This window comes from Folsomia candida, unplaced genomic scaffold, assembly GCF_002217175.1.
Source record: "Folsomia candida strain VU population unplaced genomic scaffold, ASM221717v1 Fcan01_Sc008, whole genome shotgun sequence".
In the NCBI taxonomy this organism is placed as follows: domain Eukaryota; kingdom Metazoa; phylum Arthropoda; class Collembola; order Entomobryomorpha; family Isotomidae; genus Folsomia; species Folsomia candida.
In genome coordinates, this window is record NW_019091200.1 from 2,092,529 (window position 1) to 2,219,883 (window position 127,355).

At 37.6% G+C, this 127,355-nt stretch overlaps 8 protein-coding genes and 3 long non-coding RNA genes across 20 annotated transcripts; 5 read left to right on the forward strand and 6 right to left on the reverse strand.

Moving 5' to 3' along the window:
* The first annotated feature begins 12,265 nt into the window (after window positions 1-12,265).
* Window positions 12,266-44,964, forward strand: LOC110853543 (headcase protein). The gene is made up of 10 exons (XM_022101818.2): window positions 12,266-12,972; window positions 13,058-13,448; window positions 16,775-16,978; window positions 17,120-17,911; window positions 18,200-18,293; window positions 30,846-31,034; window positions 35,676-35,882; window positions 38,301-38,411; window positions 38,521-38,586; window positions 44,756-44,964. The coding sequence occupies exons 2-10, from the start codon at window positions 13,306-13,308 to the stop codon at window positions 44,756-44,758; spliced, it is 1,809 nt and encodes a 602-aa protein (XP_021957510.2). The 5' UTR covers window positions 12,266-12,972; window positions 13,058-13,305; the 3' UTR covers window positions 44,759-44,964.
* LOC118436496 lies at window positions 38,593-44,409 on the forward strand. The gene is made up of 2 exons (XR_004835504.1): window positions 38,593-39,120; window positions 43,978-44,409. It is a non-coding gene; the product is annotated as an uncharacterized LOC118436496 (long non-coding RNA).
* An 11,733-nt stretch (window positions 44,965-56,697) lies between the features above and the next one.
* On the reverse strand, window positions 56,698-57,155 carry LOC118436446. The gene is made up of 2 exons (XR_004835456.1): window positions 56,928-57,155; window positions 56,698-56,841 (listed from the first exon to the last, which is right to left on the reverse strand). It is a non-coding gene; the product is annotated as an uncharacterized LOC118436446 (long non-coding RNA).
* An 835-nt stretch (window positions 57,156-57,990) lies between these two features.
* Window positions 57,991-86,982, forward strand: LOC110852850 (proteoglycan 4). Of its 2 annotated transcripts, none has more exons than XM_022100975.2 (9): window positions 57,991-58,409; window positions 58,513-58,810; window positions 58,873-59,052; window positions 59,132-59,317; window positions 59,386-59,427; window positions 85,125-85,629; window positions 85,698-85,946; window positions 86,005-86,245; window positions 86,534-86,982. In XM_022100975.2, the coding sequence occupies exons 2-9, from the start codon at window positions 58,533-58,535 to the stop codon at window positions 86,794-86,796; spliced, it is 1,944 nt and encodes a 647-aa protein (XP_021956667.1). In that variant the 5' UTR covers window positions 57,991-58,409; window positions 58,513-58,532; the 3' UTR covers window positions 86,797-86,982. The 2 variants fall into 2 exon arrangements, with proteins under 2 accessions (XP_021956667.1, XP_021956666.1); XM_022100974.2 differs by having other exon boundaries at window positions 58,523-58,810.
* On the reverse strand, window positions 59,518-77,197 carry LOC110852849. Of its 3 annotated transcripts, XM_035854195.1 has the most exons (7): window positions 75,278-77,197; window positions 73,425-73,506; window positions 63,144-63,534; window positions 61,318-62,770; window positions 60,479-60,550; window positions 60,380-60,410; window positions 59,518-60,023 (listed from the first exon to the last, which is right to left on the reverse strand). In XM_035854195.1, exons 3-7 carry the CDS (start codon window positions 63,440-63,442, stop codon window positions 59,713-59,715), a joined length of 2,166 nt encoding a protein of 721 aa, XP_035710088.1. In that variant the 5' UTR covers window positions 63,443-63,534; window positions 73,425-73,506; window positions 75,278-77,197; the 3' UTR covers window positions 59,518-59,712. The 3 variants fall into 3 exon arrangements, with proteins under 3 accessions (XP_035710088.1, XP_035710089.1, XP_021956665.1); XM_035854196.1 differs by lacking the exon at window positions 73,425-73,506 and having other exon boundaries at window positions 76,548-77,197; XM_022100973.2 differs by lacking the exon at window positions 73,425-73,506.
* On the reverse strand, window positions 86,983-92,014 carry LOC110852851 (pre-mRNA-splicing regulator WTAP). 6 transcript variants are annotated; one of them, XR_004835392.1, is made up of 7 exons: window positions 91,570-92,014; window positions 90,827-91,471; window positions 90,452-90,755; window positions 90,181-90,290; window positions 90,027-90,071; window positions 88,745-89,609; window positions 86,983-88,501 (listed from the first exon to the last, which is right to left on the reverse strand). XR_004835392.1 is itself a non-coding variant. In XM_022100976.2 (6 exons), exons 2-6 carry the CDS (start codon window positions 91,287-91,289, stop codon window positions 88,873-88,875), a joined length of 1,659 nt encoding a protein of 552 aa, XP_021956668.1. In that variant the 5' UTR covers window positions 91,290-91,471; window positions 91,570-92,014; the 3' UTR covers window positions 86,988-88,872. The 6 variants fall into 6 exon arrangements, 1 of the variants encoding a protein (XP_021956668.1); XR_004835390.1 differs by having other exon boundaries at window positions 88,721-89,609; XR_004835391.1 differs by having other exon boundaries at window positions 86,983-88,510; window positions 88,721-89,609.
* A 1,676-nt stretch (window positions 92,015-93,690) lies between these two features.
* Window positions 93,691-95,518, reverse strand: LOC118436433. The gene is made up of 2 exons (XR_004835442.1): window positions 95,341-95,518; window positions 93,691-95,252 (listed from the first exon to the last, which is right to left on the reverse strand). It is a non-coding gene; the product is annotated as an uncharacterized LOC118436433 (long non-coding RNA).
* A 589-nt stretch (window positions 95,519-96,107) lies between these two features.
* LOC110853071 lies at window positions 96,108-99,597 on the forward strand. The gene is made up of 3 exons (XM_022101300.2): window positions 96,108-97,450; window positions 97,520-97,720; window positions 97,984-99,597. The coding sequence occupies exons 1-3, from the start codon at window positions 97,358-97,360 to the stop codon at window positions 98,179-98,181; spliced, it is 492 nt and encodes a 163-aa protein (XP_021956992.1). The 5' UTR covers window positions 96,108-97,357; the 3' UTR covers window positions 98,182-99,597.
* A 10,498-nt stretch (window positions 99,598-110,095) lies between these two features.
* LOC118436447 lies at window positions 110,096-112,425 on the reverse strand. Its single transcript, XM_035854568.1, has 3 exons — window positions 112,333-112,425; window positions 111,161-111,475; window positions 110,096-110,712 (listed from the first exon to the last, which is right to left on the reverse strand). The coding sequence occupies exons 1-3, from the start codon at window positions 112,384-112,386 to the stop codon at window positions 110,446-110,448; spliced, it is 636 nt and encodes a 211-aa protein (XP_035710461.1). The 5' UTR covers window positions 112,387-112,425; the 3' UTR covers window positions 110,096-110,445.
* Window positions 112,426-113,586: 1,161 nt separating this feature from the next.
* On the reverse strand, window positions 113,587-114,729 carry LOC118436475. The gene is made up of 2 exons (XM_035854642.1): window positions 114,453-114,729; window positions 113,587-114,000 (listed from the first exon to the last, which is right to left on the reverse strand). The coding sequence occupies exons 1-2, from the start codon at window positions 114,645-114,647 to the stop codon at window positions 113,731-113,733; spliced, it is 465 nt and encodes a 154-aa protein (XP_035710535.1). The 5' UTR covers window positions 114,648-114,729; the 3' UTR covers window positions 113,587-113,730.
* A 3,917-nt stretch (window positions 114,730-118,646) lies between these two features.
* On the forward strand, window positions 118,647-120,431 carry LOC110853418 (von Willebrand factor A domain-containing protein 5A). 2 transcript variants are annotated; one of them, XM_035854701.1, is made up of 4 exons: window positions 118,647-118,923; window positions 119,365-119,497; window positions 119,569-119,681; window positions 119,963-120,431. In XM_035854701.1, the coding sequence occupies exons 1-4, from the start codon at window positions 118,753-118,755 to the stop codon at window positions 120,227-120,229; spliced, it is 684 nt and encodes a 227-aa protein (XP_035710594.1). In that variant the 5' UTR covers window positions 118,647-118,752; the 3' UTR covers window positions 120,230-120,431. The 2 variants fall into 2 exon arrangements, with proteins under 2 accessions (XP_035710594.1, XP_021957371.1); XM_022101679.2 differs by having other exon boundaries at window positions 118,649-118,911.
* Window positions 120,432-127,355: the final 6,924 nt, after the last annotated feature.

The following is a 127,355-nucleotide window of genomic DNA, read 5'->3' on the forward strand; positions in this document are numbered from 1 at the left end:
ATCCATTACATTTAAATAATATTCCGGTATGGAACTAATTGCGACTCAGAGTTGAAGTGCATATTATCCATAATTATGATTTCATACAACAGGAAAGTATGTATAGCATTTCGCAGGTGGGTGGATGGATGGATGGATATACATATTTTTTGATGTATGCATTTAAGGAGCAATCATGCAATGAATGGCTTAAAATTCGCAAAATTAAGTACCTGCACGATACCATAATATCGATCAAGCTTACATACATACTCATTGTATGTATGAAATAATTCCTATGATACCTGAGTAAACAGGAAGCTCGCAGCATGATAAAAATTCATTTTGCAAGAGTTGTAGGTGGGCTGAACGATCAAACTTGAACTTGACTCTACTTACTTACTTCTTTAATCGATACTTAACTAACTATTTTGCGAAAAGCTATTATTTTACGTCGTTGAAAATTACCAAGTAGGAAAAAACCCAGGCATGTTGATCATTAAGGACAAATTAGAAATACATGAGAAGCTGGCTGAAATGACATGTGACTAATGACACGTTTTCGCCATTTGTCCCGTCCCCTTCTTGAATTATTTTAGGGAATGGACTTGCTGAATGGAATGACTCCTCGTGTCAAATTTGAACGGGGTGCGTTTTTTAGGCGAATGTTTGTTTTTGCGTTGATTATTATGGTACATTTGTTATTTGGGCAGAATGTGCAAAGTTATTCGCATGGACACAATAATAGCTTATTTTTGTGTAGATTATACTACTATACACTTGCGAAATGTGCGAAATTATTGACACGGACACAATAGCGATAGATAACTACATAAGGAAGATTCTACCCCTAAAATAAATAAGAAGTATCTTGTTTACATACATCATTACGTAATACTGAAAACGTAAACAACTCAAAGCTCTGCAAAACATGGCTTAATTTCGATTAAAAAAAGACAGTCTTTGTCTTAATTTTGTCGTGTCATTTGAAAAACATGACTTTTTCCCACGTACTTATTACTCAGCGATTAATTGTGCATAATCTTAATACAGATATTTACGACCATGTGAAAATTATGCAACTTTTCTTACATGGCTGCACTTTTTATATTTTTGTCCAGGCAGGCAGATGGTTCGCAACATAATTTAATAATATGTACGTGGGTGTTTTATTATTGATTTTCAAAAGGTATGTTCCGCACTGTTTCTGACCAAAATTTTGATGAAATAACAAACTTCAAAAACATTTTGGAAGTCGTGATTTTTTTCAGCTCAATCGGTTAAAAGGAACACCCGCAACAAATCATCCAAATTTACCTCGAAAATATGCAAAAATTTACGACTTGATTCCATTATCATCCTAAAATCGTTTCCCCCTGATGTTTTTCTTCAACGTTTGAAGCGGATAATAATCACTAAGGGTCCTGTCTGGACTGCACGGGGGGTGGTCTGTGCAGGTAAAGCGATTTTCGTCTGCATCAGCTCTCTAAAATAGTGAGGTATTTGGTGGCGCGTTGTCGTCTAAAAAAAAACCAACTCTTTATTTTGACCCCGCGTTTCTTTTCAACCGCGGAACGCAGCTCCTTTTGGGTTCCTGCATACGCGACCCCATTTATCGTAGTATTTCTAGCAATAAATTTTATAAGGAGGAGACCTTTGGTATCCTTCAAACTGATGATCATCAATGTTTTGGCAGATTTTTGCACTTTTCCTTTTATGTGTGGTGGAAATCCCCCGTGCTTCCAATGCATGAACTATTGTGTGGTCGTCGGGTCATAATAGTAAACCCAAGTATCATATTCAACTACTAAAATATGATACAGGTTCCAGTTTTCATTTAAAAGCTCAAACTTTGCATTGCAAAAGCAACTCGATCTTGTTTTTGAGATGCCAAAAGCAATTTTGATACCCAACAGAAGGAATCCATTTTCATACCTAAGTCTTCAGTTAACATGGAACAAATTATTGGTTTTGGAACACCCATCTCATCTGCTAAATAGGACAGTTTCAATCGTGGATCTCTAATAATTGGGTCTTTAAGTTTCTGGAGATTTTCTGCGGTGGAAACCGATTTTGGGTATCCTGGCGACTTTTTTGTCTGGGAGATCTTTTCGCCTTTATTTGAACTTATCGACCCAATTGTATTTGTGCTTTGTGTTGAGCAGTTTTCATCGTAAACTTTAAGCATTCGATCATAAATCTGCGACACATATTGCCCCTCCAGCAATAAAAATTAAATCACACTACGATCTTTAATTTGCAAATGTGACATTTTTCCGTCGAGGTAAAGTTTGCTGATTTATTGCTAGTGTTAATGTTAACCTAAAGGGCTGAAAAAAATCACAGCATCCTAGATGTATCTAAAGTTTGTTATTTCATCAAAATTTTGGTCAGAAACAGTGCGGAACATACCTTTTGAAAATCAATAATAAAACACCTACGTATGTATCTCGATGTGATCGCACATTTCGTACCAAACAATATGCTGCAGTTCATTTTCCTTTACTACACTCGTACGATTTCACTTGTAGTAAACAAACCGCAAAAAAACTTAACAAATCAGCCAAGGTCAACTCCATCAAGTTCTCTGGAGCTAACTAACGACATAGTTACTTCGCTTGTATGGCTGGAAATTATGGGTGGACGGACAATTCGTAAACAATGGAGGAGTAAATTACATAAGCTAATAAAGAGAAGATGAAGCCAAGTAAAATAACAACTTTTCCACTCATTTGTTATCCCCTGTTGTCAACTGTGTATGCATTTAGTTTGTTAATTAAGGAGCAGTGAGTAAATTTGAGGTAGCGAATTTCCTGCTAAATGTTGTTTTGCTTTTAACTCTAACTTTAATTCTCTGATCAGGAGTCAAGATTATGTAGCTTATAATTTATTACATGTGTTTTTATTCAGAAATGTTTTCCTGCTATGCTTAATAAATTCAGGGGTGAAGATAGTGGAACTTTTTGTATATTTTAAACCAAATTCGTTACATGTGTTAAATTCTCGGGATTATTATCTATTTCAGTTGATTTTTTACGAGAAAAACCGTTCAGTGTTTTTCCGCATGCATTTACATATTTCAATTTCTTATGAGAGAGTAAAGGTTTGATATCCATTTCAACTATTTAAATAGATATTCTGGTTGTTTGTCATATTATGAGACAAATTTAAAAACGGTTTTATTTTATCATGAAAAAATACCTAGATCGCAGTAGAATAACGCTTTCTTCTTCTTCCTCAGTCAGTTTTCTTACCGAACAAAGAAAGCCGGTCGCCATCTGCTCTGCGGATCAAATTGTGTGTAGTATGAACGTAGTAATTGTGATTGGGTAAATGTGAAATTCGACGAGAAATAGGCAAAAAATATTGCGCAACATTTCAGCCCTTCAATATACAAACAGAGTTTGAACCCAGCAGATATATACATATCATTGTTCGTCTTTGTTCTTCATCTCAGCACACAAGATCATGCAGTGGCCGCGGAAACCGTGGGGACATTTGGGGACATTAATATTGCAGGATAGGGGAAAGAGGGGTTTATATAACATGGAGAGGTGATGCGGACATTAAATAACCGTGGGGACATTGTCCCCCTGTCCCCACAAACTTCCGCAGCCACTGAGAATATAAGTCTTGCTTTCGGCGTAAAGTGGACTTGAAATAATTGGAAACAAATTTCCAAATGCAAAAAAAATGTAAGTAACGCGTGGATTGGATTTTCAGCTTGTTACACACACTTTTTGGCCACAGGGTCCGACTGAATAGCTCGACCGTCCAACAAAGAAACTGGGTTCTTGTTTACGATGTTATACAAACTGCATGAAATTGAGAGAAAGTCATAAAAAACGCATCTCCAACCGGACGAGTGTCAGGTCAAGCTGATTAAATGAGTTTTTTGACTACATACTCACGCACTCTCCAAACATATAATTCTTAATTAAACTGAATTTACGTAATTTTCAGATCCTTCTAGTAAATAAAATTGAAGCAGATGGTGGACGCTGATACTTGCATAAAATAAAACCAGACCACGACCACAAATATGTGTGACCACTGCGCCTTCGATGTCGTCGTCAAACTCTCCAATGAATGTCCAAATGCATAAACTAGTTCAATGTATGTACATAAATACAAGAAAAGTCGTAAAAAATAGTCCAACAAATTGAGTTACTTTCGATCATGACTGATAGGAAATTTCTAGAAGTACCTTGCACACAGCGTGGTTCGTAAGAAGTTCGTTGTTAGTTGAACAATGATACGCCATGGCAAAACTACATACACAAAAGTACACACAAAAGTGCGATACGCACTTTTATGTGTGCGTACTTAACAAGAGGGAATAATACCCCTTTCTCCTTTTAGTGAACCCTCCTCTCGCATTTTATGGCCATGCTGTTATATATTATCTCCGTTTTCATTGAATAAGAAAACCTAGAATGTTCCAGAACATTTTCAAAATAATCTCAAAATATTTTGTCTACTAAATATGTAAATACGACGGAAAATTCAGTTTCGTTTTCACTGCGTGCATAAAAATCACGTATCATTTTAGTTTCGTTCAACTCAAAAAAAGTTTACAACAAAAAATAAGAAAACGTAAAATAATCCAGAAAATTTTTCAAAGAAAAAAATAATTCAAAATTATACGACACGAAATTCAGATTAATTTTCTCATAAAAATCACACATCATTTTTAATCTCTAGTTTGGTTCAACTTCAACACAAAAAAGTTTAAATGAGCAACAATTGAACCAGCGTTCAATGCAATTTTATTGAATTATTTTTAAGAGAACCTTCAATTCGAGATGAATGATGAATGCATGCACTGAAATTTTTTCTATGATTGATTACATTGTTGCTTTCCTACTAATGTACAGCACTTGCATCCATACTTTTTCACCATTATTATTATCTTCCCCTTAATGACACGACGACGCTGACAATTCAATGACGCACCTTGAAAGTGTTCCTTGCACTTTGTGTCACCTTCTTTAAAATATTGGATCTCAAAATCTCAACCATCACCACCACCAATTCTTGCAACTGGTTGCATTTCTCTCTCTTTTTTTATTGCAAGCCATGTAAAACCAACAACAACAACAACTTGATTCACAACAAATTATATAAATGCAATGAAGAGAATGACGTCGATCAGGACGTGAATCCATTTTTGCCGAGATCAGTGTTTCTGGTGCAAGTGCAAGAAATAACTGCAAGAAAATGGTTTCTTGCAGCTATTACGACCTGCAAGAATTGCATGACACAAGAAACTAAGCACCGCCGCTATGCATAGGGCGCGTATTTTTTGCAATTTCTTGCAATTTCTTGCACCATACATTTCTTGTATTTCGTTATTTGCAAGAAATAGTCGGAAAAATTGGTTTCTTGCCTGCAATTTTGCCATTTTGACCTGCAAGAAATTAAAAAAAGTTACTTCCCACTGCTATATTTCATACGGCGCGTGGCTTGCACTTTCTCCCAGTTTCTTGCACCTCGCATTTCTTGCGTTGCTTGCTTTTGCACTGCAAGAAATGTAGCAAACCCGCAAGAAAGGAAACACTGTCGAGATCAAAGTAATTTAAAAGCACGTTAAATAAGTAGCAGTTGGTTTAGTTTTCAATCATTTTATTTCATTTTGTTGTAAATAAGTTACATTACTTTGCTTGCGTACGAACGTGGAGGGCAAATCCACAATGTATTATTTTTTGGGAAGGTGTTGCAAAATTCCCAGTGGGTGTAACCCCGTCAATATATACGTATTTCTGTTCAGGGGAACACAATCAAAGCATTCCAAAAATTTTTACCGACCACACCCCCTGAAGGGGGAGTTAGCCCCCCAGGGGGTGTGGTTCGGGAGTTTTTATATTTTCGGAATAAGTAACTCATGCTTACTCTAAATCCAAAATTTGGAGGACTTCAAAAATTTTCCGGGCGAGATATAGCTATTTATGTGTCCCAGAACGTGCGTTTTCGGCGTACTTCAAGTGGGTGTGATACATTCAGCCGGCAATTCCTGACGTCGTTCTTCCGGCTGTTGACTGTGATGGAGGAGTACTATGAGTTGTATAAAAAGGTCCGTCGGGAACTACCGGTATTCGAGGTTATAAAGCGTCGAACTTTTTTAAAAAACGTTGTTCATAATTTTTAGCAAAACGACAAAATTTTAACATTCCTAAAGACATGGGGCGTAAAATATACCTTAGTAGGGGTAAACGAATTCCAAATTGTCAAAATTCACCAAAATTTTGCTTTAGCCACGAAAAATTTGAAAATCGTATTTGGCCCTATTTTAAGGAATGTAAATATTTTGATAACTCCCAAGACCGGTAGTTCCCGACGGACCTTTTTATACAACTCATAGTACTCCTCCATCACAGTCAACAGCCGGAAGAACGACGTCGGGAATTGCCGGCTGAATGTATCACACCCACTTGAAGTACGCCGAAAACGCACGTTCTGGGACACATAAATAGCTATATCTCGCCCGGAAAATTTTTGAAGTCCTCCAAATTTTGGATTTAGAGTAAGCATGAGTTACTTATTCCGAAAATATAAACACTCCCGAACCACACCCCTGGGGGGCTAACTCCCCCCTCAGGGGGTGTGGTCGGTAAAAATTTTTGGAATGCTTTGATTGTGTTCCCCTGAACAGAAATATGTATATATTGACGGGGTTACACCCACTGGGAATTTTGCAACACCTTCCCAAAAAATAACACATTGTGAAGTCTGGTCTGGTTCATGCAGTGATGCGTACGTGCGTGAGATCTTTTATATAACGTCAAAGAGATAATAATAATATAATGACGTGCCTCGTCGGATAGTAAATAAATGGGGCAACAGAAAAGCAGCAACACCTCTTCTTCATCGTCATCCGTCCGTTGGTAATAAATTTAACAATGCAATGCAACAATTGCCTCCTGCACAAAATGGCATGTTCGACATTCGAATTAAGTGACAGTCGTGCATTTCAATAATAATAATCATAATAATCAGAGGAAATTATTATTGGTCTCGTGATATGATCCGGCTCGTCGGGCTAGAAATATTTTAAACTGGGGTAGAAAAAAAAACTTGAGGAATTTTCCAGGGTGTCATTTTTACCAAAAAAAATCTAGTTAAAAAAAAACTTATGCAAATAAAATGATGTGATCCGGGTAGAAATATTTTAAATTGGGATATAAAAATAGGTATTTTCCAGGGTGTCATTTTTACCAAAAGAAATCTAGTCCAAATTTTTGACTCAAAAATAGGATGAACAGTGACGAATCTAGTCACTGACGATCAGAAAAACTAGGAATTTTCCAGGTTGTCATTTTTACTACCAAAAAATCTAGAATTTCAGTCAAAAATAGGATGAAAAGTGACGATTGTCGTCACTCTCTGTACACCCACGTCGACTTTTATCTCTAACAATGCATGCAATTCAAACGAAAACTTGCACTTGTTTTTCCTCCTGAAAAATCGCTTTATTCTTCTGTAACGTTTGCTTTGCTTTAACACTTTTGCCACCTTCTCAGAAATCTAATTATAAATAAATTTGGACACCAAATCTTTCGAGAGAAATAACCTTCCCTTTTATGTGGTCACTCGTTCAGCGTGTGGGCGGATTGGATTTGAGTCACATTTATGAGCAAACACGACGACGAACAATTTTATTTTATTTTAAGCATATTCTGACAAAACTGAAACTTGTACCTTGGTCGTCTTTTTCTAAGAATAAAATGCACTATTTTCGTCATCGATTCGAAACAAGTTTCGTCCTTATACAACAACTTCTAAGAAATTGGAGATGAATCAGGTCACAAGAAGAAGAATAAGAAGAAGACGAAAGTAGGCAAATTATTAAGGAGCAAGGAAGAAAAAACTTCAACTTGGCTAAAAGTTTAGGAGTCTCATTATTATAGATGTACATACTTTACGAGTACCTAAGAAAACCGTGAGCAGGGGCCGCGGAAGCCGTGGGGACATCTGGGGACATTAACATTGTAGGATAGGGGAAAGGAGGAGTATATACAACATGGGCAGATGGTCGGGACAACGAATAATCATGGGGGCATTGTCTCCCTGTCCCCCCGCTTCCGCGGCCACTGACCGTGAGTGCACAATGTGAGCTACATATTTATTTCTGGATCCTTAATAAATACCTGCAGGTACATACACATGACTCTGTTTTTTAAGCAGAAAAAATTGGATCATCCATCTCTGTGTGTCCTTTGTTGATTTGATGCACCACAGAAAATTTGCAACTTGTGTACTAGTAGATATTATTACTCTTTGCTTGCTTGCCTGCTGTTACTACTTTTTTTTTTTAGCTCGTTTTCATTTCCGTGCTACATTTCAGCAATGTACAATGTAAAGAAAAAATAATTAAAAAAGCCTACCAGCACACATTTAATCCTCTATTACGCACTGCATCAGCACGCAACAAAACAATGAAAAGATGAATTGTACGTCTCGTTTAATTGAATTGTAAGCAAGCTCATTTTGACGGATGGATATTCGTGTAGTGAGGTGATTTCCTGTAAAGGTCTTCATAGTAATATTTTTATCATGCGTAGAGAAAGAGAGAGATGAAATACATAATATGCAATTTCGCGATCTCCTCGTCGAGGTTCACATATTTAGTAAAATAGGGAAAAAAATACACGGATTAGTTACACCCGAGCTGATATTCCTGCAAAAAGGGGCGAATTTCCAGGTCAGTCATTCCACATTGTTATAACAATATCTTCATGTGGAAGGAGAAGTCATTAACATTTTAAAAAATAATATGGCATGTGTGAGTGATGATGAGGAGATGAAGTATTAATTGATAAATACGACAAAGACTCATGCACAAATATAGAATACACGCTAAAATAAATAATTTGCACAAATAAATTTGTATCTCTGGTCTGCTGATAAATATAAAAAGTATCAGATATTGCACACAGTATTGACCATAATCACTGAGTACTGTTGTAAAGTGTGCCTCTTTTTTGCATCGACTTAATTTAAACGAGCGAATATATAGAGACGTATTCGCAATATGCATAATATAATTGTGGTGGTATGCTGCCCACTATAAAAGTTGGCATATCCACACCACTGCCACTAACTAACTAAATGGCAAGAAGGGGGGTCGATGACTGTTTAATACCACTTATTTGAAGTTTGAGTAATTCTGATCCAAATAAGAGATTGAGTTTTGCAGTTAAAGTTACAGCATAACATTTCGCATTCATATATTCTTCTCGTAGTTATCTTATGCAAATACGTACCAGTACGAAATATAATAGGTCTGGCTGGTGGTGTGTGCCATCGTGGATGGATGGTTGATGGGATGGCATTATATAAATAAATATGAGTGATGTGAAATATTTGAAGAGCAAATAGACAAGATTTTGTATTAGGAGAGCCCACAGAGAAGAGAGGCTGAATGATGTGCAAAACGCTGCTTTTTTATACCCAAGTGTTTGTCAAGTGGACCAATAAAGTCGATAATATTTACTTAGCTCAATAGTCAGAGTGAGTCGGTTCAAAAATCGGCCAAAACAAAATACTTGATAAATGTCAGTAAAACTTGGAATTTTGGGAGTGTGTGGTCACATATTTGGTAAATTTGATAAGAAATTAATAAATAGAGTAGAGCTAGAAATAGAGGAATGCAAATTGTCAAATTACTTAATACGAGAAAAATGCCTTAATCAAAATTGGAATTTTGCAAGTGTGGTCCTGGTCGCGTACTAAATTTCGTGCGAATTTAAAATAGAGCTAGAGATTGGCAATTGGATCAAATTCGCCAAAAAATCGCATGAGTTTTTTTAGCTTCGCTAAATTCATGGTCACATACCAAATTTCACATGCTTCGAATTTGATAAGAAATAAATAAACAGAGCTAGAAATAAAGGCATGGAAAGGATCAAATTTGGCAAAAAAATTCGCACAAATATTCATCATGATTTCCTCTAGCTTGGCTAAATTCATGGACATGCAAGTGCATAATTAGCAGTATACAGCAAGGTTTAAAATACTATGTGTACGTGTGCTTAAGCTCATTATTTTGGTTTTGTTTTGTGTATCTGCATTAATTAAATAATTTGTAAAATCCCCGACAAAGAGAAAAAAGGAACACAATATCACTTTAGTTAATCCTTTTCCCATGTTAGTTACATTACATGCATACTTTGTGTACTATTTGGTAGTATCGAGTGTCGTCCATGAAGCCATTATACATACTGAACAAACGATGTCCATGTATTCGAAATGACTTGCACCCTCTGCTCTGGTCGAGGAGCAATTTGCAAAAATAAATTTGCAAAGTGTTCATGCAATGTGTTTAGTTGCTTGCTTGCGATGTCAAAGGATGCGACCATGGCCCATTTCAAGTCCGTTAAACTCTTTGTATCTCTTTACTATTACGTACGTACGGCATATGCTCAGACCATTTGGGCCATTTGTTAATGTTAACCGCACATTCATCATCACATCACATCACACACATGCAAATTAGTATATGTACACGATTCGCGAATATATGTAGTATTCGCGAATATTTGTATGTAGTAAATGGCAACAATACATTTTTATATCGGGGAAGAGAAGTTTATGCACATGGTGGAAAAGTATGTTTAATGGAACGTTTAATTTTTTGGGGGTGATGACTCACCGCATTTTATCTGCAGCTAAAAATTTAGGTTTTATAGATAATGCAAATATCGACCTGTTGATAATTAGTTATCATTGGTAATGGTAATTGCTCGTAATTTAAGGATATGGTATAAACAAATGTATGCGGAGTTAAATAGTCTCACAAGTCTCAATTTACCAAAAGAGTATCGAGTGTACCTTAAAAATGCAGCTTTTTTAGTCGAACGGCTTGGCCCACTTTCTTTCCTTCTTTATCAAGAACAACGACTTGCATGACTCCAGAAGGAGATGAAGAAACGTTTTATCTGTAAAGTAAACCGAACAAGATAAAGATTGCATCATTTTGTGCAGGCTTCGGCCTCCTCCTGGGAATAATTCTGGTCGCAAAATTCAGCCCCCAAATACTTATAAAATAAATTCGGATCGTTTCGTGCCTTCGTGGAAGTATAAACCTTCCAGAACAAATTTCTGCCGTCCGGGTTGCATCAGTCCAGTCGATGAGAGAGAGAGAGAGAGAGACGTTCATACAATGCAACAAATGAGGTTACGCAACAGAAGAACTGCATCATGCGGTACAACGTGACTAAGCCCTGTGAATAAGTACCTAGAAGGACCTGGGCGAGGTAGCGGTGCTTCATCGGCACACAAAACTAGCTCAAATCATGAAATCACGTATGTACACATACGTAGGTATACTTTCTTCAACGGATATCATGGGTAACATTATGAAAATTTATGTGTTTGTCCAAAATTTCGATTGCCAATTGTAGTGTTCATGAGGGATTTAGATACATTAACAAAATTAAAATTAAAATCAACTCACGTAGATAATTCACCAGTTTTTTTTGCAAATCAGCGAAAAATTCCTACAAACTGAAGCGAAACGTTTTCGTTTAGACAGATTTAGTTATGTTAGATGTTATGAAACCAAAAAATAAGAAACATTGATTCTAAGCTGTCGGATACAACGACAATTCTTCAAATTCCAAACTTTATCTCACCCCGATAACGCATTTTTTCTACACGACTTTCTGCAAGTATTCTATCATAAATATTTGCGATAATTCTGTACATCTTCAAATATTCAGCCATATATAACAACACAAAGTATGCATCTACAAAGTTGTTGTTTCTCTCACTACTACTTTTCATTATCTGCATATACATACTTACTCGTAACACAGCACGTATTCATCTCTGATGTGTAATGTGTATGTGCTGTAATAAAATGAGATTTTAGACCGTGCAAAATTTTAGCCGGCCGAGGGTGAGTCGGGTTGGAAACTCGTTTCCTATATTTACCAACATTCCGGAGAAATTAGGTTCCCCGTCAAATTTCAGTAATTTCACAACTCTGCAAATTTCCCTGTTAAAATGATATCATAAATTGAACATTTGTAAATGCTTGACACCGCTTGTGAAAAAACTTGCAAAAATAAATATCTCACCGGATCAACTTTCCCCGCGAAAAGGGTCAGAATTTGGAAACTGCCCAGATTTGACAGTTCGAGACAAGTCGCATAACAATAAGAAATTTCTTTTTTTTGCAAGAATTTCTGAAAATCTTGTCATAAAAACGAAACGTTTGGGTGATCCATTCCCCTATCGTTCCTCTCTCAAAGTGACATTGAAGTTACCGGCTCAGCGAAGCTACAGCAACTCTGCCGTTCAGTCGAAATCCAACGCTCAGCCGAAGCACATGTCCCAACTCTGTTTACAAACAATCCCAACTACGCACTCACTCACTTTAGCTGCTGGAGAAGAAAAAGTCTCAAATTCCCGAACCTAATTTTCGAGTAAAAATATATTTTTTTGAACACTACTTTTCCTATTCCCGACCTCCGTACTTACTCAAAAAGTAAGAATTAGAGAAGGAACGAAGCTGGCTACTTTCCACGACCGACAAGTTTTTGAATCCTCGTCATTTTCGTCGTGTTCTTCATCCAGAATTTCGACAGTTTCGACTTCTCCTTCATCTTCCTCCTTGACTTTACTACTGCCCAATGAAGCCCATTTTCTACAACACTATACGGCAAGAGAGCACCATAAGGAAACCACTTTTCTAGACAGGAACAAGTATTATTTTAGGGGAGGAAGAAGAATTGAAAATTTACAAATACCGGCCAGAATTATTACGGCTTTGCTAGAGTCGTACGCATTTGAGGTGTTTCGCCGGACAAATTTTATACGGGGTGTGATACATGTAATTAACTATTAATCATAGTAGTGGATGAAAATGGAAGCGCTGTCGAGTTGATACTCCGGCAAGAAGTAAGATAGAGAAGTGATTGTATTTTGACATAGTTAATTGGATAATCAAAGATAGAAATCCGTCTTCTGCTAGTCCTTCCGGGAAAAAAAGTAAGTAAAAGTTACAGAATTATAGTAGAATAGTTAATAGATATTGGATTTATAATCGAATCTAATGATTTCCTCAAATCCATAGGTTTATAGGAAATTGATATACCGGCATTTTCGTCGTGTTTTGGATCTGAAAGAGAAAAACTGTCTGGACGAATGCAAATCCTGTTAATTATTTAAAACTGTTGATTGATTGATTAATTGGAGAAGGAAAGAGACCACAAATCTCTTGGGTTTGACTGTTCATTCATTTACAAGTGGATCTCAATTATCTCACCAATCTCACGCACGTCACTCTTTTTGAAGAATCAGAGGAAATTATCATCATCTATCATGGCTCCGAATCGAAGAGCAAAGAATGATCATGGAGGCAACCATGGGGGCAGTGGGGGTGGTGGTGCCGGCGGCGGTGGGGGTGGTCCTGCCCACAATCAACGCAATGGCAACCAACACGGACGAAATGGAATGGCTTCATCGTAAGTTTAAATGGACAATTTAAATCTCGTCTGCAGCATCATTACAAAATTTTAGAATCGCAGCAGTATTCAGATTACAGCATAATGCACTCCATATCACAAATATTTGCACTCGATACATGCATAATTATTTGCATTAGCACAAACCGAAAAACCGGCCGGCGTATTATCCATATTTTTATAGGTATAAGTAACTTGACAGGTCCGGGTTTTGCTTTTTGGCCATGTTTTTATGTCACGATACATGATACTCGATATAGCATGCCAATTATCTGGTTAGTGTGTTGTGTGTGGTGACTTTATATTATCTGCTCGGTTTTCCCATATAAAATCTGGTTTTATGCCTGTAATTTTTTTATACCAAACGACTAACCAGTGTCTGCCTGCATGCAGTTGTGAATCGCAAATATCTGCTGGGTATTAAAAACTGAGCCATTATGTATAAAAGTAAATGTAAACAGTTCGTGTCCTGCAGCCTAAAATGTGGTTCTAGTTTAGTTTGTGCATATCTAACAGCTTGAGCTATCTATACCTAGATATCTAGATACATATCTGGCAAGCCAAAGTTATAAACTGACTCAAGCTGGCTTGGATTTCGCTAATGTCGTAAATTATTACGTCATGCCATGTAAAATATATGTCTTTGACAAGTCGAAGCAAGGGCAATGAAGGGCAAGTTCGTTTCATTTCTTATTTTGCATGCACATTAAAATTTTAGCTGCGACTTGCTAAATAAAAATGTGCCCGAGATGCATACACGGACCGACACGCTAATAATCACCATGTAACAAAATAACCATGTCCCAGCTTGACATTGACATTGCTTGCACTTTCATTCAAAATATGTAAATATAATATAGATCATTACATAAGTGTTGTCATTGATAAGGAGAACGACGACAAAACCACAAAATTGCAACTTTACTTACAAGCAAAACAATAACACGTTTAATGACATGAAGCACTAACTCATTGAATTCAAGTATTTTGTAATCATTTGTTATTGTACGGAATACATAAGTCAAGTTGCACCAGAGAATAGTTCATTAATAGTTTACTTTACTATAATCACCCCAGCCAACAATTCTTTGTGTTTTCTGGATCAATTCGGCCACAATTTTCGACCTATTCGGGATCGATTTCTTGACGATTCGTCTAGAAATCCCAAAGAAATCGGTGGGAAATGTCCGCAGAATCGTACAGATTTCTTGACGATTCGTCACGAATTTTTTTGCCGAATTCTGTACGAATCCTTTGCGATTCTTTCTCGACTTCGTGATGATTTCTGATAGAAATTCTAATGAATTTTGTACGAATTCTGCCCGAAATCACTACGATTTACATTGAAATCAAAAATTAGATAAACGATTTGCTCTTTTGAATTATTTTATTACTTTGATGACCATAACAAAAAATAAACTAATTACTTGTAAATTAATTCTGTGATGATGGCGAGGGCAGTTTTTTGCTGAATGGCTGTTTCCTGTGAAATTAAAACAGGTTTTAAATATTTTGCACAATATATTGATAATGGCAAAAAACTTAAAAATTTGAAACAAAACTATAGCAAAATTTAATGGCAAAAATATAAAACTCACTTCTTGCTTTTATACATACGATCACGGGCCTTAGTCAACTCCTTCGAGATTCCGTCATCAATTTTTGCAAGGTCAGGTAGCAAAGGACTCATCAGATTTGCTGCACCCCCTAATAATTAAAAAATTGTAATAAATTCAACGGAAGAAATCTACCAAATTATAATAATATGATTCACATAATATGATTCACTTTACTTATTCATACTTACTGTAAAGGACATCTTTGATATCCGCCGGCGGATTCTCTTCATTCCTTTTAGACTATTTTGGACAATAAATCGTCAGTCAGCAATTTTTTCGGCACCATCCATATCAACTTCCTCTTATTCCCTCACTCCTCCAGAGACGATGGTGATCTGAATACCCCAAACAACAATTACCAAAAGCAATACGAAATAGAGACGGATAAAACTTGCTACAACATTTTACAAAATCAAATACTTACCAGGTTAGATTTTGGAGAGAGGATTTATTATTCGGATTACTTTCCAAATTATTATTGTTCTTTAAAATCCTGTTTTTGTCTGAAGGAGCGCAGTAATAAATTGCGTGGGCTCATGGCCACCTCCAAGAACAAACTGCAGCCTTAGCTAGAATTCCTTTAGAATTCGTACACTCTAAGTGAGATTACCGAAATCTCCAAGAAATCGTGACGAATTCGGGCTATCTTTCTGTCTAAATTCGATCAAGATTTTCCTCTAAGAATTCGGAGTGAAATCACAAAGAAATCGTAACGAATTTCGATCATCTTTCGGCGTACATTCGTTGAAGATTTTTCTATGAGAATTCGCAGTGAAATCATATAGAATTCTTCAAGAATTCTGGCATCTTTCGAGCTCGGTGTAATTTCGACATGTTCGTACAGAATTCTTTCAAAGAATTTTGGCCGAATTGTTGGCTGGGACATTAGGGTCGATTGTTCCCATTTAGAATTTTCGTGTTCCGACGAATCTGACTCAGAATGGAGGTCCCTCAGTGTATACTCACATATTTTGAGCAAACTGGTGTCAATCGATGACAAATTTAATTAGTATGAAATTTGCAACAAACATGACCTCCCAATGGGCACGTTTGGCAGGGATATTTGCATCTAAAGAGGAGAAAACGCGCCCTAAAGTTGACAAATTTTACACTTTCTAAATTTAGTGCATGTTTTCTCCTCTTCGGATGCAAATATGAGATCGTGTCTTTTGCAAATTTCGTACTGAATTAAATTTGTAATGGATTGACACAAGTTTGCTCAAAATCGGGGAACATACGCTGGGAAACCTCCATTATCACACGACCACAAGCAGGAATTAAAGGGTACCTGTTATACGGGCCGAAATAGAAGCCGAGCTATATTACACCACCGATTACGGAAAGAGAGAGGAAGGTCAAAGAAAATCGATATTTTGCATGTGCACTCCTCAAACTAGCCTCAGCTTTCTCTCTCCTTTCAGGATGTGGACATGGTTTTGCTGTTACTCCTTCATGTTATTATTATGATTATGTCACGGGACACGGAAATAATGAGCTTTCTCTCCCTGCATATTACGTTACAATAATATTAAGGCGGCATAATCCAATTACGGAAGGAATGTGTCCATATTGACGACGGTATCCGGTGTATAACGACGCATTTACTATTTATAACTTGTGCATCATCAAACTCCTACTGATTGACCCCCTTTATTGTTTACAGTTATAATTGCGTATTTAAATATGTATTTCCCCTTTTTTTGACAGGCCGATGAAATGCGTCCGCCCCAAGGGATGTCTCGAACCGAAGCGTCTAATCTACATGGAGGATATCGAAAGTGGATCGATCGAAGTGGTGCGAGTTGCATGCAACAATCTGCAATGCGAGCAAGGAAATTACATGCATTCCGAGTGTTTCGCCGATTGGGAAACATCGGTCTTGAACTTCCTCAGCTCCACTGGCCGAGCTAGGTGAGAGACAATTTTAAACTGCCAATTAACTCACCTGATAACATACAAAAAATGTCATTAGAGTCTTGTTGCATATGTAAACGAATCACAAAACTGGGTCTCATATCGTATCTATCATCGACCAATTATGTACTGCTTTAGATCTTGGTCGGTGAAACAGCGACAACAAAACTTGTGGACAAAGAAGGGTTACGATATTTCGTATCGTGCATGTGGCTGCAACTGTGGAAAAGGTCACCTTCGCAAAGATTTGGATTGGATCTCCCCCACGGAGAAATTGGACCGAATCGCGGCCGCGAACCCAAATCCACCCGCCGCTCCGGCTGCTGCGGCCGCAGTCGCAGCCCAAGCACAAGAAGAAGTCGCTGCTCCGAATCAACATAATGCAAACAATCAGAACCGCGACAATGCTGCCGCTGTTGCCGCCGCCGCTGCTGTTGCTGAAGAGAGAAAGAAGAAAAAGAAGAAGGCGAAAGAAAACCTGCCCACACTTTCTCTCTCCGCTCCGGTGCCCCATCCGAATGATAATCATAGCCGAAAAGTGGCTCCTGTTGCAAGTGCTCCCATCAAGGCGACAACCTCGACCTCGTCTGACCCCACTTCTTCGTCATCTGCATGCAATTCTGGGGGCTCTGCAGGCTCCTCTTCTTCCAGTGGGATAGGAAGCTTTGGAAGTTCAGATTCAGATTCCCCCTCGCCACCGTCATCCGGCCCGTGGAATCTTCCCGAATCCGCGTCCCTGTATCGTGACAGGGTCAACAGTCTTTCCTCTAATGCTTCCGGCTCTTCGGGAGCTTTTTCTGCTGCGTCTGGATCTGGATCGCCTCCTTCTCCTGGGGCACAGTTTGGATCTCCAGCCTCCACCAGCTCCATGCTGGCACAGAATTTCTTCAAATTCCAGAGAAAGAATTCCAACGGGGGTGACCGAATTCGGTGAGTTTTTTTTATGTAACTCTCATCTTCTCACAAGAAGTAGTTCTTCTTCCAGACTTAAAATTACTTTTATTATCAAAGTGTTGACTTGCTTCATTTCCTGATTGAAGTCATTTTCAATGCTCTTTTGCTCCCTTTGAGGTTGTGGGTTCACGTCGGGATTAATTTGATATCTATTGGAGCGAAAGTACGTAGTGAAAGGGGAAAGTGGGAGATGATTGGATAGCTCGGAGGGAGTCCTATAATCTCAAATTGTAATTAAGGAGGAAAATTACGTTTCAATTTCAGGCACAACTCGACGGGAAGTTTGTTCTGTCGTCGCAATGACTTTTCCAGCTTCAACTTTCTCCCAAAACAAAAACAAAACTCGTACCACATTAAGGTAAGAACTTATTAATAAACTTGTAATTGCATACATTATTATTTAACCATCATGAATTAAATTAATAATTTTAATTAAGGCGTCGTTAGAAATAGAACTGTCATTTATATTTAAATACTGTAAATTTACATATTCTATCACCCACAGAACAAAAGCATGTATGTAAGAGGAGACAATGTCACTTGTCATTTTGGTGTCGTAACACATTAAAATTGAGCCACACATCCCCAAAACATTATGCATTCATCCATGCTGACCTTGGATTTAGAGTGGTTTAAAAATGGACGTGAATTTCAATTCAAAACTTTCCTTCATAAGTTTGCTGCATTAATCTGCATACGTATTTATTTACCAGACCTCTCAACCCACTCGTACTTAAATACAAGACTACATGCATAACTTCGGTTTCGGTCCTCTCCTCCAAAAAATTGCTGTGTTTGTTTAACTTGGATTTGTGTGTGATTGTAAATTCTAGGATTAGTGTTAGTGGGGATTAGGGACACACGGCTTAGAGTTAGAGTTAGAGTCGATCCTTGTTAAATATGAAATGTGTTTGACTTTCATTTTTAAACATTTTTTTAGTATTATTTGCTATGCAGTTATGTCCTCTTCTGGCATGCGGTAATATGCATGGGGAACATTATGAAAATGAATAAGTGAGGGTGGATTATCATTATGGAGAGAAGGATGCGATGCATATTGTGTGCTCAACGAAGGCATGCAATGGAAGGGTTATACATTTTTCTATTCAACTCTACATGGCATTCATATTACGATTACGAAGGAGGAGGAAAAGGAAGGTGGAAGTTCTAGTCAGAAATTTGTTTGAGCATGGAACACACTTTTTTATTCAGGTATTCATTCATTAGTAATCCCCGTCTCCTTTGCACACTGCACATTGTAAATACATATTTCTCCTCTCATTACGACTGAATAGATGGATGGATGGATGGATGGATGGGAAACACGTATAAAATGCAGCATTACTTCACCTCTTCTTCGTTCAAGTATTTATTATCACATGCTCGACTCACTAATTTAACTGACTTTTTGTCTGGATGGATGTTACGTACGTTCATTTTTACACGAACATGATATTATTATTGACGAACGAATGACGCAAAATTCTAGGTGACTAAAACTAAAGAGCAGAACGAGTTAAGTAAAGTATGTAGAAATTGAAAAGGGATTGGATTTTTTGCCGAATTATTGCAGAAAAGGATAAAGGGAGCTTTATTACAAAATAGTGGACAAAATTGGGCAAAGAAAACACTGTTTCTGTGAAGAATTGTGTCATAAAGTCGTAAAAAAGCTAGTCAACAATTTGTTTATTGGTTATTACATAACCTAAATATAACTCATAGTAAGAGAGCAACTGCTTCTGGACAAGAGATTAGCTTCCGTTCTTGGTTGCTAGCTTACGAACGAGGGAACTTTTTTGGGTGTCAAGTACCGATTATTAAGTTCAAATTGTGCCAAATTGTATGCAATTAAAACTTCATCATCAAACATTATCTGCAAAGTGAGGTACACAGTAAAATATGCAATAAAACAGGTGATTTTTAGTACGTGAAACATACAGTTCCAACTTCCAACCCTTCTCATTTGTGCACTTCACAAATCCTGTCTAATTTCATTATTTCATTAGCGAAAATCGTAAATATTTTGCTTTGTAACTGTCTTCAAACTCAAGTTACAGAGAATGTTCTATGGTAAAGTTTTTAATTACGTTAAATTTGGTCCAGTTTGAAACTAATGTGACGTAAATCGGTGCTTATCATCCAAAAAGGTTCCCTCGTCTTGAAGCTTGTACTTTATGCCCGTCATTGTCCAGATTAATGGTGCTACATAAATTGGCCTTTTTAGGCTTGTGTGTGTGCATAACGCATTGTCAACTCTTCTTACAGAATTTTTATTTATTTACAACACACTGAAGAGTTAAATGATTGAGGAAATATTTGTGTTAGTTTTTATTGACCTGTAAGCAGAAAACTTACCTATATAGATAATCAAATTATAAGCATATGCTACGCTACACTATGAAGAAAATGTGTTTGTCTGGTGATGATGAAACCCATGGTTGGGACATGCATAATCTGCCTAGAAAACTTGTGTCTGCCAACAATGTTCGCATTTCAAGAGCAAAGTCAACAATGTTGGATCAATCTCAATCCCATGTTTTCTGACAGCTTCAAATTTTACGTTTACCAAGCAAGATCGATTGCTTAAAAATTTGAAATTTTTTCTGCCACGATGATTAAGCGGCGGCCAAAATATGCTGAGTAATACATGCATAATTCCATAAACAATAGGATAGCATTCAAATTCTTGTAACACTTTTACATAAAATTAGTTGTATCCAAGTAGATATGTCTTTTGCTATTTTTCCGTTTTTTCTTCGACATCCTCCAGATTGTTCTAAATCACAGCATGAAATTAACAATAAAGTAGAAAACTTGTTAAGATATCCATCCACACTTTGTAGAAATCCTTCCCTATAGAAATGCATAATCTTTGTGAGGACTTTGTGTTCAACCCTTCTCCTCAGACCAGCAGTTTAGTCTGGAAGGTTCTTTTCTCTTACAAAGCTGCTGCTTCTGGAGAAGTTATAATAATGCACTTTTGAATTTTTTATCCACTTCTTACTTATTCTTACCTAGGATAAGAAGAGGTTTTGGTTATGTATATATCCATCCGTTTAAGTTAAACATTCGGTGCTTTTCTAAAAACCTAGCAGTACGTGCAGTGCATGGTTGACTGCTTATTATTACCCTTGGCTCAAATCCTCCTCTCTGTACTGTATCCTTTATCCTGCTGCTGCTGGATATAGATGAGATTTACAGTTAAAAAACTATGTACATGTTTTAGCCCTCGTTCTCGTCGTCGTCGTGGTCCCTCACAATAAAAAGTGCGTAATTCACTTGGTTGGTTGGTGCCAAGTCATTGCCAGAGGCTTTAGGTTATCGGGAGAGAGAGAAGAAGAAATACAGAAATGTACTTGACGCCCTTGGAGGCTTTAGTTGAAAGAGTCGGATAAAAAAGAAGTAACTTCTTTTTCCTTCACTAACTTTGAACCACTTTTTACTTACTTGCATACCCTTCCTCTAAATTCAAATTCGAACCACACACTCCACTTGTTCAACCTGAGCGATTTATTCGTTCGTTCCCTGGGGAAAGTTGGTGATTAGTAGGGGCAGAGGCTGGCCGTTTTTCTAAATTGTGATGTGAGCATGGAAGAAATTAAAGCCGGATTTACAACCTGTTTATCAAAGTAAAGTTACCGATTGAAATCACTGCGTCGTCGTTAAAGGATTTTTGGTTAATTTGAATTTTATGTAATTTCCGTTCTCTCTTCTCCAGATTATGAAAGATTTGGTAGCCTTTCAGTTCATGGAATTTACTCATTTTGCATCAATAATTTCATTCAATTCATTCTTCACCAAAAAGTGACCTCATTCACACAAATATGATACCCTTTTGCGAAAAAAGACCTTTTAAATCTTTTGCCACATCATTTTACGCTTTATACTTTTTCCTGGATTTCCCATCGTGCCATTCTCCTTCGTATTAGGTAGGTCACGAGGTCATAAGTACTACTTCTTCGACCCGTAACGGTTTCCCGTCTTTGTTAAAAAGTATAGGTTCCAAAAAGTACAATGATTTATTTACGTATTATTGGTTTCCGGGCAGAAAGGTCTTTAAAAACATTGCCTTTTATTTTACGTACCCTGATCCTGGTCTGGTCGACCGAGTGATGATGATGATGATGATATTTACCTCCCTTCTTCTTCCTACACCCCCTAAGGTTTGGTAGGAAAGTGGACTTTTTAATTACAGTCGTTAGCTTATATGTACATACGTTGACTTGAGCGAGATCAGTAAAAAAGGAGAGAGAGATGATGATAAAATGAGACGTGTGGTGGGGAAGCAGGGAGGAGGAGAGGACTTTGTTTTGTCCCTTTGGTCCGACTGGTGGTGTGATTCTCGGATGTTTGTTGGCTAAGGTTAGGATTGGGAGCCCTTGATTCATGCCATGAGGGATGGAAGGTTCGGATCAAATTGATGGATCCCCGTCCTTCTACGTACTGGCCAAAGGTTCCATGTTATTATTATTTCCTCATCTGCCTCCACCACTTTGGGTGTGTTGTTTTGCGTCATTTTTGGCCAGTAGGAAATTCTCAGTAGCGTTAAAATTATTAAATAAATTATGTATGCAAGGAAGGACACAAGAGGAATTAATAAAATGTGAAGCTGGGTTATATATTTTTTTGGATAAGGCTTTATTACGTAATACTTAATATGACCATATAAAACTGCATCTTATTCCTCTCATTTTTTTGTATGACTTTTTAAAAAGTAACGAGCACCAGTTGGGATACGGTTAGAATAATAAATTTTGGATTTTTAAATATCCCAAGAAGATGCGAGGGCAGACTTACAATTCCATCCACACAAGTTGTTCGACGAGGTCAAGCTTTTTAATTTCAGACTGCTCAGAAATAGAATGACTAGTTCCATCCTGGAAAAAAATATGATGCCGGATTGGATGATATGATACTACAAAGTTGGGTTTTAAAACTAAAATTGGGTAGCGACGACGTTGAATTTTTTGTGTTCCAGGCAGACAGGAGCAAGTGAAAAGGGTTGCTTATGTTAGGTTGAAGTGTTAACTTATAATTGTAGGAATTGTTGTACTATTTATCTCCTCTGTGACAGAGGCTCTGTCTCTCTCTCTCGCCTACAGATTCCGACGAAATGAAGGCAGGAATAAATATAAAAAAAGTTTTTTAAACTAGTAACTCTGTAAAAAGAGAGCCTAATTAGAACCTTGGAATTTTTCGTGTCTGTCTCCCCACACAAAAAAGTGAGTACTTACTGCCTCTTATTGCACGTAGAGAGTCGTTTAAATGCCAAAGTTACAACAGTTACGGAACACATTTATATCAAATTACATTACTTTTATTTATAAAAAAGTATTGTTCTTCTCTCGTAAATACTTAATACAATGTTTGTTTTTACTTTGCCGGCCGGCTAGTCTGCTGATGTTATCGTGCTTTACTTTAGATAATAATTACGACCATAACAAAATGTCGTAACGTATCAAAATGCCTCCCAAAATTGTTTCTACTTACAAGACTCGTCGTCGTGTGCGTATTTTCAACAAAACTCGTATTCCATTGTCTTTATTATCAGTCCAACCAACTAAATTTTGTTTACCTTGTTTTGCACGGAGTGAACGAGCAGGTAGTAAAATTTAATTAACAATCATTTTCAGCCGAGTTTATATAGAAAAGAGGCATTATTTTGATTACGTATATGCCATCATGAGTGAGTAAGGGCTGCCTGCTTGTAATGATGTACTTTCTTTCTTTGTCAGCCATAATGAGGGAGATAAATCAGTAAAAAGCGTCGTTAAATACACGAGTTCGAACTCGTTTTGGAATTTAATTGACGTTCCTGTCCATATACGAAGGCAGACAGAAACTCACATTTCATATGGAGCGGAATTAAATAAGGAGTTGAATTACTGGATTGAAATTCGTGCTTATGTACGATTACGTTGACAAGCTAATAATATGACGGTTACGTCAGGGATTTTAATTATTTAAATAGGCATCCATTTCTATCGCCCTATTTTGGACGGAATGTACGTATAAAAAGACGCGTATTTATCGAAATAAGTCAAAATCGATGTGCAGAAATAGCCAAATTGCTAAAAGGACATCACGAACGACACAATGGTCAGTAAATAAGTGAAAGTTTCCTGTGTGTTAAAAGCGGACTTGGTTTGTGGGATGGCGAGATGGGACGGTTAGGTATAAGCAAGAGCGTTACTTTTATATGTACGAGAATGGAATGGAATACATACGGGAGTAGGTACACAGCGTTTGACATTGAGAATCCGTTTCGTAGGTCAGGTTTTTTGGGTTTGTGGAGAACTCAACTGCGTCGTACTTTTCGTAATGGTGTGAGTGAGTCGATAATAATAAGAGCTACGAACGAGTGTATAATATGTATATACGAGGCAGGATGGGAGATGTGGATAGTGCACAAACAAGGGGGATATGTAGCTTCCATGTATGTAATGTATATATAGGTATACGAGGCTGAAAATAATGCTGGAGAAATATTGGAACTCTTACAGCTTAAGTCACGAACGAACGAGGAAAGATAGATATATTAGGAAGAGGGGGAAACCAGGCAGAAATATCCGACCCGGGTTCGGGAATCGGACAATGTTCTAATAAGTATATACCTACATTTCGAGATACGTTTAAAGGGAGGATCCTTGTTCCTTGTTCCGTATATGGAAGGAAAGAGAGAGTGAATTTATCTGTATTTCGCCCAAGTCGGAGATCGAGGTGGGGGAAAGTCCAAATATGTTGTGGTGGGTCGGGATCCTAATTGGGTGGTAAATGCGTACAAGAGGAATTTTTAGGTATCTTTTATTTTATGAGGTCACATTTTTTATGCCATATTTTGTGTTACTGTCCCCAAGTCAAGGACAGCTTGAAAATAAGGTATGGATTTGCGAATTAAGCGAATTTTATAACGAGCCCCTCAAGGGCTTGGTTCCACTCGTGGTAGCGTAGCGTTACTCAATCTCATCGATGAAATGCGTACTTGAGAAATCCTGAAGCAGTCATGTCGAATTCCTGCAGGAATCTGACTCTACACGATAGTAGCACCTTGGCTATGCTATCCTCACTTTTCTCTCCTACGTGCATTCCTCCCTTCTGAAGGTTGTTGCTATGTGGAAGTGACAGAAGCTGTGCGAGATTCAGCACGTGATTGGAAACGTTCTTCCTGGAGATTGTGTGGGTCTGATTATTGGTGTCCCGCATTGGGTAAAAGTAGTCAATTTGCAAGAAAATGTGGACGAGCACATAAAGAAAGTTGTGCTAGACGAATGTCAAGATTGTCGTAAAGTTGGGGATCCTCACAAATTCAAGGCTGCTGCTGCTGCGACAAAAAGTTTATGAAGAGAAAGTCATCATCATCATTGTTATGCAGATACATAGATAATTGGGGAACCATTATGGTTAGAAAGCTGGCATGTTTTTTTTACTATGTATGGGACATGATTTATTCCAAGAAACGGTTCGCTGGTGAATATAATGTGACGTTATTATGTAGATGCATGAGCGGATGATGAACCAACTTTTCAAATAAATTGCAGCCAGCCAGGCAGGTGTGTTATGTAGGTACGCGTGTTTAGCAAGTTTTTAGGGAAAGCATAATTTATTATTGCACACAAAATGGGAGAAGAATAGAGTACGTAAGTAATTTGATTAAGGCAGGAGGAGCAGCAGAAACAGTAAATCTCAGCATATTTCATCATTTTCTTTTCATCTCTCGCACTATTCAAATATCTAATTGAATTAGTTTCCCAAAGTAAAAAGCAGAAGACCAACAGCTACAGCAAGGAGGAGAAAGTCAGGAAGGAGAGAATATTTGGTTATCAAAAAGAATTGATTACATCGTCTTGTTACTTACGCAGCATGCAAATCTCATATTCCGCATACATATTATTATTATTATTATCCGCTCCTCATTCCGAAACTAGTCTGCTTCTCCCTCGAGAGAAGTGAGAGTGAAAGTCAACTTTCTCTTTAATAAGTTACGAGAGAGGAGGATAGGAATTTGTACTTCGCTGCTCTCCAAGTACTCTTGATTTTGTAATAAGTATCCTGTTCCGAGTGTGCTTCTAGTGAGAATATTTGCAAACGTTGCGAATTACATTGATGCTGGGTGGGTGGGAAGTACGAAAAATAAGGCAGTGATGTTACGAACGTCTAGTTGCGGGCGGGTATTAACCTCAACCCACATTGGCAAACTCTCTATACTATTGCAAAATTGCGAATTTTGTCCTCCACTGCTTCCTCCTCTGTGATGTTGAGTGGAGTAGTTGTTGCTTGGAAGGATGGAGATGGAAACATCATTCTAATTCAATTTTACATAGGACAAACTACATACTTTCTCTCTCACACACAGTTTGAACATCATGGATGATACATTACATTTCGTTCCAGACTTTCACCGAGTTTTCAGAGTTCACTAACCTCCCTTTACGGAAACATGGGAGCAGTTCTTCTCTGTGGATGGATGGATGGGCTCACTTAATAAATATTGGATGCTTCACTTCACTCTTTAATAACTGCAGGTCCAATTGACCTCACTTTTATGTGTCCCATCCCACCGTTACTTGATACACATGGGAGACGATACACATACACAGACAAATAAAATAGCCTCGTTTATTTGCAGAGGTGGGCAAAATACTGAGTCAAAGTGTACCGCATTTTGAACTCTGTTCTTTCCAGGGTTTCGATTTCCGGGGGTATTACACATAAAGATGAGAATCTACGTGGAGAAGACAACAGCCAGATGAAAATATAGGTTTTGTGATGAAATTAACTTTTTATGATGAGTCAAAATACATTGTCTTCACGATTTTTTAAAAACAAAGTATTTTGACGCGCCAAGTCAATTTCTTCAGAAAATCTGTATTTTCGCATGATGTTGCTCCACATAGATTTTCGTATTTTTGTGGAAATCCAATCCCTGTGAAGAACAGAGCTCAAAAATGTATATACTAGATTTTGACGAAGTATTTCTACCCATCTCTGTTTATTTGGCAAGAGCGAAGTTGTTGTGGAGAAAATTGAGAGTGAGTGATAATTAGACCACCAAGTTTTCCCTACGTCTGTAACTTATGGCTTGTGCAACATTTTGATAAACGTTAATGCTTCATGCATATTGTCCCTGGAGGAATAAAAAGTTAAAAAAGAACTTTTCGCAACCTGACACAACTTATCCCTTATTTTATTTTTTATTTTACTTTCTCTCTCTTTCCGCACTCGAATTTGGAAACTTTTGCATAAAATATGTATATGTTTTAAAACCTCTTGTTTCTCGGTTTCATAATTCTCGACTAGTGTTGTTCCCGTTATGCTCGATTTCCTCTCTCTAACATCTTAAAGAGTACGTTACCCTCGTACATACACACTTGATAAATGCGGCCGGCTATAAATACATAGATATTTCTCTAAATCTTGACTTGACGGACTTCATCTTCTCATTCATTAATTTTGCCTTTTGCCTCCTCGCCCAAATTTAATTTGTCCGTCGAGTGGAGAAAGTTCTGCAGAGAGAGAGATGTCAAGTATTAGGGAACCAAGTGAAGTGGAAGGATAAGTAGGAACAAAAAAGAAGAAGGTTTTATAACTTTTATCCCGAGACTCACGACGACGATGAGAGGCTTCTTATTCATTTCGCTCAAATTTAATTAGATTAATTGGCATGGATGGAGAGGTGGCGAAATTGAAAATTTCGTACATCCATTCCTATTGAATTTAGGGTTCGCGAAATGCATGGAAATAATCTCTGGGGAAAAGTGATAAGAAATATGGATCAACTGGTTGGTGGTGCAGATTATGTTTTTATGTATGAAGAGAAAGATTGATCACACACAGAGACACTCTGCTGTATGTAAGTATTATAAGAAGTTAAGTAAGTAAGAGGAGAAAATTGGTGACGGAAGGATGGCTACGAGAATATCTGTGTGTCCTTCCTTAGATTTTCTATTCATCTTCTCCCAGTCTTCTTGGTGAGTAGTCGGGTTGCCTGGTTTGTCCGGTTTTTCTTTCCTGCCGGCTGCAGCTTTTCCCGGCAAGGAAAGTAGTCTCTGAGAGGAGAAAGATTAGAAGAAAACGACACATATGGCGTTGGTTAGTTGCTTCGTTGATTCCAATATGAAACAGTGTTGGACAGATTAACAAGTTATCTAGTTGGTAACAAATAAGCCTAATAACATTTGTTATTATTACACTCCAATTTTCTCCCTCTGTCTCTCTGTCAGACTACTTATTCCCTTTCCGAGAAATGCAGAGATAACTTATTAAATGCGGTGAATTCATGCCTCCTCGTCATCTCTTTATCTCCTCAAGGACATTTCTGGTCACGCAATCATCTCTTCTTCTCTCGGCGAAAGAGGATGAAATGAAAGCGAGTTGTCATCCCTTCTCTCCAAATCGGCAAACTGAGGAGATGTGAAGTGGGTGAAAGTACACACTTGTTGTTGGGAAGAATTGATATCATCATCATTTTCACTAGTGCATGATTCCACTTGAGGAAATAATTCAGGAAAATTATCAACGAGACGGTACATAAACGAGTGAAGCTCTTGTAAATCCATTGTAAACCAGATCAAGGATTTTCATAAATAGATATGCTAACTCTGCATCAAGGTTTGGTTTGCTGCATACACGAAGCTTACACGTGATTTCACCCTGGTTGCAAAATATTATAAAGTGAAAGGAAAGAGGAGAAAGTTGGAGGGTTTCCTGCCGGATTGAATTTTGTAGCACTTATCACATGTCCTCGACAGGAGGACGAGTGTATAAACAGTGGCCGCGGAAGCGTGGGGACAATGTCCCCACAATTGTGCGATGTCCCTTTCATCTGTTCATCTTATATAAACCCCTCCCTTCCCTATCCTGTAATTTTAATGTCCCCAGATGCTCCAACACTTTCCGCGGCCACTGAATTAGGTAGGTACACTTGTTGGCCGGGGAAATCTAGTCTATTTCTAGCCCCTGCAATACATAAGTTAGAGCGTCGTGGCGATGGTGATGGATTGATGGTATGTTGCCTGATTACATATCGAGCCAAATCATGGCATTCCATTAGGTGCTGCTATGGTGAAAGTGGAACACTTTTCTTGCAAAACTTTCTCTCCTAGAAATCTGCGAGTAGCTACATGTAATAATCCGCTTTATTACTGCACTACTCGTACTTACTTACTACATGGCACAAAATATCTTTATGTAGGAAGGAAAACTAATGGAGAAAGCAACAGTTGGCATCATTTTATTATGTTATATTTCTCTCTCTCTCTCTCCTTATTAAGGTTTCGAGATGGAAAAGCATAATTTAGAGTCAACTTTTTCTCTTTACTCGAGAGAGAGAAGTGAACATTGTGTAAAGAGAGAGAGAAAAAGAGATTGAAGTTTTGTATGATTTCTGCGAATATTGAATTTAGAAAGTCATCATTGAACGGCAAATAACCTCGTCTGTTCTGCTCCCTTACATATTTTATTTGATCTCTGCCTCTGCCTGCGTGTCAGATCCATGTGACTTATCCAAGCAAGCAAGTAAACGAAGGACAAAACTCAATTCTTCGTAAAATGCCAGCCAGCCAGCCAGCCAATCATGCCCCAAACTAGTCGTAAAGTTTCATTTTATTCAAAATAAGTAATTCGCGTAACCTGGGCTACACAGTAGGCAGGCTTCAGCTTTCTCTCTCTCGCATGCACACATATTCTCCAAAGTAGTCGTCTTTACAAACTAAATTCTATAATGATAATTCTCTATGGTAGACAGACTACCGTGGTCTAATTCTCATTAGTATAATTGGCCCAGTTAGTTAGGAAAACGTATAGCTTTTCACTCTGTTGTGGCTTTTCTTTCTTCTCTGAATTCTCCCCATTTCGCGATCCCGTTTGCATATTCCCCACAAGAGTGAAATCTCACATTTACAATTTCCCAGAGTGTCGCGTTCAGTGATTTTCTCTTATTGAGAAATATCTCGTTGCGAAACAGCTAAAGAGAAAATTTGTATAAATGTTTGATCTCTGAATCGAATTTCAGACTCAAAAGGACTTCTAATCAACTGTTTAAAACTTATGATGGCTCGTTAATGACGCGGATTTCACAAACTTTCTCTGAGAAACCTTGTAATTTATAAAAAAAACTGTGTACGTGCGCCGCACTGTACATATAATAGTTTTATTATTTTTTTTATACCCCCACCTCGTTCGTTACCTGGAACTGCACTAATTGGAGAGTTGGTAACTTGATATGGAACAAAATTTTCTGGCTATCTTCTTCCTAATAAGATACCTTTCGCTTCGTGGTGGAATCCGAGAGTTGGAGTTGGGGAGTTGAATGTCCTAGTTCCGCTTTCTCTTTCTCTCTTCTCGGAGAAAGTTACAGGTAGGAGGTCGCGTTGCCAGGTAGGCGAAGACCAGTGTGGGTTTGCTATATTTCTTGCACTGGGAAGCAAGAAACGCAAGAAATGCAAGGTGCAAGAAACTGCAAAAAAGTGCAAGAAATATGCGTCATGAACTACATCGGCGGGACGTAGTTTCTTGTGCCTTGCATTTCTTGCAGGTCGAATTACCTGCAGGAACCCACTTTCTTGCAAGTGGTTACTTACTTTCACCCGAAACACTGGCAAAGACCTGCCTGGCTGCGAGTGAGTACATGAAAGGAATACAGAAAACGAACTATCCAAGCATTTCGCCATCATTTGGGGAGCGCGTGATGGCCATGATTAAATGTCAGAGTGGTTGGGTCAAATTCTGTTTTTGATTCCGTCTCTTTGTTGCCCGTTACACTTTCATTTGTTTTCTCCTCAAGTTCCATCATCCATTATTATTGAGTTTACCTTCTCCTTCAAGGAATTCAGGGCAGAGGAGCATTGTTCTGTGCACAAAATAAATAAGTGTTCCAATTCCAGTCGCTAATAATCTCTTATTGTTATTTCAGATGGACGATGATGGGCATGGGAACGATGACATGAGGTTCGTGGTGCTGGCGACGCTGCAGAATCAGCGGATGACGAAAGTGAATTGTTGCATGTGCCAGTCCAACATGATTATTTACGATCGCTATCCCCTCATCGATGGAACTTTCTTCATCGCACCGAGAAAATATGGCAAGGAATCGATCCCGATGGTAAGCTTGTCGGTCAGCTAAATCTTGATCTATTATAGGCAGCAGTACATATTTGCATAGTTTGTACGTGGGTTAATTCTTCAGCCGTGGTAATTTGGACGACCAAGTTTCTCATATTTCACATGCATGCATAGACAGACAGTGAAGATTATTAGTTTCACTGGGTGCTTTCTTTTGTACCCAGTTTGGAAGTAGGTTGACGATATGTACATAAATACGTATGTACCTTGTTGGTCGCAATTAAGTCGTGATGTGAGCCGCTTACATAAATCCTTTTGAATTAAGTTTGTGCATGTAACAAAAGAAGATAACTTCATCTAATTATACACATTACATATTTGCATATTAGGTTTGCGTGCGCTCCATTGTGTTTCGTTGACGGGATGGCTTATAAAAAAAATATTGTGCTATTTCATGCCAAACTAGGTATTTTTTAGATTGTCTGTCTGTACATGCACTTAATTATTCGTCGCGCTCGTCCTGATATAAATAATGGGATTGAGGAGTAGGTAGCTAAATAAATATGCATTCAGTGGCCGCGGAAGCCGTGGGGACATTAACATTGTAGGATAGGGGAGGGAGGAATTTATATTGCATGGACAGCTGATGAGGACATTGTCCCTCTGTCCCCACGCTTCCGCGGCCACTGTACTTATTTATTTACATATATGGCTAAAAGTATGCATATGATGTAACTCTCGTTTATGCAGGAATGTATGCAGCCCCAGGGTTTTGGGGGATTTTGAAATTTTTCTCTTTATGAAGATCAAGGTTGAAGTGGAAGGAACCCATTATTACGACGAATTTGAGAGTTTATGGCTTATTGTGAAATTTTTATTAGCATAAAAGACTAAAAAGTTATTATCAGAGAGAGAGACGAGTGGTATAGTTATTACAGACTTTACTATACTGTCCATCCATCCATACATAGTTGTTGACCTAGGACATGGAACGCTCGCACGGCATGCCAAATAATGCCAAAAAAGCACTGCGCAGCTCTCCTCAGTTTGACCAGTAATTGCGAAATAAATTCTGTACCTCCATCCACTTTTGGCGAGGAAGAATGAAGAGAGAAAAAAATTCCTTTTACAGACCATGCAGACCGGTTTTTCCACAAATAACAAGTCGCGATAAAAATGAAAGTGCGGAGTATTGTCCTTGATTATGTAGGATTTGAGGAGAGGGGGCTCTTTAAATACGCTATTTGTACAGTAAGGATGCGTCAACACTTTATAACGTTACTGCTAAATACCCACCTTTGCAAAATTGGAGGCAGCGATCCGGTCTGTCTGTGGTCAAGATTCTTTCCAATAATTTCTGCCAGTTTTAGTTCGCAATTAGACATCGCGACGTAAAGTGACCAAGAGAGGATCACTCGGTCCGCTGCCCGTTAGTTGGAGAGAGAGACACCCGGTCACATAAGGCTGCCTTGTAGTAGGTGAGTAAGTACCCTTTAAAGCAGTCCCTGGCAGTTGTCGGTTTGTTAATTTTAATGAATCCTATTCATTTACTGAGAGAGAAAGAGAGAGATAATTTATTTATCTCAACATTATTCACGTTGAGGAAGGTCAGGCAGGAATGACTTGACATCATCTGCAGCCGGTCGGTGGTACTTGGTTGTTACTACTACATAAGTGCTCTCGGTCCCTTTACTCTCTACCGGTTTTGGTGAACATTTTATTATTATTTCATTTACAAATGGGTCTCGCACCATGCATACTCTCGTTCTGAATGGAAATGAAAACTGCTTGTTGCATCCGGTTGGTTGGTTGGTTGTCGTGTCAAAGTCGATTTTTATGTCCCTCCACTATGCAATTAAGTTCACTTAAAAAACTCGTAAATGTAAAAATAGGACATACATGCTCCCCAGTCTCAGTCAGAAGAAGAGTCATAATTCAGTCAGTCTATCGCCAGTATGGAAAAAGGGGTAGGAAAAGAAAGCAAGTTTTTCGACATCCCGCAGCGTATTTTGCCTGCATCCGTTTAATTAATATGCAGATGGCACTATTTATCGTGTATGTACATATGCACTATATGCGGGATGAATTAGATAGTTGATTAGATAATTGGTGGTGAAGAAAATTTTGGATTTTTTGATTTTTCCCGTAATGCATTTCATCTTCTCTTTCGTGAATGAGGGTCTGTTCCCTGAGAGAGCTTAGAAGTTCTGGGATGGGCTGCCGTCCCAAAAATATCTTGACATCCCCCTCTCTCTCATTCTGGGTTTGGCAGGCAGGATCTGTCTTATCTCTCCAAGGGTTGCTTATGTACTGAAGAATCCATAGAAGAAGAGCTGACGTGGTCCTCGGTCGTGGCTTGGCGTGGCGTGGGGAGAGGGTGAATAAGTTGACTGACTTGTGTATCACGTAGCTGCTTTAGCTTCGGCTTGCTGGGGGTGAGCAGGGTAGATTTTCAGGAAGGAAAAGAAGATGCCACGTTGGATGGAATGGAGGATAGGGTAACTTAATTCCATGTTGGGGTAGGTTATTTATTCTCACTTTTTTCCTCTCTCCGTAAAAATAAAATAAAGTGGTCCGATCTTGTCGTAAAAATGTTTAGGTGATGTGATGGCTGAATAGAATACGTAATTTTTATTATTCCGCTCCGATATGTATTTCATCTCTCGGCGTGATACTGCACATTCGATGGGATGCTGGTTCAATTTGAATACTTATTTCACAAGAAGAAGGGTTGATCATAAATAAGTAGTGCTGGGCTGGGCTACTCGTTTTATTCCATCTTTGCTGCTGACTCAATGCATAAGTTTAATAAATAAAAAACTTTGTCCATCAGCCAGCCACCAAATGATCCAGCAGTTTTGTTTTTGTTGATTATACTTATTGGCCTGAATCCAGTTTTGACTCCTGAGTCGGACCACGTATGTATCTACATACTCGTTATTATTATAATAATAATAACTTGAAGCTTGTTACGTTACGTGACGTGATCCAAATATGGTTCGAATAAATTTAAAGAACCTGCCACGACATGGAAATTGGGTTTGCCGAATAGAATTTTAAATTGAATCTTGACGCATCTTCTTCATGGATGAGGGTTGAGTATCATCGGTCAGCTCTAAACTTATACATAGACCGGTTTATGCATGGTGAGTCAATAGAGATATGTACCAAAGTTTTTGTGTGCACAAGGTTCATATATGATTATCTTGGCTCAAAGAGAGTGGACCATAAACCAGCAGATGCAGAAATGTCCACTGTTATGGTTGTGATATTTTTGGTAGAATTTATTGGGTAACCGGTGACCTGACCTTTGCTAACGTAACGCCTAGACATGCCGCACACAGGGTGGAAAGATGTACATACATAATATTTTGTTTGATTTTGATAAGCTACACTATTCTGCAGCTTATGCACAAGTATGTACATAACATATATACATATGCACTTATATGTAGTGAGCTCAACTACATATAAGTGGCCGCGGAAGGCGTGGGGACATTAGTATTATAGGATGGGGGGGAGGGAGAGGGTTATATAACGTGGGTAAATTGTGGGGACATGAAATAACCGTGGGGAAATTGTCCCCACACTTCCGCAGCCACTGCTCGCCTACTCGGGATCGTATCAATTTTCATGATATGATTTTGCTTTTGTGTACATAAAATATTCGATGCCGGTTATGACGTTCGTTGTGTCACTCACGCAATGCACTTTTGACAATCAATATCATCCATCCATCCATTCTCTAGTTTTACTAAAAGTGAGCAAAGTCATTCAATTTTTGTTGAGCCTGGATGAATTGGATTTTCAAACTATAGATAGTATGAAATACGAGATAAAACGAGAATTTGACGACCACTGGACAAGATAACGAGCCCAGTGAAATAATATTTGAAGGGTGTCTGCTGCTTGCTCCCGTAATCTATACGTTGGTTTGGTTGGTGGGGGAATAAGTTTGAGTGGTGTCCTATAAAGTGGTTCTCTGATTACTAGGTTTACAAACCTTGTGTTAGGGCAGGCATCACCAGTCTCATGACTTTCACCCCTCTGCTTCTTCTCCTACAGAAAACATGAGAAAATTCCTGCTGGAGGATTTCCGAACTGAGATTTCATACCGAGAATATGATGATGGTGATTGATTTGTTTGCTAAAATTAGTGCTAAGAATTATGCATGCAACTCTGATTAACGAGTCAATCAGTGAAGTATGCAAGTATCTAGTTGGGATTTCTACTTTATTGAAAGTGATTAGAGTTCCTCGTCCACCAATCAAACCAACGCCTGGACAAACCAGCAATGACCTTCAATCCTCTCCGTGCAGCAAACTTTGTTTACGTACTTCGTGCATTGCTGAATAATATCTATCTATTAGCAGAGATTAACTTAATGTTGTTTTGGTCTCATGGCTGGATGACATGATGCGAATGCGTATTAGCATTATTTTTGCAATGTTTGTATACATACAGTGAAGAGCATGAGCGGATGGGAGAGTCGATTAAATGGTGACATTTGCTTGATAAATGGCGATAGCAGCTTAATAATAAATTGTGCAAACGACCATGTGGTAGCGAACGTTAGGTCATTATCATTATCCATTTCATCAAATCAGAATTATCGTCAAAATCGTCATCGTCATGAAAAAATGGTCAGTTTTTCATGTCTATTTTTTAATTTTTCCACAGATGACCACATCTCCAACCTCGGGCGCGGACGGAGTGTCCAACACGCGCTACTTGACCGCGATCTGTATGCACTGCCTCTCTGGAAAGCAAGGTGGATACGTTTGTCGCGGATGTGGGAAGGCGTTCGATGGAACGGCCATCATCATCGGAGCGATCTACAGCTACGACGTGTTTGCGTCGATGGCTTGTTGCCGTAAAAGAGTCGAGGTAAGTAAGAGCAAGAAGAACAAGTATTTTATATATGCACCACCACATCTCCTCCAGTTTTTACTTACATCATTAAGAAAGTGAGACGACGCATGGTACGCGAGTTACTTAATGAGTGACATGTATTTATGCCTGTCAAGTTAATTCAGCCTCACATTTGGATAAACAAGGCGCTAATCCTACCCACCAACCAAGTTATGCGACATACGACTAAATTACTAGACTGACTAACGAGACGTTTCGCAAGGAAAGTTCACCTTCTTCTTACGTGTCGTGGAATGGAATTGATTAAATATTTAGTTTAAGATAGGAGATTATCATAATATTACAAAGCTGTCCCACCAACAGGGGTGGCCGCGGACGCTGTGGGGACATGTGGGGACATTACCATTGTAGGATTGGAGAGGGTAGGGTTTATATAACATCGGGGACATTGTCCCTCCGTCCCCACGCTTCCGCAGCCACTTCTGCTGCCCTCATCCATCTCTGCATTGTACATATTGCTTATCCAATCTCTTTATTGAATCTTCCCTCCTCGACATGTTGTCGTAGACTTGTTTTTCACTACTACGGCGACAACGCTGAATTTTCAAATTTACTTACTTCTGGTGAGCACGTCAACGGTTTTATTCGTTGACGTTGCGTTGGGGCCAGCGATCCGTAAATTATTTGTAAAACTTGCATCGCTCCCTTCTTTTTCTTGCTTTCCTCTTGACTAGGCTGCCAGCTAATGTTTATCAAGTTGGGTTGCTCCTTTGCATGCATGTATACATGTACATATTGTCTAAAAATAGTCGAAAAACTAACCAAGTCAAATAAACAGAAATTGGACAGGCAGACTGCCAAGTCAAGTTCAAAGCCTTTTATTCTCCTTGCTCCTCATCTATGTAATGCCTGCACTTTACTTTAGTTTTCGTCTCTCTATTATTAAGCACATTCCATCCATGAATGTATCGCTGTGTGTGTGTGTAAAAGTAAAACTATGCTTTGTACATAAATACACGCGTGTCACTATTCTTCTTCTTGGCTGGAGATGAGATAAGTTGAGGATGCATGGTGGGGGTGGATTGGATGGATGAATGGAGATGGTGGTGATGAAGGTTGGAAAAATAAGCCTGGCTGGATTTTGTTTAATCATAATCATTACGAAATATGTATGTAGCAGTTAAACTATCAACTTCTGACTCATAAGTATTTAAATATGATGCAATCTCCCATTTACAATTAAGATCAGGATTATTGTCTTTATCGTAAAAATACGAAATGTGTTGTTAAATGCAGTTGTTAAACTATCAACTTTTGATCGGAATCATATTTATGATGTAATCTCCCATTTACAATTAAGATCACAGGATTATTTTGTATTTATCGTAAAAATCCCCAGACTATTTTTGTACCAAAATCTGTTGAGTCGTGTAGCCATCATAAAACTTGTTCCCATTCGATAAATTTGACACTATCAAAATTGCACAGGATTCTGACATTTCTAATCGTACTGCATTTTTAAATTATTTATAGTAATTATTTATTATTAAGTGAGTGATAATAATGTTTATTGGTTTGGTGTTAACATGCATACACAACAAACCACTTGACCAGCATGAGTTTTTTTGAAGAGCTTGTTGCCATTGATAAGGAAAGCTATCAGTAATTACTTCATGGTTTGGTTTGGTTTTGTTGATGGCCTGGCAAATTAGAATAAATACGTAGGCAGAATCCCAGGAATTTGCAGTTGTTCCCAAAATAAGTGGAATGTTTATTAAACAATTATTAGAGAATAATATTAATTATTTATGTCGTTTGTTGACGGAACAAATTGCAAGGTTTTTGTTGAGGTTGGTTGCGCCTTTGGTTAAATATATTCGCATTTGTAATTTGAACTGTGACACACATTTCATTTGTTGATATGTATGAGTGAATATTCGTTAGTATCATATGACTTTGTGGTGTGGTCAACGTTTCATATTTGTTAGAGAGGCGGAGGACAGGAAATGGTTGATGATAATATGCGCAATATTTACATACATAGGATGAATTTTTGTAAAACTACTCCATATTTTGTTATCTTGAGCAAAAACTTATGCGCAATTCTAATTCAATACAAAAATCTTGGTGTTAATCATTCTTGTGGTGGTGAATTTCTGATATCCGCTTCCTGCCGCGAAATAAGAGATGGTCATTGTTTATCTTACATAATTGATAAGTCGGGTCATGCTTATTTAAGTACGGCGAACTGCGACGTTCGAGTTAGCAACTACTAAATTCCCACAATTTCCATCTCAATTCGTGGAAATGCAGTCACTCAGCAAATTGGCATCTGTCTGCGTCCTTTAATTGACAGCTACTACCCACGAACCATAAAAATTCCTTCTTTTCGCGTATCATCAATTAATATGTTTTTCTTCTCTTTTATTACAGTGTGGAAACTGCCGAGCAGTATTGCACAGCGAGCAGTACAAATATTTCTGCCAGGGAAGCAACCTCATCCGCTGTTACCGCTGTGGATTCATGGACTTCCACTTTGCCAAGGTATTTACATACATTTACACACATTTGCATACATGTTAAAAATGTGACAATTTCCAGCTTGAGGAGAAATTTGTAAAATCCAAAATCACATTTTCCCCTTATTTTCCAGGCTTTGGAGTCCGTGTACGAGAGGGTCGCACCGGACCAGTTTGACAAAATATTGAGGATGCAAAAGGTAGAGGAGAAGATGCGAGTGATGAGGATGACAAACTCACTGGCTGCTTAACCTCATCAAAATATCACTTATTCAGCATCCTAATTTTACTTAGTTTCCAATTTAGTTAGTTAATTACATATGACGAAACAAATTGACCGGAGCATATTTACACACAAAAAAGAATTCTATATGTATCTCCGAATATATTTTCTTCAAAGAAACCATTAGCAGAAAAATATGATTTTCATTTCACTCTGATTTCCAACGACCTAAGTTAGTCTTATAGTTATGATTTATGTATCACTGTTTCTGTGGCATGCATGATCCAAATGTAGGAATAGTAGGATCAAATACATACAAATTATGAGATGTAATGGACTCGAGGAATTAATTGTTGGCTCTCCAAGAAGATTTATCTATGTACGAGAGATGATATATTATATTTACATCATATTGCACTAAATATATACTTACACTAGATATAAATAGTTGGTTAACTCTAGGACGAAATTAGCTCTTGCGGAGACGTGCGTAGCAGTAACAATAAATCAGGTAAGCTGCATACTAACAAAGTATGTACTCGAAATACATGCATAACAAATTAGCAAAAGAGGAGAGACCATCAGCCCGAATGATAAATAGGATAATGGAAAAAAGCCTGTTTGCAAGTATATGAACGTGAATGAAATGGTGGTTGGTTTTCGTTCGTAGCGTGAAATGAGGTGAGTTGCTTAATGGGAGGGAAATGATATATTAGTCTATTTATATTTCTATCAATTTCTACTAATTTTCTAGTTTTATATAGTTATCATCCAAACCTTTTAAAACTTTGTAATTTGATATTTTCCAAGAATTTCGCAACTTTCTAGGTCTTGATTAAGAATTTGATAGGAATTATATGGGTAACTTTTGGGTAGAGAACTTATTAGAAGAGGAAAAAAAACACCTGCGTGATAAAAGTGAAAGTCGGACTGGAAGGAGGCAATAATAAGTAACAAAAAAATCCATGCTATTCTTGATTGTTGATTCTGTCGTGAAATTGCAACTTCTTGAACATGCACCGGTGCAATTAGGGGAAAACATCTCGATGAAATGAGACAGGCAAATGTACGGCCTACGTTACGGGGCAGGTTGAATCTGATGTGATCTGAATGTGAGCTCTTCTGATGATATTGCCAACTTTCTAAATAATCCACTTTTCCAATTAATCCAATCGCAAAAGAAAAGTTGTATTTGTTGGTTGTAAATGTCGCGAAAAATCAAAATTAGTCCGATTGTTGGTGCACGCTAAAAAGCAACCTGTCCCTACGTGACCGTGACATGAGATGACGGATAAATGCGTGTAGAAGCGGAAAATTGGAGCGAGTTTGCATAGAAGGCAAAGTTTAATTAAATTAGCAATTAGGATAATCATCTCCTTTTCCATTGGTACCTTTCCCTAGGAAAAATAAAATAATTATTCTTAGAATCATAAAAATTGCACACAACTTTTTTTAAGGTGATAATGAGCTCGGACTGGAAAGTGTATATTAAAAAGTAGTGTCAGTCGTTAAGGAAGCCGGTGTGTGGAACTTATAGCTCATTTTTGAGACTGAGATTGGAATTGGAATGGAGAAAAATTGTGTACATATTGCATTCATGGGTAAAAGTATATATAAAATAAATAGCAGTAGGATTTTACGTAGCTTACTTGTTAGCACACTAATTAAGGTCTCCATTTGCAATCCACATTTCCCACAAAAGTCTATCATGTAGTACTACATATGTAATATTTAATTATAACGTCTCTATTTACATATGTACCCTCCTCTATTTGCATAATACTAATAACTATAAATTGCTGACAGCAAGCTTTGAGATTCCTTATTTATGAATCTATTTATGGGATGAATAAATCCTGTGCCAATTTTTTTACTGTCTGTCGTATCGTGTCGTCGTACGTACAAAGTACAAATATTTAAAAGCATGAGAAACAATGTAAACTCTGTGTACAACTTGTGAAATTGGCCTTGTGTTTTTATTTTGAAAAAATTTGTGAGAATCTATCGCTGTCCGTTTTCTTAATAATTAATTCACTACGGTTCGTTCGAAAAAATAGAGACGAAAAAAATCTGAGCGGTTATCTGGCAGATTTTCTTTTTTTACATGGCACAAAAAATAAGGTAGAAAAATTTAAGGACTTTTGTCTCTACTCTTTTTGAATGAAAAGTAACTAGACTGCTTTGTAATATGATAATTAATTAATACGCTGCTTTGTGATGGCTGTTTTATTGATGAAAATGTGTGTGTCTAAATCTTGGAGAAAGACTGAGTATTCATAAATTGGAATGTAACATATTGTCTCAAAAAATACTTTATTTGGTTCGAAATTGAGGAATGACGTCAAGTACAAAAAAAGAGGCGATAGACTGAGCAAAAAATTGGATTTACATATTATTATGACAAAAGTTTTAGCAAAATTCCATACAATTTTTTGGACAAGAGTCAAAGTTCATAGCAAAAAAAAAAGAATATATATATCATGATATTATATTATTACGCGTCTTGTGATTGAATTACATACATCGCCATTATTATCACCAATTGCAGATTATCTACCTTTATAAATTATGAGAGAAGCAAGACTACACTTTTTTCCATTTTTTTTTTTAAATTTCCCAACTTTTTGAAACCGATTTGTCACAGCAAAAATATTACATACAACACAGTGTCAAAGTGAAAGTGTGGTGTGCATCTGGTCGTACATATATCGGGATGGAAAATTTTGAGGCTAATAAACGTAAATAAATGTTACCCACTTAAATAATCATCAGATGAGAAACTCTCAACTATGGCGATCCATAAAATTTAGAGAGTCGCACTGTACCTGACAAAAAGGAATGGTGAACAGATTTTCGAACCCTTTCGATCAAATCTTTTAGTAGAAATCGATTAAGAAAAGAAACAAACAGTATAAAGAACTGGATCAGAATAGTGAAATGAATATGAAAGAAAGGACCATCTCGATTTTAATATTCATGCGGAAACATCAACAGAATTATATTTGGTTGAGGAAGTGACAGAAGTTGGTTGATGTACAAATATTTATGAGAATTGGGATTTTAAAAAGTTTGACCGCTTGGCTTGGCATATTTTCAGAGAAAGGTATAACAATATTTTGTATTTAGTAGTTATTTATTTATTTGATTGCAAATGGAGAATTAGGGTAAAAAAACTAAACATTAAGGTATCATTATACATAGTTTTAACACTAGAGGTACCAGCACCTGCATTTACCCACACGAATTTATAGCATCCATATTGTACGATACATGACATTATTACATAATATGTGTCATCGTACTTATGACATGATTGCTGTGGGTGTCACATTTGTATTTATTAACAGTTAATTAAATAAGATATTTAAAAGGGCTTAATTTATTGGTGGTGGGTGAGAATGAAATGAATTTTGGGACTTAGCTATGTGGTTCTAGTAAATGGTGTAAATTTGTAATATATAAATTTATGCGTGTAATACACCGATGAACGAACAACGCCACGCCACAAAATGAGGTACATAGGGGCGAGTGCATTTTTTGTGTGGAATGCTAAATGCGAGTATGTGTCAGTGAATTTACTTATAAAAATAGTTTACTAGAGTTAAATTCTAAGCTAAAGTTAGTCCATATCTTTCTTTTCCCATGTAATTCACTCTTCTGAGTTGCAAAAAAATACAGTGACCAACTTCTTTACATAACATGACCATGCGAATAATATGCAATTCTTTATCTGGCGGACGTGAAATATTGTTGGGTTCAAGTGACGCAGAAAAAGTGGATTGTTTTTTAAAAGCAGTTTGGTTTTGAAATTCTATATTTTTATTTTGAACAATGGACATTTTTTAATCTGTGTCAAAATCTCATGTGTCACTTGTACCCAAAACAATCCCATCCGAAAGCCCAGAGTCAGTCCATAATAAAAAAGAACCAGACAAAAACCGACCAACAAACAACTCGACTTTAAAAAAAATTGTAACTTTATTACCGGTTAAGAGACAGGCTGGTATCATGGAGCAAAATCTGGACTAGGAAAAAGTTGGAGAGATCCACAATTCCAATCCAATTAATAGAATCAAAAAGTACCCCTTTTCACATAATAATTATATTTCAAACTTTCCGTTCAAAATTTTTTACTTATCACAAGTATTTCTGCTCCATTTTCTTTCCATATGCTTCTATCTAAATGGATAAATTACATTAACTGTATTTTACTGCGTGGGTCGAACTAACTAATTGTCGTATGTATGTACAAGCTTTTAGCAATTTTTGGCTTTAATAATTCCCACGCAAAATCCAATCCAATTTTGGTTTTGATAGGAAAGGCTTTAAATTTCCAAAATTTATGGGTTGTTTGTAGAGCGGAAATTGATGTTCAGTTCATGCACTCACTCCCACCCACACACACGAAACATAACATAATTGATCACAACGTACATATTAATTGTTTTGAAATACTTAATTTACTTACTCGACTTTGTATTTTAGTACAGTTTAGCTAAATATAAGAGGAATAAGTGCATGGAGTGAAAAATACGGCGTCATTCTAATTACACATTTTTACGTAGGGGTGGTGACACTATTATTAGAAGGTAAATAACAACAACTCACAAAAAAAGTACAGTACAAGGCTAGTCTGAATTTTTAACGGGGATCGAAGCGGTGTTTATTATAATAGTGACGACGGGATAAAAGAATGACAACGGGCTATAACAAAATAGAAAAAGAATCAATCCAAAATTAGATGGAATCTAATTATTAGTCATCCGAATTTTGTGCTGACTCTAAAACGAAGCGCTTATATTTTGCAAATTTGCAATTACAGGAGATACATAAATATCTTTGCTAAAGAAAAATCTGTAATTGTAATTGCAATCATTTATTACCTTAATTAATTATCACATCACACCAATCAGATTTCTTAGTCGGAATATATAAATTAATTAATTTTCCTCTTAATTCTTAGAACTGCCACCCTTAATAATTTACATAAATCTTTTACCATTGTCGTCGTTTACAAAAAACGTCACATGTTTAGAATCATCCATAATTTAATGACATTATTATCACTCGCTTTTGATGAGGAATGGGACGAATTGACTATTTCTAAAATCGTAGTGAAAACCGAATGTACATATATTTTTTAAAATTTACATTAAAAAATTGACAAGTTTTACGGTAATAAAATCCGGAGAAAATTAGTAGCGGTGGTGGGCTTGCGTTCTTTTCTGCTGGTAATAAAAGGTCTTAGGATGGTAATAACGTAATAAATGCGTTCATATACTTGATTGATTGATGGTCTCTTCTACATAAAATTTGCTAATTTATTACCAATTACAAAAAATTTGTATTCTGATTGGAATACAAATAGGAAGAAAAAAATCATTGCAAAAAAAACTGTCAAAAAAAGTTAGTGTAATTCACAAATCCCTTCTTTTCGAGGAAGGAGATCTTTTCTTTTCCTCTGGAAACTACAAATTATAAGTAAATAAAATGATAAGTCTAACTTAACTAAATACTTGATAAGGTGTTTAGAGGAGAAGTAGTAAAAGTCATATTATGGAGCCACGTCACACTCGAGATCCATTATCGTTTCGAAAAAAAATGTTATCTAATATTTACCACGTACTAAAAATAATACATAATTATTAAGGGCCCGGGGGAAGATTTACTTGATTTTATGTTAGCAACAATAATTGCCAGGGCCCCAAGATTATTATCGCTCTGTTAGGTTACGACCACAATTAATTGACACCGTTTCTATGGGACACTCACGTTCAAAAGCTTTGGTTTTGTCACTGCTTTTGAAAAAGTTTCCCTCAAGTCCCTCAAGTTTTTGAAAAAAGTTGTTTCTTTTGTTCCATGGATACTCAAAATGCAATTCCTGCCATTAATTTGGCAATTCTAAGCCAATTTGTCCTCACTTTACGACCAAATATCTCCACTGCACAAGAGGGCAGATCGTCAAAAAAAACTCAAGTAAAATCTAAAGATATGATTAACGCATTAAACATAATTTAAAAAATCTGCCCTCTTGTGCATTGCTGAATTTTATCGTCAAAGTTGACGTGATTTCTAAGCAACTTCCCCCAGGCCCTTAATGTATTATTTTATCGGTACTAATCTTACTTATTATCTTATCTTGTTAGTAATTATTATGTAATAAGTTAAGTTGGAGGAATTATCTCCAACATTTATTTAGTGGGTAGACTTTAGAAGAAGATGAGTTAGAAAAAAACTGGTGAATCATCATATTTACCTTTTATAATAGATCAGCATACATAAAAATTTCTTGTATAATGATATAAAAATAATAATAAGAAATAAATGATATAAAAATTCCACCGATTCAATAATATTCTTTGTGTTGTATCTCATTTTTTTCATTTTTTTGTTATCATCTACTCCCTGGATTTCAACTCCACTTTGAAAAGTGCAACTTTTCCATAATACTCTTTGTTGTATGGCATTTTTTTCATTTTTTGTTATCTGGATTTCGACTTGAAAAGTGGAAGTTGTCCTTGGATGAAGAATGGTGAACGTGAAATGTACTGGCACGATTTGAAACATTTCTTTTTTTCGTACAAAGGCATGATCTCCTGTGAAATCTGGACTGGACTTTTCTTCACCGTGATAAAATAAACTGTTCGAAACGGAATGTAGCAATAGGGTGAAACCAAATGGGAAATCCGAAATCTAAAATCCCCGAAACTACATTTAAAACGGTCGAACCAAAAAATTCGACATTTTTGACCTAATCACCGTGGTGCCGTGACCTTATGACCTATAGCGCTTATCTTCGAACTTATCCGTACTTCAAAAATTAGATACACGATGGTGAAATTCGAATCCGTTGAATAGTTAGAGCTCGTACTGACGGACGGACGGACGGACAGACAAGGCATTCCCATAACAGGGTTTTCACCATGATAATAATGTATATCGTGAATTAAGATAATATCCTCCTTCTCCTCGTTGCCATTATTACCTGGATGGAGTTTGAGCATCCAAGTGGAACGAGGCATGATGGCCTGAAGAAGAAAAACCAGTTTGTAACTATTTAATGGTCAGTACTTCTACTTGTGAATAGTCAAGTCACCCAATTCTCTAGCAGAAATTGAGGTGAAGTGGTGGGTGGGTGGATAGTGGACTGGCTTAGCTGCTATTAAATGAAGCTGGATAAGACTTGTTCTCCCGTCCAGCACAATTCCAGTCCAGAACCACATTTCTCTTCTTCTGCTACGGAGTAGAATGTGTAATTCGATTCAAATTTCTTCATGCCTTTCATTCCTCGGTAACCTTGGCACTCCTTTCGCCCAAATTGTGGACTTGATAACATGTTTTGCTTACAAATATCTATGCATCCACTTCCTTTCATCATACACGAACGAAACACATGCATGCATGAACTTGATTACAAATTATTAAGAGTTTCGTTCTTGCGTAGTTGCGTGTCATTTTTCTTTTGTATGAAAATAATGAAATGAGTCCCCGTTTTTTTTTAAAGTGAGAATTTACGAGTCTCAATTTTCTCTCTGGAAAGAGAAAATTTTCTTTCTGGAAGAATTTTGAGCAGTGGCCGCGGAAGCCGGGGGGACATTAACATTGCAGGATAGGGGGAGGTAGGGGTTGATGCGGACATCGAATAACCGTGGGGACACTGTCCCTCTGTCCCTACGCTTCCGCCGTCACTGATTTTGAGCCATCATAAATAACGGTCCTAATTTCGGTCCTTTCTACATTCGTTCGAGTTTATGTAAGTTTTAGTTCGGACTGAATTTCCTTTCTTACAATTCTCAACCCCCCAAAAACCCGCAGTATTTGCATTGCATTCGTTTTGTGGGTGGAAAAACAAACCGGAAACGTTAAGAGAAAACTTTCCCCTCCTACATTCGTATGAATGACTACCCCTTCGGGTATGGTAGGGACCGACGATATCTTAAATCTTCTTGACAGTTAGAGCAGGACCAACGTTTATTGAGGTTTCTTTCTCGGAAGAAAAACCCTCGCGTTTATTTTTTACTGGCAGCAAAACTTGTGTAAGACGCTCGATTAACGCTTATCACCAACTTGTTATTCTTCTCCCCAACGTCGCCGTCGTATAACCAGTAAAACGACATGACAAGCTCAAGAAAAGAAAAGAAAACTGCCCACATTTTTTTTTCGAGGTGGAAATTTTTGAAATTTTCCAGATATTTTCAGGATGCACACATACATTTTTTCCTCTCCAGCCCGAGAAGAAATCAGTATTCGGGCCGAGTGAGTATGTTTCATGTCCCGGAACGGTGAAGGAAGCTGCTGGTGAAACCTAAATAGTGCACACCCAGAAAGGAAGCCATACAAACATACCATTAGAGCAGCAGCAGCGGCGTCCCTCCGGCACAGCAAAATCCGGGGCTGAATGTGCTTACGTGCAACTCACAACGGAGTTCACAGGCTGAACTTGAACCAAAAATTCACAGAAACGTGTCTCAATTCACGCACGTTATGTAATCGAAGCGAACATACAATAAAAATCGTGCACGGGAAAAGTTTATGTGTAACATTACATTTCCTTGTATTTTTTTGGTAGGGATGTTTCATAAGTTAAATTCTTATGTAAGAATTTTCTACAAATATTGATGTCATATTTTGAAAAAATGCAATATGCAACTGTATCCTCCTAAAATGAGGGAGAGAAAAAGTAAATAAATATTGCAAGAAGAAAGTAAAAGCTGTGAAAAAAATCGTGCCCGAAGAAACTTGATGAAGAACATTTCCCCATATTTTTTTTACAGGAATATGTACTTCATACCTTAAATTTTTAAGAATTTCAAGAGAATATTGGACCCTATCCGTAAAAATATGAAACTGTATCCTCCTCCTAAAAGTAGAGAGAAAAAAGTAAATAAATATTCCCGGAAGAAAGTGAAAGTGGTGAAAAAAATCCATTTTCTCCATCCTCGGAACCATAATGGCTCAACGCGATCAACATTCTGAACATTTCCCTAGGTCTGGTTCAGTTCAGGCAGCAGCAGTTTCTGGTATTTTCACTCCAACTGACATCCTTCCCTCTTCTCCCACCGCTCCCTCGCTCCCCCTCCGAAGAACGCTTCCATTTGTTCCAGAACTTTCTCTCTCTCTAAAATCCACTCATTACACTGCTTCTCCTGCTTCTAAGCCCCAGCACTTGTGCATAGAGATCGATAAGACTGAACTTGAAACTGGAGACCTAAAGAAAGAAAGCGAAAGGGAGAGAGAAAGAGGGTGGGTCATGGATCCAGCTTTCACTTTCTTTCACTGGGACACGCATGTACGTACGCATTTCACCACCACCACCACCAGTCCACCACCCACTCCCTCATCCGCAATGCATACAAAGAGTAATAAGCAAGTTGAGCTATTTACTTATTGCGATGCGATGCCTCTCTTCTGCCCAATAAAAAATTTACTGCTGCGTACTTTCCCCGGCACAATTTCCGGCCTGGTTTAAACTTGGAATTACTTTTCCCTGCGTAAAATGCTGACTAGATTTCTAAATTACTGCTTTTAACAACTGCTTGCTGCGTAGTAGTTTTCGGTTCCACTTGGTAAAATGAAATTAAGTAAGGCTTTGTTTACGCGTACATATTTATTTACGTAGGAGGAGGTGGAGGTGGATGCGTGGTGGCGTGGTGTGGCGTGCCGCATTTAATATGCTCAAGCAATTTCCTCTCCTCTCTCCAAGTTCAAGGGTAACGAGGAGAAGAAGAAGGAGCAGTTTTTGAACTAACTAACCCAGACAGGAGAGAAACCACAAATGGACGAAGAACGTAAATTATATAGAGGGGCAGGCAGAACTTGTGGTGATGGTCGCTTTCATTCCGTCACTTTTAAATAAGAAGGTGTATGAAATGAAATGATTCCGATACATGGATACGTGTTGGACTCTCTTTTCATTAAAAAGGCCAGTTGGCTGACAAGTAGGAGTTTTTAGTGGGGATAAAATGCATGCAACAGTGTTTCGGGTGGAAGTTTTCATTTGCAAGAAATGACGGGAAGAAAGTGATTTCTTGCAGGTATTTTGACCTGCAAGAAATGCAAGATGCAAGGAACTATGCCCCGACACTCATACAACGCGTGGCTGGATGGCGCATATTTCTTGCACTTTCTCCCAGTTTCTTGCACCTCACATTTCTTGCGTTTCTTGCTTTCCAAGAAATGTACCAAACCCACAAGAAATGAAACACTGGCAAGTTACCACTTGCAAGAAATAACTGCAAGAAAGTGGTTTCTTGCAGCATTTTTTACCTGCAAGAAATGCAGGTTAAAACTTGCATTTCTCACAGTTTCTTGCATGTCTTACTTTCCAGTGCAAGAAACGAAACACTGCCAGCCTGCCAGCTATCTGCGACGTTCCTGCTTTGCTGCGGTGTTTTTCTAAAGACAGTAAAATTATTTATTGCCAATTTTCTCCTTCTTCTTTTTCTATCAGCCAGGGACCAGACCAGACCAGGCAGGCTCATTCAGTCACGGGCAGATGATGATATAGCCTGAACTTTGCCATTAGTAAGGTAGGATTGGTAGGAATCGTGCGAGGAATAATCACACAAAGAAGGAAATGTTATACAACACGAAAAACGAAACATCAAACCAGAAGCGGGTAATAAAGTCGATACTTTACGACGATTTTGTTGGCAGATTTGACGGTCCTCTCTCCTCTTTAGTTGCCTGCTGAAATCAGACCAGACATTACAGAAAAAAGAGATTCATTCAGGGATGGAGGACATCATTTAATTCAAACGACGACGCGATGACGACGTGAAGAAAGGAATAAAAAGGAATGCACCACGTGTCGTATTAAATGGAGGAGGAAGAGATAAAATTTATGCATGGAACAGGCAGATGATGCATAATTTTTCCAGTATTTAACAAGAAAATGAGAGATTTCATCGTCTCAAATTATATTTTTTATAAGCTTTCTTTTCTGATACAAGTTTTTGTGTAGATTTTGCTGCACAGGTAAAACAATGATCAGAAAGAGGAATAAATGCAAATGAGGGGTTACAACATCTCAAAATATATTTTTATATACAAATTTCTGCTTAGATTTTGTTGAAACAATTTTTTTTAACCTTACTAGGAATTTTGAATAAATTCTTAGGAATATAAAAAAATCGTCCCCCTGGATTTGCCCGATGAGAGATTACTCAAAATATATTTTCTTACATGCTCAAATAGAAATTTGTGCCCAGATTTTCTTGAGACAACCGAAAAAAAACTTAGAAATTTTGAATAAATTACTAATAAAAAATATTCGACCCCTGGATTTATTGTTAATAGCTGAGAAATTTTGAATAAATTCTTAGAAATGAAAAAAATCGTCTCGGATTTGGCAACTGAGTAATTAAAACACCTGAAAATATACTTTTTAACATTCTCATATATAAATTTCTGCTTAGATTTGGTTGGGCAGATAAAAAAACCTAATCAGAAAAGTGAAATTTCAAATGAAAGATTACAACGTCTCAAAATATATTTTACATATTATTTTATATAAAAATTTCTTCCCAGATTTTGTTGAAACAATCTACCTAAAAAAACTGATTAGAAAACCATAAATTCTCGGAAATATAAAAAAAATTCGCTCCACCGGATTTGGCACATCTCTCATTTTAATTCCTACCTACTTACAAACCACAAAAAGCCGTGGCAGTCGGATCAGTGCAAATACCTTTTTCTCATCTCACCAGCAACCAGTAAATACCAGTCCTTCTTCTCTCACTATTACCTTTATCCTATTCTTCTTCACGGTTTGTTTGTATGGCTGGTCTGGTGAGCAAAAAAAATATAAATTCAGCTTTTTCTTAGGTGAGGCATAGTAACCATGAACACATGAAAAAAATGCATGGTTACGGCAAAGCCTAAGAATGCAAACAGACCCCCCCTCCCAAAATTCCACTCAAGATTGTGGCAAAACGGCTAATCGTATCAAAATGATGTAAAAGGCAATCGTGAAGACCTTGCTGGGTAGATGATGCCCGTCAGGTCTATAAACATGACAATCATATTTTAACCCATTTTAAATCGATTTTAAACTTTCAAACGACTTGCAAATTCACTTTTGCCATGCAAAGGTTGTGACTCGTCTATGTTTTAATGTGCGGAAATCTATAACGCGTCATTTAAAACAAACCCGAGCGAAATCGGATAAGAAATGAAAAAGTTTTCTTGGTAGCATCTGCAGCCAGTTACGTTACTTGTAATGTTTCTTCATTACTTATAATAAATACTCGTTTGTATTAGCAACCAGCACAATAGAAACATGTAAGCTCTGCACTTACATATGCAAATATCTAAACATGTAAATATGTATGTACATGTATGCACTTTTAGAAATCCAGTATTAAAATAGTACCAAGCGGTATTCAGAAATGACTACAAAAATGGTATTCATAACTAATGCTCTGACGTAATCATGTTTCGTTTTCTCCCATGTGAGTAAAATTTCACGGTGAAAATGCAAATTCTCTTTCACGTTTTCCATCATAACTTTGTTTAATTAAACTGAGCATTATGAAAAATCCTGAAACACGTGTTTAATCATTTATCTAAGAATACATGATCATCGTTTTTTCGTCAAAATCGGAGCTAGACCGCTGGCGTCATATTGCAAGTAGTAGGTACCACTGAGAATTCAATTATACCAGATTTCTAAGTGTGTGCATACATACATATGTATGATGTTGATGCATTTCTTGTCCACGTCCACGGGTGATAGGGGAATTTAATTTGGTGTTCCACGCATTCACACCCACTGGAGAATTAATTGCATATGCAACGCATCCAGACTAATGAGGATTTAATTTGGTATCTATTATTGATGACAACTTAAAGAGACTTAAAAACAAAAAATAAACTAATTCTTAAAAAAAAACTTAGGTGAGGCTTGCTTAAAAGGGGGAAACAAGAGGTTATCATCGTGTAGTAAAATAATATGCTACATCAATGTTCATCTCATGATTTATAATTTTAGGTGAATCCAACAACAAATTATATGCGTTTCGGACCATTTGCCTCGCCGTGGGCCTGATTAATTGTTCCATACCAATGCATATATGTATATATATAGTATGTGTGCCATATTGATGCTTGTACCTAAATATACATAAGTTGCAATCTTCTTACTATTCGATTCTGCTTATACTGATGGCCTACATGAATATATTTCAAAGATAGGTCGAATTTTTTAACATTTAATGTTCTGAAATATAATATTTCATGTTACAAACTAACTCAAGCTTCGTACATTAAATCACCAATAGATTATGGATAACGAAATTATCTAACGAAATCCTGTATCGTTTCATATGAATTATTACTGCATATGTGTATTAAATGCACTGAGCGTTAATAAATTTTCAAGTTATTTTAATTATTTGAATCATAAAATTGCCCACGGCGAGGCAAATGGTCCGAAAGGCATATAATTTGTTGTTGGATTCACCTAAAATTATAAATCATGAGATGAACATTGATGTAGCATATTATTTTACTACACGATGATAACCTCTTGTTTCCCCCTTTTAAGCAAGCCTCACCTAAGTTTTTTTTAAAGAATTAGTTTATTAAAAGGTGTACATACGAAAGGATTTGATCGTCGAGAAGAAGAAGAAATGTGGCGTGGAAGAGTCCAAGTTACGTATTTTGAATTACACGTACATACTTTTTGACGAAATGATAATATTATGTACATCGTTCGCATATGACTTAACATTGATTGACCAAGCAGTGCAATGCATAATACCTTCGTCTTCACACACCTTAAGAATAAACACGCCACGTTGTTATCGTTATCATCAGGTTTGAAATACCGGCCGGTTTTATATACATACATAAATATCTTCTTCTTCTTTACCCACCCAGCCAACCGCAATCCTCAACTCTTCCCCGGCTTGCTAAACTGAAAGTAAAAGTAAAGTAGGATTCAAGTGCAGGAATCCAAGGTGAGTCTCGATCTGCCATCGTTTCAATGGAGGTTTCCCAGCGTATGCGATCCGATTTTGAGCAAAGTAGTGGCAATTGATGACAGATTTAATTAGTATGCAATTTGCGAAAGACACAACCTCCAAATGATCACGTTTGGCAGAGATATTTGCATCCGAAGAGGAGAAAATGTGCCTTAAAGTCGACAAATTTTACACTTTTCAAATTTTATGCGCGTTTTCTCCTCTTCGGATGCAAATATCTCTGCAAAACGTTACCATTGGGAGATCATGTCTTTCGCAAATTTCATACTAACTAAATTTGTGACCGATTGACACTAGTTTGCTCAAAATCGGAGGGTATACGCTGAGAGACCTCCATTGCCAGTCTCGTCGGGGAGGTAGGTTTGTACATAATATGTAATGTACATAGTCTTCTGCAGTTTATTATCACTACCACCTACCTCCAAATGTGGTCGTGCATGGTGGTTGGTTTGGTAATAAAACAGATTTGGAAATTTGCAAGGGAAATGGCACTACGAAAATGTGAGGAAACCATTTAAAAAACAAATCGACCCCATGAAATGAATGGAATCTCGTATTTATTTCCGCCAATGAATGAATGAATGACATGACGTCAATAATTCGGGGAAATTATGGCTACCTTTTCAGAATTATTTCTCGTAATATGAAACTCTTCCCCAGACCAGACCAGACCAAAGATCAAACATAATCATTAATTTTTAGAGAATGGCATCAAGTAACAAAGTGTAATCGTTATAGTTCTCTCTCTCTCCATTAAATCGGATTGTGGGGCTGAACTTGAGAATTTCTTCCTCTCATCCTCACTCCTCAGTCAGTCATGAATTCGTGTTATATAAGTAAGAAGAATGGGAAAAACGTAAAAAATCGACACATTTATCTCCTCTCATCTGGATACGTGCAGAACAGAGCATCTTTCTCTCTCGGACAGAAAAAATATGAGAAATGAAATGAAACTGCATAAGCACCATGAGTTGGCTGATCTGATATCATGAGACGTTTCAGTTACGTACTAATTTTTTTATTCTTCTTCTTCTTCTTTAAGAGAATGCAGTGCAGGGTAGACTGACTTAACTGTATCAAAATGAGTGATGTACAACAATGTTGATCAGAGAGTGAGGATTTATATGCTTTATATAATGAGCCGTTCCGCCGTGATCGATCTGGGATGATGCGATTGAGGGAGTAGTTCACAGACGAAAACCATTTTAGAACATTTTTTCTTGTCTTATATAACATGAACACACCTTTATTATACCGAGTTGGTAATGAATTGGGTGGAGGTGGAGGTGGATGAAGATGAAATGCCGAAGTGGCCGCGGAAGCGTGGGGACAGAGGGGAAATGACCCCATAATCTGCTCGAGTGTTACCTCTCTCCTACAGTGTTAATGTCCCCACATGTCCCCACGGCTTCCGCGGCCACTGGATGCTTGGCATATTGATCAGCAGTCCGTTTAAATATGCGTCTCAGTGTTCAAAATCCTTTTAAAATGTTTCATCGTGACTTAGATTTGATCAGTTTTTTTCCTCCATCCAACTCCCAACTGGGGAACATTGATTTTTATTATTTGATTGTTCACTTGATTGGCAGTGAAAAGAATGGCATGATGACGTCGGACGGATATAAATGTATGTGCTTGGTCAATCAATGGACGTGGTCTTCGTCTTGCACAGGTAGAAAATTCATGATGCGCTGTTGTGTTGATACAAGATTTAACCTTTGATCTTTATACAAAAAATGGAGTGTATTCCCCTTAAAATCTGGGTACAAAAAGTTGTAAATTATGTATTTTCTCATTTGCAAAACTGGATGAAGTTTATCTAAATGCTGAATCTATTAATTGTAGGAAAGGAGGAAAAGTGCATTTCGAGCTCGAAGTTTGGCCAATTTCAAAAGTGAACTTTTTTGTATGACTGACTAACTAACTGACACGTAATAATTTAACGCTTTAAACCAGTATGTAACAGTTGCCACGCCATGAAACATAAGTTATCAAATTTATTAAAAACATCTTTAACCATTCCGACTAGCCGAATTTCGTACATATTTTCACTCCTTGTTAAATATGTTTTGTGTGACTAACTTCCATCATGAAACTCAAAACGTTTACATTTGTCACCACTTTAATTTATAAATCTATATTATAAGCTGGAAATGTCTTTCCAAGGAATTCGTCCTCAACGGAAGTGAAAGTGGAGAAAGTTAAGTTTCGAATGGCGCGAAAATTCAAAATAAATTAAATTCGAAAAATTAAATGCCAGAACGTGTGGTACTCTTTGTGGGCGTATTTATCTGGGGGTGGTGGTTATCTGGGGGTGGGTCGTTATCTGGGGGTGGGTCGTTATCTGGGGGTGGCGGTTATTTGGGGGTGGTGGTTATCTGGGGATGGATGGTTATCAGGGGGTGGTGGTTATCTAGGGATGGCGGTTATCTGGGGGTGGATGGTTATCAGGGGGTGGTGGTTATCTGGGGGTGGGTGGTTATCTGGGGGTGGGTGGTTATCTGGGGGTGGTGGTTATCTAGGGATGGCGGTTATTTGGGGGTGGGCAGTTATCTGGGGGTGGGGGTTATTTGGGGGTAGGGTTATGTGGGGGTGGTGGTTATCTGGGGGTGGTGGTTATCTGTGGGTGGGGGTTATTTGAGGGTGGGTGGTTATCTAGGGATGGCGGTTATCTGGGGGTGGGGGTTATTTGGGGGTGGGTATTTATCTGGGGGTGGCGGTTATCTGGGGGTGTTGGTTATCTGAGGGTGGTGGTTATCTGTGGGTGTAGGTTATTTCGGGGTGGGCGGTTATCTGGGGGTGGGTGGCTATGTACCCCCAGATAGGAGGGGTAGTCAGGTAACAAGATTCGATTCGAACGTTCATGTCATGAACTGTTTGTGTTTAGTGTGCACATGTTTGCACTAAACAAGATCGTCGTCTCATGTCGTGAACTGTTTGTGTTTAGTGTGCACATGTTTGCACTAAACAAGATTGAAAGTGGTTATCGGGGTATGGCTGCTGCATGGTGGTTATCGGGGTGTGGCTGCCAGGTGGTGGTTATCGGGGTATGGCTGCCTGGTGGTGGTTATCGGGGTATGGCTGCTGCATGGTGGTTATCGGAGTGTGGTTGCCTGGTGGTGGTTATCGGGGTGTGGCGGCCTGGTGGTGGTTATCGGAGCGTGGTGGCCTGGTAGCGGTTATGTTGGGAGTAATTATCTGATTTTGGTTATCTTGGGGGCTATCTGGTGGTGGTTATCAGGCTGTGGCTGCCTCACGGTGGTAATCTGGGAGTAATTATTTGATTGATTGTCGTTTGGGTGTGGTTGCCAATGCAGATCATTGCCAATGGCGGACTAGGCTGGTAAAGATGGCAGAGCCAAGTGAGTGCCAGACAAACTGTCAGTGGCACTGCCATTGCCAATGGCAGACTAGGCTGGTAGATATGACAGACTGGGATGGCAGAGATGACAGAGCCAAGTGGGTGACATTTAATTGTCAACTTTAACTTGCGTTGCAAATTGCTTTCACTTCCGTTCGCGTCAAATTGTTTTTTTTAAAAATAAGTATATACAAAATATTTAACTGGTGAAATTTTGATAATCTAATCATCTCTCGCCTGGCGGGAGACGGGCTTATACGCTAGTTATTAAATAAATTAAAAATATTTATGTATGCATCTTTAACCATTCTGTCGAGCCGAATTTCATATATACATATTTTCACTCCTTATTAAATTACCGTCGTTTCTAGACTTCTCTGTAAACAAGGACCCGAAGAAACGAACCTCATTTACAAAAACGTCAAGATGAAAGGAGAGGATTTGCTATTTGACTCGAGATAAACAAGGCATGAAACCCAGCAGAATTTGTGTGTGAGAAACAATTAACTGAGTTAATGACACCACACACACACCGAGCACATAAGTACAATTACATACATACATAAATACACTGGTGCCGAGCAGAACCTAATTATCTCACAAGTATTGCATTACCGACAGATCGACGTGCCAACACGTTTTAAAAAATTATTTCATTTGCTTTGTGGTACTCTGCCAATAATTCGCTCTAGGAAATGCATACATACACATCTTGATAACAGATAGAAACACAATACATAAATACATTTCAAGCAGAATTTTATTTAAACAAATACTAACTATTCCGGTCGTTTTTGTGCAGCCCGAATCAGGGCTTATGGAACCGTCATGTCTGTTTGTCTGTCCGTCGGTCTATCGATTACACCCGTAAAACTTTTCCAATCGACTTGAAATGGCACATAGAACATGCAAAATTAAGAGTCATGTTGGAAGATGAGCAAAATCTATCGACAAATAAAAAAATATACCCACCTCAATTCTTACAACAACCTGGCTCGGGCTAAATTAGGCTGCATTGTGATTCTTTTTGTACGCAAAACTTTGTTTGTACACAAGTAAAGCCTTCTCTTTTTGCACTCCACGGATGAATCTCGGCTTGCATAAAGTTATTCTTCTTCTGTTCCGTCCGTTCCGTTCCAATCCATGATGTCCAATTGTTCGCGGAATAGCGAGTGGGTGGCTGGGCAAAAAATTACGTACAATAGAAAAGCTGAATGGGAACATGCAGTCGAGAACAAATCTGACATTTATGTATTCACTCGGTCGTAATAAGTCTTTTGATTTTATTGGAGGAGAAAAAATTTTTGGATGGGTGGATGGTCCCTCGTTCGTGCGAATGTTTTAGGCCGGGTTTAGGCCAAGTTTGCAAAATTCGGGGAGTTGGGTTGCCATCTAAAAGTGGTTGGTTTTGTGTTAAAGGTGCCCTTGGCATTGGTTTGGTTCTCCACTTCCATACTTTCCATTTCTACTAAAAGCTACGCAAACGCTGGCAAATCTAGTTAGTCGGGCTTGGTTGGTGGGGTGGAATGGATGCTACACGGCCATAGTCTTACCTGCTATTGCTGGCTATATGTACGAGCAAAAAATAGGATTTTGTTGCTAATGTTGTATGAACATGAAGTATGCGGCTTAAACTGCAGGAGATTTTTCATCATCGCCGTATTAACGTGTCCAATGTGCATAAGAATGATGTGTAATTTCTGTTTTCAGTACATTCTCCGGCCAAATTTGGCTTTTAGTTCGGGAATGGAAATCTGTAATGGTGATTTGCAAACTAGTATGTGCTGCATAGTATGCAGCTTAGCAGATTTTTCATCATCGCCGTACTAACGTGAACAATAAACATAAGAATAACACATAATTTCTGTTGTTCTCGTCTAAAATTTGCCTTTTAGTTCGGTAATGAAAACCTGTAGATGCTGTTTACATGTAAAAACGCGAGAATTTGCGTATTTTTTATTCAATACTTATGTCATTTCATGTTAATTCAATCATTGAATTTCATAAGAATCCCCTTTACATTCGGTCACATTTAGCCAGATATTGTCATCTGTTTAGACATGATTTTTTCCCTTAAACTTGTAAACATTTGGAAACATTCGACGCCACAATTTGGAAAATCTCATCTCTGAACAAGAATTCATAATGGAAGGAATTTGAGACTGCTTGGGATTTTGAGTTGATCGAAGTGACGCCATCTGGGCGAGTGTTGCTCCACTACAATTTCATGAACAAAGACATTGTGATCACAAAACTGGACAAGTTGAGCCGTGTTTTGAGCAGTGACAGCTAAAATTGAGCAGTCAAGAAGGCAGTCAAAAACCACGACGTCCCCCATTCATCACGAAATCGTCAGCCGTGTCGGAGCACTTTTCACTTTTCTCGACTTCTAGTCCTGTTTACTTGTTAAAAATAAGTTTCCGACTTGTTTTTCTTACCTAAATCTTGGAAATTGTAAGTAAAGCTTTGTCTTCTTATTAATTTTTGGTCGGGTGGTCAATTAATTTGTGTTTTTTTTTAAATCTCTTAATTATTATTGACTTTTAATTATATTAAGTTGAACTCAGGTTTGTAAAAATGGAACGATCTCGCTCTCGTGGTTCGAGACGCGAGGGTTCGAAACGGCCCTTTACCCTTGGGCCTGGTGGGGGCGGAGCGGCTCAAAGATTCCTCGAGACTTTGCACTCCCAAACCGGGATGGACATGTTTTCTCTAGCATTGGAGAATTTGGAGTATGACAAGGAGGCCGAAGAGGTCAAGTCCCTCGTGAAGGTTATCACGGACCAGGTTGGAAAGATTCCGTGTGTGGAAAACGAGCCAGCTGCTGATGGGGATCCTCTGCCGTCAACATCAAGGTAAAACAATCACATTTTCGTTTTACTTTAAATAGGAGTTTGTTAATTAATTAATTAATTAGAAACGAGCTCGCTGCTGCTGCACTTGCGCCGGCGAAAACTCTTCCTCCAGCAGACCCACCTACAACGCCAGCATCTTTCGCAGCCGCGCCCACAGCGCAATCTTCTGCAGCCGCTCGCACAAAAATGCTACCTTCGGCTGTGACTGCTGTTGCTGCTCAACGTCTCCCACCGAAATTAACGTGAAATACTCACATTTTAATTTTTTTCTATATACCAGTTTGCCGAGTAATGCCAATAATTAATTAATTAATTAATTAGAAACGAGCTTGCTGCTGCTGCTGCACTTGAACGGCGCAAGTTGTCACAGGCACAAGTTGCACCGGTGACAAATCCCCCAGCAGACCCGTCCGCAGCGCAAAAATCTTCTGCAGCCGCGCCCACAAAAATGCTACCTTCTGCCGTGCCTGCTCCTGCTGCTGCTGAACCTCTGCCATCAACGTCAAGGTACGACAATCACATTTTTTAACTTTAAATACCAGTTTTTCCATTAACGTCTTTAATTAATTAATTAGAAACGAGCCCGCTCCTGCTAAACCTGTACCGTCGACATCAAGGTAAGATAACCACATTTTAATTTTACTAGTTAGTCAGCAATGTCGTTAATTAAATTAAAGCACGTAAATAATAGTCCATCATCGTCACAATTATATATCAAAACTTTCTCTCACATTTTTATTACATGATAATCATAATTATAATCATCAAAGTAAAAGTTTGGGTAACATTTATCCACATAACTGACCTATTTTTTATACCTTAAAATACATACATACAAAGTAGAGTACAATGCTTAATTTATCTAGCTTTCAAAAAATGACTCGTTTCTTTTTTATAAAAATTTACTCATTTTTCTCATCCTCCAAACTGGAAGAAGGTTCCGGTGTCGTGGTCGTTGTCGTCGTCGCTGTGGTCGTGGTAGACGGTGGCGACGTGTCCTCCACTTTTTCCTTCAACGTCGTTGGAACCGGTTTCTCCAACTGTTTTCTTCCTTTCTTTATCTTTGGGAGAAGGCCGAGTTCCAATTGTTTTTTCAACCAGAGATCCACCCCCGGACCGTGATAGTCCTCAGGAAATGAAGGTTTGGGGGGCTTTATGTAACGGTAGAGGCGTTCATTTAACACGTACAATTGTTGGGCTTGGATGCAATCCACTAAAAGAATTAAAAATTCAGCTTTTAGTCAAGTTCCGGTAACGTAGGACTCGATGACTTGTCATCAAAATCGCGAAAATCAGCACATTTTAAAGAATTTTTCGGCTCTGGGAATTTATTTTAAAATTTTGGGCGACAAATTTGTAGTCCGTGAGTTGAATAATAGAATGGGGGTAAGTTTTTGAAGCCAGTTTCGATGAGTTCCAATTTTTCATAAGGCTTCTTAAATTTAAGATTTCCTTTAAAAACTGTCGAATCTGGTTCAGAATTTTAAAATAAATTCCCACAGTCGAGAAATGCTTAAAAATTTGCTGATTTTGGCGATTGGTCATCGTTAAGTTGTTACATATATTTACCATTAAACCACCAATCACACGTGAGTAAAACCTGAAAATAGTAAAAAAAAAATCTTAGAAAATTTCTTTCATATTTCGAAACATGACAATAATTTTTACTTGTGAGAAGAGCGTCCCATTCGGACAAAGGAAGGAAGAATGACCGTCAGCAAAGTCGCAGTAGTGCCACACCTGTGGAAAGGTCAAAATCAAGAGTTACACAATAATCAATCAAACAATACGGCATCATCTGGTGGATTATGTTGGGACATTTGTGCATCAATGAAATTTTAGGCGATGCTCTCATGCAGGGAATGAAACAATGATCCCATTGTTATCATGTTAGACTACTTTGTTAAACGAGTTAAGCTCTTATCGTGTCCTTTGTACTTCCTTATTTGTGTCGTGTACAAATAATGGGACGAGAATAATTTGGACAACATTGAATTGAATTAAAATTATACGAGTGACCAAAACAGTGTCGTTAATGAGGGTCACTTCACTTTATTATTTCATGGTTGAGCTAGCTAAGAAGTTGTCACAAAAAAGAGGACGTGATTTCAGCTTTGTGTGTCCACTCCACCCTAAAGACACAGATTTGTGACAAGTCGAAGTGACATTATTGTTGCAGTGGAGATGCATCAAGTCGTACATATTTTTTAGGAGGATGTACTAACAATGGAGGTGTCCCAGCGTATGCTCTTCGAATTTGAGCAAATTCGTGTCACAAATTTAATTCATGAAATTTGCAAAAGACACGATCTCCCAATGTATATATTTGCATCCGAAAAGAAGAAAACGCGCAGCAAATTAGGAAAGTGTAAAATTTATCAAATTTATATCGCGTGCATTTTACAAATTTTTATACGAATCAAATTTGTGTTCGATTAACACAAGTTTCGCCAAAATATTAGAGCCTGCGCTGGGTGAGCTCCACTGTTAGCGAATATTTGACTAACCTGACACTTGCTCTCAATATCTGCAAAGAACCCTTTATAACGTTGTTTAGCACAGTCAAACCCTGTGACGGGGATTTCATCAAAGATTGGATAGTCAACTCCAGGCATGCCGGGAATGTTGGTTGTGTCCTTGTCGGAACCACTCGAAGGGGTTGTAGTGGGCATGTATAGGTCCATTTTCGGCGTGGTTGTTGTCGCCATTGTGACATCTGCAAGAATTTTGCCATCCTTGTGAACAAAGGTGTCATCGTCAGGAATCAGGTTAATATTTGACGATTTGGACGCTGCCAGTATCGCGATCGATTCTGCCGTGGCGACGTCACTCTGTGATTTTTCGTCAGATTTTACTTGGGGACTAAAGTAGTATTCCGACTGGTTCCTGGAGGACATCGTGGTGGTAGGAAAATTCAAAAAGTTTGCCGTGGCGGTAGGGGTCGTCGTACTCGTGGTGGTTGCCGTACTCATCGGAAACGTCACTAACGACGAGCCATCAAAGTAGTTAAAGTTATCGAGGTCATTATTATTCTCGACGCGGGTCCATTGCTTCGCCTTTTCCTCGAGGGGCGGTTGCGGAAAGGTAGCTTTGACCGGAAGTGGTTGCGACTTTGTCGAGTAACTCGGCGGCTCGTAGTAAAAGCTGTTGTACAAATTCGCCACGGAGGCGGAGACATCGCGGGGTTTCGTTTTTACAAAATATTTGCTATGGTCAGAATCGAAATCGAGATCTGCCACGTTTTCGAGGTCTTCCTCCGAAAAGAATTCGTACGGATTGAGGAAGTTGTGCTTCGGAGGTTTGATCGTGGTTGTGGTGATGGACTTGAAATCGGGGAAGCGATAATCCCGCAGGGCTGGGATGGTGTAGTTGTCGTTGATTTCGTTCAAATAGACGGGCGGTGGGGTAGGTGGGGGCGGGATGTAGGTTGGGGCTTGGACCGAATCGTCGCTATTGGTTTGCGTGTGATGTTGGAGAAATTCGTTCCACAAGGAACTCTGCGTGTCTGGGAGGGCGTACGGTTTCAAATGCTCGGAAGGTTGGGGGTGCAAATATTCCGATTTTTGGGGCTGCTTGGACTTATCAAAGTCCAAGTAGTAGTGGTACGGATAGTAGTCGTGGTCGTGGTCATCCTCCACGACATTCTGCAGTTCAGGTTCAAATACTTTGTCAGACTTTTCATTGCTGATTTCTCTCTCCTCTTCAGAAGAGGGGAAATCATGGGTAGTAGTGGTAGTAGAAGAGGAGGTGGTGGTGGTGGTGGGTGTGGTTGTGGTCGCTGCGGGGGAGGAGATTCGTCTCTGAATCACGCCAGATTGACCGTTCGACCGGAGAAAGACGCGAGGTTGGGAGCGGACCGAGGTAAAAATGGGAGAAGACGAGGAGGGATCCTCCTCAAAAGGGGTGGGTTGCGTGGGGGGATTTGAGGACGGGGGTGCGATTGTTCTGGGGGCGCGATATCTGTCATACATAAAGCAAATTGCCATTAGTATAATTAGTAGCTTGATGAGACTAGAGTATTTTTCATGAATGGCCAAAATAAAGTATTTTGATCTTTTTTCCCAGGGTTTGGGTTTACAGTACTGGTACACTCACAAAAGTCGAGAATTTACATGGAGAAGGCAGCAATTAACTTTTTATCGCGGTCAAACTACTTTCTTTCTAAAAAATCATGAAAATAAAGTATTTTGACGGTGAAAATTTCTTCGCAAAACCTGTATTTTTTTTTACTGGTCCCTTCTTGACGTAGATTCTTGTCTTTTTGTGTAACAGCTCCGGAAATCCAAATACATTTTGTCCATCCCTGGATGGACATGGACTTTGGCATTTTTACCTGTACAAATACGAAATTGGGCTGGCAGACTCCAACCTGAGCAGTCTTTTACTCTCTTCGAGGTCGAATACTGTCGTGGGGGTGCTCGGGCTAGAACTAATCCTACCGAGCTGATGCCCCCCACGAATTGCCCCACGAACTCGTCGCCTTCCCCCATTTTCCAGCCTGGGCGAAAGTGCATCTGCTGAGAGGAGGATGACCGCAAGAAACGTCACTGCCCAGACGACGCTTTTACCACTATTCACGCCAACACCGACGCGCTTCTGTTTTGGCGAAATGGTCGTCGTCGTCATCATCATCGTCGCACTTCTTTCTGACGGCGATCTTCCTCCTCCTCTCGTAAATGATGACGAAACTTTGTAGCTTTTCTTGGCAGGCGGCTCATCGAAACCTGTCGTAAAGATGTCATCATTTCAAATCAGTGCAACTTATCAAAGACAAATAAATACATATTTGCATTTTACAAATACATAGTGCATATTGCAACATGTAAATAAGTAAGTTTAGCTGTGCAGCAACCCATTTAAAATTAGCATTCCTCACATTATTGTGGGTGGGTAGGAACAACACAACACAACGTAACGTAATCTCTCTCGGACGAGGACCTCCATGTAAGGCCAAGCAGTATTACATTTCACTTTCTGCCATTAATCTGATTTATTGCAGTACAAATATCCAATCGAGAGTTACTCACGTTACATTACGAGTCGGCACATTAACAATTTAAATTTCAGTTTTAATTACGCCAATGCAACCTCTCTGCCTTTTTAGCTATTTGTAACGTGTAACATTATTTATTTTGGATTGGATTGACTTTTTTGACCAAATATCTTGCATTATCTTAATTACGGGACCATCCTTACTTATTTACTTATCGAGGTATAATGGGTCGTTAAAAAATCGCATTTATTTACAAAGTATCACAAGGAGGAAGAAAAATCTGCATGTTGCATTTCTTTATTTTCACGTCCGCCTATCTCTCTCTTGATTGATTGAATTCATGATGTTGCGCTGCATTGCATTAGCATTTTGTTTTCGTCCTCTTTCATTAAAAATATTTTGAATTTTCATCAACTATTGCACTTAATAATCAATTCCTGATTGGAAATTCAATACCCATAATTCTGTGATATATAATCTCATGACAAGAATTTGTGTCCCTACAAAACGACGACCACGACGATGAAAATATTTTGAATTTTCATCAACTATTGGATTGCACTTAACAAACAATAATTAATTTTGCATTTTACTTATTCCTGATTGGAAATACAATACCCAACAATTCCTTGATACATAATCTCTCTCTTGACGAAAATCTATGTCCCTACGACGAACTTGGGAACTTTTCTTTTATCAATTTCCTTGGCCTAATCGATTCGATTGGATCAGTCAGCCAGTCAGTCACAGAGAGAATTCAATTAATTCACTCGGTAAGACACCGTAGCGCACCAATTGATGAAATGGAATAAAATGTTGCATTGACATAAATTCATCGAACGGATCGCATGCACCGCGATGCAGATATTGTTGTAAATTACTTATTGAATTGAAGCAGCGATTGATTGATATGCATCCACCTGTCCAACTTTGGGATTCAATTGAATGAATAATTATTAATTTATTCATCAATTAGTTGCTTAATTGTGCCCTTATCGTCGTGGTGGTGGTAGTGTCCAATTTTAACTTGGTATGGATATCTGTAAACTAAAAAAGTTGTTCGATTCCCTGCCGTCACTTCTGTTTGGGATTATTTATCGTACAAAAATATCGTGACTTGTCGTCCCTTGTCAGTGTCAGAAAAGACTAGTCATCAAGAATCATCTTCTCGTAAATAAAAATAAATAACAACCAGCAATGAAATCGAGTCGATTGCACGATGCACTTTTTGTAAAAACAAACTTTGTATTAGGATCTCGAAAATTGGAGGGTTGACTAATTTGGTAAATTTTGTGTAAAAATTTCTTAGCTAGCTGTCCGAAATTTGGCCCAGATACATAATATTTGCGATGCAATTTTATGAAAAAAACAAACTTTATGATAGTTCCAAACTTGACCAATTTTAAAATTCTCTGTAAAAATTTGTGTATTTAGATAGTTGTTCAAAATTTGGCCCAGATAGGTATTTGCGATGCATTTTTATCAAAACAACCTTTAAATTATGATACTTCCAAACTTGACCAATTTGCAAAATTCTCTGTAAAAATAACTGCCCAAAATCTGGCCCAGATATTTATTATTTGTTTCTTGAGGCCTCATTATTCTGATTCTATGATTTGATCTGACAGATTATCGTTCTGATAGGATTCAGTTTAGCTGCAATTTTTGCATAATGCGACTTTGTTTTTAAAATTCTAATCAGAATATTAGTTAGCAATGTCATACATACGAATAAAAAGCGCAGCACCCAACACACCCTGTCCCGTTTAAATTGGTTCACACACCACCACACGCCACACAAAATGTCACGATCAGCCCTTGTTTAATATTATACACTTGGCAAATCGTCATGATGTGATGATGACAACGTAAACCTTTCACCAATTCGCAATACAGAAGCATTTTATTTCTAGCTCTATCTAATAAAATAATAGGTATTTGCACGTATGCAGTTTGTTCATCTCATCCTGCGCTGGGTGTTAGCTAAGTGTACATTGCTTACATTTTATTGAACTCTGACTTAGTTTTGGGTCAAGGATTCAATTGTGTGCGATGCGATTCATGAATGATGAACCAGTTTCATGCAACAATTTGCGAGGAACGTGTCCCGAAAATTATTTATCAGCGAAAGAAAGATGATCATATTACGTAGGACGACTTATTTTGCAATAATACGAAGATGATAGGATATTCTTCGGACATCTGCCTGCCAATCTTTCGTCTCCTTAATTCGAAATCAAACTGATAACAATAATAATCCATCTGTGAACATTATGCCGACAAAAAAATGACAGGACAAATGAGCACCTAAGTACATACCTCATCCTCAAAATCTTCCCAACAAAGGGCAACAATAATAAATACAGAAAGTGCTTTTGTGGAAAAATTATATTGCAAAATCTTAATAAAATGCTAAGAGATGAATTTAGCAGGGGAATATGTATGTACATACAAATGCGATGTTAGAGCTCATCTCTCGTCATCATCGTTTATTTATCAATCAAAGAATGAGAAGAGACCTCAATTGAAATTTAAGCGTTGTGATCTTAAAATAAAAGTTGGTTGGTTGTCCTGCCTGCCTGCCGCCTGTCCCATTTTTTATGATTTATCTTCAGCGTGTAATATTTAACTCTCTTTTTCATTGCATAACAATTTATGTGTGATGTTTCTTTTGAAGAAAGAAAAAAAACTGCTTTATATCTGACAAAAATGTAAGTTTTTTTGTGCACTTACTGATAAATACAGAGGGAAAAAGTGCAAAGAAAAAAAGAAATAGCCGATTTTAAAATGACGAGAGAGACATTTCAAAATTTTGTTAACAGAGTTGTTTTGTGACATTTTTATTCCTTGTAAAAAAGAATTAAGAGGTGCGAATTGTCCACATTTCGACAAGAACTTTGCTTTCATTTCAATTGTAAACTTTTGTCTGTTATTGACCAACAATAAAAAGGTGTAAATTTTTCTACGTAGACACGATGTGTGGACACGAATGCTCACATTTAGCGATTTTTAGGAGACCATTGCATGATGTCCACTTTTAAATGATTTTTACTCTGAATTTCGTAATAATTTTATAATTTCGTAATTTCCCTTAATTTTTGATTGATTTTTAGAAATTATTAAAGCGCAAGGTTTCCTTCGTTGGAATCAATCAATTTAATTTCATATTTCCATTCATTCATACTTTGCACAGGAAGCAATTTCTTGGACTTTCTTATACTGATGCTCTATTTACTACGTCAAAAAATGAATACATAATGCAAAAAAAATCCGTATAAAAGATTTCATCTTGTAACCAACTTTATTCGCATTTCGCATTGAAATTGTACCTCAAAGGTCCCATTATTATTTTCAGGTTGCATTATTAACCGCAATGATTTTTAATATAATATACATAATCAGAATTTTGAGTTTTTTATGCAAAAAATTTTTCCTTGTAAAGAATATTTTTCTAAATGGATGTGATTTTATCTTTTGCCGACTTGTGATCCCTTCATAACACGAGTCTCTCTGCTTGTTAACAAGTTTTGTCTAGATACCTATAATACTTTTCCTTATCTGCAACGACGATCTTCTGTGGGATATGATCTAATCTACTTTTAAGGAAAGACACAACCTTAACGCTTTTTATTATCCTCTTTTTCCATCTGCTTGTTAGGAACAAGACAAAATTTGACGTGTGTAATTGTAATGAGAGCATGGGTTAGGACATTTTTTTGCAAGATTAACAACGTGTGTGTACCGTAACCGGAATGCATGTGTACAGTAAAAGGTTACATACGTGTCTTTATTATAGTTATCCTGCAATTTTACAAATTCGCGTCTGTCGACAACATATCAAAACGAAAGAAAGATATCCACCAACCACACACCACTTTTGGGAGTGATACATACACAATTTAATTGTGAATCGCAATTATTATGTAAGGTGGTCGTTTTTTAAGTATCAAAGCTAATTACATGTTGGTCAAACCAGACAGACTGAATGCTACTGTTACATGGTTACACCTCTACCTCTGTCCAAATCTGATGGATGGATCAATTGATGTAATGTAATCTAATTAATAATAATTTGGATTGCATTGTCTTTTCTCTCTCCGACTGATTATAAATCATGGTCAGGTGTGAAATGAAAGAGATCTATTTTTTTTTGTGGTGGGTTTAAGTCTCATGACCAAATTGTATGTACGTTTTTAATTGGGTAGACAAGATATTTCCGTCGAGTTATGTAACTACTTAGAATGGAGATCTCCCAGCGTATGTTCTCAGGTTTTGACCAAATCTACGACAAATTAATATGAAATTTGCAAAAAACAGAATCTTCGTTTATTTGTAGCGTTGGTATTTGCATCCGAAGAGGAGAAAACGCAGAGTAAATTTGTCAATTTTAGGGCACGTTTTCTCCTTCTTTGATGCAAATATCTCTGCGAAATAAAACCATTAGGAGATCGTGTATTTTGCAAATTGCATATTAATTAAATTTGTGACCAATTGACACTAGTTTGCTCAAAATCAGAGAGCATACGCTGGGAGACCTCCATTTTTAGATTGGTCATTGAATTCTATTTACATGCTTTTTACAGTTGCCGATATTTTTATTGCAGTTTCATTTATTAAATCTCATTTATTACTATTATTGGCGATTTAATGAGGTATAAAGGAACTTTTATGTTTTGTCATTACGGTGCAGAAAGTGCTACTGGGCTATCTATGAAAACTAGCTTTGTTATTGTTGAAATGAGGAGTGCGTACGTATTTAACTAAATATTTTGGTTCGCTTTGATTGCGATCTTGTTCTGATAAGGAATGAAATGAATGAATGAGCATGAAGTGAATTAAAGTTGCTGCTGCTGTAAAAGTGTAACGTGACCACTCGTACATACACATACATCTATTTTTTATTTATTTTATGCACAAGTACGCAGTGGTAGTGGATAAATTGACCTAATTTAAGGTTTTGATTGGATATTAGTTTCAAAGAAAAGTGCGTAGCAGGCCAAAATGCAATCAAATCAATATAATGACACACCACACTACGCATTTGTTCCTTTCTTGCATTGTTGCTAGCTCAGTCACCTTGCGTGTGTACTTTTAATTTCAATTTATGATCGCCCAGCTCAGGTTTCATTGTTAAGTTATACTTTGTGACTGCACACATTTTTTTGGGGGCGGATAAACATACTTTAAATAGTGCCACCGACAATACATAATAGCGCAATGACAAGTTACTTGGGTTTAAAAAAGGATAACCTCTTATCTAACTTTTTGGGTGGACGGACTCGTAAATCTTTCCTCATTGTTTCAAATTTCTCCTTTCATGTGTCCATCAGAGAGAACAGAGAACATTTCGAAATTTCCATATCTTCCTCCCACCACTCGAAATTATGTCACTCGTCATATTATTACGAATGTATGTACATTCATACAGACAGACAGGATGACACAAAGTTACGTATGCACTTGCCGCCGCCGCACTGCGAATATTTAAATATGAAGAGATGTGACATTTCAATAGGAAAGTGATTAGATTTGCATCTCTAAAAATATAAAGGTGATTGCTCAACACGGTAAAAAAGGGGAAGACCCGACACACTTACTTACATAATAATAATAATAAAAAAGGTCTTTCAAATGCAATTCGTCCTTTTTAACCGGGGATTATACATAAGTACGTCTTAAATATTTCGTCCTAATGACATCTTGCATGCCCAAGTCAAATAATAGCTGGCAGAAGAATGGAATGGTACGTATTGATCAATTGATCTCTGATCGACTTGCTTTTTCCTGTAATTGTCAATTGTCGTCATTGTCAATTTGTTGGATGGTCATGTACGTACGTAATAATCATCGTCCGTCCGTCGCGCTTGTCTAGTTTATTAATTTTCCTCTTCTATCCATGCATGCATCCATTCTATTATTGTTTGCTTGACAAAATATGTAGTGCAGAATTAAGGAGGTGAGAGAGAGAGAGATGCCCTTTATTATTCAGCAGGGTCCTTGATGGATGTTTCACCTTCTTCAAATAATAATGGCCATCCTATTGTTGTGCTGTGTTATACTTAATTGCAAACATGCTACAAATCACATCCGGTGGAGGTTTTGGTTTGATTTTGCAGTATCGCGTCGAATAAGATGAGATGTTGCATATTTTATTTATGTACTCGCAAAAATAAGTAAATATTTTGCAATATTGAGATTTCCCCTGCTTAATTAATTTTTTAACATATAACTTGCGTAAAGAAACGAAATGAAACAAATATTGAAGAATATTGAATTTTATGGATTTCTTCCTTAATTAATTTTGTAACAAGAAAAAAATAAAATTCTTCTAATCAGGGTCAAAATTTTTACCACAAAAATTTTACCTGTAATTATTATTTATTATTTTACTCGCACTTCTTACATAATCATAATGGCAGAAATGTGATCATGTTAAGTACTCCATGAGACGCATAGGTACATGCATTCCACAAGGTGATACAAGGTACTATTTTTTGCAATGTGCTTATTTATTTATTTATCTAATAGAATAGGCCACACCACCACGAACGACCAAATGTCAATTCTTCTTAATCTTCACTTGTCTAAAAGTTGACTTTGTTGGTGTCATGTGTTTAATTGCACCTTTATGTTAATGTCATCTCACATTTGTGCAGGGACAGTTTGATGTCAAAGTTTTGCATGCATGCCAGCTAGCACACACTGCAATTATAATAATTAAACGTAAGAAAGATTTAAATATTTCCCATTTCCTTTTCAATCTATTCTCCTCACTTTGTAAATAGCGAAGGCAGCCCATCATTCCGTTCTGTTCATGGTTGGTTTTGGTGTGCTTATTCAAATCAATGTTTACAATACGTCACGTAATTGCTGGGCTTGTGTGACAAAGGATGAATGGATTGATGGGTGTAATAATAATGATGATATTTGTTTTGGCAGGTAAAAAGGCAGGTACCATTCAGATTTGGAGAAGTGGGAGGTTAAATGGTCTTTCAGGGTGGTTCATATCCACTTTTATATCTTATGCAAATTTTATTTGTTTGTTTAAATGGTCTTGAGAATTAGGATGAGGTGCAAAATTTCAGAAACAAAGATTTTTGCAGGTACATATTTGCAACTGTTTTGTTTCTTGCACTGCAAAGTGAGAAACGCAAGAAATGCAAGGTGCAAGAAACTGCAAGAAATATGCGCCACGTGGCGACGCGCTCTATAAAGTATGGCGACGGAAAGGAGTTTCTTGCGCCTTGCATTTCTTGCAGGTAAAAATATCTGCAAGAAAACACTTTCTTGCCCTTATTCCTTGCAAATTGTTACTTGCATAAGAAACACTGATATTTGCACATCTTGCAAAAAGTGCATTGCATTTTTTAACAGAATGAGTAATTACAAATACAAATATGCGTCCCATTCCTAGAGGCACACACACAACAGGAAATAAACAAATGCGAGGAAGCGTGCTCTGTTCTTGGGTGCGGTTCTTATTCCACTCATTCGCTATTATCATTACAACCAACTTAATCATTCCAAAAGGATGCGAGCCGAGTTATTAAGAAGAAACAACAAATTGTTGACATTAGGCTTGATTGCTTTTACTATTTTTGTATCGGCTGGAGCAGTCCTTACTTATTTGTGACCATCACAGTAGTAATTTCACGCGTCTGACAAATCGTAATTGCCTACCTGCCAAAGTATTATTTCAATTTCTTTACTTGAAGAACAATGGATTATTAACTTTCTGCGAGCTTTATGTATCCTCATTGTTCGCGTAATTGAAGACGCGATTGTCCATCATACATACTAGATTGGGGGTTGATGGATGGGTGAAACATTGAGAAATATTGTGTATTACTTATGGAATTACGGCTTGGTTTACGAGCAAAGGTTCCTAATTAACTGGCGACGAGGCACCCATAATATTCATCTCGTACATATTGCAATCTTTGTCTTGGATATAAATTAAGCCATTACTTGTGCAACTTGCTTGTTTAATTCCTTGTTTTGTTTTATGGTCTTGGTTCTCCTTCGTTGTTATCTTAATGTGCAGAGAACCTGATCATGTACAGAGTCCCATTATTATTACTACATTCTTCTTACACCTGACTCCACAAACAATCAGCTAACAGTGTGTGCTATTTGTCAATGTTGATTAGTTGCAAGGGCTGATGAGTTCTGATCGATGGAAGCATGTGCAAAAAAATTCGGACAGAGCTTAGCAAAACTAGTCAGTCAGTCAGTCACAATAATTAAGCACAATAGTAAATACAAATGCCAATTGTGACTCTGATTTCATTGTAATTACGGACACGTACACTTGCTAATGGAACGAACCATCCATAAGATTTGAGCAATTTTTATTATTTCACACTCTGCCGTAACGAGGAATTGTGCATAAATAAGTATGCGCAATTTATTAAGATTCCATTTCATGTTTACAACCTCAGTTGAAACTCTTACATACGCTGTCATCACATCAAATTTTTAAGGTGGAATAAATTCAGCAAGCAGAATGTTTAAGACACGTCCATTTCCATTCCAGGGATTCTTTCTCTTAAAAATATCAGATTTTATGTGCTCATTGTTTTCATGCCCAGCTTGAGCTTCACTTTACTTTACTTGGCTTAAGTGGTTGCAATGCAGAGTAAATAAGTAGCTGATAAGAAGTGGGAGTTTATAAAAGGCTTCTGCATGGCATACATAAATTGCTACAAATTTTAAGTGGAAGGTCACCCACGTTTCAATGAGAGGTGCTATAAATAAATAAATAAGCGCTTTACGTACTTTATTTCCTAAGTCAAGTTTAACTCAAATTTATTATTACGTACGCCAACTGCGCTTCAAATGAAAATTTTGGCAGTTCTCTTTTGTTTAAGAGGTGTATTTACGTGCATACCTGATGACCATGAAATTATGAGTACCACGAAAAAACCGAGTTACTTATTAGACAACTTGTCGAGAACCGAGGGAGCGATTAATTTAGGGATTACTAAACATGTTTTTTACCAATATTAACTCATTACTATTCCATCACCTACACTAATTTATAGGATGAATTGAGAGATGACGGCCTTTTAGGCAATGCAATGAGTGGAGGAATCTGGATTTACGCAATTTTTTGCACATCATCTTATTCTCTGCTTGGTTTGATTTTTAGATTACAAGTCAGTTCCATCACCAGTAAATATAATTATTTAATAACTTTGTCCAGCAACAGAGAGAGAGAGAGAGAACTTCATAAATAAATACGGCAAAAAAATCATAATTGCTAATAGAGCAAAGTGATTTAATCAATCATAAATAAAGTCCTAATGTACCTAGCTACGTGCCAATCCGTCTTATTCTTATGAGTCGATCATAATTAATAAATTGAGCCTGACCTCCTGGGCTGGTTTGATTGAAGGATTTATTTTCTTCTACTCTCCACTCCAGCACAAATTAACAAGGTGACGTGGAAATGATAATATTTAATAATGCCTTCGGGAAACTTGTACAATTTTTACCTGACCAAAAAATTTCAACGACTGGAATACATTTATTTCCACTACTACAATTAAAGCGATGATCTCTTATCTGATAAAACATGGCAATAAATTAGAGGCACAATTAAAGACTTCAAATTTCTACCTGGACTGGATGATGACACGTCACTGGAAAACGTAGTTGCTGGTCAGGTTTTGACATTGAGTGTCCGTCGTCGTTGTGGAACCTTGAGGGTCGTCATTTATGTATTTACGATAAGAGAGGAGATCTACTTATTTTTTTAGGCACCACTTTTGAACCCACATTATCAGCAGTGCATGTACATATGTAACCTAATGCAAAAATTGCACGCATTTCGACGTTTAGCACCCATTGTTACATACGTATTTAATGGGATTTGATAATAATTTGATTTTTTGCGATTTATCCAAATCCTATTTGCAAATGGAGGGAGAGACATTCGCAGTTACACATTTTATCTGTCTACTCGGTCAAAAGTATTGCTCACACTAGGCAAAATTCTCAAGGAAGGCGAGGTTGCACTGTTAAAACAATAAATTTGCTAGTGTGTGTGTCGCATATTGTGTCATACATATCAAAAGCAATGGAAGAAACACAATCAGTGTGGCCCTCTTAAATATGCGTAAGTAAATCAATCATATCCTTCATTTCACCAAATTGCAAGAAAAAAATCCACTTCCAAACGTGACGCTTTGATTGATTTACTTATTGATCACTATGCAATGCATCCATCTCTGCGTTCCTTACTTATCGAGGTCTTTTCTCATTTAATTAATTCTCTTATTGGCAGTATTCCTTAGTTTATCGACAGAAAGTCGTGTAATGAAATCATTGAGTTTATCGTACAAAAGGGGACAAATCGCAGTCATTCATTCAATCATTGACATTCTTGAGCTAGGTGTAACACTGCTCCTGCTCCTGCTGCCTTCACCCTTTTGTTTTATGGCAATAATAGGCTCATATATGCAAATATTCGTGGAAGGGGAAGGTAACTAGCAGCAGGTGCAATTAAATACAATTAAACCAGATAAATTAATACGTAAATGGGTGAACTAGTCTGGACACTCAATAATTATTATCATGCGAATATTTATAATGCATAATTTCATTACAGTAGTTTTTTTGGCAACTATTTACTATTTATCTAGACAATTTGGGAGGCAGCTTTTGGTTGACACTGACTTTTTTCTATGCATACTTTTTACACGCCCCTTATGACATAATAATACGATTAAATTATTGCAAAGACAATAAATGAGTAACACTCTGCGTTTTTTACGTGTGTCTCAAGTTTACCAAAAACCACACGACTTTTATGTACGCTATGCCATAAAAAAGGGGTGGTCTCTGGTCGTGGTATTGATATCTGCGACTAAAAAATCTCCACGAAATAATTAATGAGCGAACAAACTAATGTGAATGAGTGAATGACATTCATCCCTTCAACTTCATACGTAGGAAAAATTGCGTAATAATGCGTCACATCTGCTCCTCGTACTTGACAAATTGTCAGCTCACTATGATTAATTGTTTCAAATTAAATTATACTTATGAATTTAATTAAACATGCTGCATTACATATTATATTTTCTAGTCGGCGGTGGAAATTTGATGCGACTCCTTTCATAAATTAGCATACAAATGAATCATTAGTGAGTAGTAGCAGATTAATAAATGGCACAAATTCTTCTACATGTGTTTAATTGAGAGTTGACACGACACACAAGAGACACGAAGGTCAACCATACAGATTATTATTATATAATTTCTGTTTGTTTTGTTGGCGAATTTTGGCAAAAAATCTGCGGAAAAGGTGGCAAATTCACAACAGGTACTAATTTTATTCGATGAGACGACTAAATCTTAATTGTTGTGGGTAATGGCGTGTGAAAAATTATTTTGGCTCAAAAAATATTTTTAATAAATTTATGACGAATTTTATTACGTAATTTTGAAGGGACAGGTGTTGTACTTACATAAATTTGGTGTTGAATCTTCATCTTGGTTTTCTTGCAGAGGTGCCAATCCTTTCTTATTGTTATTATTATTACTATCAGAATTTGAAGGCATCATCTTCACCAGTTTGTTTTGGGACTAACTAATGCGTCTCGTTGTAACAAGTACGTTCATTCTGGGATAAGTAAATTTATGTCAGACTGTTAATAAATTATGTGTGTTTATTAATTAATTAGAGTTTATGTATGGTCATCAGAAGCCGTTGTGGCGATGATGATGATTATGATGAGAAGAAGAAGAAGACTGCCAAAAAATGATGGGGTTGAGATTTCAGGTCATAACAACAATGGCAGAAGACGATATGTATTTGGCTTTACATGATCTGATTGCAAACTGGGTTCTCTCTCCTTCGTTACGTGATATTTATGACACTTTCTCAGTTTTATGGACACTTTGACACTTTTATTAACTACCTGCACAATCGAGACGTGATGAGACGATGAGATTTTATATGTCGATGTATCCAATATGGAATTTTATAGATGTGCGTCTATGAGGATTCTAGTCTTTTTTCTTATATTAGTAATATTTTACAGGAAATGTGCCTAATTTTTAAAGTTTTGAATCTAAAATATTAACAAAAGTGTACAGGAAATTTTACAATTTTTTAAAAATCTGTGATATTTTTTAATTTAAAATATTTTTAAGAAATCGAGATGGACACGAAGACTCGTTTCGCAGTGATTAATAACAATTTTTGTTACCTACCTATTTACTGTCCGAAGCCTATTTACCGACTGATTTTACATGACATAAATTTTATTTTAAAACCGTAATTAGCACACAAAGATTGCGTAAGACCTTTAACCTACTCACTCTTCTCTCCTCCTCTGAATCTATTGTCACACACGACTGAATTGTTGTCAAAGACAAAAAAAGTGTCAACCACCACACTCACTCAATAGGAAATAATAATAATAAGGTTGTCGTGTCGAGCCAAACTCGACGTGTGACGAACGACGATCCTTAAAGAAAAAATCAAAAGTTCTTTTTTCACTCGTTCAGCATGTCATCTTCGTCTCATAAAGGAAATTGGTTAATGGTTTCGAAGCGAGTATTGTTTCATCGAACAGCGTGTGACACGTTTCGAACACAAAATAATACAAATATCTTGACAGAAGGAAATGGAGGAAATGTAGACGACAATTTACCGATGATAAATTTTACATGCGTTGGCTGGCTGAATTATTCAGTTGACATGCTTGTAATTTAAACGGAACACAGACTCACCCACCAGAAGTTGACGTGTTAATTTATTGCACAGTTTCCTCTATTTTGTTTGCTGAGCTGAATTGCTCAACGGACGGAATCTTATTAATTTGCAGACTTTATTTTTCAAAGCACACACAGTTATTTTTTTGTATTGTCTTCTTCTTCTCACTTTAAAAATAGTAAAATTATTTGCTATCCATCAAAAGAACGCGTTGCTCATTTATTTTGATGAAAATGAAGAACTGATGCGACACAAAAAAAATGAAACAATGTCCACTTTACAATTTTAAATTTGTCGTGCTTTCACAAACTGTGGGTATGTATGTAAATGATGTTGTGTTCATAAATAATTGCTTATTTTGTGTAGTTTTTAAATGTTTGCACTCGCAATTTACGTAAATATAACAATAAGACGGAACTATGTATAACGAGAACTTAAAGTTTTTAATATCTTAACTTCAATATCTTAAAGTTTTTTTTAAGTTTTATTTATCAAGTTATTTGGTTTTTATATTATTCTTTTTTAAACTGAAATTTAATGAAAAGGCTGCGAAATAATGGGTATGTATGTAATTTGAAAAAAAAAGATTTTGGAAGAAGAAGGTTGTTTTGATAAAAACGTGTACAGTGCAGATCACATTTTGTCAGTCGTGTTCACTTTGCAGGTCGGACATGGATTGATTGTTGGTGGACGAGGTGCAAGGATACATATTATGTGCTCTTTCTTAGGCATTGCTGAGATCTTGGTGTGCAAGTAAAGTACTCGTAAAATTGTACTATGCTTGTTATGATAGTTACTTGTTGCTTTGCTACAGTAATTTGAGCGAGGTTTACCTTCGTACGTGTTTGTGGTGTCGTCGACGTCGTCGGCGTCGTCATCGTTGGAATAATAGAGCGTATATCGTCTCATTTGGTCTTCTGAGATGTATGAATCTCATCTTGCCTCAGATTCACTCGCTGCGATTACGCCATGATTAATGGGTCGAATTATTATTCCAGTATAGCAAAATGACCGGCAAAAAATAAGAAGATGCGCTTGAAACCAAGTTCCAGTCAAGTTTTCTACATATCTGTATCATCATCATATTGATTAAGGAAGTGGAAAATGATGTTGCAGAAAATATGTGATTTATTATTTAGCTAGATGGTAAATTGGATGTAATGTAACGTGTCACGATTTTTGCAAAAGTAAGGTGTCCACTTTAATGTCGACATGAAAATGAACCAGAAAATGAGCTGGTTACAGTCATAAATTGTTATTAAGTTGGTCGACGAGTGCAATATCTGTCCAGCGTTTAATAATGATGAGGAACAAAACGAATTGCACACATGAATTGCATTGCATGAGGGATTAGTCTTTAATTTTAGAAGGTGGATGCGCTCATAAAATGAAATGGGGTGAAAAAATCACAAATTTGAGGTAAATTTGGTGTACATTTGCCCTTGTAGCGTGTATATGTACATAAGAAGGTGACGATGATTCCTTAGCTTGCAAAATCTATATCTGGATTGGATTTGTGCAAAAATCGTGTAAAATATTTGCCATGTTTTCCTACAAGTTGATTGAAGGTTGGTGATTGAGACATTATTATTATTACCGTGTACATGATGACCACGTCGTAAATAAATCTGCGTGTCAAAATGTCAAGTACTGATATTAGCTGGCTGAATGAAACTATACATTTTTAACTCTGGAAAAGTGGCATAGTTTTGGTTTTAGGAAGATAGATAAATATTGGATACATAAATTGGTGACGTTATTACGTGTAATTTCTTCCCTGTTTTTTTTGCACATTCCATTTATGCGCGCATCTTCTCTTCTTGAGAATCTTGATCTTGAAGAAGAATGTGAAAAACAATTTTATATATTTCGTACTGGTCGCATCTTCACTCGTTGACCTCATCCCAAATTTCTAGTCTTCGTTAATACATAAACAACAACCAAGTCGTCGACGTACTGCTAAACAGTATTGATTTTGATAAATTGCTTGTTGCACTTCCATTATAAAAACCACCTCCAATTCGACGCGATGCATACCTACCTGCTGTTACATTGTACCTTAAATACTTGCCTTATCGAGTGATATCATCTCTACACCTAAGTAATTTTATTATCGATATCGTCGTGCGTGTCTGTCGACCATTTACTGTATTGCGCATTCGTTTCGCTGTTCCTCAATCCTCCCAAGATTGGTATCAATTGGTAAGTACTTCAATAATTTATTAAGTTGGGTCAGATACTTATTGTGATCGTTCTGTCTGTCTGGGTGTCTGTCCGTCTGCAGGCAGGATTTCTCCTCAACATAGTCAAACGCGGTTTTAGCCATTGTGCTTCTGATTTTTGACCCTCGGTCGAGTTCTAAAAGGGTTCCTGCGGTCAAGGTCAAGTTGACCGTGAGATCGTGTTGACCGCCAGGTCAAACGCCAAATTGGACCTTAATTTTCATATGTGGTGTCATTCAATGGTAAATTTCACAACGAATTCAACGCCGTCAAGATTTTTGACCTCCGACAAATCCATGACCTTGGGGACGAGGTCAAAGGTCAAAAATACATTGTCATATATAGCGTCAATTTAGAGGAAGTTTCAATCGCTTTGACTTTGGCTACTTTTTTATGTTCGTTTGCCACAATTTTATTTATTTATTGCAATTAAATTATTCATTTGTTAATTTTATGAAATTCCAGACGTGCATGTTGTCAATTTTGAGGGATTGATTTGACGTTATTATTTTCATGATCAACTTCATTTTATAACGTTTTTTGTTTTTATTGTTTTTTTTCTATGTGTAAGTAATCATTTGGAGAGAGAAGATGATGAACAAATTGTATATTTTTAATTAATTGTGAGGTACCCATCGCAGACGTATTTATCATCATCATTACATATTTATCAGTAACCCGTTGATATTGAGATGTTGAATTATTGGAATTTTTAATTGCAAAATCAACCCTTCTTTTACCAAGTGGGCGTAAATATTTAATAATAATTTTTGCGAGAAATATGTGTGAATTTGGTGAAAAGAAGAGGTTATCGTATCATACCGTGTTCATAATTATTATAAAACATATATTTTCTTTGTTTATGATGCACTTTAGTGTTGAGACATCTCTATATTTTTGCATTTTACAATTTTTGCCAAAATTTTGCATGCATGCATTTTAGTCTCAATTATTGATGTCAATGCTTCTTTGTTGCACTTTGGTGCTAATAATATTGGCGATTTCAGCACTACATAAATATCTGTACATCTTGCTTCAGGTTTACAAATATTTCGTCATTTTTTCTACTTTATTAAATATTCATGAATATTATTTAGGCGACTTGGGCGAAGGGCAATCGAAGTAACCAAAAAGATTGGCAATATTTTACGAATATTTGGACAAAACATGAAATTTTACATAAAACTAAAATCTTTATACGCGTTTTTGCCATTTAAGACCACAAAAAATTCAATGACCATCAATTTTCTGGGATAAATACTTCCCTTCTATGGAGTTTTAGCTGTTAAACTTAATCCTTTTATTGCAGATTTTCATTGTAACGTACATAATTTGAATTTAGGAGTGTTATTGTTTTTGCAGTTACTTCAAATTTAATTGTTTTATTGCTGATTTCATAAGTAATTTGAATTTGCTGGTTTTTCTTCCATTTTTTCCACCTGAAATTGAATCCAATCAGACTTTCTTTTTCATTTTTGCTCCTCACCTTCTAATGAAACATTTTGGTTGGTGGTATGGTGCTCTAAAAAAATAAGGATTAAGGAGGGAGGATTGCATTTAGCACGAGCATGTAATAATGACCATCAAATGATCATCATCTCAATTACCAGGACAAGTGCATCTCTCACTCACCCATCCAACCCACAATGGAGGAGCATCACTTCAATTGCAATTCTTTTTTAAAACGTGATGATTGTATTCAATCCTCGCTTTTTGCCTGTTGTATGTTAATGCTAAAAAATTGCTCTCTCAGAATAGCAATCAAGGAACGACTGACTCGTCGCAAGTTAGTTATTTAGTTGAGGGATTCTCCCATTTTTTAATACAATGATTATGATTACGACGAGCTTGAATTGTCGGAAATCGTGATGTTCAATGAAATATGACAGACTTTCAACGAAACGACGTCGTCTTAAAATTAGACAATAATGTGGCTTGTGGTACAGCAATTTCTCTCATTTGTATCCATCATGTGGTCTTGATATTCAAAAGATGGCTGAGTAATCTCCAATTATTTGATGAAAAGCAAATAAATAACTATTTCATTTCGAGTGGATTTCAACTTTATTGCGTTCACGACTTAAACTTTGGTACCTAAGTTTGCACTTTTTTGGTGGGTCGAGATTTTGAAAAAAATAGGCGTGTAATTCTATTCTACTCGATTGATACATAGTTCAAAATCACATTTCGAGTGGAATACAAATTCAATAAATGTTTTATTACGTCTCCGACCTAAACTTACAATGGAAATTTTTCACATGTAAAACTTAGATTTACTCATATTTAGTTCACCACAAAAATAAGCATTGCCGTATTTTTTTTATTTTTCGGAATGTCCTAATTTGACCGTGAGGCGACAAAGTTACAGGATTTTGAAAGCCCTAAGTTTTGGCTGGAAAACCGTACAAAATCCGTGCCTCTCGCTCAAATTAGCGCATTATGAAAGACCAAAAATATGAGCATGCTTATTTTTTGTGATAGCCAAAATAGACTTAAATCTGAGTTTTACATATGAAACACAATTTTAAATACATTGTTAGAGTAGATTTTTGAAAAATAATACGCGTAATTGCTTGCCCTCCTCTATCCCATCCCATCGACTCTGCTGATAGTTGTTCAATTGGATTTTGTACAACAATAGAAACACGTAACTCTAGGAGAGAAATAGGACAAAAGCGACATTGTGGGTGGCAGGCTAAGGCTGGCATGTAATAAGAACAAAGTAATACGTTGCTAGTTTCATCTTTAATATTGAGAAGATGACCCTTTTCATAATAAATCTGCAAAATCTACTCGTTCTTCGTAACCTCCTCCGCCCGTATTTAATTTTCATTTCCAATCCACAACTAACCAACATTCGCTTCGCAACCTCAAAAATCAAGAGGACAATGCATGTCGTTGACGTTTCCACCTACAACTACATCATACATACTTAACTAACAAGGGAACATACCGAGGTGTCCAACGAGTTAAGGGTCGACACCTACAACAAAATGACCACAATACATGATTTATTAAACAAACTGAAGGAATTTCCGTGTAAAATTCACTTTTCGTCAAGTTGTGACGATATTTGTGACGAGCGCATGACCATCGGGTTGCCAGCGGGAGAAGTCGGCCGCTGAACGATCAGGTCGAACACAGAAGCGTCGTCGCCTTCACGTCGTCTTCAGAGATTTAAAATTCTTTCAAATTTGGAAAACCTCTTGAAATTTTGAACAAAAATTGAGAAAATTTTGCAATTTTGAGAAAATTTTGCAATTTTGAAGAAAATTTTGAAATTTTTAAGAAATTTTTGAAAATTTGAAGAAATTTTTGAAAATTTGAACAAATTTTTGCAATTTTAAAGAAATTTTTGAAATTTTGAAAAAAATTCACGATTTTTTAAAAATTTCAAGATGTTATCAAAATTGCAAAGAATTTTAAATCTCTGAAGACGACGTGAAGGCGACGACGCTTCTGTGTTCGACCTGATCGTTCAGCGGCCGACCTCTCCCGCTGGCAACCCGATGGTCATGCGCTCGTCACAAATATCGTCACAACTTGACGAAAAGTGAATTTTACACGGAAATTCGTTCAGTTTGTTTAACAAGTCATGTGTTGTGGTCATTTTGGTATAGGTGTCGACCCTTAACTCGTTGGACACCTCGGTATGTTCCCTTGTAAGACGAGTACCTGATGACTAATAATCATAAAATATTATTAGTTAATAACGCGAACAATGAAGGGTCGTCGTCGTCGCATCATCATCGTGAATGATGAATTTGAAGGTAAATTGCAAATATTTTATCCTGGGATCTCATTACGTATTCGTCGATGAGATGACATTAAAAAAATGGCGACGTGTGCCAAAATCTCTCTCTCGGTCATTTCGACATTGACATGCACACGTCGATTTTATAATTCTGGTCGTATGTACATAATTTTGATTCAAAATTCATGGAGGAAGGTCACCACTGCATTATTGTGACTAAAATTACGTATTAGTGGGTGGTACATACATGTACGTGTATGATGGACAGCTCGTTTAGCGAGATTACAATCATTAGAATTGATAAAATTGCAATTTTCCCTAATTCTACTTACGCACAACTCGTTGATCTCTGGTGATCTCCCGATCATCTTTTTTTTGAAGGGCTTCTTAATAATAATCGTCATGATGAGGGCATAATAATAACAATCATAATCATAATTATGCGATAAAGTTCAGCTTAGAATTTTGGCAGCGATCAGGCAGGACCTTTCTTTCTTTATTGTTTTATTATTGGCAGGGAGAGAAGAAATGAAAATGGAAATTTATAAGTGCTCATGTCCTCCTCAATTTGGCACAATTAGTGTTAAAAGTGAATAAATATGGGCAAGCAATTTTGAGTGGATTAATGATCATAATGTGCTCTCGTCTAAAATTTGTGGCGTATAGGCAAGTGGGAGCAAGCAATATTATTAGTTGAATAATTTTATATACAATTGACGATGAGCACGAGGGCAGGTCATCTTCGTCACGGCATGGTCACCTCTACGTACGTAGGTTATCAAGTACTTTGTTTTACTGTATATCAACCTCATGGAATATGCAAATGCATGTATCGAGAGGTTTTTCGTAGAAGAGTCGACTTATCTCTGGATGTGATAAGCATTTTAATTAGGAAAAAAATTAGGGATGGGTGATGCCATAAATTGGAAATAAATTAGCAACATTTTTGTTTAGACAAGTTCAAAAATTGGTGTGGATTTACTTAAATTACGCAATTACGTAATCCAGGTTAAAGATAAAATAAGTATGCAAATTATGCAATTCGATTTCAAAAGGTAATTTATAACACAATTTACTTAACACTTGACTTCCATACATGCACGTGGGATTAGATTCGGATAAAGGGAACTATTTCGTGACAACTTTAATGGCAAATTATTGTTCGCGTGGGTATACCCACATGGGTCGATGGGTATACATAATTCGCACCACAATGCCCACAATGGATACATGCCTACCTATTTATAAAAGTAATTGTAACACATAATTGAGCATTATTTTATTTATCTGCGAGTAATAAGTTGAGAAATCGATCCATTTAAATTATATAAGACTTTACTTTATGCATGCATGTACGTACCTAAAGACAGGTCACGTTTTTTCACGCATGGTAAACACCCCTAGTTTCAAAGGCTCGATGGGACACAATGACGCGTGCATATTTTATATACTAATTTAACAAGCATAAGGAGTCTATTTTTATAAGATTAAGCTGCTGGATTGTTTGCACGCGCATGGAATTCCTTTATGTTACAATTGAGCAACTTTCTTTATTAAATAAGGAGTCATTTTCAAGTATGTGAGTAAAATTAATTGCAATTAGGCAAACATAATTTAAGTATATATGTATTTAGTCTGATTAAAACCGTTCCCAGGAACTAAATTTAGTTAGAAAATCACCACTGATCAATGCAAACTTTTAATCGTGATTAGTTTTAATTTAAGGACTTGGCCATTTAAGTAAGTGGGCAATTTTTTTCTGCTCGCTTTTGTGCATACATGTGTACATAAATGTATTTATGTATTGTTGCAAAAAGTCAGGGGTAGGCATGCACAATGGAAAAAATGAGACCTTATTAGGTCACCTAAGATCGGGATCAAGTCAACAAGGTTTCCTTTCTTGAGGTGGTCTTACATACTTATTTGGTAAATCATTCACGAATTATTATTACGATGATAAGAGATTATCAACGGAAAGAATGGAGTTTACCACTTATCTTTTGTTCCTATTCTTTGCCTTTGAATGAAATCCAAAGGATATCAAGGTTACTAAATAATAAACTGCACGGCTGACTCTATTTTTGGGAGGGCATAATCTTTTGTCGGAAATTGAGCCCATGTGAGTGACTAGATGTATGTAATAATTTGCATATGGGGATATTTTATGGATGATAAATACATAAATATAAGCGGGTGGGAATGAGATCAAGTTTGTTGCTTGTGAGTGAGGGATGAATTGCAGAAATTCATCTTCATGACTTGAATTGTGTGCATGCAATGACAAACTTAAACTTGATATGGATTAATTCAAAGGGTACATTCTGTATGAAATATGTTATTGATTCATGACGAGATTGGAATGAGATTCTAAATTCTTTGGAATGAGATTTTGGGTATAGATAAATCATTCGCATAGTTTCTGAATGTAAGAAATCGGGGGTGATAAATATGTACATATTTCTGGAATGTGTATGTTGATTAATACACAGTCAGGCTGTAATTTAGGTAGCATTGGTAATGCGCAGTGCGTGGCAGGATTTTCGGTGCAAAATCTAACAGAATATTTGTACAAATATTTATAAGTAGCTAATATTTTTTTTCATTTTTCTTTTAAACAGGGACGTCTCTCTGATGGATAAAGCGGTCACTCCAGCCGTGTTAAAGAAGGACGACGAGGAGCCTCCAAAAGCGGTGACTTCAGAGGTCCCTCCAAAACCAGAGCCCAAAAAAGTGGACCCCTCAAAAGCGATGCCTCCAAAAACAGTTCCGCCAGCCGTGCTAAAGAAGGACAACGAGGAACCCCCAAAACCGGGGTCTTCGAAAGCAGTGCCTCCAGCCGTGTTAAAGAACGACGAGGAACCTCCAAAAGTGGAACCTCCAAAGCCCCTGCCTCCAGTCGTGTTAAAGAGCGACAAGGAGCCTTCAAAAGCGATGCCTCCAAAAACAGTTCCGCCAGCCGTGCTAAAGAAGGACAACGAGGAACCCCCAAAACCGGGGCCTTCAAAAGCGATGCCTCCAAAACCGCTGCCTCCCACCGTGTTAAAGAAGGACGACAAGAATCGGAAAGTGAGAGTGGACTACATCCAGTTCACCAGGACGGAGCCGTCTCCTGTCGCTGTTGTGGTACATGCACATTTCCTTAAGCTCATTATTGGATGAGATAATTTAATTAATTATTAACTTCCTTCCAGGCTCCTCTGGCCTTTGGGCGAGAAATGCAATACTTCCACTACATCCAATTGAAGAAAATGTACACATTTCGTGTCTCCCGTGTCGTCAGTCCGGCCGACTTCTGCCTCATGTACGTTTCTGAACGACCCCCGCAACGGGAGTTTGAAGTGTCCGGTGCCCCGGACGAGCTTGGAAACATTTCCCCCACCATGTGGACCGACATGCAGTTCTTCTACAAGTTGGATGGGATACGGACTGAGTACAAACTTGTAAGTTTACATAATTATGTTGCCAATGCCGTAAAATAATTATTGTCATTCGTGTTAGGGTACTGATCCCCACAAACAACAAATGTACGCTTGCCGAGAGGGCGAAGGCAGCAAGGAGCAGTACCATCGAATCACCATTCTTACCAAGGACACGTACAACGATCGAGCCAATGTTCTCTTTGTCGACTCAGGATTAAGGAAGTTGGTCAACTTTGACCAACTCTACGAGCTCCCCGTCTGCTTTACTGATCCACCAGCTCTCGCATTTAAGTGCTCTCTGGCCGACATTCTTCCAAAAGGTGCATACATTTACATATTTATTTGTGTAACAGTGTTTCGCGTGCAAGTAACCACTTGCAAGAAATAACGGGAAGAAAATGGTTTCTAGCAGCTATTTTGACCTGCAAGAAATGCATGGCGCAAGAAACTACGCCCCGTCGATATTCCATCATACGGCGCGTGGCTAGGTATTTCTTGCACCTCGCATTTCTTGCTTTGCAGTCCAAGAAATGTAGCAAGAAACAAAACACTGATAATTAATAACTTATGAATATTCCTCGTACTAAAAGAATCCCGTTCTATTACAGACTCGAACAACCCCTTCGTCTGGAGTGAAGACATTTGTACCGCCTTCCGAAACATGACCATTGGCCAACGCGTGACCGCTGTGGTTCACTCAAAAAACGTCCATCATTTTGAAGACACCACCGTTGCCCAATGCCACTTGAGTGCCACGCTGTATTTGCTGGATGACCCGGTCACCCTGCAGGAAAAGTTGATCACAAGTGGATGGGCACGCGCTGCGCCAAAAACCGCTGCCGCCGCCGCCACTGCCACACCTCCAAATTAAATTATTTTGGATACTCTTCCAATTTTTGGAATGATGAGTCCCCTCTTTTTTACACCATACATTTTTCTTGATAAAAACAATTCCTTTATTTATTATTTATGCCAGAATTGGTTGATCATTTGATCCCATATTTACCTATTAACTGAATAAATGTTTCTCTTATAAATAAAATAATAATACACTTAATTTTCCTTGTGCAAAGCAGCAGTTCAAGATATTTATTGTTTAAACTTCACGAATATGTAGATAGTTCATAATAAGTAATAATTTTACTACTTTACTGTACACAGACATCACAACACAAAATTAAATACATGTTTCGTGATATTTTACAAAAAAAAACATTTGCAAGTAGTCGAGTATCATCTAAAGTGCTTGCTTGCTTATCTTGGACAGGATACATCAGTCTAATTGCATACCACAATTCTCTCTTCTGTTACTTTACTTTCTGCTGTTCTATTTTTCTGTATTACTGGTAAAATTATGATACGCTACGTTATGTTATCATCCTCACCATTGCACGCGCACAATCTTGCTGAAACATTGTATTTCGAGGTCTCCAACTTTATATTTCCAAATATCTGAAAAGAATCTCCAATGAAAACATAAAGTTGAATCCTTTCATTTATTTATCAAGCAACGACGACGATTCAAAATTTTTAAAAAGTTGCACGTGAAAGAATTACAAAAACCGTAATTTCCAAAATTGTATAATCATAAAGCATGTATGTAGCAAATCCAGGATTACGTTATTAGTATATTTCAAATGTAATGACCAGTACTTACAGGCTCCAGTTACTTCGTGTTAACTGTTATTTTTTTTATATATTTTCTCCACACGTATTTTCTACAAATCTTTAAAACAACGTGGACAATGACAAAATTTCTAAAAAACAAACTTGTTACATATTTAGTACATCATGAATTTGATTTAAAAAGTAGTTGATTGAGTCGAGGTGAGGATATTCATGAGCATGATATAATTTCTACTGTTGATTATAGACGAGTCGTCCTTGTAAATTTATTTACCTCGTACGTTTTGTATCATTATTTAATTAACTGGATTTAATTAAAACCTAACTGGAATAATTAATTAGTAGACTTTGAAAACTGCATGATATTTATGTTACTTTTTGTGGCTGGTTGGTTGGTGGTGGTGAGAGATGAGTAAACCTGCTCTTTTTCCTGATATCCTGCCCAAATCTTAACATTACAGATATTACATACCTAATTGTGTCGTATCGTTAAGTAACAAATAAGTAGAAATCATGAACGGTACATCACGGGATGAATATCCATCGATACAAATGTAAATATACAACCATTTTTAAAAATTTATCTCTAAAAGGTCTGAGCTGGCTAAATCTTAGATTCCGTACAGAATTTTACAAACTATGTAACTTGTCGCAGTATATTTTGATTACTGTTTAAATATGCACTTATAGCTTGCATTAATTAATAGTCTTGTAACTTGTATGTAGATGACTCACTCATCATTCACACACTGGGTTGACGAAAAAGTCGGTCATCATCGATTGAAAATACACCGTTGGCATGTCGTAGTAAAATAATAATGGTAGATTGATTGGACATTCATTTCATAATAAATAGTAATTAATCTGCATTAATTTAGTTTATGCAATTAATTTATGTATTACTGTTCTGGTTGATTTTTCTGAATTTCACTGAACACAATCCCCTATTCCTACACACACTCGTGGGTTCGATTTCTTTTTTTTAAACGCCCAGTCCCGGAAAATTCCCCCCGCCCGTAAAATTTCGTCCCCTGCTTTCTTGGCAAACGGGTTTCGACCTTTGCCGAGAAAGTGGAGGGCGAAAACCAGGATAAGAATTTACCGTTTAGTTTTTTTTTTATTTTCCGGGATATTACCCCCGCGTTTTTCGAGAAAAATAGAAATCGAACCCAGGCCACGCATACACTACGTACTTTTCGTGACACCGCGGTAATAAAATAACTCAATCAATAAACAACACTGGTAGTTTTACAATGCCGAGAAATTAACTAATTATGTAACAAAGAGAACCTCATGTACATTACATACATCGAGAAAGAACCTAATGCTCCATAGAACCGTTTTGTTGATTAGCACTGCTAAGAATAGAGCCTACATCTACATTTTTTGTACCAATGGGACTCTCGGAAAGTTTCGTTCTTTTCGTGGGTGGTAGTACATCTCGGTCACTGTCGGAGTCGTCGTCATCATCAACATCACCTTTGCCCTTGGTCCTATTTTCATCACCACCACCACCCCGACTTTCACTATCACTACTCCTAATAATATTCGATTTGGGGTCGTTCAATTCGGAGTTGTCGACAAGTTTCGCATTTGCCACTGATGTCCTTGTAGTCCTATCATTTTTATCGGAATTAGAACTAATTGGAGAAGCCGTGGAGGTGAGCTTGAGTCGTTCTGGGTCCGAATGACTGCTTGAATTGGAATTTTCCCCATTCATACACATACCCCCATTGTCGACGTTAGTTCTACTACTATCGTCGTCAATTTCCATTTTGAGGGCGAGTAGCTTAGGGGACTGTTTCTTCTGATGAGTGACTTGGCACTGAGCACAAAGATCCGTGATTTTCACGGTTAGACTGACAACTTCATTTTGGAAATCGTCATTATTAGTCAAACTTTGTTGCACGGCAGAGTTTGAGGTTGACGCGTTGCTATTGTTGGCTGTTGAATTTGTGGAACCAGTTTTTGCAGTGCGGAGTTCCTGTTGCAGGTAATAGATTGTGCCTTGCATCCCTTCCACGTCCTCGTCAAGCTCTTGGATCAACTCGTCAAGTTCTGAGAGAAATTATCAAAGCACAATTTAAATCTCTGGATGAATAGGCAGTAATTCAAACCACACTGACAATGGAGGTTTCCCAGAGGATGTTCACTGATTTTGACCAAATTAATGTCAATCGATAAGAAATTTAGTTGAAACGAAATTTGCAAAAGACATGATCGCCTAATGTTCATGTTTGGTAGAGATGTTTGCATCCGAAGAGGAGAAAACGTAAAAATGCCTTAAAGTAGACAAATCTTCACTTTCCAAATTTACGGTGCAATTTTTCTTCTTGGGATACAAATATCTCTGTCAAACCTTAGCATTATGAGACCGTCTTTTGCAAATTTCATAGTAATTAGATTTGTGATTGATTGACATTAATTTGGCCAAAAGAGCAAACTCTCCATTGTGACTTAAATTGAATTCTGTACCTGACTGAGACTTTTTCATCTCATCTGTTAGAGATCGTTGAAGGGCTGTAAGTGTCAAATCATATCATAAGTGAGACAAGGTATGCAGATTTCAGACCAATCAAAAAATATGAGGAATTCATTGTGTTACGGTAAAATTTAAAAATTCCCTTACCAAGGTCGCTCTCCAATTTGGCAAGTTTTCCACTCGTAATCATTTTCCCCAAGTCCTCATTTTCTTGATACAACATTCTACACTTTGCCATCAGCCTTTTTCCAGTGTTGCTGTAATTATCAAATTAGTTAGCGAGTTAACATACATATACATTTGCGATTAATTAAGCCATACAATCTGTAACTTAAAACTTCAAAATATTAATTTAAAAAAGTAACACTGTAGCACGTATTAATTGTGATTAATTAATTGCTTCGGTTTGGATGTGTACCTGTCTGGCGTAAATTTCCACGCGTTAAGGTCGTTCTGTGTATCCTCCAATTTCTTCTTGGTCTCATCCAGTTCCTTCTTCATTCGCTGAATCATGAGATTGACAGCAGGATCGATAAGAGTATTTCGAAGAGATGCCGGTGTGGGTGCGATGGCCTGCTTTAATTCGTTTAGTTGTGCGATGTAGTCTTGCATTTCATGTTCCTTTGTCGTTAACCTCATCACGAGGACATTTTCTCTACGAGACGACTCCACCTGCTGGGCACGAAATTTCTCCTCTGACTCCTTCAATTGTGCATTGTCTTCTGCACAAATTTAACAAATCAAACAATTAGCATTTCTTCATTAGGTAAAATTTAATTAATTAACCACCAACTTTTTAAAGTTTCCGCATAACGGACAAGATCATTGTACGTTTCGACAAACTTGTCCCGCGACAGAGTGCTCACTTCATCGGCACCGAGAAACCTATAATCTGACGAGTCTGATTGTTTTTTTGTCGGATCACTGTTGCTGTTTTCTAGTACTCCTCGACCACCATTCTTCGCTTGTGGGCCAACACCACCACCACCCTCACATTCTACGCCTGACGAGTCAGACTCTCGGTCGGGGATATTGTTGCAATTTTTGTCCTTGACCTTGCTAATACTGCTGCCCCCACTTTTTGAAAGGTCCGTTGTTGAGTCTCGCAGGATTTCTGACGATGTTGACGACGATGATCGAAGAGATTGTCCATTTGAAGAATTAGCCTTTTCACCATGAACCAACACTACGCCATCGGAGCAAGTTGAACGAGGATTCGAAATTGAACCAATTTTTGTCCCTTCCTCCCCAGTCATTTCAGTTAAAGAGGGTCCTCTTTATTAAGTAATGCTTACTAATTATTATTAGCAACAACAGTATGTCAACTGTTATAACAAAACAACTACGATGCGCGTTGTGGGAGGAAAGGCAAACTTAAAATAACTAGAAACACAAAAATTGTCTTGATTGAATTGAAAATCTCGCTGTTTAAAACATCCTGAAATTCAAACAAATAAACAGAAAGCCCAAACGGTTGCATTAGATTTAAATTCTCAGAATTATAGACAATCGTTAATTAAATTATCGTTTTCTTACCAAGATTTCTAAACTGATGACAATTATAACAAATTGCCAGTTTACATTACAAATCTGTCGTCGCTTCTTTTACGTGTTCTCGATATCAAATCTTTTAACTCCAAACTCCCCACTTTTTCTTACGACGACACACGTTTACATGAACTTTCCAATAATGATGACCAATTTTTTAATTGCTTTTCTAACTTTTGATGTTAAAAATTGCGTTGTTTTGTTATTTATTTAGTTTAATAACAAAACTGAAAACATAGAATGCGATGCAATTCGTTAAACTCGCTCTGCAGCTCTGAAACTTTGAAGAGTTCTGCCTGGCGAGTATCGATCGAGGAACTATTTCAAATATTTATAGTTCAAAATGTCGTTGATAATTGTTTTTCATTAAATTAAAGTTAGTGAATTTGTGCAGTTTGTTTCTGAGAGAGAGCCAACCAGTAAGAGTTGTGGGATTTGAGTTTGGTGGCGAGTGGGTTGGGAGGTGCTGAGAGGACGGATTTTCAATGTTCCGGGCACATTGAGACGCTCGGATTCGTTCATTTTTGTGCAATTTTGCATGCAAAAGTATGCAAAAAAAGTGCTAAATATAAAAAAAAAATGCAAGCGAATTATATTTATACTTCAGATTATTTTGCGACTTTTTGCACGTTTCCGAATTTTATTACACATCAAATTATTATTTAAATTAATTAAATTTGAAAGCATTAATTTATTGGCATTGAAGATAGACAAGTTTTAGCATAAATCATAGTTATTAAAAAAATTATTTTAGAAAAATTAGCAAAACAACAAAATTAGCACAAAATGTTGATGGATAGATTATTTTTCAGCTTTAACGTTTCTGAATTTTCATTAAGAATTAATTATTATTTAATATTTAAAATTAATTTTAACAACTTAATAGCATTGAACATACGCTTACAAGTTGGAAGGAAATGATCGTTATTTCTATTTCGGAACGTTTTTAGGAAATTGTCGGATATTTTATGAATTCCATGAAATAAGAGTGTATCAATGACATGAAAAATTAACCACAGTCTAAACCTTTTTGTTTGGATGAGATTTTTAAAAAATGTTTCATTATTAAATTTTTTTAGACTTGATGTCGGTTTGAGAATTTTCAGAAAATCGTAATTAATTTATTACTTGTAGGTTTACTTTTTTCACAACTGAAAACGGCTAAATTACCTAATTTATGAAGATTAATTTATGAAAACTTTTCGATTTTTTTTCATAAAAAATTGGATGTTATGTTATGTGCATGGGTCGATGACATTTGAGTATTTTTTAAAATTCGTAATAATATCACAATGAATTGTCTTTTGTATGTGTCTTTTGCATGATTGATTGTTTCGCGTACTCATTTTTACATATGTTCCAAATCCCTTTCCAATCTCGTGAATTGATCGATTAGCATAACTTGGAAATTTAAAACATAAAACTTTTTTCAAGATGAGAATTTTATTCATAAATTTCCTAAACTCTAGAAGTTTATTGTTTAAATATATAAGTTTCCCGAGATTTATAAATTTTATGTTAAAAGCGTAGCAATAAACTTAATCTGTTTAGAAGAATTTTAGCGAGTTGACAAATCACGAATCTTTGCGTAGTACTTGACGCCGATAAGAATTTATTTTATAAATTCGTAGTATAAAAATAAGATCTAGATATGATGAGGCTTCGCAAAATTAAGTTTAAGAATTTGTCTTAACTTTTTTAAGAATAATTAAAAAAAAATATGATAAGATGAATTTTAAAATATATCATGTCTAGTTTAAATTTTACTTGTACAAATTTCAGGCAAATAAATTTTACTTTAAAAACGAGTTAATGTCGATAAAGAATCTTTACTAAAGATTGTTTACCAAAATTTGTAAAATTAAAATGAGATGCAGTAATGAGATATGCAAATTATAGCATTAATGATAATAATTATTTTAACAAATCATGACGAAATGTTCATAGATGACAATACATTTTTGAAAATGTATTTTCCTATCAAAGTACAAAGTATTATTTGTAAAATCTTCGTACATATTTTTGGCCACTTATTTTCATGCGATAATAACAGACAAGTTCAGTAGAGCGTATAAAATATGCAAAATTCATTCATTTAATTAACCATTATTCATGTCTTGTCTGTAAATCAGACATTTATTCAGCTTATTTTTTGCTTCTAAGTTAATATACACAGAAAGTAACAGATCACGACACTAAAACTGGGACTATGAAAAACATCTCATGAATCAAAATCACACACACATCTCTCGAAAAGATTGGCATCTTATTTCACTTCATTATCATCTCCTCCTCTTCTGGGTGGAAGAAAGTAGCGTAAACTGGATAGAAAACCCATAAATATTAGCGAACTTGTATATAAATCCTACCATTCGCAAAACCAATTCTCCGTGTTTAGGTTCAATCCTACATAAAAAAGAGGGATATTATTAAACAGGAGGGTTTGCTTGCACCACATATTTGTGACTGTTTCTTTCTTTCTCTGCGAGGGAAACGCTGCTAGTATAATTTCATGGCTTCTTCTCTGCTAAATAAAACCACTGTAAGCTCACTAAACTTGTATATAAAAGCTACTTCTTCTACTCCAAATATTATGCAAAAAAACAGAGTATCATTCATTTTTACTGCAACGTGAATATTTGCATGTATCCAAATCCAATCCAATCCACCAAACCAAACGCACTCTTAGAAATCCTGGGTTAAAACAATACCAAGCTGTATTCATATGACTCTACCAAAGCGATATTGATAAGCAATGTAGCTCGGCATTAATGTTTTATCATATTTTTTACTTAACGGTATAACAACGCACTTTAATACCAATCGGTATCAACTTTACTACCAACAAACCAATACCACCTTAATTACACCAGATTTCTAACAGTGCATCTTTCCCAGAACGGTACAATATTTCATGTCATCATCCCATCCCATACATAATAAATATTGCATTGCACAACTATGTAACTATACCCACATTTTTTTTGCGTACTTTATGTCTTTACCCGATTGCTACATATTGCTCATCCTGAGCGAAATGAAGTAAATTGAATGTGTCTTTCTCTTCCTCGGCTAATGTTCCCTCAAACCAAAATAGAACGGTTGGATGGAAGAACACACGTTTGTTTGCACATAGCTCCACGTCCACGAATCTACTGGATTCTCCACCGTCTACCGTGTGCTACTAAATATTCCCACTTTTTTCCTCTCTCCCGTACATAATCTGCAAATGTTTGTCCCTGCTTTCCTGTCGCTAAAATAACTGACAAGTGGCAAACCAACCATTTTCAATTTCATTATTGCATCCACTCCACCGCTTTTACTTTATTACAATATACTTCACCGCCACACTGCATGCAGTCACTAAGTAATATGATTAGGGATGAATCGTTTAGTGGCATGTCGCTCAAGCCAGTGGACTGGATGGCTGGCTAAAATTAGTCCATTTTCTCCACATTATTCCAAACAGAGGACATTTTCTAGTCCCAAGTCAGTCTTCATTCTGGACTTGTCAAAGCGTCGCAGTTTCGCGATTGTCGCCTGGACTACGATCCATCCATTCAATCCGAAAGTAATCCATCCATCCAGCCAGCCAGGCCAAATTCAATGGAGTCGAGAGAGACAAAGACGAGATGATTGTGTGTGTGTGTCCTGTCCGGATGAAAAGTTGACTATAAGAGCAGAACAACATAGCACACACTTTGTATTTATAAGCTATACGGGGACATAATAATCTTATGAATGCATCACAACTCGTACCAAGTCGTCGTCGTTATCGTTGTCCCCTTTTTAGTTGAAGGAGAGAGAGAGAGAGGTTTATGTACTACTTGTTATCCTCCTGTCCCACCAGGGTTCGAAAAAACCCAGGGTTTTAATCAAAAATTATAAAACCCATGGGTTTTAATGGGTTTTACCATGTTAATTGGGTTTTATTTGGGTTTTAATGGGTTTTATTGGGTTTTATTGGGTTTAAATGGGTTTTATTGGGTTTTAATAGTTTTAAGTAATAATTTAACAAAAATTATTCGGAATTTGTATCTATTCGGAAATTATTTTTGCTTTACAACACTTGAAATCTGTGATGCTAAAGAATAGAGTCAATTGTTGCTTTGTTCCGAATTTTCATATATTATGATAGTAATGAAATAAACTGCTTTAGAATGAATTGAGATAACGTCTTTTAACGTATAGGAGATGTATTTAACTTTTAGAATATAGTTTTAAGGTAAAACTCGATTAAAACCCAATAAAACCCATTAAAACCCAAATAAAACCCACTTAACATGGTAAAACCCAGTGGGTTTTATTCATTTACAACCCATTAAAACCCATTAAAACCCAATAAAACCCAACCCATTAAAACCCAGGTCGGAATACCCTGTGTCCCACCAACTACCAAACCAACCAGTAGATTCGTACGTAATGTACTGCACATACATACACGTTCACATGGTGCATTTTCTTCTTTTATAAACTACTTTCTGCCTTCGTGTCTCCATCATTACTGCGGAAAAAAGAGAGGACAAACTCGTTCCTTGCTTGATTTCAGTCGAGAGGGAGGCTTCACTCCGTCAGGAGATACTTGTTATCATAGTTCGCTTAACTCACTCATTTCATGCCGTGTGTTACGTAACTAACTGGCCAGAAAAGCATCACATTTAGTCCGGATTTTCGTCAAAATATTAAATATTTTCCCCCACCGACTTTCTCTTTCTGAGAAAAATTCATTCTGGAGAAAGCAGCAGCAGCGACCAAAGTAATAATAACGGGATAAACGGAAGCAGTATCAAATTTCCGGAAATCTTGAGTCAACCGTGTCTGTCTACTTCATCCTTGTTTGTAGTTTTGCATACGTAATGCGATATTGAGGTGGAGAAAGAGCAGAGAAAGCCGAGGAGAAAGTGGGCTTAGCAGGGAAAGTGTTGCCGTGAGAGAGTTGGGCATAGCTGGCTGGCTGGCTGGGTGTTGTAATAAAGAGAAAGTGCGAGTGATTTTATTATAGGAGAAAGTACAACCAAAGACGAGGACGATGACGGTGTGAGCAGATCGATATCATCTCGTGCTCCCAAAAAACATAACTTGCACCACCAGCAGCAGAGTTCTTCTTCTTCCTCTTTTTCTTCTCAGTAATAATAATAGTAACGCAACAGGCTTCACCACCACAGACACCACGGCCACGATTCGGTATCAGCATATCAGCACTCCCAACAAGTAATAAGTAGCAGGCACACAGTTACTTTCTTTGCATGTCGAGAGGAGCAGAATTATTATTCTAATCGACGAGGAGGAGGAGGAGGCGGAGGAAGAGAGACAAGTAATCGTCGAGTGTGTGATTAGCAATACCGATAAATTTTACAAAACTCGAATGCCTGCGTGTACCTGAAGTTTCGTTGTTTCTGGGCCCAATCAATTCCATTCCTACTACACAAATATTCAAAATAATGTGGATTACAAAGTAACAAAGTTCCTTGGACTAATATACATTTTATCGCTAGGATTATCTATCGCGTGTCGTGGTGGTGTTTTATTTTGCCTGGTGGACAGACTGTTTATTATTTTGCCTAATTTTTTCCTGGGTTTTCTCATACCCGATAAGAAGAGGCAAGGCTGAGTTGTGTTGTCTCTCTAAATTTAATCAAGGGTCAGAAAATGTGCCTTTCCATCTTAATTTAACCTTATTGCATACACCTTTTGTTCCATTGAGAAGAGAAGCCTCTTCGTATTTTCTGTGCCCAATTTCGGATTTTTTTGTCACACGAGGAAGTGCAATAAGAAGATGCCTCGAGACGAGGAGAAAGCACCCGCAATTCCGCAACAGCAACAACAGCAGAATAAAGCTCCTCTCAGCAAGATCTTGCTTGTTTGTATGGTAGGTTTATTTACGTCAAAATAATTGAAGTTTATTATGCATGTTTAATACTTGTCACTTATCCGGCAGATAAGTTATGTGGGTTATCTTCTCCTGGGAGCGTGGTGTTACTACGTGGAGCAACGGCATGAGGAGGAATTTCACAATCAAAAATCTCAAGATGCAGATTGGGCGGAGAAAGGACTCGTTCTCGAGTTACGTGTCGCCACGAGTCTCATGATCTTTTCTGCTATCAGGATTTTCCTCCTTTTCATCTTCATCCTCGAAAAGGTACGTAACCGAGTTAATTTTTACCAATCAAAATTCCAATCAAAATTTCCAGTGTTTCCGGTGCAAGTAACCACTTGCAAGAAATAATTGCAAGAAAGTGGTTTCTCGCAGCTATTTTGACATTTTTGACTTATTTTGACATTTATTTTGACTATTTTGACCTTGCATTTCTCGCTTTCCAATTCAAGAAATGTGGCAAACCCCCAAAAATCGAAACATTGAAAATTCCCCATCCTAAAATTTCCTAAAATTTTTTTTTTCAGGTTGCCGACTTGGAGACGGTATCCATAATTTGGTTATCCATCTCGACCCTTCTCATGATGGCTGCCTATTTCACGGCGTGTCTAAACTTGGACGTCTTCATTCACATCCATCCCTTCTTCATTACTCTCTTCTTCGTCTCCATAGGCCTGGATTTCCTCGGCAACGTGCTCGTCATCGTTCGACACAATAACTTTTAAAGGGTCGAAACCCTCATGTCTTTCTCAACCTAGAAGAACAAGTACCAAAAAACTAAAACTAATAATAAGAGTGCCACAACCTTATCACACAACCAAAAACCAAAACCACGAGACTAACCAAAAAACCAACCAATATCGATAACCCATTAGACTGTCTTTAAATACAAAAAATATACTAAAATTCATCCCGAGATATACAAATTAGCGGAGGACTCGATAAGTCATGATCAAAATGGTTAAAATCAGCACATTTTAAATCATTCTCGCCTCTAGGAATTTATTTTAAAATTCTGAAAAACAAATTTGTACTCAATAAGTTGATTCATAAGATGACACCGAGTTTTTAATGAGTTCTAATTTTCTGAAAGCTTCGTAAACTTGAGATCTCCTCCTTCAAAAGCTGTCAAAATCTAAGTACACATTTTTAAAAAATTGGCAAATCCCTCTTCTAAAAATTCATGTTTCAGAATTTTAAAATAAATTCCCAGAGCCGAAAAATGATTAAAAATGTACATAAAATTTTGACCATTTTGGCCATGAGTCATCCAATCCTAATTCGCCACCCTCAAAACAATATCATTACATTACTTACTTACTTATACGAAAAGAGAGCGAGTTATTATTCAGGACGAGCGAGTCTGCTAATTCACCAATTAATCAATACCTTACGTATTTTATTGATTACTCGCATGCCTCATGGTGGTGATGGGTGGGTATAAAAGTAAATAATGTGTTCATAATCATCAACTGTAGTTACATAAATATGCAAAACCAAAACCAAAGTATATCAGACAGAGTATTAATTATCCTACAAAAACATTAGCGTTAGTAACGCCGCCGCCGACGCCGCCGCAAAAATCGTAATCGTAATCGTACACCTGTGTGACTTCTTGCCAAAATATGATGCAACCAAATTATCAATTATCATGCAATTAACCGTTAATATTCTTAGGATTAGAGACATATGTAAATGTAAACCAAACCAACGAAACTCATATTTATTCAACCAAACAAACCAATACAAACAACAAAACTCATCATGTTCAATAAAAAAAATTAGTGTGTAGTGAGTCAATTAGTGCCGGACCGGAGAGAGATAAATATGTATAATGTTAAAATAGAGAATTATGTAAATATGTAATATGTAAATTAAATAGTTAGTGATAGATAAATGTATTATTATTATTATTTATGTTAATCAATACTCGGTTAGTGAGATAGTGCAATTTTCAAGTTTTATATAGAATTTACCATCCAGCATGGCCACGATACATATTTAGAGAAGCATATTTATAGTTAGTTGGATATACCGAAAAAAGTATACTATTCCTATACACAGCACACGCAATATGTAAATGTTAACCCGACCGGTAAATGTAAGGACAATAAAGTACCTTTTTTCCTAGAAAATAATAATTACCACCAATTCAATCAATTTTCAGCAAAGGTGGGCAGAATATACTTTACTAAAATGCAATTTTTGAGGTCCGCTCTTCTTGGGGTTTAGATTTCTAGGGCTGTTACATTCATAAAAAGACGAGAATCTAGGTTGTAGGTGAAGAAGTTATACCAAAATATAGGTTTTATGACAAAATTAACCTTTTATAACTGTCAAAACGCTCTTTGATTTTTTGATAAATGAAGTATTTTTGATAGCGATAAAAAGTTAATTTCTTCAGAAACCATGTGCATATTTTCGACTATTGTACTATCGTATTTTATTTACGACTTTTGTACTATCGTCTTTTTTGGATGTAAACGCCCTGGAAATCCAAGATTTTCGCAACGATGGGTAAAATTCTTTGTCAAAATGACAGCTCCGTTCTATCCAAGGTTTGGATTTCCAGGCCGGTTACACCCACAAAAACAAGCAGAATACAACATCCACACGAAAATACATACATGGATTTGTAAAGAAATCAACTTTTTATCCCTGTCAAAATATTTTATTTATATAAATAATTGTAAAAACAATGTATTTTGACAGCGATAAAAAGTTAATTTCTTCACAAAGTCAATATTTTCGTATGTCTTCTGTCTTTCCCACGTAAATTTTCGTCTTTTTGTGCTGTAACATTATTTGGAATCCAAACAGAACTCTCAAAATCCTGCTTATTTTGACACAATATTTTTTCCCTGCTACCAGAATACTTTCACCTCAAAGTGCTGCAGTATATAGTTACATAACATAACTAATATTAAGTAACTGCATTACGTTGAATATTTCAGTAGGAAAACACCCATCCATCCATAATCAAGCCCTCCCTCCTGTCACGCAGCGAGCGTTCGTCCTTCTCCTTGCATAATTTGTTATTATTATTGTCGTCTCCTATTCGACTTTAAATTAAATCCTGGGTGAGAATTATGTATGTATAATAAATATTCAATCCAATTCCATTCCTAAACAGCGAAATACATAAATTCTTCTACCTCAGAATTATCCAATCCACCCCATTTCAAACGAGGTTAGACTTGCTGGACGACGCGCATGCATTTTAAGGAGGACAGGACAGGACGTCCGTACATAAGTGAAAGGAGCACTTTGTGACGCAAGTATTTATGTTGTTGTATGTTGTCGTGTTTAGTTGGTTTGGGAGGTGAGGGAAAAGTGATAAACGAGGCAGAGAGATTTGTTCGCACAATTCAACAACACACCTGGGACTCGCTCGAGGAAAACATTTGGTGAAAGTGTGGCCTGTAGCGAAATGAAGGAAGTAATGCCATAGCTTTTGTTTCCTTATTCTTCTCTTCTCTCCGTGAATTGTTGGCAGGGGCAGCTTTCTTCCGCCTCTAACTAACCCGCATTCATTCGTATGTCCGTATGCAGAGAGAGACAAACAATCATCTCCTTAGTTTGGTGGGCGAATAAGAGAAAGCCAGGCCAACAATATGTTTATGCTTTGCAGAATTCTTCATATTTGAGTAAGTAATTTGGTCGTGATAAGAAAAAAAGAGGCAAATTAAGAATTGTTATATGTACCAAGAATTGTAATTACTAAATGCGTCATGCATTTTATTCATAAATGAATCGTTTCTTATTTTGACCGAGATCGTCATACTTTCACCTTTGGTTTCCCTCTTCTTCTCACCTTTGTTTCCTTCTGGAACAATAAGTCGAATTCATTCGTACATCCGACCGTATGCAGAGAGAGACAAACAATCATCTCCTTAGCTCGCTGGACTAAAAAGAGAAAGTCAGGCCAGCAATGTATGTATGTGTCTTTGCAAAATGCTTTCTACTTCAGGAAGTAATTCGGCTGGAGAATGGTGAATTCAACTGGATGAGAGTTCTCATATGCACGAAGGATTGCATGCAATTACTAAACGTGTCATGCATTTTATTCATAAATACGTTTCTTACTTTGACCGAGATGGTTGTGCTTTCACCTTTTGTATTCCTTATTTCTTCCTCAATGCATCCATGTCCGCGTGTCTTGCAAAATGCTTTCTATTCGAATAAGTAATTCCGTCTGAGTGCGAAAAAACGAAGCGCATTCACACCCAGTCGGATGAGAATAGTTCTTTTTACTCAACGTGTCATACATTTCATCCATAAATGAATCGTTTCCAATTTTGACTGAGATCGTTGTGCTTTCACCTTTTCTATTCTTCTCTGATTTGTTGGCAGGGGAAGCTTTCTTCTTCCTCTTACCCGCATTAGTCCTACATCTGTATACAAAGAGAGACAACCAGGCATCTCTTTAAATTGGACAAGAAAAAGAAAACCAGCCAAACAATACAGTCCTGCAAAATGCTTTCTATTCAGAATCAAAGTAATTCCGCCCTTGTTTTAGACAAAAACATTTGAATTTACACCCAGCCAGATGAGAATTTTTACACTAAGGATTGTAATTGCTGTACCATACAGATATTTTATTCATAAATACATCGTTTGCCATTTTGGCCGAAATCGTTGTGCTTTCACATTTTGTATTACTTATTATTCTCTTTTTTTTGGCAGAGCCAGCATTCTTCCGCCTTTAACTCGTATGTACAGAGAGACAAACAGTCATCTCCTCAGCTCGGTGGACTAGAAAGAGAAAGCCATGCCAACAATATATGTGTCTTGCAAAATGCTTTCTATTCGGGTGAGTAATTCGGTCGTGGCGAATTCACACCCAGCCGGACGAGAATTGTAAGGATTGTAATTAATTACTGTGCCTTACATACATTTTACTGAAATTCACAAATAAATTATTTCTTATCTTGACCTACATCGTTATACTTTCACCTTTCGTAATGCATTGTGTTTTTGTGTGGTAGTGGTGGTTTAATTGGAAAATCTTGCAAAATGTTTTCTATTCGGAGAAACAATTCTGCAATTGGCGAAAAATAATAAAAAAAACGAGGTGAATTCACACCCAGCCGGATGAGAAATATTACGCCAAGGTTTCTAATTACTAAATGTGTCATTTTATTCCAACATGCACATTCCACAATTGCTTTCACCTTTTGTAAAGCATTGTTATTTTTATGGTGGTGGTAGTAGTTTGATTGGAAGTAGAAGAAAAGGGAGGTGAAATTAAATCCATTATTTATTTAGCCTTTTGTACTGCAGCAAATTGAAAAATGTGGGTCGTCCTGTTTACTTAAATCCGCCCGCCTGTAGCATTCTTCTCGGACCTGACGTCTAAACTGATTGCACTTTAAGACTTTCTCTAAATGAGACATGTGGGACCAACAAATAGGAGAAAATGCTGTTGTATTAGTACCAACCACCATCTCGACGACTACCACCACCACCACCACCACCTTTACTTCTTCTGGGAGAAAGCATGGATTCTTCTTTCACCTGAAAAGAAACCCCCACGTGTCCCATCCATTGTTCATTTCAAGGTGGGCTTGTTTTAATTATTTTGTAATCCCCGGCATTAATAATGCAGTCTTTAGATACATAGATCGTCCTCCAGTTCAGTTGTGATGAATAAGTTAGCAGCTTGCAGCGAGGTCATGGGTCTAACTTTATCGGTGACATTTGTCTCCACGTCACTACTTTACAACTACTACAAGAGATCCATTATTGCGACAATGTCAAGGGATGCATGTCCCATTATGTAAACTTATTTAGAACATGAGAACAACGAGCAGGGAATGAAATGCCGACCTGGTTGTTCATCATAGGGACAAAGTTGGGTGGGTGAAAGCGGAGAAAGTTTAACTGCTGGCAGCACTTTTCAAAGTTGTGTGACGTAAAGGCTCGCTAAAATGGATTACAATTACAAATCAAATTGAACTTTATTTACCAACACTACACAAGAGAAAGTCTATTTGCATGCATGCATATCTAAATTTATAGAAATTACATACGTACCCAGCCCACAAATTATTCCCCATTAAAATTAAAAGTTTTTAGAACAGCGATTTGTAACTGTATAATTTGATCGAACCAATTGATAAAGAATTGAATTTTGTGATGAATAAGTTAAACGGAATGATTAAATTAAATTTTCTATTGTAAATATGTATGTATATAATTAAATTACATAGAAGTACATACTTACACACACGACGTACACATCGATTTTCTTATTATTATACATTAAACATGAGTAAATAGCTATTTATTGTATACAGAAAACGGACCGTGTAGGTAACGCCTGCTTTATTTACGTCAATTATTTTCTTTTATAAATCGCAAAGTACTGTTTATTATTATGAAAGAATTATCAGAATAGAATATAAACTCGAAATTTTTGGATATGCATAAACATTTTGTACAGCGAAAAACTACATAATTCTACCCGTATTAAACATGAGTAAACATAAAATCCCAACGCATTCCTACATTTCGTCTCGATAGAAGTACGTAAATGACTCAGAAATTTGAAACATTTTCAAAATTACTTCGTCTTCCATCCTTAATTTCTAGATTATTCTATTTACTCAATTTATCACTCTGCGCGATAAATTGTAACGTTTCAAATCCACTTTCCACTCTATCAAAATTCTGCTCGATGCAAATCAACCAAAATACTACAGATAGAATAACTAACTCGTTTCTGGAGGAGTATTTCATAACATTTTCTCAAAATTCTTACCACCATAAACCATTATCGCTTCAATATTATAGTAAAATTATGGGAAAATATGGCACAACCAAAACCTTACTGCATTCCGATCCGTGCCAATGTTCAGTATTTTTCTTACCACAAAGTGAAAGTTCAAGACGAGAATTATTAGAAAATTTGAAATCTCCAAATTTTTTAGACTTCAACCCAACCCTGATCATTTTAATCAACTCATTCTTCCAAGAAGAAAATGGAAAATCACTCCAAATAATTTTAGCAACGTCGCAATTCGTTCACGTGACTTCGAACTGGTTGCTTATCACTGGAAAGAACATTTCCCTCCTTTGCTTCCATTGTTCGTCTCAAACAACCACAAAAATTGAAAGTATTGAAGAAAATATCGTACAAGAAGTGGCCCAAATTTGGAGAAAGTTAACCCGTAATTTATCCCACGTTACGTTCATGACTCGTCGCCCCCAACTCAAATATTTGGAAGGAAGGTTCCCTCCGAATTGCGAGGAGTATGGCGACAAACGCTTCTTGGGGGACGAAAGGCTCTGCATGGTTGCCTTGCTCGCAGAGCAATTGAAATTCAAACTAACCTTCGACCCGTTCCTGGCCAAATTTAAGAATTTCTCAAAAACCGTGACCTCCATGGGCTTCTCTTCCTCCTCGTCGCCTCGAGTCATCCTCGAGCTTGAGAATTGGCAAGTAATCTCTCTCCTCAAAGATTACTCTTCGTTACCACAAACCCGTCATTTTTGGATGTCCCACGGCTGGATGAATGATCCCTTAAAATTCCTCCTCTTTCTAGACAAAAATACGCTAAATAACTCCGCCCTCCTGCGACCGTACGACGCCGTTACGTGGCTCCTGCTCGGAATCAGTGTCCAATTCGTGTCCCTCATCTTGACCATGAGTTACGTCACGTGGCGAAAATCACATGACCTTTGCAACACTAGGATCGAGTACATGTCGACCCTGATCCACATCCACCTCATGGTCCTAGGATCCCTTTTCGAGCAAAATCCCAACGAACGTACCGCCAAAAAAGTGATCACCTCGTTCCGCATCCTTTTCGGAGTCTGGCTTCTCGTCTCCCTCATTTTGTCCAACGGTTACAACGGGATCGTGATCTCCTTCCTCTGCTCCGCCATCCTCCCCTCCGACCTCCCCTCACGGTTCGAGTCCCTCGCCAAAGTCCTCTCCACGTACCCGGTCGTTACTTCGGACCAAATTTACATAACGACCCAGAACAAATCCGTGCACTATAGCGAGGCCTTAATTTACGAGTACTTGCACGCCGAGAAGGACGGACAGGTGAAAAACTACTACAAGAAAATAGTACAGGCCACTGTTTATGTAAGGGACGTTTCCCGGAGTAAATTTCTGCTCGCGTTGGAACAAGAAATCCTTCTTCCAAGGTTGGTTGGTGTCATTTCATTGATTCACATATTATTAAGCTAAGTACTCAGGATGGCTTTTCTGGCGAAATTTGTGCAGAATTTTTTTGTGTGAACAATTTTCCTTCAAGTTAAGGTCAAAGTTAGCATTAAAATGCGTGGAAGGTGACTCCCACCCCTCGGAATTCAAAATAAGAAGGTGGAACAATCTCAAAATATGCCATTTTCAACTTAGTTAGTAACATCTATTAAGACGTTTACGTTTTAAATGGGAGAAAGCGCGACCTTTTTTCAGCTCAAACCACCCAAGAAATTATCTGTGAGTGAAAATTGATTGAAAAATATACGCGGAAACGAGGCCCCCTTACAGATTAAATTTAGCAGAATTTAAGCAAATTGCTATTTCGCGTAAAAACCCGTCCTGAGTATTAGGCTTTATTCCTTGACCAGTACAATTTCATGATTAAAATTCCAGGGCTCAAGTCAGGTCGGAGAAAAGTGACCTTGGAGACAACTCTTACTGGAAACTACCCCCGAATTTTGCCTTCATCTCGACCGAACTCGGCATTACGAGATGGGTCCACTTACTGGAATTGATGGAAGGCTGGAAATCTCGCTTGTTGCTGTGGCGTCCCCCAGACTCGGAGGAGGATGTCGACGTCGTCAAGGTGACGACGGCCTTCACCATGGCGAAAAGTGGGATGGCCCCCGTCTTCAATCGCTACTTGGGGTACGTCATGCAATCCGGACTCCCCCAGTTGTGGGCCGAGAAGGAAATTGACCTCAACATTTGGCGGGAGTGGGAAGCTTACGAACGTTGCTGGGGAGAATGGCTGAACAATCGGGGAGGTTTTTGGAGCACGAGGGAATGTGATAAGCGAGGCTTTGAAGATAAGCGTGATAGTGAAGAGGGGATGGAGGAAATCTGGCCAATTTTGGGGGAAGAAAGTGCAAAGTCGCTCCGATTGGAGGCATTGGTCTCGACATTTTTCGCATTTCTTTTCGGACTTGGAATTACGGGAGTATTTTTTCTAGGAGAAATATTTCTCCGTCAAGTTGAGGAGGGTTACCGGAGGGGAAAATTTTTGCTATAATGATAAAATTTGCAAGGCAGATATGTTGTAAATCTGCTGCTTCTTAAGTATTACACTCTTGAAAAACTGGTGTTAAATCATTCATTACTGACTGGAGTACATATGTATATGACTCTACCGGCACGGTAATAATGGGCATGGCCGTTTAGTTATTTTGTGGTGATGAAAAACTTCCCACTCAGAAACAAAGTACTACCAATCTGGTAGGAAGTCATTGCCAAATCATTATCAGTACGGATTATATACTTACCTGATTCTATACCAGAGTTTTAACAGTGTACGTGAGTTAATAGATAAGATAAATTGCGCAATATCGTGACGCAATACATGTGTCGTGTGATATCCTTTGCGGATGTCATCGTGAAAAGTTGGATAATAAAATCCTAAATTATTTGCCTGGCTTTGACGTGGATTAAACTTTTCATTACTTGTGGCACAGAACTTTCACCTTACATACATGCAATCAATACTAACAATTTAGTGGATGAGGGCAAGCTATTAAAACAAGAAAATTTTCGGGTTGAAGCCGACACTTTTATTTGTACTTGTACATATTGTTTATTAATTTATTAAATTACCTTTATGAAAATTTATTACCTATCAGGATTATTCAACGCTATTATTACAGCTAGCAAATCTTTTTCAAACCAGCTTGTCCAAAATTGCTTTAACTTACATGGTATAAAGGTATTTTTATCGTTCATAAAATACGTACCGCAGCGGAGGGGTCGGACTGTTACTTTACGAGGTAACTTGTGCCACATGTAAAAAGAAGGTGTGTGTAACCCATTACAAACCCGAAAGGAGGGGTTAAAAATCGTAAATTTTGCGTTACATATTTTATGAACATTCCCTAAGTCAACGGTTTCCTTGTAAGATTCACAACTTTAATTGATTATCTTTTCACACACGTCCAGTCCCATCGCAGTGATAGTTTGTGGGATCACAACAAACATTGAAAAAGACTTTTTTCGCCCTGCTGCAGACTCCCCCACTTTTAACACATTCGTCGGTGTAGCTCTTCTTGCATATATATCTGCTAAAAACGTTGCTGCTCTCATGGTGGCACCCATTTTCCAAGGGTTTACAGCAGGTACCTTTTTTGTACCAGTCGCACACCGCACCTCTTGATATACATCATCCCCTCTCCTAAAAGGTGACAAGGTCAGTATTAGTGGCGGTTTATAAATTACGTAACGCGAGAAGAGGGGGGGGTCTGAGGCTTTAATGTTTTTGTGCCGAAGTGACACATGTTTAAGGGGGAGGACGAGGGGGTGTAGAATATCGCGACTTTTGCGTCACATAATTTATGAACTGCCCCTTAAGTAATTTGTCGAATTTTGTCAGATATGCAAGCAAGTACTAGGTGGTTGTATGGAAATTTACGCAACGAGAGGAAATTTTTAAATGAGTAAATTTCCTAATTTGGTGATTAGTCTTGGAAGAGAGAGATAAACTAGTTCATCGATAGTAAAAATTCCTGTAAGATCCCGTTACTAACATAGGAAATCCCGAAATTTTGTCATTGAAAAATGTCCCCTTTTGTAGCGTGAATTTACAACCACCCTGTGCATGTAATACCTCCGTCGCTGCCCAAAATGCATGATAAGCGGGATCCTTGATCAACGGCCAGGGATGAGGATACTGATATTCACCTGGCTCTTCGTATCCTTGGTCATACCATCCTTGCCCCTGTGGTCCCCAACCGTGCCCTTGTGGTCTCCAGCCCTGCCCTCCGTAGCCTCCCATGGAGGGCGGATAATAATAAGGTGGCATAAATCCTTGTCCCCAGTATTGCTTGGCGCTCCGTCTTGAGACGCTTGTGACATTTGTTGAATCGAGTTCCCTCTGAATCATTATACAAGTGTTCAAAGTTCATTAATTAGACTCGACTGCATAAATACGTAGGAACTTGTAACCACCGTGCGTGGGACAGATTAACATAAAACGAGTATTCTTGAATAATGTCGAGCCCCCATCCCCCTGATTTTTTTAACTAAAGAAAAAACTGCGGAAAATGTGAAAGTTGCTTTAAGCGCAGAACAATACGGAACACAGATAAGGTTCCTGTCCTTCTTCAGAAGCAACAGGATATTGTAGCGCATTCTATTCACAATGCTGAGCTTATGGCACGATTTCTCAGAAAATTCCTTTTACTTTTATTAGATTTTTGGGACGATTTCCTCACTCTAGAATGTCGCGAACATTATTTAAAAAATTCATAATTCAAGTCCACTCGTTTGTGGAACTTACCAAAAGAATTGCAATGCAAGTAAATACAAATTCTGTTCTTATTTTCCCCAACATTTTTTCAGAGCATGAAAACAATGTAGGTACTTGAGAGGCGAGAGACTGGCTAAAGATGAGTTGACCATATTAATTCACTATTTATATCATCCAAGCCCATGACCTTTTTTGCAGCAAACGTGTTTTTTTAGTACTCCTGATTTTCGTTCACAACATTTCCCCAATTCCGGTCGGATTGCTTAGATGATGACCATGCGAATTTGATACAATGTCGAGATTCGTTCATTCCTATACATGCAACTCCAAAAGCTAGTCTCCACCCTGATTAGAAGAATTAAACAGCTTAAGTAACTTACCATTAGTGTAAAGACTTTGTCCATCTGTCCGTCGGCAGGATCAGTGGCGGCGGAAGAAAGGGGGCAGGGGGGCACTATCCCTATAAATTCAGCAAAATTGTAACTAACCCGTTAACAAGTCCTTCCTCCCCCAATCCCACAATGTCAATCTCCCCACGTGTCCCCCCAAACTTCCGCTGGCACTGAACAGGATAACGCGAGACCGAAGATATTGTGGATCAGTTTGCGGCATCATACACATGACCCAGGGGGAGGATCCAATCAAATTTTCGGATCAATGTGACCATTCCTCCAGGGGAAGGGGTGTGGTCGGTAGCAAAACGGGATTTTACTGAAATTGACAGTGAAATCAAGTGTTTATGCCCTGGTCGGGGCAAAGTGAGACTGAAGCTACTTCTGTATATGCGTTTGTTACGCAAAAAATATTTAAGTATTCGGTTGTTTTACGCCTAAACAGGTTAAAGCTTTTATACTGTCGTAACGTATGAATTACTTGATAGAAATCCAGTTTCTTGAAACCGGGTTTTACACACAATCAAGATTTTTAATGGACACGTTTCAGAGCTGTGGCCCAATAAATATGTATTTTTATGGTTTTCTGTTCATTGCTTGCAACAATTTGCGTCAGGGGCTGTCCGTAAATTATGTGACACAAAAGTCCTGATCTTTTAGACTCCCCTTTTAACATGTGTAACACAGTCACGATATCAGCGGAGCTTAGACCCCTCTCCTTCCCCCCAAATGTATACGTAATTTACGGACAGCCCTTAAGTCGCGATTACTTATAAATAAAATCATCGCTCGGATTCTTTAACATTTTTATTTGATCTTGTGAACTATATATTTTTTATATGTGCAAAGTTTAAATTTTATGATTGGATGGAAGTTTTTAAAACATACAATATGGGTATGGAGTTAGTTTCATGAGTTGTATAGAGACTTCACTAAGCCCGAGCCAGGGACAGAGTCCGCTTCTAAATTTGTAAATGGGGACGTTCATAACGCAGCGTAGGGGGAAGGAAGGGTAGGGCCATTGCGTTAAAGTGAGGTGTATACGAAGGGGGGGGGTTAACAAATCGTCAATATTGCGTCACGTAGTTTATGAACGTCCCCTAAGTTAAAGATTTGGTTGTCCGGTTCCCAATTTAAATCGGAATCATCTTGCCACGCAGTGCCACTGCCATTGGTTCCATTTCCCATCGCAGTGATTGTTTGTTGGATCACAACACACATTGACAAAGGCTTTCTTCACCTTACTGCAATCCCCCCCTTTTGCAACACATTCCCCGGTGTAGCTCTTCTTGCATATAAATCTGCTAAGGATGTTGCTCTCCTTGTAGCACCCATTTTCCAAGGGCCAACAGCACGTATCTCTCTTTGTCCAGTCGCACGCCGCGCCTTTTGCTATGCATGCTCCCCTCTCCTAAAAGGTCAGGATTAGGCATGAATATATATAAGCAACTTGCTTATTACTTGTAATAACTTGTATTACAGATTCATGGTATTAAGGGCCGTTCATAAATTATGTAACACGAGAAGGGGGGGTCTAAGGCTCAATGATTTAGTGCCTAAGTGACACATGTTGAAGGGGGACGTGTAAAATCGAAGTTTTTGTGCCAAATAATTTATGAACTGCCCTTAGGTAATTTGCTAAATTTTGTCAATCTTTGCAAGGTGGTTGTAAATTCACGCAACAAGGGGAAATTTTTAAATGAGTGCACTTCCGAATTTGGTGATTAGCCTTGGAAGAGAATTGGATCACTGATAGTAAAAATTCCGGTAAAATTCCGTTACTAAATTAGGAAAGTTCGAAATTTTCTAATTGAAAAATTCCCCCTTGTAGCGTGACTTTACAACCACCCTGTGTATACCTGCGCCTGTCCCCAATATGCATGATAAGCTGGATCCTTGATCAACGGCCAGGGATGAGGATACTGATATTCACCTGGCTCTTCGTATCCTTCTCCTTGGTCATACCATCCTTGTCCTGGTGGTCCCCAGCCTTGACCTTGGCCACCCCATCCTGGACCTTGTGGGCTCCACCCGTGCCCTTGGGGTCTCCAGCCCTGCCCTCCATAGCCTCCCATGGAGGGTGGATAATAATACGGAGGCATAAATCCTTGACCCCAGTATTGCTTGGCGCTCCGTCTTGAGACGCTTGTGACATTTGTTGAATCGAGTTCCCTCTGAATTATTATACAAGTGTTCAAAGTTCATTAATTAGAGTCGAGTGCGTACATATTTGCAAAGTTTTGTAATTTGGTAATTTTGCGATTCAATTCCATATAGTTGCAGAACATTGAAATTTCTAGAATAATTTTGTCTTAAATGGAAAAATAAATTTTGAAATTTGTTAATGCAGCATTCTTCATTTTCTACACTCTTGGAAATCCTGCATTCAAATTACATCAGGCCGTATTTGTCTATGACTCCAGCCCACCGAAGTGGTATTGACAAGTAATGTCATAGCTCGGTATTAAACTTTTACCAAGTCGGTGGCAAATTTTTACCGTCCGTATAACTTTAATACCGAGCAATCAATACCTGCGTGACCTATAGCCAAACGAGTGGCTCTCCCAATAATATTCCTCGACCCTCCAGTCGTTATGGTTGGTATTTTATAATTAGACACAATTCTGTATCAGAAACGTATACAAAAAAATGGTCAACTCTTAACAGACCATAGGCGCGCGCGGCACGAATATCGCAGAATTCGTAACTAACTTGGGAAGGACTATTATAAGTAGAACATTTTAGATTTTATTCGAGCTTCCCCAGCCCCGGAAACGATTGGCGAAAATGAAAAGTGAAAATTGGCGAAAGTGAAAATTTGCTGTGTAAGCGCAGCAATGCACTTTACTGTACTGTGCTGCGCAGTACAGTAAAGTGCACAAGTTTCCGGTCCTTATTAAGTAAGAAGCAACAGGACATTGCAGCGTATTCAATTGCACAATGGTGGCTTGATTTTTTTCAGAATTTTATTAGTATTTCGGAATATGGTGTATTATGTAAATACATAATTTCACTCGTTTGCGGAACTTACCAAAAGAATTGCAACGCAAGCAAAAAAATATTCTGTTTTTAATTTCCCCAACATTTTTCAGAGCACGAAAACAATGCAGGTAGTTGAGCGGTGAGAGACTGGCTAAAGATGAGTTGACCGTATCAATTTACTATTTATATCATCCAAGCTCATGACCTTTTTTGCAGCAAACTTGTTTTTTTAGTACTCCGGATACTCTTTTCGTTCACAACACTTCCCCAATTCCTGTTGGATTGCTTAGATGACGATGACGATAATTTAATAAAGTGTCGAGTCTCGTTTATTCCTATACAACCCCCGAAGCAAGTCTCCTCCCTGGTTATAGATGTATTAATCAGCTTAACTAACTCACCATTAGTGTGAAGACTTTTTCCATCTGTCCGTCAGCAGGATCATTGGCAGCGGAAGAAAGGGGGCAGGAGGACATTGTCCCCATAAATTCAGCAAAATCGATTCTTTTCTAAGCCCCCCCCCCTCAAATCCCATCCCACAATGTCCCCACAATGTTTATGTCCCCACGTGTCCTCCAAACTTCCGCTGCCAATGAATGAGCAGTATAACGCGAGACCTAAGATATTGTGGATCAGTTTGCGGCATCATACACATGACCCAGGGGGAGGATCCTATCAACTTTTGGGGTCAATGTGACCATTCCTCCTCGAGGTGGGGAAGGGGTGTGGTCCGGGATAAAATGAGATTTTTAGTTAAATTTAATATATACAGTGAAACTAAGTGTTTATGTCCTGGTTGGGGTAAAGTAAGGCGAAAGCTACTTCGGTATGTGCGTTTGATATATTGTTTATTAGCTAAAAAGGTATTTGTTCTGCAACCTTACGCATCAACAAGTTTGTACGTATATATACTGTCGTAATGTATGCGATTGAAATCCGGTTTTTTGAAACCGGGTTTTAAAGCAATCAGGATTTTGATGTTTAATAGACACGTTTCAGAGCTGCAGCCATAAATATGTTTATGGTTTTCTGTTCATTGCGTTAAGGGCTGTCCGTAAATTGCGTGGCACAAAAGTTCAGATATTTTAGACCACCCTCTCCCTTTTTAACATGTGTAACATAGTCACGATATCATTGCAGGTAAGACTCCCTCCCTCCCGATGTGCATACGCTCATGCCCCTAAGTCGCGACAACTTGCAAATAAAATCATAGCTCAGATTCTTCTACATATTTAGATATTTGAACTTGCGAACTATTTATTTCTTATATCTGCAAAGTTCAAATTTTATGACTGGATGGAATTTAAACGATAATTTTGAGGTGCACACATACAACTTATGCATACAAGTAATAAATATGCTCGAATATACATAGTTTCATTCATGAGTTGCATAAAAAACCTGCCGACTTCATTTAGCCCGAGCCAGAGTCCGTTTCTATAATTTCTTATCTTTTCACGCACTTCCAGTCCCATTGGAACGTTGTCCCATCGCAGTGATAGTTTGTAGGATCACAACACACATTGACAATGACTTTTTTCACCCTACTGCACACTCCCCCACTTGCGACACACTCGCCGGTGTAGGTCTTCTTGCATATAAATCTACTAAGGACATTCGGACTCTCCTTGTGGCACCCATTTTCCAAGGGCCAGCAACATGTATCCGTCTTTGTCCAGTCGCACGCCGAGCCTTTGGATATACAACTTCCTCTCTCCTGAAAGGTGGCAGGGTCAGGATTAGGCATGAAATAAGCAATTTTATCATTGCTTATATAGATTCATGGTATTAGCGGCCGTTTATAAATTGTGTAACACGAGAAGGGGGTCTAAGGCTCCAATGATTTAGTGCTGAAGTGACTCATGTTAAAGGGGGGCATAGCAAATCACGATTTTTGTGCCACATAATTTATGAACTGCCCCTTAAGCAATTTGCTAAATTTTATCAGTCTATATAAGTAAGTACAAGATGGTTGTACGCAACAAGGAGAAATTTTTCAAAGAGTATATGTATATCCGAAATTGGTGATTAGCCTTGGAAGAGAGACTGGATCACCGATAGTAAAAATTCCGTAAAATTCCTTTACTAATTTAGGAAATTTGGAAATTTTGTCATTGAAAAATTTCCCCTTTTGTAGCGTGAATTTACAGTCACCCTGTTATGTAATACCTGTGCCGGTCCCCAATATGCATGATAAGCGGGATCCTTAATTAACGGCCAGGGATGAGGATACTGATATTCACCTGGTTCTTCGTATCCTTCTCCTTGTCCTAGCCCCTGTGGTCCATCCTTGCCCTTGGCCACCCCATCCTGGACCTTGTGGGCTCCACCCGTGCCCTTGGGGTCTCCAGCCCTGCCCTCCATAGCCTCCCATGGAGGGCGGAAAATAATACGGTGGCATAAATCCTTGTCCCCAGTATTGTTTGGAGGTCCGGCTCGAGACGCTTGTAACATTTGTTGAATTGAGTTCCCTCTGAATCATTACAAGTGTTCAAAGTTCATTAATTAGACTCGAGTGCATACATATGTTCATATTTGTGAAGCTCTGTATTTGGTAATTTTACGATTCCACTCCATACAGTTGCAGAACATTGAAATTATGTCTGGAATAATTTTGTCTTTGTCTAAATAAATAAATTTGGAAATTCTAAGTTAATGGGGATACGAATCCTTCGTCCATTACACTCTTGGAAATCCTGTACTCAAATCATACCAAGCCGTGTTCGTATATAATTCTCGTCAAACGGATAAATAATGTCATAGCTCCTGGTTAAAGTTTTACCATATCAGTAGCAGATTTTTACCATCCGATATAATTTTAATACCGAACAATCAATACCTTCATGACTGACTATACCAGATTTGCAGCCAAACAACTAGCTCTCCCAATAATATTCCTCCGTACGAAGTCGTTATTATTGGTATTTTATAATTAGACCCAATTCTGTAGTACAGAATCTGTACAAGACACATACAAAAAGTGTCAGATTTTAATGAACAGACCATAAGCGCACGCATATCGCAGAACTTGTAACTAAAGACTGACATAAGTAAAGTGAGCATTTCGAGCCCCCCCCCCCCCCCCCGGAAAAAACTGGGAAGATGCGAAAGTTACTGTAAGCGTAAAGAAGTTTCCTATCCTTCTGAAGAACAAGATGTTGTAGCGCATTCCATTGCCCAATCGTGACTTTGTGGCTTGATTTTTTTCAGGATTTTATTATTTTCGGAACGATTTTTCTCTCGCTCTTCAGAGGTGTAGCGACCATTATGCAAATTCATAATTCAAGTCTACTCGTTGGTAGAACTTACCAAAAGAATTGCAACGCATGCAAAAAATAAATCCGTTCTTATTTTGCCCAACATTTTTCAGAGCACGGAAACAATGTTGTTGAGGGGTGAGAGACTAGCTAAACATAGAGTTGATCATATTAATTTACTATTTATATCATCCGTCCAAGCCTGTGACCTTTCGTACAATAAACTTGTTTGTTTTAGTACTCCGAATACCTACATATTTTCGTTCACAACACCATTAATAAAGCTTCAATCAATCAATCAACGCTTCCCAAATTCCTGTTGGATTGCTTAGATGATGACGATAGTTTGATAAAATATCTAGTCTCGTTTATTTCTATTCAATCCCAAACTAGGTCTACACCCTGGTTAGATTTTAGCTAAAGCTGTTTTATGTGAAGCCTATGTCTGTCTGTCCGTCCGTCCGTCAGTAGGATAACGGGAGGACGGATCAAGATCGGTTTACGGTATCGTACATATGACCCCAGGGGAGGATCCAGCATTTTACCGGGGGTAAATGAAATAGTGAAATTAAGTGTTCTACGATCATTGGGGTGAAGTGAGACTGGAGCTACTTCCGTATGTGCGTTTGCTAAGGTTTACTAGCTCCAAAAATATTTATTCTGCAGTTTTAAGCGTAAACAAGTTAATTTTTTTTTAATAAAGGCTTTTTGTTCCGTCGTAAAATCTGAATTATTTGATAGAAATCCGGTTTCTTGCAACCAGCTTTTAGGTGGAACCAGGTTTGCAACCAGGATTTAGAATGTTCAATGGGCACTAATCTAACGTTTTAGAGCGGCGGCCCAGCAAATATGTATGAGTATTTATGGTTTCCTTAATTGCGTACCACAATTTGCCTTAGAGGCTGTACGTAAATTACGGAACACCAAAGTGCTGTTTTTTAGACCCCGCCCTCTCTCCTTTTATCCATCGGACTATCGGACCCGCTTCCTCCCCACTATGCTCATACGTAATTTATGCACAGCCCCTAAGTCGCGACTACTTTTAAATAAAATCGTAATCTGCAACATATTTATTTGAACTTATGAACTATTTATTTTGAATACTTGCAAAGTTTAAATACTTGCAGAGTGTTTACGACTGAAAGTATTTAAAACATAATTTTGAAGGTATACACAAACAACTTTATGCATACGAGTAATAAATATGCTTAAATAAGCATATAGAGTTAGTGTCATGAGTCGTATAAAAAACAACAGTGCAATGCATAGCTCGCAATAAATTGGTCCCTGGTCCCTGGTCCCCGAGGGACCATCTAAAAAAATGGTCCCTGGTCCCTGGTCCCCGAGGGACCATCTAAAAAAATGGTCCCTGGTCCCTGGTCCCCGAGGGACCATCTAAAAAATGGTCCCTGGTCCCCGAGGAACCATCTAAAAAAATGGTCCCTGGTCCTTGGTCCCCGAGGGACCATCGAAAAAAAAAATGGTCCCTGGTCCCCGAGGGACCAGGGACCAAATGGTCCCCTGCGAGCTATGGTGCAATGCAGACTTCATTTAGCCCGAGTCAGCTTCTAATTTTTTGTGCGACTTTTTGGCGTATAACACCCCTGGTGACCCCCACCGGCCAACCGCTTGACCTATTTCGCTCATCTTCGAACTTAAAGGGGATATACATAAATTATGTTATGGGTATGGTATGGGGGGATAGGAGTGCAAAATTTTTGCGTGACAGGCCAAATTGCGCCACATGTGAGACAAAGCGGGGATGGGAGCGTCTAAAATATCAGCATTTTTGTGTAATTAATGGACGTTCCCTAACTTTTAAGTGCATAAGTCCTGACTCGGGTTATCAGTAACTAGAAACCAGTTTTATCCACAATTTACAGCGTGGCTTTGAAATTGATTTATTTTTAGTATTTACGATGAAACTGGATCAACCAGGTGTCTAGTTCAAAATCCAACCAGTTCCCCAACTGCCTCAGTCATTGTTTTACGGGAAGGAAAACAGTAATTATGGGGACGTAATGTTCGCTTGTATGCAGGTTTTAAATTCGAATATATATTTGTATCTCAAATTTCCCTTTTTCCATGTATTCAAATGGCGATTTTGAAACATCTCCGTGGCTTTTCTATAAAATAAAGATTTTATTGCATCTAAAATTCGATAATTTTTAGATTTGCAAAGTTGGGAGGTCAAAATTTGATTTTTTTCCTCAGATTAGAAACTAGAAATAAAATAGATGCAAAATAATAAGTACAAATGAAATATTTTCTCATGACAAATCGTTTATAGACACTAACATGTACTTAAATATTAGTGTTTAGTATTTAGGATTAGTATATTTAGTACAGAGGCATACAATGAAAAGTGTTTTTTCGCGCTCTAAAATAGCTTAAAATTTTCATAATTTTTATAATAACTCTCTGACAAATATTAATCGAAAACCGATTTTCGATTAATCGGATTTTGGAAAATTTTAGGAATCGCTTTTCTATTCTGTGAATCTAAAAATCTTCTATAAATCTAATTTTTTAAAAATCGGGTTTAGTACAAATTATAAAAAGTTTCCAAATATAATAACCAACAATTTAATACGACATTAATATTGAATATAAGCTTGGGGATAAGGTGTTTAGGAGGAAAAATCATTTCTTATCTAAGCGTTTGTTTTACTAAAAATCTAAAAACGGCTTCTAAGGATGTAAAAAGAAGTATTTAAACCCCAACCGGTTTTCGGCTAAGTTGAAACCAGTTTTTACCGGTTTTACAAAATCGGAAAAAAACTTTTTTTTGAATGAGCTAATATGTACATACATACAATCAACGAGACATGATTTAGATATATGTAAATCATAAATTGCACAAATGTACTGACTCATATTTGTACAACCTTTGCATTCTTCCGTCAAACGTATTTTTACTAAATGCACTTGACAAAGTGATTACTTGTCAAGTCTGGGGCCAGCTTATGTAAATATGTATGTTAAGCTTGATTACATACATACATATGTACGTACAATCAACAAGATATGATTTACATATATGTAGGTATGCAAATCATAAATTGCATAACGTGCTGATACAAAATTCGCAGTCAAACGTATTATGCTAAATGTGAGTGATTATTTGTCCAACCTATCACTATCTAACCTATACCACTACATACTAATAATAATACTGTTTAAATTAAGTTAAACCGAAATAATTCCTGACAATGTCTGAGAATTGGGAAAATAGTGTAATTCATGTAAAAAATAAGTATTTGTTACCCAGTGCAAAACTAGACGATCAGAAATATGAATTTGTATTTGTTCTGGATCGATCAGGATCCATGGGTGGAACTTCCATAGAATTGGCTAGACAAGCCTGTGTGGTGGGTTTATATGTACATTCATGTTTACCTATATAATATAATTTATTATGAATTATTACCATTTTTTGAAAGTTTGAGTAAAATACTTTGTCAAAATACAGTATTTTGAGCTCCGTTCTTCCCAGGGTTTGGATTTCCAGGGCTGTTACACCCACAAAAAGACGGGAATCTGCACGGAGAAGATTTGCCAGAGGAAAATACAGGCTTTGCGAAGAAATTGACTTTTCATCGCTGTCAAAATACATTGTTCTTTTTGATTTTTTTTAATAAAGTGTTTTCCAGCGATAAAATGGAACTGAATTTTTGTGTGCCTGTTGTATTCTGCGCGTAGATTTTCGTCTTTTTGTGGGTGTAACAGCCCTGGAAATCCAAACCTTGAGAAGAACGGAGTTCAAAATGCTGTACTTTGACAAAGTATTTGCCCAACCTTTTATTTTTATGATGATCCCACAGATGTTCCTACGATCACTTCCGGTGGACTGTTATTTCAACATAATTGGCTTTGGGACAAGATATCAGACGTTATTCCCAACCAGTGTGAAGTATGGTCAAGATACTCTGAATCAAGCTGTTGCATATGCACAAAGTAAGGAAATATGTGAGTACTCTGGTGTAATTTAGTACAAAATTTGCAGTGATAATGATACTTATTTCTAGAGATGGATGCCAGCATGGGAGGAAACGAAGTTGAATTGCCACTTTTACATGTTTATAATAGTAGTGGAATCTTGGGATATATGACCCAAATATTTCTATTAACCGATGGATGCGTAAGAAAAAAATATTTAAATTGAGCGTCCTCACGACAACGTCTTATTTCGAATCGCACCTCAATTAGCAAACTTGCAAAACTCAACAAATTTGTGCCGTGAGGGAATTCGCAAAATATGACTTCGCAAATTGCAAATCTCGCAAAATTTGTGAAGAAGTCGCAAATTATGCTTATATGCTCATTTGCGCGATATGCTAGATATGCGTAGATTGACGCTCAGTAATGAACATAAAATAAACCATGCAATCTTTTAACAAGCATTTACTTATATTTACTTAGCAAGAATTTGGAACTGCTCGAATCTCAACAATTGCCAAAGTGGTCTCAGATAACGAGACGAGGGGACGCGTTTTCACTTTGGGGATTGGAAGACAGGCTTCCGTCGAGTTGGTCAACCGGGTCGCCGAGGCAGGAAACGGGACTTCAGAATTTGTTCTGGGAGATGATAGAATTCAAACAAAAGTTCTGAACCAATTAAAACATGCTCTAAGATCGCCATTACTTAAAGCAGTTCGTATTGAAAATCGCGAGAGAATTCTGGGATGAATTTAAATGTACAGTTGAATTTTTTGTGCGTATCACCTCGTTTGCATAAAACTTCCAATGTAAATGTCCAATAAACTCTGGCTCTAGTTAATGCGTAAAAACATGAAAGTGAGTTGACTAGCCCAAATAATCCCACTACATAAAGTTTGTAATGAGCTGTTGGCACTTGAATAAAGGATTATTTGATTATTACGTAAGAAAACATGTGAGCACAAAAGTCTTTCCAAATTTCGTGGTATTACACGCCCAATAACATTCTCAAAATTTAGGGGAGATTGCATATCTGAGAGATTTGCTCATAGCTTTGCAAAAAAACTCGTTAATAAATAAAGAGCTTGTAACATTTTGCCCTGTTGTTCAATGTTGAACGCTTTTGGACAGTGTCCAGTCCAAAATTAGGTGTTGTTCGACGTACGAAACAATGCCGAGGACAGGATCCCCTTGAATATTTATTTTCGTAGTCCCGCAGACTCGCAAGCCTTCTTTCGCCAAAAATCGGACCCTTCCAACGAGTCCTGGTCTTTACGAAACTTTGCCAAATTTTGATGAGCGTCCCACAACCCGGGACGCCCACTGATACACCATCTTGACGTCAAAGTACGAAAGCAGGATCAGGAAATCAAACCAAACGCAACCAACTAGTAAATATAATCCCTCACACGCCGCAAAAGTCAGCCACTTCCGAATAAATCATCTCTACAAACAAACAATTAATTGTTTTCAACAAGGAGAAAGCGGACCCCAAGAAAATCCATGCACAGCATACTCTGAATACAAAGCAGTTTTAGGATAGGAATGATGGGAAATAAATATAATCTCTTCTACTCCATCACCACCATCATCAAAGAGTGGCCGCGGAAGCCATGGGGACATGTGGGGACATTAACATTGTGAGATAGGGGAGGGAGGGGTTTATATAACATGGGCAAATGATGAGGACATCGAATAACCGTGGGGACATTGTCCCTCTGTCCCCACGCTTCCGCGGCCAATGATTACCAAGGGTCATCGCGTTCCTTCCTATATTTAAAGTAGAATACCCGCCCAGTGGGACTACGACGAAAGAGAGAGCATAAGGTCAACACGAGCGGATTGGAACAAGGGACCGTTTCCCGGAAGTAATTCGGTTATTCCACTTCACAGCTTGGGAAACCGGCTTGCAGACAGAATTTCTTGCCTCCGTGGTGAAACAAGGAGTCGTAAATACTTGTAAAATGTCGTCCTGGACCAAGTTACGTGGGTTGAAGGCCAAGATTCTTCTTGTACGTACGTAAGCCCGACTTTTGCACATAAGCTTCACTCCGACTTTCACAGAAGAGAAGAGAAGAATCTCACAAACTGATCGGCAGACTTTCACCATGATTTCATTTTGTGCGACGTGTCTCAAAATCCGGTAGCCTTGACTTTGAGCAAAATTCGCTTCCCTGAAATGAATGGTGTCAGAAATGGATCAAGTTCGCCCATCCGCGAAAAGTTTGCAAATATTGTTTCGCAAATCAGAAACAAATTTCTCGTAGGAATACGTAATATATCCGTGTTGACGTTTAAGGTAACTTGCGCCAATGTTAAATATGTACATACTTTAACCATGGCGCAAGTTACCTACGTAAACTTTCCGTGTAAAGCTTTCCTCCAACTGTCGCCTCAGAAATGGATCAAGTTCGTCCATCCGCGAAAACTTTGCAAATATTGTTTCACAATCAGATCCTAATTCTTTCGGAGAAATATATCCTTTTATTATCCGTGTTGACGTTTAAGCTAACTTGCGCCAATGTTACACATGTACATACTTTAACCATGGCGCAAGTTACCTACCTACCAAGGAGTGAAGTACTTATTAACTTTATGTTTTCCTCGATCCAACTTGTTCCCCCAACTTTTAAACTTTGATAGCAAAACTTTTCAAAATCATGAAATCTAATCCATCTCTTGACTAGAAAAACAAGTCATATTTCTCACCCGTCACGTGGCGTGGATCGGATTGGATTGCCCTTCCGCCCGACAAGAAGACGAAGAAGAAGCAATCTCATTTGTAGAGAGGAGCGTCACTTTCGAGGAAAATCGCCTCTGGACTTTCACTCTCCGTTATCCAACCTCTTCCACGACCACATTTTATGGAGAGGAGAGAAAGTTTGCAGTAATTTATAAAGTGACACGGCTCGCATAATTCATCTGGGTGGGGTGGGATTCACGTGCAATAAGTGGCCTTGTGGGAGGGAATTTTGTTCTGGGTCAGTACCCAAGATGATGAAAGTTGAGGTGGCGAAATTAAAAATTGTGGCTTCAAAAGTTCGTCAAGATGAGTGAGTGAGAGTTGTAGTAGATTCAACTTTCTTCGTCCGTTTACTAACAATGGAGGTCTAACAGCGTATGCTCGCCTATTTTGAGTAGAAGAGTGTCAAGCGATGACAAATTTGAATAATATGAAATTTGCAAAAGTAATGATCTCCCAATGGTCACGTTTAGCAGAGAAATTTGTATCCATCTTTGCAACTTTAATTCATGTTTTCTCCTCTTTTGATGCAAAAACCTCCGCCAAATCTGAGTACCAAAGAGGAGAAAACGTGCCCATAAGTTAGCAAATTTTTCACTTTCTAAATTTACTACGCGCTTTCTCCTCTTCGGATGCAAATATCTCTGCTAAATGCGCCCATTGGGAGATTCTGTTTTTTGCAAATTGCATCCTAATTAAATTTGTCATCGATTGACACTAGTTTGCCCAAAATCTGAGAACATACGCTGTGTAACCTCCATTGTTAGGAGGCAAAAAGAGGAGGGGATGATCTTCTAAGGATGAAATTCACTAGAGAACGTCCAAATAATTATTCTTCACAATTATTCTATTTTGCTCACCCCCTCATTAAACCGATCCTTCTTCTCGATTCATTCAAATTCGATCCGACTGACTCCGCCATGCACGCTTGAAAGGACATGAAGAGATTCATTACTTGCATACATCGAGCCGAGATTAGTTATTAGTTGGGAGTGGAATGGAGTGGTGGTGGTGGTGGTACTAGATTTCCACTTACTGCATAGTCGACTAGACAGACGCCTAACAAATCTTGACTCTTGTCGAGCACAAAATAAAATAATTTTGACTTTTGCATGTATGTCATTTCGTCTCATCTTCGCTCGACTGGCTCTTATCTTGATATCACATTCAGCGTACTCTTTTTTGCGAATATATAGTGCTTCCTCTTTTTGCAGCGAGTATAAATTGTCCATACGCGGATAAAATGAAGGGCATGACACAAAGGTCGGATATGTATTTATTTTCGAAAAATCGCTTAAATACGTAGTTAATATTTACGATAAAACGCCAAAATATGGACGAAAAAACCATAAAATAGGAATTTTCACATGTATTTTTGAATTTAATACTCTGAATTTTTTTTCTGGTCCAATTTCCTTGAGCAAAAATTTTTGTCTCACATCGTTGAAATATTCACAAAGTATACCTACGTATATTTGAAAAAATATGTACAAGATTTTCAAATAATTACATAAATAAGCGTCTGAAAACCTAGAAATATGTAGCAAATGTGAAAAATACTTCGAACTTTTAGTGATCTATGCAAGTTAGGGAACACACCCACACCCACAAAGTTTTTGACAATCGGTCGTCATCAAATGAAAAAGCTGAAGATAAATACATATCAGCCCTATGCATATAAATATAAGAGACAGATTTACCCAGAACTAAATTAACAGAAAAACATGTCCTGCCAAATTCGAAATGTGTTTCTCCACATTTTCCCTAAACAAACTACGAAACGAAACATGTCCTCGTAATTAGGCAAATATAAATTCAAAATAAAATGTTGTTCCTAAATGCTGCAGAATTTTGATTGATTACACAATGCCCGTCATCGTCATGGGCTCTTCTGCGCAACTAATGAAGCAATAAGTTTTTTTCCAAGTTTTTTTTCCCCAACAAGGAAACGTCCGTTTTGTTGTGTTCCGCCTGAAGAGGTAGGAAAACGAAGTGGCTGGTTGAGAAAGGCAGGAAAGGAAATGAGGGCTGAATGCTGAAAGTTTTTTTTTTGCAAAACTTTTTTGTTTAACAAACATGCCCTGATTTCTTCTTCTCTCTCCTGATCACGGTTAAATTACAATTTAATTCAGTTGCTCAGCCAAACTTCCGGTGCAGACTCGAAAAACACAAAAGGAAGCAAATGAGCAATATTTTCATGTAACTGCAATTTGTAAAAGTTAATACTTTCTTGTAATAAATTAGCTCAAAGATTTTAGACAGATGCTCAGAAAAATTGATAAAACGTGCACTTCAACTTAGCACGCATGGAGAAAGTGGCACCTCAAATTGACAAGGGAGGTCTCTCAGCGAATGCTCTCCGATTTTGGGCAAACAGTGTCAATCGATTACAAGTTTGATTAGTATGAAATTTGTAAACGACACATTCTCTCAATGCTCATTTTTAGCAGAAATATTTGCATCCGAAGAGGAGAAAACGTAAAACTTTTCAACTTTGAGGCGCGTTTTCTTCTCTTAGGATGCAAATATCTTTTAAAAACCTGCCCATTGAGAGATTGTGTATTTCGCTAATTAAATTTGCGATCGATTGACACTAATTTGCTCAAAATCGGAGAGCATACGCTGGCAAATTGCCATTGAGACTAGGTGCTGCTACTTCTTCTATATGCAAGTAAGAGCATCAAAAAGAAACGGGACACAAATAAGTAGCATTTCTTTCTTCTGTCTCCAAATTTGAAGGAAGCCCAAAATACCCACGAACCAGATCAAAGGAATATAAGGACTCAGATGGTGGAAACCTTAAATTATTGCAAATCTGATTATTCCCGTCATTTTGGCAGGAGAAAGCAAAGAGAAAGCGGGTTTTGGCCACAAATACAAACACATTTTTATTCCTCGTCCAACATTTCTCCCAACGTAATATGTTTCCGAGTCTTTCCTTTTGTTATTTCCTTTTGTTTCAGAAGAAGAATCATATCCCCTCCTAGGAAAAGTTCTCCTTAAGAAATTATCCCGTGCTAGAAATCTATCCCACAAAGGAGAAGAAGAATTAAGCATTATTTATACGCATCCTTGTTGCTTCTCTAACGGAATAATCGACCAATTGCATTGCATCTCACAAAGAAATTAGGAGATTATGTATTAAGAGTACAGAATTTGCAACACAAACTCAACTCACATGAAGATGATGATGATGATGATCCCGTTTTTGTGTACGTACTTTCATAAGTTGTCTCTTAGGAGAAAGCAGCGAGGAGGAAATGGCCCGTGGCGTACGTAAATGCTCTCAAAATTTGTGTCCATCTTCCTGCTGGGTGTAGTTAGTTTTAAGCAACCAAAATAAGTATATTGTTAGTTACACTTTCTCCGAATTGGGATTTGTCCCCTCTCTACAATTGAGAAAAGATAACTTAAAAAAGTCCAGTGATCCCATTCTACTGCTCATTTTGTGATGTCCGAAAATCGTGTGCGGTTGACGATCTGCAAATTATTATGCTGTTAAATTTATTTTTAGTGTGTCATTAATTCTCGGAGAAAGTAAGGTTTTTAAGCATTTGCTTAGCCAAGAAAACTTTACGGGTGTCATTGGTCCGATAAACTTGACAAAAGTACATACACATTTGCCACGTAACGTGCCTCTTACGTATCACACATTTTGCGAGGACACGTTCCAAAGTGCACTCCACATCGTGTACAAACTGCTAACCTACTTACATAGATAATTACACACTCGGATGTTCCATTACATAACTTGTCTTCTTACATGCACCTCCTTTACACACATTAACGTACATATGCACCTACCAGCACCATGTAAGACCTACATACTTAATTACTCTCTCGTAGGTGGTGGAAAATTTCTCTCGTCATGCCCATTACGCCACCCACTACCAAACCAACCACCCACCCACCACGGCGATTAAGCAAGCTGTTCTACGTACAACTTACTTCTCTGGTAAAAGTAAAAGTGGTGAAAGCGCTCTTCTTCTTCTTCAGTTTGGTGATGATAACCCTTTAAAATAGTTCGCAGCTGGATTGCTTTCACTTCAAATTGCCGTCATCATCTTCTTAATGGGGGGAGAACAGCGTTGCACTTTGGCACGTGCTGGCCCAGTGGGGAAGAACATTCAGGTTTACCTACATGGCTAAAAATAAGTGTGTATGCACCATGAGACCGTTCCCTCCATCAGTACCATACGTCAAAATATATGATGATCCAATTCCCCCGAGGTAAATGAGACGAAGGTAATTTCATCAACTTTTCTTTTTAGATCAGTAATCAGAGAAGATCAAACGGAATAATTTAAGAAATTGGGGCTCTCTTAATAATGCAAAAACTCATTGAATTCAAGGGCTAAATTGGTACAAAAGTTATGTAGCAAATGTACATGATTGAGATTGATGTTGAGAATGAAATGGGGAGAAAAAGTTGGACCTGCATCACTTCTCGACTGTCTGGTGACGCGCAGAGGTGGGTGAAACTGTGATGTGAAATTGTGTTTCGGGATTAGTAGAGGATTTCGGGAGGAGAAAAGCGAGATGAGAGATGCGAAGACAAAAATATGCAAATTACTACCTTTCCCCCTGTCTGTCCTCCGTTTTCATTAATTTCGTTGTGTGTGGCGGCTGTTCAACAAGCAGTTTTACGTATGTATGTATGCGATACGATGACACTTTCTCTCCTTGTAACTGACAACTTGCGAGACTGAGGATGAGACTGTGGGCAAAATAAATGCATTGCGACTTGTGTGCTAACGTAACACAATTAAGTATTTGAAGGGATCCAATGCATTGATGCAATTTGCCAAAAACTTGGCAAGAAATCAGTGAAAGTAACACGATTAGATTGACATTTGAATGGGGGAAAGTTTGCCACAGGAATTTTTTTACAATAAAAAACTCCAAAACAAGATTTGGCCTTGGTTTAAAGTTTAAAAGTTGCAACTTATCGCACTGCACTTGTTTCGTAAGAGGAAAAGAAGACAAAAACAAGTTCAAAAAACAGTGACCATCTGCATTTTAACGTAGCACTTGAAAAATCCACCCAATAATGCAATTTACCAAAAACTTGGCAAGAAATCAGCGAAAATAACAAGACAAAATACTTAAAATTGGCATCTGATCGGGGAAAAT

Excerpts from the sequence above, each read along its gene's own strand:
- LOC118436447 (XM_035854568.1), bottom strand. The coding sequence starts at position 112,386 with ATGTTGGGGAAATTAAAAACAGAATATTTTTTTGCTTGCGTTGCAATT. Across the intron at positions 111,476-112,332 it reads CTTGCGTTGCAATTCTTTTG|AGGGAACTCGATTCAACAAA; the intron begins GTAAGTTCCGCA and ends ATAATAATTCAG. Across the intron at positions 110,713-111,160 it reads CATATTGGGGACAGGCGCAG|GAGAGGGGAGCATGCATAGC; the intron begins GTATACACAGGG and ends CTGACCTTTTAG.
- LOC110852851 (XM_022100976.2), bottom strand. The coding sequence starts at position 91,289 with ATGACTGGGGAGGAAGGGACAAAAATTGGTTCAATTTCGAATCCTCGT. Across the intron at positions 90,291-90,451 it reads TGGAAATTTACGCCAGACAG|CAACACTGGAAAAAGGCTGA; the intron begins GTACACATCCAA and ends TGATAATTACAG. Across the intron at positions 89,610-90,026 it reads GATGAAAAAGTCTCAGTCAG|AACTTGACGAGTTGATCCAA; the intron begins GTACAGAATTCA and ends AATTTCTCTCAG.
- LOC110853418 (XM_035854701.1), top strand. The coding sequence starts at position 118,753 with ATGTCTGAGAATTGGGAAAATAGTGTAATTCATGTAAAAAATAAGTAT. Across the intron at positions 118,924-119,364 it reads CCTGTGTGGTGGGTTTATAT|ATGTTCCTACGATCACTTCC; the intron begins GTACATTCATGT and ends ATGATCCCACAG. Across the intron at positions 119,498-119,568 it reads AGCTGTTGCATATGCACAAA|AGATGGATGCCAGCATGGGA; the intron begins GTAAGGAAATAT and ends ACTTATTTCTAG.
- LOC118436475 (XM_035854642.1), bottom strand. The coding sequence starts at position 114,647 with ATGGAGGGCAGGGCTGGAGACCCCAAGGGCACGGGTGGAGCCCACAAG. Across the intron at positions 114,001-114,452 it reads CATATTGGGGACCGGCACAG|GAGAGAGGAAGTTGTATATC; the intron begins GTATTACATAAC and ends GCCACCTTTCAG.
- LOC110853071 (XM_022101300.2), top strand. The coding sequence starts at position 97,358 with ATGCCTCGAGACGAGGAGAAAGCACCCGCAATTCCGCAACAGCAACAA. Across the intron at positions 97,451-97,519 it reads AGATCTTGCTTGTTTGTATG|ATAAGTTATGTGGGTTATCT; the intron begins GTAGGTTTATTT and ends CTTATCCGGCAG. Across the intron at positions 97,721-97,983 it reads TCATCTTCATCCTCGAAAAG|GTTGCCGACTTGGAGACGGT; the intron begins GTACGTAACCGA and ends TTTTTTTTTCAG.
- LOC110853543 (XM_022101818.2), top strand. The coding sequence starts at position 13,306 with ATGGCTCCGAATCGAAGAGCAAAGAATGATCATGGAGGCAACCATGGG. Across the intron at positions 35,883-38,300 it reads GTTGCCGTAAAAGAGTCGAG|TGTGGAAACTGCCGAGCAGT; the intron begins GTAAGTAAGAGC and ends CTTTTATTACAG. Across the intron at positions 38,412-38,520 it reads TGGACTTCCACTTTGCCAAG|GCTTTGGAGTCCGTGTACGA; the intron begins GTATTTACATAC and ends CTTATTTTCCAG.
- LOC110852849 (XM_022100973.2), bottom strand. The coding sequence starts at position 75,374 with ATGATGCCTTCAAATTCTGATAGTAATAATAATAACAATAAGAAAGGA. Across the intron at positions 62,771-63,143 it reads CCAATTTCGTATTTGTACAG|ATATCGCGCCCCCAGAACAA; the intron begins GTAAAAATGCCA and ends TATGTATGACAG. Across the intron at positions 60,551-61,317 it reads ATATTGAGAGCAAGTGTCAG|GTGTGGCACTACTGCGACTT; the intron begins GTTAGTCAAATA and ends ACCTTTCCACAG.
- LOC110852850 (XM_022100975.2), top strand. The coding sequence starts at position 58,533 with ATGGAACGATCTCGCTCTCGTGGTTCGAGACGCGAGGGTTCGAAACGG. Across the intron at positions 59,053-59,131 it reads CGTCTCCCACCGAAATTAAC|AAACGAGCTTGCTGCTGCTG; the intron begins GTGAAATACTCA and ends TTAATTAATTAG. Across the intron at positions 59,428-85,124 it reads CCTGTACCGTCGACATCAAG|GGACGTCTCTCTGATGGATA; the intron begins GTAAGATAACCA and ends TCTTTTAAACAG.